At 41.6% G+C, this 144,179-nt stretch overlaps 1 protein-coding gene, 1 long non-coding RNA gene and 1 pseudogene across 14 annotated transcripts; 2 read left to right on the plus strand and 1 right to left on the minus strand.

The window, feature by feature from the left end:
* Positions 1-13,538: 13,538 nt before the first annotated feature.
* LOC143674017 (uncharacterized) lies at positions 13,539-62,956 on the minus strand. Of its 13 annotated transcripts, XM_077149256.1 has the most exons (7): positions 62,385-62,954; positions 59,693-59,804; positions 41,534-41,634; positions 26,565-26,680; positions 23,845-25,710; positions 21,929-21,993; positions 13,539-21,076 (listed from the first exon to the last, which is right to left on the minus strand). In XM_077149256.1, exon 7 carries the CDS (start codon positions 16,913-16,915, stop codon positions 15,875-15,877), a length of 1,041 nt encoding a protein of 346 aa, XP_077005371.1. In that variant the 5' UTR covers positions 16,916-21,076; positions 21,929-21,993; positions 23,845-25,710; positions 26,565-26,680; positions 41,534-41,634; positions 59,693-59,804; positions 62,385-62,954; the 3' UTR covers positions 13,539-15,874. The 13 variants fall into 13 exon arrangements, with proteins under 13 accessions (XP_077005371.1, XP_077005370.1, XP_077005369.1 ...); XM_077149255.1 differs by having other exon boundaries at positions 13,539-21,993; positions 62,385-62,953; XM_077149254.1 differs by having other exon boundaries at positions 13,539-21,993; positions 23,829-25,710; positions 62,385-62,953.
* On the plus strand, positions 62,920-65,650 carry LOC143674016 (translocation protein SEC62 pseudogene; annotated as a pseudogene).
* Positions 65,651-68,029: 2,379 nt separating this feature from the next.
* On the plus strand, positions 68,030-90,188 carry LOC143662360 (uncharacterized). The gene is made up of 2 exons (XR_013165308.1): positions 68,030-68,356; positions 90,060-90,188. It is a non-coding gene; the product is annotated as an uncharacterized LOC143662360 (long non-coding RNA).
* Positions 90,189-144,179: the final 53,991 nt, after the last annotated feature.

The raw sequence follows: 144,179 nt of genomic DNA on the forward strand, positions 1-144,179 counted from the left end.
TTGTATAACTCCACCATCACCTTTGATTTTTCCATCTCTCTCTTTAGGGGTATTTGGGGCATGGCAATTCTAAATTTGTCATATTGGAAGGGGCTGTCACTAATATAAGGTAGGGAAATGGAGTTATCTGATGTTCTGGAGAGGCTGGGCTAGATTTCAGGACTTATCTGGACCAGGGACCCGTGTGGAGGTTGTAGGTTTCCGGAAAGTTACTCTAGTGTCTGGAACCCTTGTTGAATCTTACATATTGCCCTAGCTGTTCTTTAGGATAGGCTGGAATGGTCCTGGTTGGGGGTTGGCAGGTTATGATAGGTAGCAACGTCTACCTGAAGCTTTTAAGAGTAACCTCCAGGGTAGCCTCTGGACTCTATTTGAACTCTCTCTGCCACTGATACTTTATTAATTACACTTCTTTTCCCCCGTTTGGTCAGGATGTCATTGTTGATCCCATGGTGCCAGGTCTGTACTCATCCCTGGGAGTCATCTCCCACGTCACCAGGGAGAGTTCCACCCCTAGATGTCATGTCCCACATGGGGGTGGGGGGGAGGACAATGATTTCACTTGCAGAGTTGGGCTTAGAGGGAGTGAGGTCACATCTCAGCAACAAAAGGGGTCCTCCAGAAGGAACTCTTAGTCATGCCTATAGGTAGTCTAAGCTTCTAAGATACCTACATGAGCTTCACAAGAGTAAGCCTCATGATCGAGGGATGGCCTATTGATTTGGGTGTCCCTAGTTTGACACAGTATCAGGATACCCTGATGGTAAGGTTTAATAGTTCCATATTCTTTCTCCCCTCCCTCAGGGGACTTTGTCAATATTTTTTGATTACCTGCTTAATATACTCTAGGATGTATCCAGGCATTACAATAATCTATACAGGTTAAAGGATCTCTTATTCTGGGCTCCCTGTGTTTCAGTTGTTCAAATGAGCTGTACAGATAGATTGAATTAGATTATGCACTATAGAAAATTTCAGTTCCAGACCAAATAAACCTTTCTTCCGCTGGTCTCAAAGAGTATGTGTGGTCCTAAAATATAGACACTGTCTTCCTTAACTCTATGTTCCGAACTTCTTTAACCCCAACCTGCTTGTCTTTGTTCTTATCTCTAAATATCAGGTTATATATATCAAACAGCCTCTCAAAATCCAGAAATAATAATCACCACTCCAGACTTAATGTGTCTGCTCTACAAGCTTACAGTCTAGGCCCCTGTTTTCCTATAAGCATCTTCTAAAGGTGACCATACCATTGTTGTTTTTTTGTTTCTGGCTTCTTTTGTCTCACCAAATGTCCCACATGTTCATTCACAGTGTTGCATCCCTCATGACATTGCTCCTTTTTATAGCAGCACAATCTTTGTTCATGAGTATACATGAACAGCAGATTCGCCAATGTACTTCTCCTTCAGTGCATTCTTCAGCCACCTGCGTTCATTGGCATCATGTAGAGGGCCCAAAGTCCACAGTCCATCAACATTCTCAATTTTAGATAATTTCATTGTTCCCAAGAGAAAGAAAACCAATAAACACACCATCGTCAAATAGGAAATCTAAACTCCTCTTAACTCTTGTCCTTCCCTTCATTATTTACCTCTTGTTGCTGTGGTAGTGCTGATGGTTTCCTTTTGAACATAGCTCATAGCATGCAAAAGCAGTTTTCCCCCTGTACCCTGGACTTATGATTCACTCATATCTTTGAAGTAATTCTTATGAGAACTCATTCATATTTCTAGTGTGAATCAATGGGACATGTAGGTCTATACAATCCCTTTCAATCTTGTTCACCTTCAATATGGTAATATTACTTATAGACCCACTAGAGAATCACCTTCACTCCTATCTATTCTCTTACATTGGAATTCAACCTCATTATCTAATGGTTGACCCATTTCTAGCTTCTATGTATCTCTAAGTCCCCTATATTCTGTAATATAAGCCTCTGATTATAACTTTATGCTGGTCATAAAAGTGGAATCATACAGTATCTATCCTTTTGTGTCTGGCTAATTTCACTCAGCATTATGTCCTCAAGGCTCATCCATCTTGTCATGTGCTTCAGGACATCATTTTGCCTTACTGCTACATAGTATACCATTGTATGTATATACCACATTTTGTTGATCCACTTGTCTGTTGATGGGCATTTGCTTTGTTTCCATCTTTTGGCTATTGTGAATAATGCTGCCATGAGCATCGGTGTGCAAATGTCTGTTTGTGTTGTTGCTTTCAGCTCTTCTGGGTATATGCCAAGTAGTGCTATTGCTGGGTCATAGGGCAACTCGATATTTAGTTTCCTAGTAACTGCCAAACATTCTTCCATCGTGGCTGCACCATTATACATTCCCACTAGCAGTGCTTAAGTGTCCCAGTTTCTCCACATCCTCTCCAACATTTATAGTTTCCTGTTTGTTTAATAGCAGCCATTCTTATAGGTATGAAGTGGTAGCTCATTGTAGTCTTGATCTGCATCTCCCTTATAGCCAGTGAAAATGAGATATCTCTTCATGTGTTTTTGAGCTATCTGTATTTACTCTTCAGAAAAATGCCGATTTCATCTTTAGTTCATTTTATAATTGGGTTGTTTGTTCTTTTGTTGTTGAGTTGTAGGATTTCTTTGTATATACAGGAAATAAAGCCTTTGTCTGAAATGTCATTTCCAAATGTTTTCTCCCATTGAATTGGCTCCTCTTCACCTTTTTGACAAAGTCATTTGAGGTGCAGAAGCATTTGATTTTGAGGAGTTCCCATTCATCTGTTTTTTGCTGTTGTTGCTTGTGCTTTGGGTATGAAGTTTAGGAAGCTACCTGTTTTTATTAAGTCTTGAAGATGTTTACCTACATTTTCTTCTAGAAGCTTTAAGGTGCTAGTTCTTATATTTGAGTGTTTGATCCACTTTGAGTTAATTTTCACATAGGGTGTAAGATAGGGGTTCTCTTTCATTCTCTTGGCTATTGATATCTAGTTCTTCCATGACCAATTATTGAAACTTTGTCCCCCAGTTCAGAGGATTTGGAGGCCTTGTCAAAAATCAATTGACCATAGATTTGGTGGTCTATTTCTGCATTCTCGATTCTATTCCATTGGTCAATGCTTTTGTCTTTGTCCCAATACCATGCTGTTTTGATCACTGTGGCTTTATATGAGGTTTTAAAGGCAGGGAGTGTTAATCCTCCCACTTCATTCTTTTTCAGAATGCTTTTAGCTATTCGGGGCCTTTTTCCTTTCCAGATGAATTTGGTAGTTAACTTTTCCAAATTTTCAAAGTAGGTTGTTGGACTTTTGATTGGTACTGTGTTGAATCTGTAGATCAATTTGGGTAGAATTGACACCTTAACTATATTTAGCCTTCCTATCCATGAGTAGGGAATGTCTTTCTACCTATTTAGATTTCCTTTGATTTCTTTTAGCTATGTTATGTAGTTTTCTGTGTACAAGTGCTTTATGTCCCTAATTAAGTTCTTTCCTAAGTATTTGATTCATTTATTTGCTATTTTGAATGGAATTTTTCCTTAACTGACTTCTCAGCTAGGTCATTGCTTGTGTATAAAAATGTTACTGATTTTTGCACATCAATTTTAGATCCCACCACCTTGCTGAACTTGTTTCTTAGCTCAAGTAACTTTGCTGTAGACTTCTCAGGATCTTCCAAGTGTAGTATCATGTCGTCTGTAAATAATGAGAGTTTCATCTTTTCCTTTCAAATTAAGATGCCTTTTATTTCTTGGTCCTGCCTGATTGCTCTATCTAGAACTTCTAGCACAATGCTGAATAACAGTGGTGACAGTGGGCATCCTTGTCTTGTACCTGATCTTAGGGGGAAGGCTTTTAGTCTTTCTCCATTGAGTATGATGCTGGCTATCATTTTTTCATATATTCCCTTTATCATATTGAGGTAATTACCTTTGTTTCCTATCTTTTGGGCTGTTTTTACCAGAAAAGGATGCTGAATTTTGTCGAATGCTTTTCAGCATCAATCAAGATGATCATATTATTTTTCCTTTTTGATTTGTTAAGTGCTGTATTACATTAATGGACTTTCTTGTGTTGAACCATCCTTGCATTCCTGGTATAAACTCCACTTGGTCATGGTGTATAATTCTTTTAATGTGATGTTGGATTTGATTTGCTAATATTTTATTGAGAATTTCTGTATCTATGTTCATTGGGGAAATTGGCCTGTAGTTTTCCTTTTTTATAGCATCTTTACCTGGTTTCGGTATTAAAATGAGTATTAGCTTCATAAAATGAGTTAGTAGAGTTCCTTTTTACTCAACTTTTTGGAAAGGTTTGAGCAGGATTGGTGTTAGTTCTTTCTGGGATGTTTGATAAAACTCCCCTGTGAAGCCATCTGGCCCTGGGCTTTTCTTTGTAGGAAAATTTTTGATGACTGATTGAATCTCTTTACTTGGATTGGTTTGTTGAGATCTTCTATTTCTTCCTGAGTCAGTATAGCTTGTTTGTGTGTCTCCAGGAATTTGTCCATTTCATCTAAGTTGTCTAGTTTGTTGGTGTATAGTTGCTCATAGTATCCTCTCATGATTTATTTTATTTCTTCAGGCTCTGTGATAGCACACCCCTTCTCATTTCTGATTTTGTTTATTTGCATCTTCTCTCTCTTTGTCAGTCTTGCTAGTCGCCCATCAATTTTATTGATTTTGTCAAAGAACCAACTTTTGGTTTTATTGATTCTATTGTTCTTTTGTTCTCCCATTCATTTATCTCTGCTTTAATTTTTGTTATTTCTCTTCTCCTATTTGTTTTGGTGTTAGTTTGCTGTTCTTCCTCAAGTTCCTCCAAGTTTGCTGTTAAGTCCTTGATTTTTGCTCTTTTTTATTTTTTATTATTGGCATTTAGGGCAATAAATTTCTCTCTCAACACAGCCTTTGCCATTTCCCATAAGTTCTGATAAGTTGTATTCTTATTTTCATCCATCTCCAGAAATCAGATAGCTACTGATTTCTCTAGCAATTTTTCTTTGACTTAAGAGTGTGTTATTTAATCTCCATATATTTATGAATTTTCTCATTCTTTGGTGGTTATTGAGATCCAGCTTCATCCTATTGTGATCAGAGAAAGTGCTTTGAATATTTTCAAATTTATAAAGAACTGTTTTGTGCTCCTGCATATGATCTATCCTGGAGAATTTTCCATGAGCACTACAGAAGAATGTATAACCCCGTGCTTTGGGGTGCAATGACCTATATATGTCTATTAGGTCTAATTCATTTATCAAATTATTTCTCTATTCTCTTGTTGATTTTCTGCCTGGTTATTCTATCTATAGAGGAGAGTGGTGTATTGAAGTCTTCCACTATTATTGTTGAAATAGGTATTGCTCCCTTCAGTTTTGCCAATGTCTATCTCATGTACTTTGGAGCTCCTTAATTGGGAGCATAGATATTTATGATTGTTATATCTTCTTGGTGAATTGACCCTTTAATTAGTATATAGTGTCCTTCTTTGTCTCTTATCATGTCTTTGCATTTAAAGTCTATTTTGTCCAATATTAGTATAGCTACTCCTATTTTCTCTTGGTTACAATTTGCATGGAAAATTTTTTCCCATCTTTTCACTTTCAAACTATTTGTATCCTTGTGTCTAAGATGAGTCTCTTGTAAGCAGAATATAGCTGGATTATGTTTCTTAATCCATTCTGTCAATCTGCATCTTTTAATTGGTAAATTTAGTCCATTAACATTCAAAGTTATTACTGAAAAGGAGTTTCTTGAATCCACCATCTTATCTTTTTTATTTTATTTGTCAGATCTATATATTCTTTTCCCTCTTTCTCTTTGTATTGTTTAAATTACCTTTAGTGGTACTTTTCAATTAATTCTGTGCCCTCCTCAAGACCTCCCTCTCCTGTCCTTTTTTTTTTTTTTTAAGCCAGCAGAATCCTTTTAGTATTTCTTGTAGGGTTGATCTCTGTTGACAATTTGTTTCAAGACTTCTTTGTCTGTGATAACTTTAATCTTTCCCTCAATTCTGAAGGACAATTTGACTGGGTACAGAATTCTTGGCTGGAAGTCTTTCTCTTTCAGGATCTTGATTATATCATACTACTGCTTTCTCACTCTGCAATGCTAGTTGAGTAGTCTGAACTCAGTCTTATTTGATTTCTCTTGTATGTGGCAGACTGTTTTTCTCTTGCTGCTTTCAGGATTTTCTGTTTCTCTTCAACATTTGACAGAATGATTAGTATGTACCTCGGGGAAGGCCTATTTGGATTTATTCTGTTTGGAGTTCTTTGGACTCCTTTGACTTGTATATTTATGTCCTTTACGAGGATTGGGAAGTTTTTCCCCATTATATCCTCAACTACTCTTCCTAGCCCTTTACTTCTCTCTTCTTCTGGGACACCAGTGATTCTTATATTTGTGTGCTTTGTTTTGTCTGTCATGTCCCTGAGTTCACATTCAATTTTTTCAACTTTTTTTTGCCATTTGCTGTTTTGAGTCTTTGAAGTCAATTATCCTGTCCTCTATATCACTTATTCTTTCTTCTGTCTCTTCAAATCTGGTGTTGTGTGCCTCTAGTATGCATTTTATTTGATCAACAGAGTCTTTAATCTCTGTGATTTCCACTATTTTTCTATTTATTCTTTCAAATTCCTCTTTGTGCTCATCTACTGTCTTCTTGATCTCCTTTATATCATCTGTTATCCCACATTAAGTAAAGTTGTATGAACCTCTTTGTTGAGTTGTTCCAACATCGTGTCTCCTCTTGTATTTTAATTTGGTCATTAGGCAGGACTATATCTGTCTGCATTGTGATATGCTTAGTGATCTTCTGTTGTCTTCATGGCATGTAAATATCTTGATTTACTTTGGGAGTTGATTTCTTTCAGTAGTCTAAGGCCTTGTGTTTGCAAGATCGTTGTACAGTAGGGAGCAGAGCATGGGGTGGAGCAGCCAGTATAGTGATTTTTTTCAGGGCAGGTATGGGTGCAGGATGGGGAAATTATGCTGTTGCTTGCAACCATAGGTGCCCAGTGGCCAGGAAGTATGTAGCTGTGCAGGTGCCCCAGCCTGGGGGGCGTAGCTGGGGGTGTGCTGGTCTAAGGCATGGGGCCCTTTGTTCACATGCATAGAGCTGTGGCAGCAAGTCGGCATTATGCCTTCATGAACTGATGGCAGCTGTGACCCAGCTGTGCAAGTTGGCACTTTCTCAAAGCTGGGAAGTGAGGCTGAAGGCTGCGCGCATGTGTGGTTCTAGGACTGCTGTAAAGGGCAGTTCCCAGAGCTGAATGATGTGATTGGGGGCCCATGCTCATGCGTGGGCTTGTGAGTGCTGTAAATGGATGTGCTGAGCTTGGGGGGGGCAGGGGGAGGCTGTGCAACACTATGGGCAGAGGGCAGGGGTAGCCTAGGTATGGAGGTTATTACCCTCAACCTTCATGTGCTGGCAAAAGCCTGAAGGGAACAAGGAGGGGGAGGTAGTGCTTGGGAGGTGTGCAGGAGAGGTGTGTTGGACTGCACTTGAGGTGGGGGTGTAGGGCAGGTACATGCACTGGGGGCTGGTGCAGTAGGGGCGCCTGGAGTGTGGGGAATGGGAGTGGGTGATGAGGTTCAGGTACATTGGGTGTGGGGTGAGTCGCCGGTCATGGGGTTGTGCTGGTGAGGGTAGTGCACCCAAGGAACACAGCCTGGCTTACTTCCTAGTCCCACATTCCCATCTGTGCACTCCCACAGGCTCCGCAGCTCCGTACCTCCACACCAGTCTCCAGCTCTCTGCCTCTCAGTTCCTTGGCCTCTGCAATCAGGGCTGCCAGATGTGGTGTAGGAGGCCTTCCCAGATCAGCAGCACTCTCAAATTGCTGTCTCAATTGCCCTCCTATCCGTTCTCTAACTTTTCCATGGAGCAGGGCTAATACTGAGCTACTCCAGTCAGCCATCTTCCCGGAAGTCCTCTCTAGTATCTTTTGTTTCATAACCTACTACCTCAAAAGTTTGTGAATTAATATAACAACCCTTTTCTTATATTTCATACATTTCTCTACATTAGGAATTGGGGCCAAGCTCAGTAGTGTCCTTCTGTGCTTCAGTCATACTTAGCTAGAGCACAGGCTGCTCTGGAGACACCGTCACCCATCTGGTGCCAGCCCAGGGAATGCTTGGAATTGTCAATATTAAATGCCTACATGTGGCTTATCTGACATGGTGGTGTAGACTCACCTCAGAATAAGTGTCCCAGGATAACCAAGTGGATCTTTTTTTTTTTTTCTGGATCCAAAAAAGACATTTTATTTCCATATACAAAATACATTTATTTCACCACAATATCACAAAAGCTTTAAATAATTTCAGTAATGGTATTAAGCACAAAGACTAATAGAGATCACTTATAACATGGACTGTGTTAGTAAATAATTCTCCTCTGGCTATGGAAACTTAGAACAAGTTACCTGCTTCCAATACACATAACATTTTCAAACACCTTTCATCATATTAAGACTGCCATTTTCTTACATATGTTCTGTGACTAAGCATGTAATCAGTCTGTTCTGGCTTAATAATTAGATCATCTCCAACCTTCACATCTCTATCTGCTGTGCTTGTTGTCCTGAAATCTGCCCATCTTCTGACAGAGTTACTGTAGTTTTGGAAAGTGATTTTAGGCCAATAGGCCATCTGATCTCCTCCTTTGTGGTTAGTAATAAATCCTTTATTTTTCTGAAATGGTAGTGTCTCAAACACTGATCATTTGAACGCATTGAGCAGAGAACCCAGTGTTGTTGATAAGTACATTTTAACTCAGAAACAGAAAATTTTGTAAATACCTCTTTCTTCTACACATGCTTAATTATCAACAAATAGAAATGGGCAATTATCCATGCATATAACCTTGTAAACACCCATAAAGGTAGCTTTCATGTAATAGAAAATGTACTTGGTCTCAATTTAAGATACCTGGTTTCAAATTTTGGCCCTGAATCTGCCCAATTTCATGACCTTCAATAAAATACTTACATATGAAGTACCTTTTTCTTTTCATCTAACAGATTGGATTAATAATGCCAAATAATATGCATAAAGTCCTTAGCATATTCAAGGGCTCAATAAATATCTTTAGATATCACTATTGGTAGTATTATCGTAGGGAAAAATAAGAAGCCTTCTGAAGTTACCCAGATAGATGTGTACATTGCAGCCTCATTGTGCTGGATAGATATAGATGTTTCCTTTTGACACATGGGGAAAAATGAAGCTTTCACTACTGGGAGAGCCAAGGGGCATGTAAGATCAAAGTGGACAGAAAGTCTTAAGACGTTAGAAGCTAAAAACTGGATGAGGTTCACATGCTATTGGCTCATGTCCACAGCAATAGAACTAGGCACCTTCCCCTTGTCAAGCTGACAACTGAATCTAACTACCACATGTCCACCTCTTGTCAACTTGGCAACTATATGCATCACCATAAATTATATCAGTGACACAAATTCTCTTCTGGCTGTGGACCTATGAATCTCAAAACAGACTATCTGGTGCCAATATGCAAAGGAAGGACAGTCACAGGATACTTAGGGAGAAATTGGAAGGAAAACCTGCAGGGCAAACACCACTGGATTTCAAAGTCTGAAAGTCATTTATCCTTCATCTTTAGAGTGGCAGTCCACCCTTTCCAAAGGCCTATGCAGTGGCCCACCTCTTTATGAATCGACCTCGGGGAACATTGAGGAGACCACCTTTTTCTTGATTCCATTTTCTGGGCAGCAGGGCCACTCCTGGGTTCTCTGCCATTTCTGGGGCACATGTTCAACCCCTCCATGTGGTGGCAGCCAGGCTCTCCCCAGTCCTTCAAGGAGTGTGCTGTACCTTCTCCAAGGCCTGAGGTTGCACGACTCTTCCACTGCAACAAGGTAGGAGACTCATCTTTGTCCTTCAGGGTAAACTCACCCTCTCCATTTATATGGGTGGGTCCATTCTCCTGGCCAATGTTTCTTGGCTTCATACCCGAGCTTACATGGTTCTCACTCTGCAATTCCAATTTGTTCCTTTTGTGGCCCCCTTTGTCCAGATTGGCAGTGGTTCTGTTTACACCAAGAGTTTCTTCAAGCACTTCAGGACTTCTCCATCGTTCTCTTACAGTTCCTCCAAAATCTTCCCCTTAGCCATCCAAAAAACCATTCCAACATATCTGGTACTTGCAAACTGCAGCAGCACCCCACTCTCCAGTACCAAATTCTGTTCTAGTTTGCTAGCTGCTAGAATGCAACACACCAGAGATGGATTAGGTTTCAATAAAAGGGAATTTATTGAGTGCTTGCCTGCCATGCCCGAGGACCCGGGTTCGATTCCCGGTGCCTGCCCATGTAAAAGAAAAAAGGGAATTTATTTCATTAGTTCCTCAGAGGAAAGGTAGCTAACTTTCAACTGAGGTTCTTTCTTATGTGAAAAGACACAGGGTGATCTCTATTGGCCTTCTCTCCAGGCCTCTGTGTTCCAACAACTTTCCCTGGGGTGATTTCTTTCTACATCTTAAAGGCCTGGGCTGAGCTGTGAGGGCTGAGATGAGGTGTACTGAGCTGCTTGGGCTGTGCTATGTTGAATCTCTCATTTAAGCACCAGCCAATTAAATCAAATATCATTCACTCCAGCAGGCACACCTCCTAGCAGACTGTGGATGTAATCAACAACAGATGAGGTTCACATGCCATTGGCTCATGTCCACAGCAATAGAACTAAGCAACTTCACCTAGCCAAGTTGACAAGGGGTGGACTATCACAGTCAGGTTCATATGTCAACTTAGCCAAGTGGTGGTACCTGTTTGTCTGGTTGGGCAAGTGCTGGTCTGTTGAGATGAGGACATTTCATAGAATTAAATAATGATCATGTCAGCTTCATCCACAGCTGATTTGTAATCATCCAAGGGAGAGCGTCTTCTGCAGTGAGTGATGCTTGACTTAATTACTGGGAGCCTTTTAAGGAGGATTCAGAAGAGACAGTCTCTGTTCCTGCTTTAGCTGGTGAGCCTCTCCTGTGGAGTTCATCCAGATCTTCCACTGGAATTGTTGGCTTCACAGCCTGCCCTGTGGATTTTGGACTCTGTGTTTCCTTGGTCATGTGAGACACTTTTATATATTTTATATTTGGGAGTGTTCCCTGTTGATTCTGTTTCTCTACAGAAACCTAATACAGTCACATAACATTCATGATTGTTTTTTTGTGTGTGTGTGAATTGCCCCTTTTGTTAATATATAATGTTCTTCTTTGTCTCATAAACTTTTTGTACTGAAAGTTTATCTTGTCTAATATTGTATAGATACCTTAGCTCTTTTTTGGTTACTGCCTGAATGGAATAACTTTTCCAGCCTTTCATCTACTTGTAACCTTTGGTCTAAGGTGAGTCTATTACAGATAGAATATGGACATATCATTCATTTATCCATTTCATCAATCTGTGCATCTTAATTGGAGAATTTAATACATTAACACACAATGTTTTTATTCTTTAGATAGTACTTGAACTATATTATCCTAGGCTTTTATATGTCTTATTGCCTCTTTTTTGGTCCTCTAAGGGACCCTTACTGATAATCTTCATGTCTCACTCTCGTCCAATTCTCTCTCCCTTGTCTCTTCTATTCAACTGGCATAAATGCCCTTTAATATTTCTTGCAGGTCAGGAATCTTGTTAATGAATTCTCCCAGCTTCTGTTTTTTAATGAATATTTTAAAACTCTCCCTCATTTTTGAAGAGTTTTGCCAGTTGAAGAATTCTTTGGTGGCATATTTTCTCTTTCAGTAGTTTAAATATATCATTCCAGTACCATCTCACCTCCATGGTTTCAATGATATGATGGTAGATATGTCTTTTTTGCAGATATGATGCACAGATAGCATTTCTTGTTCTTTAACACTATCTTCCCTGCCTGAAAGTGCGGTTTGGCCCAACCGCTAAACTATCGGGGACCCTCTACTCCTCAGCTTCTCACTGCTTGCTAGACGACAGTGCCGCACACAGAAAAGGGGCTCGAGCCGGGGGTCAGGGTCCAAGGGGTGCGCGCAGGAGACCTCGCTGCGGGTCTAAAGGACTGGAGGCCGAGTCAATTAAGGCATGAAGCGAGGTAGCTTTATTGTTGGTAGACGCTTATGCCAGGGCCGCCAGTAGCTAAAGACCACGAGGCTCAGCGAGCCCTGGATTATATACAGTTTGAGGAGAGGCAGAGTTAGGGTGTGGCCTCCAGGGGAGGGTAGCCAATCACACAGGGAGGACGGATGAGTGACTGTGACCATAGAGATGCTGTTCCTGAGTGTACTTGTAGCAGTGGATGTTGGGCAGGTGGAGGACTAAGGAGAAGGCCAATAGGGTTAAAGAGACAAGACTGCATCATCACTAGTCGCCGGTGAGGCTTGTAATTCAGAGGCTTAGAAGAACCGGACGTGCCAAAATGGCAAGGGAGGGAGAGAAAGAGACTAAGCCACCAGGCCAAGAATAAAATTATGCCACAATTCCTCTCTTTTTCTTTTTTTTAAAGAACACACTTGTGTGACAAGTGGCGGGCATGAACCTTTGCTGGGAGGGGCAGTGATAAGATTCCCCTTGTGTGCAAGGCTCAGGGTTTCAGGGGAAGGGTATGTGCTGAGCCGACCCTTATGCAAATCTCATGTGCCCCAGAAGAGCCAGAGGAGGTCTGTTAGAGTGACCCTCTTCTGTGATTCTTGCGTCGCACCCAGCGGTGCCCATCTGGTGGACCCAGATGCACGTACTCTGGTAACATGCAGCCCCCGTGGGGGAGTGTGAGGAATGTGGGCAGGCGATGACTGTTATAGCCTATGGGAAGCAGGAGAGACTAGTCCTCCACTGTCCCCAACCCGAGGGTGATCAGTCCTCAGGAGAGGCTAGGCCTGCGAGTCAAACCTGGGCTTGTCTGCGTTCTTCCACAGAACAGTCCGGGCGAGTAGGCTGAACATAACAGCAGCCAAAACTGGGCCTCAGCTCGAGACCGGCGACAGAGAATGAGCAGCCTAGAAACGAGAAATGTTGAGGAGCACTAATGAGAATTTTATAGGAAAGGTAGTGCTATAAGTTGCGTGGGCGAGCAACGCTAGCTAACTATACCTGCGCTTGCTGCCGGTAGCCTGCATAAGAGAAAGGGTTTAGAGTTGTTAGAGCAAGAAGTTTTTAGGTATGCGGTGAAGATTTAGTCTCGCAAGGTGAGACGGGGCATAGAATGGTTAGCTGGGATAGGAGTAACACAGATTTTAGTGAAGGGGTACCGTCCATTGCAAACAGAGGAGGCAAGTTTACAAGGAGCTTTTACATTTAGAGCAATTAAGTCTCTTTGCTGTTGTACATTGAACACAGCGCTATGCAACAGATGGTTGACATTTTTTTGTGTCTCCAAAGCTTGAGAGGTCGTTTGGGTCATGTCGAGGAGGGTTTCCGCAGTGACAGAGGCTTGAGTGAGGGTCACGGTGGCAACCGCACTGGCTGCTATAGCGGCAACGATGGCGGCGGCGATGGCGGCGGCGATGGGGCTACGTGTTGCGCTGGGCAAGTTGTTACAGGATTCCTAGAAACAAGACTTAAAAGGAGAACTTATTTTCGGCACCTGCTAAAATCCTTTTAAGATGAAGTCCCAACAGAATACAGCCCAGCAGCTGGGGTCCGGTTACCCTGACTGCCTGCATCACTTTGTCCCGCACAGCTATTTTAATTATTCTTTTAATTAAAGGAGAAAAACTAACAGGTTAATACACACTATGATATGGCAAGCAAAATTCTTTAGTTCATGAGACGTTAGTGATGGGGTAAACCTGTACTGATTAGGTTGATATCTACCCAGGTTACTGGAGGCAAAACATTCATTGAAAAGGTGTAAGGCTAGTTTCGCCTGCCATGTGAGCTTAATATGTTGATTAATGGCCTCGACTGTCTTGTTGCTAGTTTTTAACAATGAGAACAGTGGTTCCAACTGTTGGGTTGTTACGGGGAGGGCCGACCTGACCCAATTTATTTGCCCGCAAAGCTGTTGTAACTCATGCAATCGTAGGCGTTCCGGAATTTCAAATGAAAATTTAGTAGGTGCAACCTTTTGACCAATGGTATAGCCCAAGAATGTGTAGGGAGGAGTGGTTTGGACTTTATCGGGCTGGACAGTTAGCCCCAAACTTTGGTGATTAGCGATTAGCAATGACAAGACAGTCTGCAATTGTTCCTGAGTATCCGCTCCTACAAGCACATCGTCCATATAATGGAGAATAGTGGCTTGCGAGCGGAGAGGCTGCACAGCAACATTCACATATGCCTGACAAATGGCTGGGCTATTTCGCATGCCTTGTGGCAGAACCTTCCATTGATAACGCTGTGCTGCCCCCATGTGGTTAGTAACTGGCACTGTGAAGGCAAACTTTTCTTTGTCCCTGTCATGCAACGGAATAGAAAAGAAACAGTCTTTTATATCTATGGTGGCTATCTGCAGATGTTTAGCAAGAGCTGCAGGGTGAGGCATGCCAGGCTGAGGGGACCCCAAGGTCGGATATGCTTGTTAATTTCCCTGAGGTCATGAAGAAGTCTAAATTTGGTACCTCCCTTTTTACTGATGACAAAAACTGGAGAATTGTAAGGACTACGTGATGACTCTATGTGTCCTGCGGCTAATTGCTCTTGCACTAGCTGCTCTAGTATTGTTAACTTGTGGGACGGAAGTGGCCACTGCTCCACCCAGATAGGCTCCTCTGTGTCCCATTGAAGAGGAGTGGGTGCTGGAGGTGTAACGCGAGCAGTGGCGCAAACTATTGGGGGGGCTGTGAGGTAGTATCGGTCCCTACATCTGCGGGAATGGCTCGCCCCCAGAGGGCCTGGCCGATGGTGGTTAGGAAACATTCTTGAGGGGGCTGCGTGGTAATATATGCCCCTGAGGCCGCTAGAATGTCTCGCCCCCATAAGATCTGGTCAATGGTGTTTAGAAACAACGGCCTGAAGACACCTCGGTGGCCTTCTTCATCCTCCCATGTAAGGGGAATGGCGGCTCTTGCCGAGGGGGCAGAGCCCGTGGCACCGATTACTGCGGGCCCTGAGGTAGTTGGGCACAGATTCTTCCATTTTGCAGGAAGGCATGAAATTTCTGCTCCCGAGTCCACTGTACCTAGAAGCCAATCGGCTCCGATTTTTAGTTTACGGGTGGGTTTGTTCGGGGTTATAGGGATGGTCCACATTATGGTTTGGGGGTGTTCCTGCTGACACCCCGGGTCTCTTGGGGACGGGGCTGAGACCTGCCCCTTTGGAAGTTTAAAGGTGGGTTAGGTGCGTGGCAATTGCGTGCCCAGTGATAGCCATTGTTACACTTTGGGCAAGGGGTTTTGGGCTTTCTCTCTTGCCAGCGTTTTCCTTCCGGTGGCTTGGCCCCCGTGTCTCTCGGGTCAGGTTGCTTAGGACACTCCCGAGCAAAATGTCCAGACTCACCGCACCGTAACATTCATTAGTAGCTCTAAGTGCGAGTGCTAGGGAGTCAGCAAGATCTCTTGCGGAAGGGTTAATGTTGGAACAAGCAAGTACCCAATCAGAGATGGACTTCTCTCTAACGCCTGCCAGCGCTTGTCTGAAGATGGGACGGGCTCCCTCAAATATGAGTTCCTTAGCTAGTGCATCCTGCCCCTGATGATCATATATTTTGTTTTTGCAAGCCTCTTGTACCCTAGAGACAAAGGAGGCGAAATCCTCGTCTGTTTTCTGAATTAACTTGGTAATTTGTTCTGGTCTGGAGGCTGAACAATTATGGAAGGCCCGCATGGCTACTTCTCGTAACTGAACCCAAAACCCATACGGGGCAGCGGCATAGACCGCTGGGTCGAAGTACCGACCGCTCCCGAGGAAAGACTCGAGAGGGATGCCGAGGCCTGGGGGCCCTCCTGGGTAATCTATTTGTCAAGCAGCCCGCTCGGCCTCTGAGTTGAAGTGCGCCTTCCAATCAACATACTGGCCTGGGGTGAGAATAGCTCTGGCTAGAGTTGTCCAGTCATGAGGTGTATTAAGCTGCGTGGACATTTCCTCTAGCAGGTGGGTTGCGTATGGACTTGCAAACCCATCTTCCTTGACCGCCTTGCGCAGTTGCTTGATTGCCTCTGCACTGTGAGGATACCAAGCAAGTGGGCACTGCTGCGTCGGCTGGAGATTCATAGGGAAGCATCCAACCACGGGCGGCGGGAGGGGCCGCTGGGGCTCAGTAGGCCATGCCGCTGCAGCGGACTGAACAGGTGGGCTACCAGGCCAGACTGGGCCGGCGGCCGTGGCCCCGGAGTCACAAAATGATGGACGGGTCTCACAAAATGGCGGAGGAGGGGCATAAGATGGCGGACCAGGCTCCTCCCCTGTGAGAGGAGGGGTCGAGGGAGTGTCGTTCCGCTTTTTTAACTCCGGAGGAGGCGGAAGTGGGTTGGGAGGGAGTGAGTTACAAGATGGCTCCTGGCCACTCCCTTTCGGGAGGGCGGGGTAGAGGTTCTTCCTGTGGCTTTGTTCTTTACTCAAGGAAGAAGCCGGAAGGCCGCCATTTGTATCCCTCGGGGGATCTACCTCTAGCCGATTATTAAGCTGATCGAGCAGCGACTCGGCGACCGAGTCTGACTCAGAATCGGAGCCGTCAGCCTCCGCGGCCCTCGCTCGGGCCGGGCGGCCGTCTGTCAGCGGCGAGGAGCCCTGAAGGCAGGAGCGAATGGCAAGGAGAGTGGGGAGCAACCCTGGAGGGAAACGCTTACCCTCGTGCTCCATTTTGTCCATTACTCTCGCAATTAGCTGATCATAAGTGTCTATACTCCACAGGTGGCAAGTCACTAGCCACGGGTTAAAAGGAAGCAGGAGATCCCAATAAACCTGCAGCTGCTTAACAGAGACTTTACACTTATGAGTGTCTAAAAGCGCCGCTAGGGCACGGACCTGTGGTGCCTGCTGCCGAGTAATTCTGCTACCCATGTTAACCAAAATTTAGTGAGACAACTAGCCACTCCGATCAGGGCCTAGGACTTCCTTGGGAGTTTATTTGGGTGGCTAGTGCCGAGGGCACTTACCTTGGATGAGGTCCTAGGGTGCCGTGGGAGTTCGCCGGGTGAGGAGAGAGGGGTCCCTGTTCGGGCACCACTTGCGGTTTGGCCCAACCGCTAAACTATCGGGGACCCTCTACTCCTCAGCTTCTCACTGCTTGCTAGACGACACTGCCGCACGCAGAGAAGGGGCTCGAGCCGGGGGTCTGGGTCCAAGGGGCACGCGCAGGAGACCTCGCTGCGGGTCTAAAGGACTGGAGGCCGAGTCAATTAAGGCATGAAGCGAGGTAGCTTTATTGTTGGTAGACGCTTATGCCAGGGCCGCCAGTAGCTAAAGACCACGAGGCTCGGCGAGCCCTGGATTATATACAGTTTGAGGAGAGGCAGAGTTAGGGTGTGGCCTCCAGGGGAGGGTAGCCAATCACACAGGGAGGACGGATGAGTGACTGTGACCATAGAGATGCTGTTCCTGAGTGTACTTGTAGCAGTGGATGTTGGGCAGGTGGAGGACTAAGGAGAAGGCCAATAGGGTTAAAGAGACAAGACTGCATCATCACTAGTCGCCGGTGAGGCTTGTAATTCAGAGGCTTAGAAGAACTGGACGTGCCAAAATGGCGAGGGAGGGGGAGAAAGAGACTAAGCCACCAGGCCAAGAATAAAATTATGCCACATGAAAGAACTGAATTTTGGTTTTGGAAAAATCCAATTCCTTCTTCACACAGTTCTTCCCCTTGAACCAACTTTGAAGCTACATCTGATTTACAGACTTGATATCCCACTGAGAGAAGATGACTGATATTCTCCGCATCATGTCTCTGAACAGCTTTCTTTCGGATGAATCCAGCATGACCCACTCTGCCTGAGTAAATTCTATAACTATATCTTTCAATTTCACTAACTCCTCACAGACTCCTGCAACTCCTATACCGAAGGATGATCCTAGCTGCCCATTCCAGGGATATGAGATCATTCAAACTCAATTTTCCTTGGGATCTTCAAAACCCATGTTCATCCTCTATTTAATATCTTCACCTCCTCTTCATGTTCAAGAACAAAAGAAGGTCCTCAATTCATTCTGCTCTTTCCAATTCGTCACAAAATTTCTCAGGGCTATAAATTTTACTCTACCTACTATACTCCTGAATGCAAACTAACATTGAAGAAACAACAATTCTTTTCATTACTTCTATTTACAAAATTTGAATAAATTCTGATGATGCGTTCATCAAATTCCACACTCAGAGGTTCTTTATCAGTCTAGAAAAGGTAACATTTTCCTGGAGGACTCTCCTTCAATGCAGTTGAAAGTGCGATCAATCTGTATTTAGGGTGGGCAATGGTGGCATAGTGGCAGAGTTCTCACCTGCCATGCTGGAGACCTGGGTCCAATTCCTGGTGCCTGCAAGCACATGGCCCAAGTACTCCATGAGCTATGGGCACCTCCTCTGTGGGTCAACCAAGTAGATCTTACTTCTTACCAAGCTTCAGAAGGCACTTGGTATAACTTCTATCACAGTTGATTGGTTATGAGCAAGTCTTAAGACCAGCCCAGAATTAAAAGAAGAGAAATTAGACTCCACCTCTTGATAGAGAAATGCTAAGAGCACATTTTAGCAGCCTTCATTGGGCTGAGGTAATTGTGGTGGCCACCACAGCATTATCTTTTGGACTTTTCATCTCCTTATCACCTCTCTTACACTCCTCCCTCCTCCCATTTTTCCCTTTATTTTCTTACTATCCCATACTTCTCCCCTTTCAGCAAACTAAACTCGTGGGCCTCCCGCTGGATATTACTTAATCCTTTCCTCCACCACCCTCCCCCACACATCTTCAATTTCTTCAACTCTTGAGTGAGAGGTTACTGTAACCACTGCAATAATAGCATATCAGTCTGGAAGGGATTTTATTGATTCTGGATTCCCTTTACATATGAGGAAGCTGAGGCACAGAGAAGTGAAGGGAATATTCCAAGGGCCTACTTCAAGTAAGTAGCAGAACTCTGGATAGCCCAGCACAAAATGTAGCCTGCGGTGGGGTCTCAAAGATGTAAAGAGCGTGTTTGCCATTTCTGACTGCCACTTGTTTCTGTTTTACATTCATTGCCTCACCATCATGATTTTCTTTTGACCTGCTGGGTCAAAGGGGTGAAAGGAATGATGCAAGGCTTCTTTCCCTGGAGTGGCCTGCCTCAGCCCCAATCTGAATCCCAGACTTCAGAGGTGGATGGGGGACAGTGGATGGAGCAAATCAGGATCAGTGAAGCCTGCCCCCTCCATTCACTACTCTCCAACCAAAACTTTGGCTGAGAAGACACAACTTTACAGCCAGACCCAAGAGAAAACAATTCTGTTATGTTAAAGTCTGTTTCCTCTAATAAGAACTCCAAAGAGGAGGGGACCAAGACCCAGAGGGCATCCAGGTTGGACCACCAGATATCTCATAGCCTCAGGGGTAGATCTTGAGGGAAAGGGAAGGGCAGGAGAAGATGCAGAGCATTAGCACAATTGTTCTGGGCTCTGTGTAATTAACAATGTAAGAAATAACCTGCCAAAGAGCAGCTCAGAATATTTTTAATCCTCCAGCTTTAAGCCCCAAGGTGTTTAGGCGGTGACATGGGTGCATTGTCAGTGAAGTAACCTTCAGGCAACAGCAAGAGTCCTGAAGAACATCTGTTTGACTGGTGCAGGGGCAGAAAGAGTATCTGCGAGGACTGTGTTGATAAGAAAGGATGGAAATAATTATTTGCCTAGATATAGCCTGTCACCTCCTTTAGGGGAAAGGTCATGTCTTCTTCAGTTATGGGTCCCCAGGCCTGCCGTGGGCATGGGACATAAGGACCCACATAAAGACCTCCATGATCATGGGCTGCGGTGGTCACTAGTCGTTCCCCTGTATCCAGGCACAATTCTTGCCAATGATTCTGGCTGCCTATGAGTCCCCACCTCCCCATGAGTCCCCACCTCCCCAGCAGCTCCTTCCAGCAGCCCTCATCTCACTGGAGGGAGTTTTAGGACATGGGGAGACACTGCTAATGATTTCCAGTTCCTCCTTGCCCACATATGCCAGACTGAAGCAGAGAGTGCTCAGCCAGCGCTTTGGAGGTGAAGAAGGAAAACGCCTCCTGGGGAGCTTCATGAAACAGGAAGCCAGGAGGGAAAACTAGCAGATGACACCATGCTCGCCATGTGCCCTTCCAGCTGAGAAAGAAACCGTGACTGTTTTCACCATGTGCCTTCTCACTTGAGAGAGGAAAGCCTAAATGTCATCAGCCTTCTTGAACCAAGGTATCTTTCCCTGGATGCCTTTGATTGGACATTTCTATAGACTTGTTTTAACTGGGACATTTTCTTGGCCTTAGAACTGTAAATTAGAAACTTACTAAATTTCCCTCTTTAAAAGCCATTCTGTTTCTGGTATATTGCATTCCAGCCATTAGCAAACTAGACCTTACCCAGGGTCTCTCCTTTCTGGAGTGCCCTGGGTTCTTGTTGTTGCCAGTGACCCTCCACGGCCCCACGTGTTTCTTTCTGTCAAACTATAAATAAAGGAGCAATTTCTTTCCCTTCATACTTCTCTTTTTAGGAAAAAAAGAAACAAAATAAAGAAAAACCACTAAACCAGAAGAAACGTTATCAGCTGAGAGTCAAATTTCCCATTCTCTTGATGGCCAGAGCCCTTTCATGTCTCTTATTCATGCGGCCTGCTACTGAGGCTGCTGCAACTTGAGTTGGAAGTGTAAGAGCAGCTGCAGGCAATAGAAGGGATAGCAGAGGTGGCCACCTGCAAAATGGAAGCCCCAATTCAGCCAGCCACAGAGGAGAGTGTCTGATGGCATTGTTCTAGCTTCTCTGTAACATACACACATAGAGAGAATTATGTGACTTCCCATAATAAGTCTTGTTGGCTTTCTTCAAAGCTGCTAATCAGGCTAGTTTGAAAGCATTTGGATGGCCCAAGTCATCTTTGTGAGGCCACATACCATAGCAGTTTAGAACAAGGGCTTTAGAGTCAGCTGGGCCAGGATCCAAATGCTGTCTCCAACACCTATTCATTCTGCCACTGGAGGTAAGCAGCACCCCTGGAGTTTCTTTACCTGGAAAGTGGGGACAGTGGCAATAATACCAGACTCAATGGGTTCTGATGATGATAGTAAAGAAAATAGATAGCATGGGGCCTAGGAGAAGCAACTTTTAATGTTATTATTAGAGGCCCATCATTGATATATGATGGAAGGATATGGGCCAAGCCTGTCAGTTCTGGGTTATTCAATAAAAATAAACCGTGAGCTCAAATGGACAAACTTGTCTTATCATCTTGCATTCTATAACCTTTGCTTCATTGCAGAATCTTTTAAATTTGGGTGGGCAAAAACAAAAAAAAAGCACCTGCACAAAATTGCCCTTTTCATTTTGGCACCGACCTGCATGCATCTCTAGCAAGATGAGCCCCTGCTCTGAAGAAGCAATGGGCTGTTGGGGGTGGGGGAGACAGTGATCCTGCCTTGAAGAGATAGCTGGGGGGATGAGGACAAAGGCTATGTGACAGTGTACAGCTCAAAAAGGGCAGCAGGGCATAAATACGGCTGTGCAAGTTTTGTAGGTTGAGTGGTTACCTCTCTTGCCAGGAATGCAATGAACCTGTCAGGAGCTCACACTCCATCTCTGTGACTTAGAAGAGTTTCCTTCTGAGATTCAGAGTTCCTACAGCATCCCCTGTCTCAGCAATACTCTGAGTCCCCCATTTCCCACCCTGACCTCCGGGAGGCTCTGGGCCCTGTGTGGTAAGCCTGGTTGAGAGACCTGCTGGAGAGCCAACTCTGTACCCCGCTGTGCTGCTGATTCTTCATTTATCAACAAGATAAAGAAAGACCCAGTGACCTGCCTTAACAGTGTCACCATTAAAACACAATTTTGCAATGAGTGGTGACGGTATGCTTCCCTCCTACCCGGCACAGAGAGGGCCTGCAGTGGGCCTCTTCAACATCATCATTGGCAAACTGCAGCACCAGCCCTAGAACAGGAAATATGATATATTTAAGAATGCCCCGTGTTTGGGAGTGACTTTATTAGGATCATCAAGAGGGGAGAAGTGATTGACATGCACAACCCAGTCCGAATGGTGACTGTGGACACCGCATGCACCAGCCCCTTCCTCCCCCTCCCTCATGTCATGCTGCTGACCCAACTAGTCACTAGCTACCAGTACCAGACTATCAAGGAGAGCGGCCACAAGGCTAAGACCTTAGAGCTCACCAGGTTGCTGTCCTTGAACTACCTCCATTCATGACTGGGAGAAACAGCAGCAGTGCCTGAAGTTTGCCCCTGGCCGTTTTTGCTACCCGAAGCTGTGTACCCCTCTAGATGATCAGGAAGACCTCTTTGAGTATTGGGAAAAACTCTTTTCTCTCCTACGACCACCAGTGGACAGTAACAGCAATAGCCAGGCCATTCCCAAGGGTGTTGTCAACATGTCCTCAAAGAGCATCAAGGTTGCCATGGCAGGAGCTGCAAGCAAGAACCACGTGCAGTTCCAGCATGGTGGTGTCAGCTGTTCTCTCTTGAGAACAGCATGAGTGTGGCAGAAATAGATGCAGAATCAGCAGCAGAACCACCTGTCGCCATCTCAGTGAGTGAAGCCAACAACACAGGACAGGAGGCAGGTCCACGAGTCTCCCAGACCAATGCCAAGGCCGGGAAGTAAAGGGAAAGGGAACAAAGGGAAAAGAACAGAGCTTCTGGGGGAAAGAAAACTTCCCATCACCTAACACTGGTGAAATTAACCAAAAGACAAAAGAACGTTGTATAAGCCAAACATCATCAGGCAGGTCCTCATCTAGCCACAGATCCCCCAGGGAAGCTAAAAAGCAAAAAGGACATGGGGACAGCAAGCCTTCTTCCAGTAACAAGAGCATCAGCCACATGCCTACAGCAAAGGACTCCAGGTTTCCTGGCAAATCTGGGAGTATGGTTACAGCTAATTTGGGCTCTACAAACAAGGGGCTAAGTAGGATCAGCTCTTCCTTGAACGCCAGTGCCAGCTTTATAAATCATCACCCTTGGCTTGGCGTAGAGATGTGGACATCATGTCCAAGAGAGTAGAGAGGAGCAGCATGCAGGCCATCCTGGAGACAGCAGAGTGTGACCAGGGTGCCATGACATTGGACACAACAGAGTCAGTGACCTTTGGATTCCATTAAGTAGCTTCAAAGAGGACCAGGGTTAAGGGAAGTATCACCAGAGAGCTTATTCCAGTTTTCCTTCATAAAAACTTAAATAAAAATTTAAATAATATCAGAATGTCATGCTGTGTTGTTTTATTTTCCATGTCCTGCAGCCTAGAAGTAACCTCAGAGTGGATTGTGATATCAACAGTGCCGCAGCCATGCCCAGGCAAGGGGAACCCTACCTCACCCATGCTCAGCAGAGCTGCATGCAGCACTCCAGAGGGCTCCATGTTGCCAACCCATTTCTAGTTCTAGCTCCTCAAGGCTGTGGCTGAAAGTTGGACAGTGGGTTGGGAAACTTCATATCTTCCTCTCTCTTATACAAAGTTATGTTTCTCCTGAAGGTTCACAAGATAGCAACAGCCAGACTCATACTTCCCTGGATATTCAGTGGAAAGAGGAGTGCAGTAGCATTTGTTGCAATTAGGACAGGGAAGACTAGCAATTCCAACCCTACATCTATATTCCACAGAAACTGCCACCCGTGTTCTAGGAGACAACTACAAGAATGTGTAACAGCAAAAGAGAGGAAAAGCCCCAATTTCCACCAACAGAATTGATACGATTGGATATGAACAGTGAGATATTATACAACAGTGAAAAATGAATAGCAGCTACATACATGGTGGTGAACTCACATGTCCTGGGTTCCTGTGGTGCTCTTATGCCCTTAGATTGTTCTCTTCGCTACCCCCATGCCTCAGGGAGGGCTTTACCTAAAGAGGTGAGTGGGTGACTCACTCTTCTGCCAGGGTCCCAATGTGTGACTCAGCAACTTATGTTCTTTGAGTCTCAGTGTCCTCATGAAATGGGGATATCATATAACCAAAGTTTCTTGTGATCATTTATCTAAAATATTTATCATTTACAATTTTTCAGAGCTTGGATTTTTGTCATGTATCACACCTGTGTATATATAAAAGGATTTATATATATATATAAATATATATATGGAAAGAATATATAGGGAATAAAAGGACAATTTCAGAGATGTTAAAATGTGAAAAATACATTAATACCTTATACTCATCAGTTTGCTCAATAAATGGAACATTTTAACACTCTTGAAGTCCTTGTGTCCACCTCCTTTATCTCCGACCTTCCCTTCCTTCCTGGAGAAAACCACTATCCTGAATTTTGTGTTTACCATTCTCTCATTTTTGCCTACATTTTGCCAAAGAGGTATGTGTGAGTATGCAAGCTGCTGGAATGTGATAGCTTCTATATCACATAAATAGAATAGCTTCTATAAAGGGAATTTAATAAGTTACAAGTTTACAGCTCTAAGCCTATAACTATGTCCAAAATAAGGCATTCAGGGAAAAATATCTAAATTCAAGGAAGGCCAATGCATCTGCAACACCTTTGTTAGCTGGGTAGCCACATGGCTGGCATCTGCTGGTCCCTTACTCCTGGGCTCTGTTGCTTTCAGCTTCTGTTCTTGAAGGGGGCCCTTCACTTTGCCTCTCTGGGGCTGGGATTCATCTCTCGGTTTCCCTTGGCTTTCTTGCTTGTTAAGCAAGGTTCTGGCTTGCTTAACATCTCACGGTTTTCATCTGCTGGGCTCCACATCCGTGTCTCTGTTCTATAAGTGTTGGCATCTGTGTGAGCTCTTCTCTGAAGTTCCTGTAGCCCTCTCTCTGTTGGCTAGGAGGCTTCTGTCATTTCTAACTCTCTCCAAAATGTTTCCTCTTTTAAAGGATTCCAGTAGATTAATCAAGACCCATTTGAAATGGGTAGAGTCACATCTCCATCTAATCAAAGGTCACACCCACAAATGGGCGTGTCACATACCCATGGAGATAATCTAATCGAAAGTTTCAATTTCTCTGTCGAAGGATGTTATGAAATGTTCATATTTTTAGTGCTTGGCATAGAATGCTCTCAATTATAGTCCAGGGATAAATTCTGTTATTATGGTAGTCACTGAGTGGCTTCATTAAACTTTCTCTCTCTTCCACATTCCATGAAAGATTTCGGTTCTTTCTGGTGATGTGTCCCAAGAGTCTTTCCCCTGGCCCCCTTCCTGTCAGCTAGTCTCAGGCTTGACTTTGATACCTGATGTGAAGGGAAGTCTCCAGGAACAGCTGTGTGCAGGAGCCTGGACAGCAGCCAGATTAGCGCAGAGTCCAGATCAGAGAAGAACAGGGAGGGTTCCAAGAGGGAGGTCTCCAGGACAAACTGCGTTGATGCGTTATCTCATGCTCTTGCCTATACGTAGTGTGTTTTAATCTGTTGTAGAGTATGGGAAAGATGTAGCAGTGATGGATCCACAGAAGATGAAGCAAACTTAAAAATGGCTCAAGTGTTAACATCAGAAAATAAAAACCAAACATGAAAAGATAATAGTCATAAGATAGCAAATGGACCTGCCAGGTATGAAGAATACTTACATAGTCATCATGCAGATGACATTTACAAGAAAAAAACTATTGGAATGATGGTGGGAAGGAAAGGGGGCAGACTCACGGATCACATTTCGTCTTCTCTAATAGGAAGAAGACCTAAAATGGAAAAAAAATCAATAGAATACATGTATAAGCACAGAGTTAAGAAATATGGGCCTAAGTATTAGAAGAATCAACTAAATGAGATGGCAATAAATGAATTTTATTACCTCTCTTTGTCACAGGGATATTCATGAAGATGATTTATATTGGATGGCAAAAGGATGTTGATTTCAAGGCCCCCAACCATTTTTTAATATAGAAAATTTGATATTAAAGGTCACAGATCAAACTATTTTTAAAGGTGTCTAATCCCAAATTGGATAAAGTTAAACTGTGAAATAGTACAGCTGTTGTTGTATATGCTACATCAACTTTTTAAGATGGTTTTTCTTGGGTATGATTTATCATTATAAATACATAAAAGCACTTTTATGCCCACTTTTCAGGATTTAGGGCAGAAGAATATCACTATTTAAGATATTTATAGTTGTGCGATCATTTTTATTCTGGAAACTTGCTTATCTTCTCCATTAATTTAGTGACAGGTATTGCTGTGTGAATAGGAGGTAGGGAGATGACAGGCGTGAATCAGAGCATATGGGGGAATGTTTCTTGAAAGAGGAGCGGCATGTTATAAATCCTGAGGGGTATATAGAGAAAATGAAGAAGTACAAATTAGGAAACATGAATGGGGATATTACGGAGACAGCAATTTATGGTGGTGTTATAGGGAAATACATTCAGAAAAGTAGAATAGAGCCAAGATGGTTGGTTAATTAAATTTAAGACAGTCTAGAAGTTATATCTTTAAGTTTGAAAGGCATTCATTTATTTAATTACATTTGTCTTTTACCTGACATCCAGAAAAATATCTGAACATGCAATATGGTTTTATTTCTCTTAATCACCTTAATCATCTGGGTGGCAAGAGGGAGGGAAGTGCATCACAGGCAGAGGAACAGCTAATGTCATCTTTGTAAGAAAGTCCTGAGGAGGTGGAATGATCTAATGTTAAGTACATTTTCTGTGGAATAGAGCATATATGGGTTTAATCCTAACCCTTTCTTTTTTTTATTTAGATACTTCTATTGAGAAATCTTCACACACATACAGTCCAGACATAGTACACAATCAATGGCTCACAATATCATCACATAGTAGTATATTAATCACCATGATAATTTTTAGAACATTTGCATCACTCCAGAAAAAGACATAAAAAGAAAAAAGAAAAAACTCATACATACCACAGCCCTCACCCCTTCCTCTCATTGACCACTAGTATTTCCATCTGCCCAATTTATTTTAACCTTTCTGCCACCTATTATGTATTTATTTTTTATCTGTATTTTTTATTCATCTGTCTGTACCCTAGCTAAAAGGAGCCCCAGATACAAGGTTTTCACAATCACAGTCACACTGTAAAAATTATATCATTACACAGTCATCTTCAAGGAACAAGGCTACTGGAACACAACTCCACAATTACAGGTACTTCCCTCCAGCCAATATGCATAAATTAAAAAGTGGTTATCTATATAATGCATGAAAATAACCTCAAGATAACTTCTCTACTTTATTTGAAATTTATCAACCATCAAAACTTTATTTTGTTTCATTTTTCTACCCCCTTTTGGTCAAGAGGGCTTTCTCAATCCAATGATATCTGTTTGTGCCCTTGCCTGCATGTCCTCTGATACCTAGCAAAAGGGATTGCTTAATCATATGGCAATTTTACACTTAGCTTCCTGGGGAAATGCTGAACTGCCTTCCATAGCAGTTGTACCATTTTACATTTCCACCAACAGTAGATAAGTGTACCTCTTTCTCCACATCCTCTCCAGCACTTGTCATTTTCTGTGTTTTTTTTTTTTATAATGACCATTCTAGTGGGTGTCAGATGATATCTCATTGTGGGTTTGCTTTGCATTTTCCTAATAGCAGGGAAGCTGAGCATCTTTTCATGTGCCTTTTAGCCATTTGTATTTCATCTTCTGAGAAGTGGCTGTCTTTTGCCCATTTTTTAATTGGGTTGTTCGTCTTTTTGTTGTTGAGTTGAAGAATCTCTTTATATATTCTGAATAATAAACCCTTATATGAAACGTGGTTTCCATATATTGTCTCCCATTGCGTAGGCTGCCTTTTTACCTTCTTGACAAAGTTCTTTGATGCGCAAAAGTGTTTAATTTTGAGGAGCTCCCATTTATCTATTTTTTTCTTCAGTGTTCGTGCTTTTGGTGCAAGATTTAGGAAACCACCTCCTATTATAAGTTTCACATTTCCCTACATTTTCTTCTAAAAATTTTATGGTCTTAGCTCTAATGTTTATGTCTTTGATACATTTTGAGTTAATTTTTGTATAAGGTGTGAGATACGGATCCTTTTTCATTCTTTTGCATATGGATATCCAGTTCTCCAAGCAACATTTATTAAAGAGGCTGCTCTGTTCCAGGTGAGTTGGCTTGACTGCCTTATCAAACATCAAGTGTCCATAGATGACAGGATCTATATTTGAACACTCTATTTGATTCCATTGGTCAGTATATCTACCTTTATGCCAGTATCATGCTGTTTTGACTACTGTAGCTTCTCAATATGCTTTAAAGTCCAGTAATGTGAGACCTCTCACTTCATTTTTCCTTCTCAAGACCTTCTTAGCTATTTGGGGCACGATGCCCTTCCAAATAAATTTTGCTATTGTTTCTTCTATTTCTGGAAACTAAGTTTTTGGGATTTTAATTGGTATTGCATTGAATTTATAAATCAATTTGGGTAGAATTGACATCTGATCTATGTTTAATCTTTCAAGCCATGAGCACAGCATGTTCTTCCATTTATTTAGGTCTTCCATGATTTTTTTTTAGCAATTTCTTGTAGTTTTCTGTGTATAATAAGTCTTTGGTATCCTTAGCTAAATTTATTCCTAAATATGTGATTCTTTTGGTTGCTATTATAAATGAAAGTTTTTTCTTGATTTCTTCCTCAGATTGCAAATTATGAATGTATAGAAATGCTATTGATTTTTGGGTGTTGATCATGTACCCTGCTACTTTGCTGATCTCATTTATTAGCTCTAGTAGCTTTGCTGTAGATCTTCAGGATTTCTGACATATACTATTAGATCATCTGCAAACAAAGTATTTTACTTCGTTCTTTCCAATTTGGTTGCCTTTTTTCTTTTCTTGTCTAATTGCTCTGGCTAGAAATTCCAACACAATATTGAGTAATGATGGTGACAATGGACATCCTAGTCTTGTTCCTGATCTTAGGGGGAAGTTTTAAGTTTTTCCCCATTGAGGATGATGTTAGCTGTGGGTTTTCATGTATTCCCTTTATCATTTTGAGGAAGTTCACTTCTATTCCTACCTGTTGAGTGTTTTCATCAAGAAAGGATGTTGAATTTTGTCAAATGCCTTCTCTGCATCAATTGAGATGAACATGTGGTTTTTCTGCTTTGATTTGTTGATATGATGTACTACATTAAGTGATATTCTTATGTTGACCCATCCTCGCATACCTGGAGTGAATTGCACTTGTCATGGTGTATCATTCTATGTACTGATGGATTTGATTTGTAAGTATTTTGTTGAGGATTTTTACATCCATATTCATTAGAGAGATAGGTCTCTAATTTCCTTTTCTTGTATCTTTGTCTGGCTTTGGTATGAGGGTGATGCTGGCTTCATAGAATGGGTTAGATAGGTTTCCCTCTTCAGTTTTTTTTTAAACTTGAGCAGGATTGGTACTAATTCTTTCTTGAATGCTTGGTAGAATTCACATGTGAAGCCATCTGGTACTGGATTTTACTTTTTTGGGAGCTTTTTGATGACAGATTCTCTTTACTTGTGATAGTTTGTTGAGGTGATCTATTTCCTCTTGAGTTAATATTGGTTGTTCATGTCTTTATAGGAAGTTGTCCATTTCATCTACATTGTCTAGTTTATTAGCATATAGTTACTGAGAATATCCTCTCATTACCTCTTTTATTTCTGCAGAGTCAGTGGTTATGACTCCTCTTCCATTTCTGATTTTATTTATTTGATTCCTCTCTTTTTCTTTTTATCAACCTAGTTAAGGGACCATCTATTTTCTCAAAGAACCAACTTCTGGTTTTGTTGATTTTCTCAATTGTTTTCAGGTTATCGATTTTATTTATTTATGCTCTAATCTTCATTATTTTTTCCCTTTGTTTTCTTTGGGGTTAGTTTGCTGTTATTTCTCTAGTTCTTCCAAGTAAACAGTTAATTCCTCAATTTTTGCTCTTCTTTTTTTATATAGGCATTTAAGGCAATAAATTTCCCTCTTAGTGCTGCCTTTGCTGCATCCCATAAATTTTGACATGTTTTGTTTTCATTTTCATTTGCCTCAAGATATTTACTGATTTCTCTTCTAATTTCTTCCTTGACCCATCAGTTGCTTAAGGGTGTGTTATTTAGCCTCCATATATTTGTGAATTTTCTTGTCCTCTGCCCGTTTTGATTTTCAACTTCATTCCATTATGATCTGTGAAAGTGCTTTGTGTGATTTCAATCTTTTTAAATTTATTGAGGCTTGCTTTGTGACTCAGCATATGGTATGTCCTTGAGAATGATCCATGAGTACTTGAGAAAAGTATGTATCTGTAGTTGTGAGGTATAATCTTCTGTAAAGGTTGTTAAATCTAGTTTATTTATTTTATTATTCAAATTCTCTGTTTCTTAATTGATCCTTCACCTAGATGTTCTATCCATTGACAAGTGCAGGGAATTGAATCTCCAACTATTATGATAGAGGTGTCCATTTCTCCCTTCAGTGTTGTCAGTGTTTGCCTCATGTATTTTGGAGCACTCTGGCTGGGTGCATAAATATTTATGATTGTTATGCTTTCTTCTTGAATTTGTCCTTTTATTAATACATAGTATACTTCTTTTTATTTTTTAATTGTTTAACATTTGAAGTCTAATTTGTTGGATCTTAGTATAGCTACTCCTGCTCTTTTCAGATTGTTTGCATGAAATATCTTTTCCCAACCTTTCACTTTCAACCTATTTTTTGTTCTTGAGTCTAAAATGAGCTTCCTGCAGACAGCATATAGATGGGTCCTGTTTTTAAATCCATTTTACCAGTCTATGTCTTTTTATTTCAGCAAAAACGAAACACGAAACTTTAGAAGAGGAAAATAACTTGCAAAATAACCATACCAGATAATCAAATGCCCCAAACACAACAGAAAATCACAAAGCACATGAAGATCCCAGCAGAAATGGTCCAGCCAAATAATCAAATCAAAATTCCAGAGGGGACATAGAATATGGAACAACTACACAAGGATATTTATAAAGAAATAAAGGATATCAGGAGACACTAGAAGAGCATAAAGAAGAATTCAGGAGTTTAAATAGAAAAATGGCAGATCTCACAGAAATGAAACATACAGTAGACTAAATAAAAAATATACTGGAGATACACAATAGCAGATTCAAAGAAGCAGAAGGAAGAATAAGTGAGCTATAAGACAAAACAACAGAACTAGAGTGCACCAAAGAACAAATGCAAGAAAGAAAAAATGCAACTGAATCTTAAGGAAATGATGGACAGCAAGAGGTGCACAAGTATAAGAATTACTGGTGTTCCAGAAGGAGAAGACAAGAGTAAAGGGTTGGGAAAGTTAGTTGAAGATATAATTGGAAAAAATTTCCCAACCCTTATAAAAGACACAAATATGCAAATCAAAGAGGCCCAGAGAATTCCAAATAGAATTTATCTGTACAGGCCTACTCCAAGACACACACTCATCAGACTGTCAGGTGTTGAAGAGAAACAGAAATTCCTGAAAGCCACACAAGAAAAGCAATCTACTACATACAATCTTCCCCTCATTTTTGAAGGACAGTTTTGCTGGATATAGAATTCTTGCTTGGCAGTTTTTGTCTGTTAAAAGTTTAAATATATTATGCCTTAATGCCTCCATGGTTTCTACTGAGAAATCTACATATAGACTCATTGGGCTTCCCTTGTATGTGATGGATTGTTTTTCTCTTGCTGCTTTCAAAATTCTCTCTTTCTCTTTGGCATCTGACATGACAGTCTGACTAATAAGTGTCTTGGAGTATGTCTATTTGGATCTATTTTGGTTGGATCTATTTCTGGGTTGAAAAAAAATCCAGCATCATATAGAAAAGTTAGTGGAAAAGGTATGATTATTTCAATAGGTTGTTCAGGTAAATGTAGATATCTTTCTTTCTTATTATACTGAAATTCAGCAAATTGGAAATGTTTAGAAATTACTTGGAGGCTGAGACCATACCAATGTACCAATAACTCTGTTATTTTAAAATTCACTGGTCCATCTTGCATTTTGGAAGGTGCACTTTACCAAGGCATGATTTAAAAAAAATTGTGCATTCATCATTTAGAAAGTGATGCAACAGGTTGTCTGACTCGCAGTTTTGAAGCTAATGAGATATCCATATCAAGGCCTCATCGAGGCGATTCTTTCTTCCTGAAGATTGGTGTTCTGGTGCTGGCTGTGGCGATCCCTGGTCCTGGGCTCCCGTGTCACATGAAAATGCATATGGTGGCCTCTCCTGCCCTCTCCCTTCTTTTCTGGGTTCTATTGACTTTCAGCTTCTGGCTGTTCCCTCTGTGGCTTTTTCCTATGTATGTGACCGTGACCTTCTCTATAAAGCCTTCAGCAACAGGTTTATCATCCAGCCCAGACCACATCTTATCTGAAGTAACCTTATCCAAAAGGTCCTACTTACAAGGGTTCATACCCAAGAGGTCCTATTTACAAGGGTTCATAGCCACAGGAATGGATTAAGTTTAGAACACGTTTTTTTTTTGGATAGAGTGGCAAACTACAACACTGTTATATAGGCCTTCCAAATATTAATATTTAACATATATTAACATAAGTCTCATTTGTTGATAACAACAATGACCTCATTAGAAAAGTCCTGAAGTATGGAGAAGCTGTCAAGTATGTAGTGGCAGACACAAGTTTTCCAAATTTCTAATTTGCACGTGTAAGCTCAAGCTTTATGATTGGCAACAAATGTGGGAATTTTTAACTTTTATTAAAAAAAAATAGGTCAAGTACAATACTATAGCTTATTTTTCAGTTGTTCTTCAAAGCAAAATTTTTTTCTAAGAAAGAAGTGGCTAGTTGCTCTAGTTTGCTAGCTGCCAGAATGCAATATACCAGAAATGGAATGGCTTTTAAAAAGGGGTATTTAATAAGTTGCTAGTTTACAGTTTTAAGGCTGACATAATGTCCCAATTAAAGCAAGTCTATAGAAATGTCCAATCAAAGGTATCCAGAAAAAGATACCTTGGTTCAAGAAGGCTGATGAAGTTCAGGGTCTCTTTCTCATCCAAGAAGGCACATGGCGAACACAGTGTCATCAACCAGCCCTCTCTCCTGGCCTCCTGTCCCATGAAGCTCCCTGAGAGGCATTCTCCCCTTTCAACTCCAAAGGTCGCTGGCCTGTGGGCTCCCTGCTGCTGGTGGCTATGTTGTTCTTCTCTGGTCTCTCTGAATCTCCTTCATTCTCCAAAATGTTTCCTCTTTTATAGAACTCCAGAAACTTATCAAGACCCACCCAAACGGATTGAGACATGTCGTCACCTAATCCAGCTTAACAACCACTCTTGATTAAATCACATCTCCAGAGAGATGATCTGATTACAGCTTCAAACATACAGTATTGAATAGGGATTATTTTGCCTCATGAAATGGGATTTAGATTAAAACATGGCTTTTCTACGGGACATACTTCCTTTCAAACCAGCACGCTAGTTTAGCTAGCAATTCAATCTCACAAGTTCCTGTCCTTCAGGCAACCCTTGTACATTGGTATACAAGGCTTTATGTCTACTTCTTTTGTCACATGGAATATTAAAAAGACGTATGCTCAAGGGTGGATATTTAATAAAATTAATTCTTATTGCATCCTTTTTTTAAAATCTGTGAGTGCATGGCGATGAAGAATACAATAACTACTAACACTGTGTGTCTCTGCCTTGATCTGTGCAAATGTACCACCATTCTGCTCACTTTATTTTCGTACAAACAGTGCAAACGTTAAAAGGCAAATAACAGCTTAGTATTGTTAGGAAAATAGTTTTGACCCCACAGATCCTCTGAAAGGGACTTAAGGGGCTTTTAGGGGTCCATGGACCCAACTTGGAGAAGCACTACTCTAGAATGATTTTGCTAAGTGGACTCATTGGGGGTTTCTGTCAATACATGTCAATCTTTTCACTTGTGATACTTTTTGCAGGTGGTCTCTAAGCTTGCACCTGGATGGAAGAAGATTGACTGGTGATGTTCTGAGAGCCAATGGGAGGGAATAGGAGTTTTGCTGCTCAACATGCAGTTTCCCCTGAACCCCTCTATTCTCCATGGTGGGCCACATCTACTCATTTGTGAATGTTGGACCCTATGGTCCCCTGGTGCTTGTTCAACAGTCCATAGATAAACCTCTTCTGCCAGGACAGGTGAGGGGATCAGGGATTCCAACTGGTACTTTTAGAAACTTGAGGCAATTGCTCCTGTTTCAGTTCTGATGAGAACTCTGCTTTGATGGATACTTGGTGTCTCAAATTCTTAAGCTTTCTTAAGGTTCTATGGTTGAAACTTGCCTGCTCCTATGCTTCTTCCACTCTGGCTTAGGTTTCAGGTAAGAACCGCCAAAGAAGAAATGTTTCTGGGCCAGTATTTTCCATTACTGGAGGCTGGATGTTTGGGATATAGGTGCTGTGTTCAGTTCTTTCAATGAAAATCCTTTTTCCTGAGCAGAGGATTTTGAGCAGAATCCATCATGCTCCTTCACAAAGCTCAGTAGAAATGTTACTTGATAATCTTCGACGACCTGTGTTCTAAATTCTATATGCATCAAGTTACCTTCAAGCCATTGAGAGATTTGTTCCCTGGGTGACTCAGAAAGCTGAAGGGTAAACCCTGCATTGTGATGTCTTCCACATGGTACAACCTACCTGGGAGGACTCAACTGCATCAGCTAGGTAGCTCTCCTTTACAACTTTTCTTCAAATATGAGACATAAACTACAATTAGGGCCAATGAGGAGAAAGCAGTGGGATCTCTGGTGCCCTTGCTTTCAGGGCTAACATCCTGATGCGGCTGGCCCACCCACTGCATCTGCCCTCCATTCAACAAGCATGTATTCATCACCGTGGGCCCTGAGGTTCTGGGGGTGAGAGGGATTAAGGCCTTGCACCATGGTGCTTAGGCTTTGATCAGAGGTGAGAAATGATAACACATGAATAAATAAACACCATACAGCCACATTTTACTAGGGAGTGCAACAGGATGGAGACAAGCGAGGCTGGGTGGGGTGGAGAGGGCTGGGGCAGTCATGGGAAGCTCTCTGAGGAGGGGATATTTTTGTGTGGGAAAGTTTGGAAGAAAAAGTCACTGTAGAACTTGGGTGCGAGTCCAGGGCTGAGTAAGCAACGGTGGTCCATGGGTGGAAAGAGCTTGGGGTGTCCTTGCTTAAGATGTAGAAAGGAAGTCAGTATGACTGGAGTTTGGTGAGTAACCAGGAGTGTGGAGATACCAGGTGACTAACTATCACATAACATATAAAGAACCATGGGACACAGGCTGGGCCATGGGATGCTGTGTGTTGGCCACTGAGGATGCTCTGTAAAGACCAGAACCAGGATTGTTGTGATAAGGGCAGGACTGGGTCCTTTATTGCCTCAGCGTTCTAATGTACAACTCATCCTTGTACCCTGGGAGGTAGGAATAACTGGTGGATTGTGCTTTATATTCAAAACTACACTTAGATTAGAATTATCTGCCATTAGGATTGGGGTATTTCTTCTTTTTCCTGATCACTGTTACAAATATTTCCTTCATTTGAGTTGGATTATGAAAAAGAAAAATACAAGATTTCTTGTTTGAGGTCAGGTCTTTTCTACAGAAAGCTGTTACATGTAAAATTTTCTGATATCTGACAAGAACTTGAAAACAGGAATCTTATTATGACCCTAAAGATTCTACTGCTTTCCATGGAATAAGATTTCCATGGAATAAGATTTGCCTCTTCCTCTCCGGTCTGCAATAGACTAAGCACCACTTTCTTTCCTACGCCCCTTCTATCCAGGTCTGCTGGTACTGGAACTTGTTGCATCGGTAGAGGCATGTGGGATGTGGGAAGAGAAACTAGGGTGTGGCTAACACTGCCAAGTGTTCCATTAATTCTACTGATACATTTGTAATAGTCTGAAAACCACCGGCTTGCAAATAGCCTAGGGTAAAAATGTTTCTATCATTGTGTGTAAAATGCCAATAAAATCTTGGCAAAATAGTAAAAGTGTTTACTGAAATCCCATAGCAAACATCAAGCCTAATGGTAAAACAATTAACACATTCCTTCTAATGTAATAAATAAGAAAAGGCAACAGCATATGAGAACACTTAACCAAAGGAAATAAAATTGTAAAAAAAACATAAGGGTAGAAGAACTGTAAAGGAGATAAAAAAAACAGTTTCCTCATTTTCAGACAATATCACTGTCTACATAGGAAATCTAAGAGAACATATATGCCACTTTTAGAACTGATGGGAAAGTTCAGAAAGTTAGTTGAATAAACACAGTATCAATATAAAAGAATCAAAAGCACTCCTATGCCACAATAATAGCTAATGAAAAAAATGGGAAAAAATATTCTAGCCAAAATAACATCAAAAGCCACAAAGTATCTAGGAATAAATTTTTAAGAGTTACATGTATGAATGTGATGGAGAAATTATAAAACATTAATTATTAAAGGACATTTTAAAAAGCTTGACTGTAAGATATATGATGGTTATGGATAGGAAGACTCAGTATTATTAAGGTGGCAATTCTGCCCAAATTAGTCTTTTCACCAGACAGGACAGCATCAACACCTGAAGAGGAGCGCTGGGGAATCTTGGAGACGGCATTCAGGGTCTCGCTAGTAAAAACCCACAGCACAGCATCCTCTTCCTGGATAAGATTCTCTCTCTCTCTCTCTCTCACTCTCCCTCTGTCTCTCCCTTCTGAGAGTTTCCCTAGTCTGACTGCTTACATGCAGTTTATATAGTATCTTTACACAAGAGTGGCCAGATTCCAATTACCGTAGGGGACTGGCCCAGGTGGTCCTCTGGGAACTGGCTAGGGACCAAGAGGAGTTTCCTGGGACTAGATAACTTTTATCAAAGTATGTCTGTTTTTGGGAAGATAGCCAGTCCTCTCAGCTAGCGTGCACACATCGGCAATTCATTACCAAGGTCACATAAGGATCATGCACTGGCAACATCAGTTGAGTAGAACAAGCTCTGAAACAATTTAGCACCAAGGTTACACCATGGTCACCTCAGTGAGCAGAACAGACTCTAGAAATTTAGTATTCCCTTTCACAACTAAATCTACTAACTCCCTATGTCCTATATTTCTTCCCCACATGTTCTCCAGAAATATAAGCCCGATCATTCTCAGACATATTAGAGAATCAAAATATTTGTCACAATGTGCCCTGTAGGTGTTTTTTTGAATGAATGAATGAATGAATTCACAACAGATGAAATAAATTCACAACAGATGAAGTAAATTCACAACAAATAAAATATAAATTCACAACGAATGACTTACCCCAGGCCATCCACTCAGGGCAGGTCATAAGAAGGGCAAGGCTATTGTCCTTTTCCCCTATTTAATTCTAACATGCCTGTTATCACCAAACTAAGGGAACTTTTAGCCATCATAAGAATTTTAGAGCTTCATTCAGATACTTCCCCCTTTCTATGAAATCCAAGAATGATGCATTAAATTAAAAAAAAAGAACAAATGTGAAAAGCAAAATGACAAGACTCTTAAAGAAAAACTAGAGAGTTTATTTATGACCTGAAAGTACAAGATAATTTTTAAAATACAAAATCCATATATAATGGAAGTAAATTTTATGTAGTCAAAATTATAAATGATAAAACGTCTTTCCAAAGAAACTACAATTAAAGTTAAAAGAAAAGTCATATCCTGGGAGATGTTGGTGATTCACTAATTCACAAACACCCCTAGCCAGAATTGATCAAAAACCACCTACATAACTAGGGAAAGAAACATTGCAACAGAAAAATGGATATGAACCAGCAATTCACAAAAGAAATCTAAGTGGCCAATAAACAAGGAAAGGTGCTCAATCTTAAGTGTGATTGGCAAAATGAAAATTAATACATCCCACAATAAACTATTGCACAATAAAAAGAAATGAATGAGCTATAAATCCCACAAACAATGCTGAGTGTAAAAAACCTGTAAAAGACTGATACCATTTAATCATGTATGAAAAAAGTGAAAGTGTGTTGCATATTTTCAATAGATGTGCATACAGTAATGGCAAGAAGACATGCATGGGAACCAAACACCAAGCCCTGGGTGGCAGCTGTAACTATAGCAATGTGCTAAAGCCCATTGGCTTGCTGGGCCAACTCTGCACCTCTCTTCCTAATGCTGTTTTGGTGATGTGGTGTTAGTGGCTTGAAATCTGCCCTGATGGGAGTGTTTGTACTACAGAAATTGGTGAACACTAAAAATCCTGGCTTCCTCCTCCTGTCTCCAAATTAAGATTTCAGATTTAAGGGAAAGGAAATAAAAATGGAGGAGGACAAAACAGCTTGATCAATTCAACAATGAAGGTTAAACAAGAAGATATTCTTGAAAATAGGGTAGGTGCTAGATATATATGACAAAACCAGGTACCCACAATGAGTTAGATTTTATTTCTAGCTCTTTATCTTTGAACAAAGGACTTTCTACCTTGTAGAATGATTCCTCCTCTGTGAAATGTGCATGACAACAGGCATCCCATCTAGCTCATGGGGCTGATAAGTGGATTCGAGGAGACAATGCCCGTGAAGGGGACAGACAGACATGACCGGCATAAGGGGTGTGCGTGCAGGCCCATGGACACTAAGTGTCACCACGTTGAAGGCTTGTGAATTCCTCGTCAGGGACTTTCTCACTGACTCAGTTATTTTAAACCTGCCTGATTTCCTGTTCAGTGAACACCAAATAGAAAAGAACAGCAAAGCAATTCAGGAAGATCTCAGTTACCTGACTTCTGCAGATTGGACTCTATGACAGTGGTCTCTACTGGTGGACACAGGGGGCTAACTCCCTCTCAGCTTTCTTTCATTCAAGGGACACAGGCCAATCTAAACTCCAGGGGGTTAAAAAGCCTCCTTACTGGAGGGTCTGCCACGAGTTCACGAACCATGGCTTGAAAACCAGGGCTCCACTCCGGCAGAGGAGCCCCTGGTAAGATGCGTGGGGTTTGGAGTCAGAGAGACCAGTTGATGCATTTAATACGTTCAAGGATGTATCCGACATGATGTACATCCTTGAAAAATACCAGTTACCATCAACTTCCAGCCAACCCACCCGAAGGTCCAGGCCAGGGACCTCCAGTCTCCAGCCTCTTTCAGGTTAGAGGGTCACAGATGGGTTTTGGAAGGATCACAGATTTATCACCAGAGATTGTTAAAGGGGGCCTGTTTTAACAGCAACATGTTACTAGTGAGGATGGAAATTCTGGATTCCCTGACTCAGTATTTTATGCGCTTTCTCTTTTTCTTAGCATTGGGTTTACCATATCCAGATGGTGTTACTCAGTTGTGGCTGTACATTCCAAACACCTGGGCACCTTCTGAAAATTTCGATACCCGGGCCCCATCCCACACCACTTAATCCAAATTTCTGGGGTAGGTCCAGCCATTATGTTTTTTAAGAAACAAAACGAACTTCCCAGTTGATTCCATCATGAGGCCCAGGTTGAGAACCATTGTCCCAGAAGGTTCAAACTGGGTTTCAAGGTCTACTGAGTCAAATGAAAGAGAAATTCTGTGTAACCCCAGCATTTCTATGTCCTAGGCTTTCACGATTAAAGGACGGATTGATTCAACTCAAGAAACCCTTGTGCTAGGTGCTAGGGATTCAAAGGTGGAAAAGGAGGTCCTCTCCTAGGAGCTCACAGACCCCATCTCAGTAAACCAAGAAGGATAAGATTTAGCTTGCACTATGGTTGGATCACAAAATGACAGGCATGTTAGAAGTTCATAATGAGAATTTATCATAACTGAATCAATGCTTTTCATGGCTAATTTATTGCTCTGTGTTGGCACTGAGCTGGGCATGGTAAGTACAGAAACTCACTGGAGTTTCATGACCATATGAGGTTGATATTCCTATTATTTCCATTTGTCCATTCAACAAAAGTTTGAATGCCTCCTGTGGGCCACTGTTAGACGTACCTGGAAAGTAGCAGAGCAAGCCCAGATCCCTGTCTGCAAGCTGCATTCTGGGAGAAGGGAATAGGGAAGAAAAAAGTAAATCATATAGTGTGCTGGTTTGATAGGATGTATGTCCCCTAGAAAAGCTATGTTTTAATCAGAATCCCATTTCATAGAGGCAGAATAGTCCCTATTCAATACTGTATGTAATTAGATCATTTCCCTGGAGACGGAACCTAATCAAGTGTGGTTGTTAAACTGAATTAGAGGAGATGAGCCTCCTCCCATTTGGGTGGATCTTGATTGGTTTACTGGAGTCCCATAAAAGAAGAAACATTTTGGAGAATGAGAGATTCAGAGAGAGCAGAGAATGCTGCAGCACCACGAAGCAAAGAGTCCACGAGCCAGCGACCTTTGGAGATGAAGAAGGAAAATGTCTCCCAGGGAGCTTCAAGAAACTGGAAGCCAGGAGAGAAAGCTAGCAGACAATGCCATGTTCACCATGTGCCCTTCCAGATGAGAGAGAAGCCCTGACTGTGTTCGCCATGTGTCTTCTCACTTGAGAGAGAAACCCTAAACTTCATCAGCCTTCTTGAACCAATGTATCTTTCCCTGGATGCCTTTGATTGGACATTTCTATAGACTTGTTTTAATTGGGACATTTTCTCGGCCTTAGAATTGTAAACTAGCAACTTATTAAATTTCCATTTTTAAAAGCCATTTTGTTTCTGGTATATTGCATTTCAGCAGCTAGCAAACTAGACCATATAGTATATTAGACATTGAAAAGTGCTGTGGGGAAACAGGGGATCAGATGTGCAGGTGTGTGTGCGTGTGTGTGTGTGTGTGCATGTGTATATATCTACACCGGCTGCTGCCTTGAATAGAATATCTGGGTAAATCTCACTGAGAAATGAAGATTTGAGCAAAGACTTGAAGTGAAGGATTAATTATTTCACTCCATTTAAAGACACCCCCCCCCCCATGGACACACATATAGCTTGACTGCAGTGCAGTTCCACATGGGTCAATACAGTTCTGGGCTCTTACTCTGTCCATCACCTGTCCTGCAAGAAGTATCACAATATATCCCAATCACTAATTTCCTAGCCTTCATCCCCTTTGGCTCCCTATAGCCCAGACCTTCTCTGTCTCATTCATTATTGTCATTTGCTAGCCTAGTGCATGCTACAGGGCAGGTCCTTAACCCACTTTTGATGAAGGAATTAAAGTATTTGTTGAGCATTTACTATGTCTTGCCCACTCCCTGGCAGAGGGACATTTTTAGAAAATCCGGGGAAGGCAGGCGTGGGCAGGGACAAAGGAAGGTCTGTAATTCAGCTACCCTGTCCATGTTGCCTTAGGGAAGGGAAATGTCACTCCTGCTCCCGGGAAGTGGGTCTTTTCTCCAAGCCAGAAAGATGGGCAGGAAGGGAATCATAGAAAAAGGCAAGGCTGGTATAGAAACAAGGATGCTTCCAGGTAGAAAACTTCATGGCTCACGAAAACTCAAGAAGCTGAATCAGGGATTAGAGGTGATCAGTTTTCTTAGGCCATGATAATTTGCAAAAACTCATAATGCTTTTATGGAGAACCATATTTCTAGTATTAACTTACCTGTTGAAGTGGTAGATATCCTCTATGTTTCCTAAAAGGGCTGCTCTTTCGCTGGGCCCCAGAGGAAGTTGCATTTGGTTCCTGATACAGCCAAGGTAGTCCTGTGAAGTCAACGAGAAGTGCGTCTTGAACACACCTGTCCTTTTCCTAGTTATCTTCAAATCCAATATAATTATGTAGTAATGTGCTCACTAGCTCCACTATGAGAAGAGATGCTCTTTTATTAGTGACTACTTCTCTATTTACAAGGAGAAAGGGTATGGGGCACAGTGATGTGACTAATTCCTAAATACATTAGAGCTTTCTCTAATGGGAATATATGACCAAATGGACAAAATAATGTCACAGTTTTTGTCACAACATTGTCATTTCCTCGACTGAGTTAAATGACCCAAAAATGAACCCAAAACTCATATCATGGTGTGGTAGTTAGATTCAGTTGTCCACTTGGCCATGTGAAGCCACCTAGTTCTGCTGCTGTGGACATGAGCCAATGGTACGTGAACCTCATCTATTGCTGATTACATCTGCAGTTGGTTAAGAGGTGTGCCTGCTGCAATGAATGAAGTTTGACTTAATTGATTGGTGCTTAAATGAGAGAGCTCAACATAGCACAGCCCAAGCAGCGCAGTATACCTCATCTCAGCACTTGCAGCTCAGCCCAGGCCTTTGGAGATACAGAAAGAAATATCACTGGGGAAAGTTGTTGGAACCCAGAGGCCTGGAGAGAAGGCCAACAGAGACCATCCTGTGCCTTCCCACGTAAGAAAGAACCTCAGTTGAAAGTTAGCTGCTTTTCCTCTGAAGAACTAACAAAATAAATCCCCTTTTATTAAAAGCCAATCCATCTCTGGTATGTTGCATTCTGGCAGCTTAGCAAACTAGAACACATGGGAAACCGGGAATAAAAATTCTGGAATGTTATGAAGTTGATTAAATATAACCTATAAGTCAGAAAGCTATCAGTTGCTAGTACACAGAACTTAATTCTTCCTTGAATACTAATTTATAGACAAAATCTATTTTTCCTCTTTTTAAAAAAAATAAGTGCAGACGGTGCGATGGTGGCTCAGTGGGAGAATTCTCGCCTGCCATGCCAGAGATACCTGGTGCCTGCCCATGCAAAAATAAGTAAATAAATAAACAAACAAATAAATAAATTCAAAACTCACTTATGCTATCTGGTAAACTATGTCAGCAAGCCAGGAAAAACTTATTGGAGACAATTTTGTATGTTTTTTTAAAATGTTTTTCTTTAATCCACAACTAACGTGGCCTCAGAGGCACAGTGGGTACAGTGTAGCTTAGAAGCAATTGGAACTGCTAAATACGGGGAAAATCTGTTTTCCTCCCCTGAGAGCTAGAGTTCATAACTGAGTGCTTCCTTTCTCTCCCAGCTGTGCTTGAAAATAGAGCTCTGTAGGAGCTCTACAGAGAATAGTAAAGAAAAAAGCCAAAAGAGCTGAAACCACATAAAGTAAAAATTAATACGATCCCCTGCCCCAGGCTGAACAATGCAGCTCAGCTCCCTACCAAATAGAGCAGGGCATTTGGATGTACTGAAGGGAAGTGTCCCTGGGAATAGCCAGCAGGTCCTAGAAAAGCCAGCACTCCAACAGCATTGCAAGGATCTCACAGCATGCACAATAGGGTGTGGACGCGACTGGCAAAAGGAGGAACTGAAATTCAAGAACCATCAAATAATTGGTTATTTTAATACTTAACATCTGTCTGCTCATGCTTGTTCTGTGCCTCACGAGAAAAGCAGACAGGGCTTCAACCACTGGCTTTATCGAGGACTACACTGCATTCTGCAGGGAGTGAGTTGTCATTCCCATTCTTTAATACTGAAATTATTGTCATGCATTGTTCTAGTTTGCTCACTGCTGGAATGCAATATACCAGAAATGGAATGGCTTTTAAAAAAGGGAATTTAATAGGTTGCTAGTTGACAGTTCTAAGGCTGAAAAAATGTCCCAGTTAAACCAAGTCTATTGAAATGTCCAATCAAAGGCATCCAGGGAAAGAGGCCTTGATTCAAGAAGGCTGATGAAGTTCAGGGTTCCTCTCTCATCTGGAAAGGTACATGGCGAACACTGCATTATCTGCTAGCTTTCTCTCCTGGGTTCCTGTTTCATGAAGCTACCCGGGAGGCATTTTCCTTCTTTTCCAAAGCACTGGCTGGTGGACTCTCTGCTTTGTGGTGCTGCAGCATTCTCTGCTCTCTCTGAATCTCTTTCATTCTCCAAAATGTTTCCTCTTTTATAGGACTTCAGAAACTAATCAGGACCCACCCAAATGGGTGGGGACACGCCTCTACCTAATCTACTTAAACAACTACTCTTGATTAAATCATATCTCCAGGGAGATGATCTAATTACAGTTTCAAACATACAATACTGAAGAAGGATTAGAAAAACAGCTGCCTTTACAAAATGGGATTAGGATTAAAACATGGTTTTTCTAGGGGACACACATCCTTTCAAACCAGCACATGCATGAACCAGTGCTCATAAACCTTCTTTCTTTTTCAAATAGAAATGTTTAGATAGTGGTGGCATCAGAAAGAAACTAAAGGTGGTGTAGTGGTGGCTCAGTGGCAGAATTCTTGCTTCTGCCACTCCAGAGACCCGGGTTCAATTCCCAGAGTTTGCCCAGGCCAAAAAAAAAAAAAAAGAAAGAAATTAAGTTCATAAGATTTAAGTACAATTGGCATTAAAAACCCACAAAAGTGCTCTCTTTCTCCCCCGGACCGCCGCGCGGCGCACGTGCCCCGCAGCAGCCGAGCCGCCCGACCTCCCTACCCCCTCTCTTTCTCCCCCGGACCGCCGCGCGGCGCACGCGCCCCGCAGCAGCCGAGCCGCCCGACCTCCCTACCCCCTCTCTTTCTCCCCCGGACCGCCACGCGGCGCACGCGCCCCGCAGCAGCCGAGCCGCCCGACCTCCCTACCCCCTCTCTTTCTCCCCCGGACCGCCGCGCGGCGCACGCGCCCCGCAGCAGCCGAGCCGCCCGACCTCCCTACCCCCTCTCTTTCTCCCCCGGACCGCCGCGCGGCGCACGCGCCCCGCAGCAGCCGAGCCGCCCGACCTCCCTACCCCCTCTCTTTCTCCCCCGGACCGCCGCGCGGCGCACGCGCCCCGCAGCAGCCGAGCCGCCCGACCTCCCTACCCCCCTCCTCCCCCTCCTGCTCCGGCTGCTCTCCAACCAACACGGTGCCCTCTTCCCCCGCCTTCACCGTGCTCCTCCGCTACCAGCCTCGACAGCCTTGCCGCCCTCACCTTTCCTCCTCCAGAACAACTACTGGGGGAGTGGAGATAATACAGAGCAGCTCCCGGAGCCACAAGGGAGATCAAAGGGACAGCGTACCCCATCCTGGAACGGCTGACTATCTGGGAGAACCAGTTCCGGTGAGATCACCAAGGGGCACGGGCTTTCCTGGGTGGGACAGCAAGCGACCGGAGTCCCTCCCTTCCACCTTCCCAGGCCAGCTGGTAGAATTGGACAGGCGGTCCCCTTAGGCCGCGGCGGCTGGTGCCCCCACCACACGAGGCCCCCCGGAACAACTGAGATAGTTGGGTCGGAAATCCCCAGACTGCGGAGAACAGTGACCGGGGGATCCCTTCCAAACACGTGACTCCCCCGTCGGCTGGGAGCAGTGCACTCTCCCGGGCTGCGACAGCTGGTGCCCTCCCGCCACGCTTGGTGCCCCGGGCCGACTAGCTAATTTGGCCGGACGCTCTCCTGTGCTGCGACAGCCGGCGACCCTCCCCGCGTTTGGAACCCCGGGCCGGCTGGCATTCTTCCAAGACGCTTCGGTTGCCGAACCTCCCCTACGGCGAGAGTTTTCCAGAGTTGAGGGACCCACAGCAACTTTCGCTGGTGGAACCCACAGACAGGCGTGTGCCACGTGCGCCACCTACTGGGCAGGATAGGAAGAACAGAACCCAGAGACTGCGCAGAAAAATCTTTCAACCTGTGGGGTCGAACACCCGGGGAAATCTGACTAAACGCCCAGACGCCAGCAGAAGATAACGGATCACGCTCAGAAAATTGAACATATGGCCCAGTCAAACGAAGAAACCAATAGTTCAAATGAGATACAGGAGCTGAAACAACTAATGCTGAATATACGAACAGAAATGGAAAACCTCTTCAAAAACGAAATCGATAAATTGAGGGAGGACATGAAGAAGACATGGGCTGAACATAAAGAAGAAATAGAAAAACTGAAAAAACAAATCACAGAACTTATGGAAGTGAAAGATAAAGTAGAAAAGATGGAAAAAACAATGGATACCTACAATGACAGATTTAAAGAAACAGAAGATAGAATTAGTGATTTGGAGGATGAAACATCTGAACTCCAAAAAGAAACAGAAACTATCCGGAAAAGAATGGAAAAATTTGAACAAGGTATCAGGGAACTCAAGGACAATGTGAACCGTACAAATATACGTGTAGTGGGTATCCCAGAAGGAGAAGAGAAGGGAAAAGGAGGAGAAAAACTAATGGAAGAAATTATCACTGAAAATTTCCCAACTCTTATGAAAGACCTAAAATTACAGATCCAAGAAGTGCAGCGCACCCCAAAGAGATTAGACACAAATAGGCGTTCCCCAAGACACTTACTAGTTAGAATGTCAGAGGTCAAAGAGAAAGAGAGGATCTTGAAGGCAGCGAGAGAAAAACAATCCGTCACATACAAGGGAAACCCAATAAGACTATGTGTAGATTTCTCAGCAGAAACCATGGAAGCTAGAAGACAGTGGGATGATATATTTAAGTTACTAAAAGAGAAAAACTGCCAGCCAAGACTCCTATATCCAGCAAAATTGTCCTTCAAAAATGAGGGAGAATTTAAAACATTCTCAGACAAAAAGTCACTAAGAGAATTTGTGACCAAGAGACCAGCTTTGCAAGAAATACTAAAGGAAGCACTAGAGTCAGATACAAAAAGACAGAAGAGAGAGACATGGAGAAAAGTGTAGAAAGAAGGAAAGACAGATATGATATATATAATACAAAAGGCAAAATGGTAGAGGAAAATATTATCCAAACAGTAATAACTCTAAATGTCAATGGACTGAATTCCCCAATTAAAAGACATAGACTGGCAGAATGGATTAAAAAACAGGATCCTTCTATATGCTGTCTACAGGAAACACATCTTAGACCCAAAGATAAATATAGGTTGAAAGTGAAAGGTTGGGAAAAGATATTTCATGCAAACAACAACCAGAAAAGAGCAGGAGTGGCTATACTAATATCCAACAAATTAGACTTCAAATGTAAAACAGTTAAAAGAGACAAAGAAGGACACTATATACTAATAAAAGGAACAATTAAACAAGAAGACATAACAATCATAAATATTTACGCACCGAACCAGAATGCCCCAAAATACGTGAGGAATACACTGCAAACACTGAAAAGGGAAATAGACACATATACCATAATAGTTGGAGACTTCAATTCACCACTCTCATCAATGGACAGAACATCTACACAGAGGATCAATAAAGAAATAGAGAACCTGAATATTACTATAAATGAACTTGACTTAACAGACATTTATAGGACATTACATCCCACAACAGCAGGATACACCTTTTTTTCAAGTGCTCATGGATCATTCTCAAAGATAGACCATATGCTGGGTCACAAAGCAAGTCTTAACAAATTTAAAAAGATTGAAATCATACACAACACTTTCTCGGATCATAAAGGAATGAAGTTGGAAATCAATAATAGGCGGAGCGGGGCGGGCCGCGGTGGCTCAGCGGGCAAAGTGCTTGCCTGCTATGCCGGAGGACCTCGGTTCGATTCCCGGCCCCAGCCCATGTAACAAAAACAGAGAAACAGAATACAATAAAACAAGAAAATGTTTAAAAGATGTTTCCCTTTCTTCCTTCCTTCCTTCCTTCTATCCTTCCTTCCTTCTCTCTGTCTTTCCTTTAAAAAAAAAAAAAAAAAAAAAAAAAAAAATAGGCGGAGTGCCAGAAAATTCATAAATACATGGAGGCTCAACAACACACTCTTAAACAACAAGTGGGTCAAAGAAGAAATTGCAAGAGAAATTAGTAAATACCTAGAGGCAAATGAAAATGAAGACACAACATATCAAAACTTATGGGACGCAGCAAAGGCAGTGCTAAGAGGGAAATTTATTGCCCTAAATGCCTTTATCAGAAAAGAAGAAAAGGCAAAAATGCAGGAATTAACTGTCCACTTGGAAGAACTGGAGAAAGAACAGCAAACTAATCCCAAAGCAAGCAAAAGGAAAGAAATAACAAAGATTAGAGCAGAAATAAATGAAATTGAAAACATGAAAACAATAGAGAAAATCAATAAGACCAGAAGTTGGTTCTATGAGAAAATCAACAAGATTGATGGGCCCTTAGCAAGATTGACAAAAAGAAGAAGAGAGAGGATGCAAATAAATAAGATTAGAAATGAAAGAGGAGACATAACTACTGACCTCACAGAAATAAAGGAGGTAATAACAGGATACTATGAACAACTTTACGCTAATAAATACAACAATTTAGAAGAAATGGACAGGTTCCTGGAAAGACAGGAACAACCAACTTTGACTCAAGAAGAAATAGACGACCTCAACAAACCAATCACAAGTAAAGAGATTGAATTAGTTATTCAAAACCTCCCTAAAAAGAAAAGTCCAGGACCAGACGGCTTCACATGTGAATTCTATCAAACATTCCAGAAAGAATTAGTACCTACTCTCCTCAAACTCTTCAACATAATCGAAGTGGAGGGAAAACTACCTAATTCATTCTATGAAGCCAACATCACCCTCATACCAAAACCAGGCAAAGATATTACAAAAAAAGAAAACTACAGACCAATCTCTCTAATGAATACAGATGCAAAAATCCTCAATAAAATTCTAGCAAATCGTATCCAACAACACATTAAAAGAATTATACATCATGACCAAGTAGGATTCATCCCAGGTATGCAAGGATGGTTCAACATAAGAAAATCAATTAATGTAATACACCATATCAACAAATCAAAGCAGAAAAATCACATGATCATCTCAATTGATGCAGAGAAGGCATTTGACAAGATTCAACATCCTTTCCTGCTGAAAACACTTCAAAAGATAGGAATACAAGGGAACTTCCTTAAAATGATAGAGGGAATATATGAAAAACCCACAGCTAATATCATCCTCAATGGGGAAAAATTGAAAACTTTCCCCCTAAGATCAGGAACAAGACAAGGATGTCCACTATCACCACTATTATTCAACATTGTGTTGGAAGTTCTAGCCAGAGCAATTAGGCAAGAAAAAGAAATACAAGGCATCAAAATTGGAAAGGAAGAAGTAAAACTATCACTGTTTGCAGACGATATGATACTATATGTAGAAAACCCAGAAAAATCCACAACAAAATTACTAGAGCTAATAAATGAGTACAGCAAAGTAGCAGGCTACAAGATCAACATTCAAAAATCTGTAGCTTTTCTATACACTAGTAATGAACAAGCTGAGGTAGAAATCAAGAAACGAATCCCATTTACAATCGCAACTAAAAGAATAAAATACCTAGGAATAAATTTAACCAAAGAGACAAAAAACCTATATAAAGAAAACTACAAAAAACTGTTAAAAGAAATCACAGAAGACCTAAATAGATGGAAGGGCGTACCGTGTTCATGGATTGGAAGACTAAATATAGTTAAGATGTCAATCCTACCTAAATTGATTTACAGATTCAATGCAATACCAATCAAAATCCCAACAACATATTTTTCAGAAATAGAAAAACCAATAAGCAAATTTATCTGGAAGGGCAGGGTACCCCGAATTGCTAAAAACATCTTGAGGAAAAAAAACGAAGCTGGAGGTCTCGCGCTGCCTGACTTTAAGGCATATTATGAAGCCACAGTGGTCAAAACAGCATGGTATTGGCATAAAGATAGATATATCGACCAATGGAATCGAATAGAGTGCTCAGATATAGACCCTCTCATCTATGGACATTTGATCTTTGATAAGGCAGTCAAGCCAACTCACCTGGGACAGAACAGTCTCTTCAATAAATGGTGCCTAGAGAACTGGATATCCATATGCAAAAGAATGAAAGAAGACCCATCTCTCACACCCTATACAAAAGTTAACTCAAAATGGATCAAAGATCTAAACATTAGGTCTAAGACCATAAAACAGTTAGAGGAAAATGTTGGGAGATATCTTATGGATCTTACAACTGGAGGTGGTTTTATGGACCTTAAACCTAAAGCAAGAACACTGAAGAAGGAAATAAATAAATGGGAGCTTCTCAAAATTAAACACTTTTGTGCATCAGAGAACTTCATCAAGAAAGTAGAAAGACAGCCTACACAATGGGAGACAATATTTGGAAATGACATATCAGATAAGGGTCTAGTATCCAGAATTTATAAAGAGATTATTCAACTCAACAACAAAAAGACAGCCAACCCAATTACAAAATGGGAAAAAGACTTAAACAGACACCTACCAGAAGAAGAAATACGGATGGCCAAGAGGCACATGAAGAGATGCTCAATGTCCCTGGCCATTAGAGAAATGCAAATCAAAACCACAATGAGATATCATCTCACACCCACCAGAATGGCCATTATCAACAAAACAGAAAATGACAAGTGCTGGAGAGGATGCGGAGAAAGAGGCACACTTATTCACTGTTGGTGGGAATGTCAAAGGGTGCAACCACTGTGGAAGGCAGTTTGGCGGTTCCTCAAAAAGCTGAATATAGAATTGCCATACGACCCAGCAATACCATTGCTAGGTATCTACTCAAAGGACTTAAGGGCAAAGACACAAACGGACATTTGCACACCAATGTTTATAGCAGCGTTATTTACAATTGCAAAGAGATGGAAACAGCCAAAATCTCCATCAACAGAAGAGTGGCTAAACAAACTGTGGTATATACATACGATGGAATATTATGCAGCTTTAAGACAAGATAAACTTGTGAACCATGTAATAACATGGATGGACCTAGAGAATATTATGCTGAGTGAATCCAGCCAAAAACTAAAGGACAAATACTGTATGGTCCCACTGTTGTGAACGGACATTCGAGAATAAACTTGAAATATGTCATTGGTAACAGAGTTCAGCAGGAGTTAGAAACAGGGTAAGACAATGGGTAATTGAAGCTGAAGGGATACAGATTGTGCAACAGGACTAGATACAAAAACTCAAAAATGGACAGCACAATAATACCTAATTGTAAAGTAATCATGTTAAAATACTGAATGAAGCTGCATCTGAGCTATAGGGTTTTTTTTTTGTTTTTGTTTGCTTGTTGGTTTGTTTGTTGTTGTTGTTTTTTACTATTACTACTACTTTTATTTCTTTTCTTTATATTAACATTTTATAGCTTTTTCTGTTGTGTTGCTAGTTCCTCTAAACTGATGCAAATGTACTAAGAAACAATGATCATGCATCTATGTGATGATGTTAAGAATTACTGAGTGCATATGTAGAATGGTATGATTTCTAAATGTTGTGTTAATTTCTTTTTTTTCTTTCCGTTAATAAAAAAAAAAAAAAAAAAAAAACCCACAAAAGTGAAATCTCCTCTTCTTACTCTTATGAATGGAACAATGATAAGAGCTTAAGTTCCTTCAGAGGAGCTAGAGATAAAGCCCAAATAATAAAAAGTCAAAGAAGACTTTAAAGGATGGAAGTAACAGTACATTTTGAACATGTGAAACTGTTCTAGTTTGCTAGCTGCTGGAATGCAACACACCAGAGATGGATTGGCTTTCAATAAAAGGGGATTTATTTAGTTAATGTACAGTTCTTCAGAGGAAAGGCAGCTAACATTCGACTGAGGTTGTTTCTTGCGTGGGAAGGCACAAAGTGATCTCTGCTGGCCTTCTCTCCAGGCCTCTGGGTTCCGACGTCTTTCCCTGGGGTGATTCCTTTCTGCACCTCCAAAGGCCTGGGCTGAGCTGTGAGTGCTGAGATGAGGTGTGCTGAGATGCTTGGTCTGTGCTATGTTGAGCTCTCTCATTTAAGCACCAGTCAATTAAGTCAAACCATTCATTGCAGCAGGCATACCTCCTAGCTGACTGCAGATGTAATCAGCAACAGATTCACATACCATTGGCTCATGTCTATAGCGACAGAACTAGGTGTCTTCACCTGGCCAAGTTGACCGCTGAATCTAACTACCACAGAAACCTACATGTTCTCCACTTGGAGTCTAACCTGTCCTGTTCAAACTGAGGTGGGCACAAAGGGGTCACTTTGCAAACTAGTTACTCACCAGTGATGAGACAAGTGCAGAATTTGAGAGTAAGCACCCAGAAATGTGCTTATGGTATTTTGACAGAATATATTCATTGTCCTCAAGAAAGTCAATGCATTTATGGATACCATTGTTAAAGTTACACTGGGGTGCAAAGGGATGTTCCCAAATTCAACATACACCTGGATACTTAAATTTGGTAATGGCTTAATTTGATCAATACTTTAAAAGAAAACATCATATGCAAAAAAAATTTTTTTAAAAAGGAAAAATAGTAGGGAAATTAATCTGTGCAGAATTAACAAGGCAAAATAGAAGGATATAGAAAGCCATGACCTTCCCCAATGTGCAGGACAGAGGGGCTAAAGGTGAGCTGCACAGAATTCTTACAGCTGGCTAAAGTGGCTCTGCAGTGAGGCTGAGCTAGAGAACCACAGCCTTCTCCCTTCAAGGGTCAGCCTTGCTCATGTGTAGAAACCCAATATCAAATTCTTCATGTGAAGAGAAGATTGAGTTAAAAGACTTGAATAACTTCATCTGGGGTTTGAGACAAAGAACACTGGCCTGCTTCCAGCAAATAACGGCCCATCTCCAGCTGAAAGAGTTGCAAAACCCCAGAGTCAAAGGGAGAGAAACTAGGTTTTAAAAGCCATGTTCTTTTCTGAAATTGTTGAGAAGAAGAGATCGTTAGGAATCGATCCAAATTTTTGTAAGCCACTCCAGAAAACATATCAAAATCATCTGGCCACAACCGGCTCCCTGTACCAATTATAATTAAGTTTTTTATATATGATACTGGAATCCTAATATGGTGATTGAGAGCTATTGTAGCCTACTCTGCGTTAGCAGCCGCCATCATCTGAACCCACAATGACAGGTCTGGAGCTCAGCAATAAGAACTGTTCATTCTGTGCTCAAAATGACAGAGTGGAGACACCAATGAAATGTATTAGAGCCTCTCACACTGCTTATTCTATTTATTGGCTTGATATCAGCACCTGTGGCTACCCTACTGTTGACAATGAAGGATCAATTTTAAATTTTTGCATTCAAATAATTATTCTCCAAGAAGATCAAATAATTCATTGCACTTTGGAGGGTTGAGTCGGGGAGATACAAACAAACAAACAAAAAAACCCAGAGCTTTTCATTATTCAAATAATTTTCTATCCTACGATTTTAAATTTCCCCTGAACTATCTATTTGCCAGTCGGTTCATGTCCTTAAGCTCTCCAACAATTGTAAGATTTGTACATGAGTGCCTTTTCTCTCATTAACCTTTTTTTGAACATTTTTAAACTTTCAATGTTGAAATAATTTCAAATTTACAGGACAGTTGCAAAAATAATACAAAACCAATATATATAATTCCAATATATTCCCTAACCAGATGTCCAAATTTACACATTTTTAACAATTGCCACATTTGTTATTCCTTCCTTCCTTTCTCCCTTCCATCCTCCCTCCACCTTCCATCCTTCTTATCACTGTGAAATTTTATGATTCCTTGTACTGCCTGTTATAGAAAATATTTGAGTAGAGTTTAACTTGGTGCTATTTAAAGTGGGGTACATGGACAGGTGACAGTTTGCAAACTGCTACTATCTATAATGAATAAAGTGCAGAATTTGAGATAAGCATGTAGAAGCTTTTATAGCATCTTGACTGAATAATTTAATATCTTTATTTTTCTAGTAACTCCTTTTTATTGCATTTTATGTGACACATTGGCAGAAAAAAGCAACCTGTACTGTTCCTCGCTGTGGCTGCTTTGAAAATCCCTGGTCTGCAAATCCATGCAGCTGGGATGCATAGGAAGGATGCTGGCAGAGCTGGGGCAGAGGGAAATCTTTTCAATTTTAAAAACGTTTTCAAATTATAACCAATTTAACACAATAATGAAGATAAACCATGAGAAAGAAACAGCTATTTAAAATTGCAAAGTCTATCAATATTTTATGTCCTTTCTACCTTTTTGCTCTTCTCTTGCTTATAAGTATCTCCATTGGAGAAGCAATACTAAAAAGAATCTGCTCCTAAATCTTCTTGCTCACATTTCAAAATTCTAGTGGTTTTATGGTTCACTCTTTTTCATCTAGCTTCTGTTGTTTACACTTGCAAGTTTCAAGCCCTTTGATATAACTTCTATTTAACATCTTTATTCTTTTGGGCCTTTAATTTGGAGGAAGCGTCTTTTTCTGTTTCTTGAATCCTTTCACGTTTTCTAGAAAGTAATTGTCATCTGTTTATCTTGCCCTCCAAATTTCAGTATTACATTGGGATGCCACTGATACTATACTAACTTACATTTGTATGTCAAATTACAGTTTAAAAGCACATTCATATACATTAAATTTTTTTTAAGGACATAAGAATGTCTGCCAAGTTTTGTTTTACAAGCTAGGAATTAAAGAAATGAATAAAACATGATGCCCTGCTCCAGGGAGCGCACTATTGGGTTAAAAACTCAAATGTAAGCAATCAGTGCAAGGGAGGGTTAGTGTTGAGGACCTCCTTGGTGCATGCTTGGTGCAGAGGGCGAGGAGGCAAAGGGGGAGCTGGGTCTTTAAGGATGACTGGGAGTTTGAATATAACAGAAGAGGAAGTAGGCCACGGCATCCAGGAAAATAGAAAAGAGCCAGAGAAAGTGCAGGGACATGAATTGACACGGTGCAGCTGGGAAACAGAAAGAGCCAAAGAGAGGGGCACAGAGATTGGGGCTGGTGCATGAGCTCACGGGCCCCTGGGTGGGCTGAAGCTGGAGAGGAGACTGGGGTGTAGGGACCACTGATGGTGAATGAGATCAGAGATCATTCCCATCTCAGTAAAGAAAACAGAACAGAAGCTAGAAGATCTGGTGATGGGGGACCGTTTATCAGAAAGCACAGCAGTGCCGTTCAGCGCCGATGGAGTCCTACACTTAAGTCGATGCAGAGGAGAGGTGTAGTTGGATGCAGAGAATGGGAGAAAGGAGAAAGTCAAGACTGAGGGCCAGGGTTTCAGTGCTGCAGTGATGGCACTGGGTTCAGGAGGAGGAAGCCTGGACTCTTCTCTCACTCTCAGCCCCCAGGAGGAGGGGTTCTGTTCCAGCAGCCTACAGTAAGAATATCATCCACTGCTAACACTGCATGATACCCCTCTTTCACTTGTTCCATTTGGCTAAGGAAGGAGAGCGTGGGCTGCTCCATCTGGGAGAAGGACCAAGATTTTGAGGTTCTTTCCCACGTGGGCCACCCACCCCTGGTGTCCTGGCCTGCACAGGTGCTGGCACGGCAGGTCTAGACCTTTCCCGTGGGCTGGTACCCTCTGGGCTGGGCTTCTCCACACCACCATGAAATGTTCAGACTCCTATGGGAGATTTGTAGTGAAAAGGAGAAATGGCATAGCTTTGGACCAGCAAATCTCAATGATAGGCCACCCTTCTGTAGCTCTGGTGGCTGACCTCATTCTCTTTACAGTCAAAGCTCTAAGAAGAAATGCAGTTTGCATGCATCAGCCCTTGATGTCTGTGCCACTAGGGCCATGGGGGAGCATAATGACAGGTAGGGTTGGTTTAGAATCATACGTCCATGACCAAACCCCACTTACCTAACTTCTCTTTCCATTTCCTGAGGGGAATGAAGAGGAGATTGGTTGGTGGTTTGGAAGTAAAACTAGTGAATCAGTTTTAGACGTGTAAAGACTGAGGAGGATGACTGTAGGGCATCCACAGGGAGATATCTGTTAGACACAGGATCTGGAAAGAAAGCTGAGCAGTTTTCTCAGAGTTCTGTGGGGAGAGGGGAGTGCCTGATAGTGCAGCTTGACCTCTAAATTATGGAGCTAACAATGTGGTGGAGGGATGTGGAGAAAGGGGGAGAGGAAGAGAGAGAGAGGGGGGAGAAAAGAGGGATAAAGATAAAGATACGGAATAGGAGAGAAAAGTAAGAGGGGGAAGAAAGAGAAAGAGATGGGAGGGGAAGAAATGGAGGAGGGGTGGAGAGGAGAGAAAAGGGGAGAGTGAGAACACACACACACCAAAAGCAGTTTCTTTTGCAGCTGACACAAGTTCTCATTTCGGAGTTTTCCTAACTTACAGTATAGAGGCTGACCTTATTGGCAATATTTAAAAGTCAGCATTAATGGCTCTGAGATAGCTGATTAAAAGAAGAATGAACAGCTGTGAAGTTTCAGCCTCATTTACCTTCTGTAATACTTTCAATGCATAAAACATCAGCAAAAAATGTGGGGAACGGCCTTCTGTGGAGCTGTGACAAATGACCCATGTGCCTTGTTGAGTCATCTATTGGTTCCCTGCTTCCTCCTGAGAGAGGGGGAACCAGATAGTCCTTTGCAAGGAGGAGGTAGGACAGCTAGACCTAGAAAGAGGGAGGTCTTGGCCATTCTTCCCAGAAAGAGAAATGTGGGGTGGGGGTCAGGGGCAGGTACCTAAAAATGTTAAATAGAGAAAGAGAAATATATCTTTGCTCCATAGAGACAATCAGAAAGGTTTGTTTGTTTTTTTCCCAAAGATTTTAAGCAGAAGACATGCAGGGGCTGGCAATCGATATAACCCAATGATAGAAGTAAGATCTTAGGACACCAGGATTCATCTATCAAGGTTTTTAAAGTGATTGGATTCCATCCTCTCCTACACTTCCAACTGGAGTTAAAATCTCTTTTATTTACTTCAAATATCAACATCAGGAGGAATATTTTGGTGTGTGTAAGTGTGAATGATCTAAAGAATGTGATAATAATTGTTCTAGTTTGCTAGCTGCCGGAATGCAACACACCAGAGATGGATTGGCTTTTAATAAAAGGGGATTTATTTCATCAGTTCTTCAGAGGAAAGGCGCTAACTTTCTATTGAGGTTCTTTCTTAAGTGGGAAGGCACAGGGTGATATCTGCTGGCCTTCTCTCCAAGCCTCTGGGTTCCAGCAACTTTCCCCAGGGTGATTTCTTTCTGCATCTCCAAAGGCCTGGGCTGAGCTTTGAGTGCTGAGATGAGGTATGCTGAGCTGCTTGGGCTGTGATATGCTGAGCTTTCTCATTTAAGCACCACCCATTTTTTTTATTGCAGCAGGCACGCCTCCTAACTGACTGCAGATGCAATCAGCAACAAATAAGCTTCACGTACCATTGCCTCATGTCCACAGCAACAGAACTAGGTACCTTCACCTGGCCAAGTTGACAACTGAATCTAACTACCACAACTGCTAAATATGGAAATAAATAGATTCTGTTCATTGTGCCACAAACAATGAGTAGCCTCAAGGACATATCTTATTGCTTCTTTAGCTATATTGTTGTTGATCTCATCAAGGTCAAATTTTAACCCAAAATTATTTATTAACATGGAAATGTCATCGGCTTGGTGACCTGCAGGGGAGCAGGCAGTGGCTCTTGCAAATGGTAAAATGGACAGACAAGGTTGGCGGGGGATGGAGGCATCTTTCTCAGACATCACTGGGGAAAGTGATGGAATGTTCCCCAGAAACTTGATTCTTTCACAGAGTGTTGGGAGAGAGGGTCAATTCAAAGATCTGCCATCATCCTGGAGGTCTGGTCTCAATTCCTGCCCTCACGGTGAAACATATTTTTTCTCTGCTCTTAAAACTGAAGTACAATGTTCATGTCTGTCTTTTGGCTTAGGAACTGAGAGAAAGAAAAAGAGAGGAAAAGGAAAGGAGGGAGGGAAAGTAAGGGGCAGGGAGGAGAGATAAGAGGGAGAAGAGAGAGAAAGAGACTCCTTAGGAGGTGGTTTTCCTAAATACTTTTTCCAAGATTTTGTGCATGATGAATTTATACAGCAGCAGTTTAATAAAATGAATGGAAGTGGGCTTTTCCTTACAATAGATGCAGTTTCCATTTACTGCAAATTTACTTTCCCAGGGCTGCAGATTTATCTGAGGACAGAGCATAGCACCCGGGAAAGGCTACTCAATTCATCATCCAAGGTCCTAGCTCCAGAGCTGGTTCCATGTGGGGAGTGGTGGCAAATGCACAAATGGCCAAGTCAGGCAGCCTGGGCTTGTTAGCTGCCTTGCACAGACTCCATTTCTTCTGCTGTTAAACAGGGATGATACAACTCCCCATGCCCTGCAGTCACCCTGAGATTAAACAGTAAGGTCCATGCAGGGTGCTGGGCAGGGGGGTGGTGGGGACCAGTGCAAGCAGGCTGTTAGCAGTAGCTGTCATATGGCCCTAGAGAACCAGGTTCCTCGCCAGGATAGCAGGCAACAGGCCAGGGGAGAGCCCCCGTTGGCTGAAAAGTTAATCAACTCTACCTACACAGTAAGAGTTATAAAGCCCTCTCCCACCTCTGTGTGCCACTGGTATTAGCAGAGTCACAAGGCTACTCTGCGTGAGAAGCTCCTTGTTGGGAGAGGGTCTGAAGACTGCTAGGGGAGACATGCTTACCAAGAGCCCAAATGACACTCAGCAGATTCCAAGGCCCTCACCCCTCAGATGCTAGGTTCCCTTGGATAACAAATCCTGCCTGTCCCTGGCCCCTGTTCTGTCTCATCTCTGTCCTGGTCTCCTTCTCTCTCAACTGGCTCACTTGTGAGGGCATCTCTTGAGGGTGTTCTAGTTTGCTAGCTGCCAGAATGCAATATACCAGAAACAGAATGGCTTTTATAAAACAGAGTTTAATAAGTTGCCAGTTTACAGTTCTAAGGCCAACAAAATGTCCCAATTAAAACAAGTCTATAGAAATGTCCAATCTAAGGCATCCAGGGAAAGATACTTTGATTCAAGAAGATTAATGAAGTTCAGGGTTTCTCTCTCAAGTGGAAGGGCACATGTCAAATGCAGTTCAAGTTTCTCTCTCAAGTGGAAGGGCACATGGCGTCATGTGCTACCTTCTTCTGGCTTCCTGTTTCATAAGGCACCCTGGGAGGCATTTTCTTTCTTCATCTCCAAAGCACTGGCTGATGGACTCTCTGCTTCATGGTGCTGCAGCATTCTCTGCTCTCTCCAAATCTCTTCATTCTCCAAAATGTTTCCTCTTTCATAGGACTCCAGAAACCTATCGAGATCTGCCCAAATGGGTGGAGACATGTTTTCACCTAATCCAGCTTAACAACCACTCTTGACTAAGTCACATCTCCAGGGAGATGATCTGATTATAGTTTCAAACATACAGTATTGAATAGGGATTATTCTGCCTTTATGAAATGGGATTTAGATTAAAACACGGCTTTTCTAGAGGACATGCATCCTTTCAAATCAGCACAGAGGGTCGTAGTGTCTCCAACTTTTCAGATTGAATCCAATGTGATATTTCTAAAACTCAAAATTTAACTTTAAGCCTCTTGCTCAAAATTCATCCATGCCTTCAGAATTGGGGGTGAGAAGGCTTCATGGTCTGTAGCCTACCTGCCTTTCTAGGTTCATCTTTTACCACTTTCTTGCTCCCTCCTATTACCTGTCCCTCTCATCCCCAACCAAAACAACGCACACAACCACAGACATACGCACTCACTCCTTGTACTTTCAGGAATGTCCCTATTCTCAAAAATAGAAAGGATCATGCTGCTTTTTGAAAGAACTATGAAAACCACTAGTTTTAGCTTGTTGCACATATGTATACGTTATTGACTCTCGGTCACAAATTACGACGTCAGAGACCAGTGGGGAGGTTTTCACAGTGGGGGGAGGAGACAGCCATTGTAGCTGGCAACTTGGCTTCTCTTTGCTCAACAAGATGGCCCCACCAGGAAACCCAAAAGCAGGGACACCAACATTCTTAAATACCTACATCAATACTTACGTTGATGACCACCACTGTTCCAGCAGCACTCTCAGAATTCTGAACGAGGAAGGCTGACATTTCTCATTTCCCACAAATTGACCTCTTTTCATCAACAGCCTTGTGCCCATGTTGAGACACTTACCTGACAGAAAGTCATGGGAACAGCTGAGGACAGTGGTTCCTGGCTGTATCCACGAAAGGGGAATCTCTTTTGGCCTAGGTGAGCCTAAGACCACAATGCCAGCCTCATGAAGCTAAAAAGAAAAAGAAAAAAGAACACCCACATTTTAAACTGTGGCATGAAGGCATGGCTAAATGCTGATGTGAAATGAGTCCGTGTGTAGATAAGCAACACAGTTTCAGAGTCTTGGTCCACAAGCTGGGAGCAGAATCATTTGCTGATCCCTTTCAAGCACATATTAGTAGAGAGAGAACATGACCATCATACCCTAGAAAAAAAGGAAAATGGGAGTACACAACGTTCTTCAGGGCAGTCCATTTAGCATGTACATTGTGAGGAGTATTGGAGGAGACTAAAGGCCCCCATTCAGGGAGTGGCTGAAGAGCAAATAAGGGCTGCTGCGGGGAAGGCTCGTGAGAGTCTGAGCAGCCGGTGCCTGCTGGCCTGGCCACTACACGCTCAAAATCAGATGCACAGGAAACTTGCACTGTGTCCATGCAAGGGTTCCAGGAGGCTGAGAAAGAGCCTCGTTTTCCTTGAGGCCCTGGTTACTCCCTTCTCAAACTGCTCATTTTCTGAGAAAGAAGGAAGGAGGAATGCAACCACTACCATACAACACATTCATCAGGCCACCTGGTTCCTATCGGGACGATGCAGCACTGCAGGAAGACGCCAGGATGAAGGTCACATCTAGAAATAGGCAGAGAGGTTGAAAGACCACCTGTCCCAATTCCACCAAGCACCTGAGGATGTTACACTGGATGCAAAAGTGGAAGGAGAGAGGACCAGGAATCTTTGCCCCATGGGGAAAGAGTCACAACTGTGTATGTCAGCAGTAAATATTCTCTCACTGTTGAGGATAGAATCATGCCCCCCCCCCCCCACAAAAGACATGTTCAAGTCTTAACCCCCGATCCTTCGGGTGTAGAAATAGGATCTTTGAAGGTGCAGGAAATGGGAGCTTTGAAGGTACAGGCCCTAATCTGCATGATGAAGTTCTTCTAAGCAGAGGAAATTTGGACACATCAGTCAGTAGAAGCCAGAAGTCAGAGGAGACCAAAGAACGAGGCAGACCACCATGCAATGGAGGCAGAAATGTAAACCAAGGAACCCAGGGACTGCGACAAGCCTGTACCCAAACACAACGGAGTCCAGGAGAAAGCATGGCCTGTCGAAACCCTGATGTTGGACTTGTAGCTTCCAAAACCATGAGACAATAAACTCTTGTTGTTTAAGAACCAGTGTGTGGTATCTGCCATAGCAGCCGTGGAACTAATACCTTCACTGAATATCCCAACTGTGAGGGCGATGTTATTATGTTTCTTTAGGAGATAAGGCTACTGAGGCTCACAACCTTTAAGCAACTTGTCTGAGGTAGATACTGGTTCTGTAGTGTCTCCAACATGGGAAATACTCTATGAGGGAGAAAGTGTGTGAAGCTGCCCGCCTTCTGTACTGACACTGACCCCTTTACCAGGTGCTTTTTCTAAGGACTTCGATACCCTGCAACTGACTGCTGATTCTAGAATCCAATGGGCAGAAGACATAAAACAAATAATAAAACCCAGCCACCACCAGCACCACCCACCCCATACAGCGAGTTCCACAGGTCCTCATGCACACTCAACTTGAACAAGCTAATGACTGATGATCTCAGTCAGACGATCTGGGGAAGACCCACGCCAGGGCCTCAGCCAAAGAATCACTAACACTGCATGGGCCAGGGGATGCGGCAGCTGGTGTCTGTTAGGGATCTTGGGACAAGAGATGGCAATGAGGGAAAGGAAATCCATGGCAGCTCTATCTGGTTTATGAACAATAAAGTCAAGCTCTGATACGGCTCCGAATTCCCCAGATTGAGGAGACTTGCAATAACTATTCAAACACATGTCTTTTAGCTGACAAAGTCAGCTTTTAGAAGTTAATGCCCCAGAAAGATTTGATCAATTTGATCATGCAAGTAGGGAAAGGGACATTATCGTTCATGGAGTACCCACGAAAGACCTGAACAATATTAATTGCTTTACTTTATTAAAGCAGGAATTAGAAGACATTTAAATGGTGTTGCAATGAATTTACTTTACTATTGACTTGAAAAAGGAAAAAATATTCCTTCAAAAATATTTGCTTAAACCATTGTTCTTTTTCTATGCTACAAGACCATAACACTGTTAAACTGAATTAAGAAGTCTGTCGCTGATATTACCAGCTATCCACTCTGTTAAAGGTCCACGTGAAAAGCAGCTAGGCTTTTGGGTAATGCCATATTTAGGGGGATAAAGTCTTGTGGTGGGAGGAGGGTTTTAAACATCTGTATTAAAAATATATATTACTTCATTTACATATACCACTGTCAGAAGCTCAACTACAGTAACTTCCAAACAAATACAAACTGCTTAAGGCTTGCTGCAAATGATCAGCAGATAAACACCGTTTTGTTCTATTTTCATGCATAAAAGCAGCAGAGCGGCCAGGATGGGCTGGCTGCGGCATCCCGCACTTCCCCGCGTCCGTCATCGGAGGCCAGTGAGGCCAGTAAAGTCGTGGCGGACCAGGTGTTACCAGGATGAGCCACAAGTCGTTGCCTGCCCCCTCTCCCACATCCCCGAAAACCAAAAATTAAAAGCCAAAAGAAAAAAAAATCTAAAAGCACCTTCGCAGAGCTGGGATCCTTGCAGCCCCGCTTGCGACAGCTCCCTGGCCCCTGCTGCAGACCGGGTCCCGGAGTCCAAGCACAGGAACATGAGCTAGGGTCCAGGGCCCAGGCTCCGGGGCTGTGGTGAGGGTTCTGGAGTTTCGGGGGTCCGGGGGTCCCGGGCCGGGGACGACGGCAGGTCGCCCTCTCCAGGTAGCGGCAAGCAGTGCCCCGCCCGGTGGCGCCGAACCCCCAACACCCGGTCGCCCCTCACCCACCACAAGAGTGAGTGCCGGGGTTGGGGGGGGGAGCAGCCGTCCGCCTCCCCTGCGGGCTGAGGGTCCTCCTGCCCCTTCTCCATCCCGGGATCCAACCAGCGGTCCCATTCCAGGAAAAGCACCCCGGGTGCCAAGCACAGCGGGCGCTAACCCGAGAGGGGCGGCTCCTGGCGCGGGGTCGCCGCTGGCAGGTCCGGTCGGAAGGAGCGGGTCGGGGACGAAGGCTGGGCCAGCTCGGATCACTGTGAGCGGAGCCGGCAGGGGCCACGCGAACCGCCGCCTCTCGGCAGTTAACCGCCCGCTCCCCGCCCGCTCCCCGCCGCGCTCCGCCCCTCCCTCCTGCTTTGGGGGCCGCGCTCCGCCCACTCCCTTTCCTTCTTTTTCCCTCTCTCCTCGCTCCCTCCCTCCTTCCCCACCCTCTTGGCTCCTCCAGGGGCGCAGCCCCCGCCCCTCAGGCATTGAGCAGCCAACCCCTGCCACCAGGGTGCCACAGAGGTGGGGACGAGGAGGGGCAAGAGAAAGAAAAAGAGATTAAGCACTAGGACTTCTCTGGAGGCTGGCCAAGCGGAGCAATCATATAGCAGCCCTTGAAGAAAAAAGTAAAAAAAAAAAAAAAAAAAAAAAAAAAGATATATATATATCCCAGCTACTATTTTCACATACATCTCTTTTCTTCGTTTTTCTGGATCTTCAGGTTTAACTCTGCCTTGAACCTGGTCATTTCTCATAAAATTTATTTAAAATAATAATTTAAAAATAAGTATTTTGAATCAAACAAATTCAAAATTTGGTGTTATGGGTGGGCTGAGCGGCCAACATGGCAGAATGCAGGCGACACAAGAAGCGGGTCCAGGTAGCAAAGATGAGCCCTGGGAAGTTGGTGAACCATCTAAAGAAGAAAAGACTGTAGCCAAGTATCTTCGATTCAACTGTCCAACAAAGCCCACCAATATGATGGGTCATCGTGTTGACTATTTTATTGTTTCAAAAGCAGTGGATGGCCTTCTGGATTCAAAGTGTGCAAGGGCCAAGACAGGAGAAGAAGCTTTATTTACAACTAGGGAGTCTGTGGTTGACTATTGCAACAGGCAACCAGTTGCTTAAATAAAGCAACCAATTGCTTAAAGAAGCAATTGGAACACTAAAAGTAATAAAAATGAAATATGATAAAGACATAAAGAAAGAAAAGAGAAACGAGAAACTGAAAGTGGAAAAGAAGAAGATAAAAAGAGCAGGAAAGAAAATACGAAAGTTGAAAAGATAAAGAAGGGAAAAGAGGGGGAAAAAGGTGAAAAGGAAGACTCAAAAAAGGATGAGACTCTAGGAACTCCCCAAAAGAGATTCATGTAAGCTTGAACTACATGACGATCAAGTTTGTCTGGATGGGAATGAGGTATTTGTGTGGATCTATGACCTAGTTCACTTTAAAACATTTGTCATGTGATGAATTCTTGTGATTGCATTAATAGCAGCAACCCTTTTCCCACTTTGGCCAGCAGAAATGAGAGTAGGTGTTTATTACCTCAGTGTTGGTGCCGGCTATTTTGTAGCCAGCATTCTGCTCGCTGTTTCTCCTTGCATTCTGTTTCTCACCATTTGGCTCATAACTGGAGGAAAGCATCATTTTGGTTCCTGCCAAATCTGACTTCTGACTTGGGATTCATTGACGCCTTCAGGCCTCTGTACATGAATACAAAGGACCAAAAGCAGACTTAAAGAAAGATGAGAAAGCTGAAGTCAAGAAGCAGCACAAGTCTGACAGTGAGGAAAAATCAGACAGGGAGAATAAAGAAGATGAGGAGGGAAAAGTAGGACCAGGAAATCATGGAACAGAAGGTTTCGGGCGGAGAATGACATTCAGACACACACAGTGACAGGAGGGAAGATGGCCCATCCCAACGTGGTAGTGGAAATGGGAATGATTTTGAAACGATCACAAAAGAGGAACTAGAGCAGCAAACGGATGGGGATTGTGAGGAAGAAGAGGAAGAAGAAGAAGATAATGGAGAAAAAAATAAACCTTCACATGAAAAATCATCAACTGACTAATTCTGGGACTGAGTAAGTGCAAGAGGTTGCATTTTCTATGTTGGCTAATCATCAAAATGTCCATGGCATTTGTAACATTCCTTAAATCCACTTGCTGAAATGTATTTGACACCAAATTATTCAGTCCTTCATTTAACAGACTAATATTATTGGTACAGACTAAAGCTGTTAGCACTTTAATTGTATCTATTGATAATAATTTTATAGTAAATAGATTTCATTCCTTTTGATAGTTATCAAAAGTGTACTTTCCACAGTGACATTTAGATTAATGGCATTTTTGATAGTTATAAGGCTTTTTACTGTTAGACTCATCAGAATAACTTTAAAAGGGATTAAAGAGAAAGATCAACATTTCAGATTACGTATAGTTATGTAGCCATTTCATAGTTTCTTTAAGATGAAATGCCTAAACTTGTTGTTCTTTTGACAGTTAAGCTTTTCTTTTCCTTTTGATGAAATTATACCAGGACATAATTTTATAAGTTTTTTTTAAGATTCTAAATTAATGGGATTCAGAAATATTTTTGTGGAAACATGTCAACTAGTAATAATGTAGCAACATTTTTAGTTTAGCTATAAATTCTCCTTTTCCAACTTAGGAAATCCGAACTAGTTTGTACATCTGATTCAGCAGAAAGATGTTCATTGGTTGGAAAGCAAATGGCATTGGTTGGAAGGTGATGCCTCATCTCATTCCTCCTCATTTCCTTTGCATAGCATAAAATGTATTCTATGCATAATTTACAAATAAAACATTTTATTTTAATTGTAACTTACTATGTAGACATTTTCTCAATGCTTAAATTTGTAAAATTAAGACCATATAAGGGCATATTTTTTGAGAAGTACAAGTTTCAATAACCCACAGAGCATCTGTGACTGATACAGCAGTTTCAGTTCTGTGCCAATATTTCATATAGTTGGATATGAGCAAAAACTAATCCTTACTGAATAAAAGCAGACTTACTGTAGCTGTTTGTATGCCTTAATGTATTTTGCTCTTAAATTTCTTAGTAAGAAAGGCTCAAACATGTTGTTATTTACTAGGATATATGTACACTATTTGAAGTGTGCATTTGCATATTTACTTACATTCATTGCTTTAGAAAGCTGTATATAAGTCATTCTCTACAGTGGGCATGCAAACTCTCAATTAATTCCTCAGGGATTCACAGCACTATGTGTTCAAAGAATCCCTCAGGCTTTGTTAAAGATGTTTGAATCAGAGGAACCAAACTTGCTGCTCAGATGTAGAGACAAGGCCAGGCTCACCTGCCTTTGTGTGGAACAAAGCTTGGATGTAAGTCATTTGCACACACATCATCCATCCTTTGAACAAGCTTCAGTAGCTCTCTAGTTTAGAACCAGATTTAAACCCCTTAGTTGTCCATTAAGGACCCTGTCTAATCCAGCCCCTACCTGACCACTTTATCTTCCATTATCATTCCTCTCCAGTCCTTCAGCTGGCCAAATCCATCAGTGAGTAGTATTCCCCAACCACACCAGGTGAATTGCTGTATTTGTGGGTGAAATGTGATTTCCTGCAATTTTTGAGGAGATGCACCCATCCTCCAAGAAGAAGTTCAAATTCCACTTCCTGTATTAGGTTTTTCCCCAAACATCCCAGGAACACTTCAGGACATCCAAACCTTGCCTTTTCCACATGCCCTTTCCACATGCAGCAGGGACCGAAACATTTTACCAGGTGTGCACTCAAAGTGTGATTATTTGACAGCTATGAACTAAGACAGGTGAGATGTATTTAATTTCATAATGGTCAGGCCTGTTTATACATGATTTTTTGATTGTTTTAAAAAAAACCTAGTGAACAACGTTGATGTAATTGGAGGTGGTTATTCATAGAACTAAATGATTCACAGGTGTGTTCTTTTAAAGTCTCAGCCTGTCCACTATATTTAAGCACTTTTTAATAGACTGCTAACCACTCGGCAGAAATATAAAGGAATGAATACACTAACACTAGATAAAAAAGAACATTAGTGCATTACTCATGTCCCCTTCATAGAAGTGGGCATTTTCTATTTTGCGGTATAACTTTTGTGGACTGTCATGCTGTTTGGTTTAGTTCAGTGAATGAAACGCTACCGCATCTCAAGTGCAAAGCTCGTAAGTCCCTGAATGGCAGAAGTTGTCCAAACTGAAAAGGAACCTAAAAACCATCTAAGTGCAACTTTTCTAACTATTTTCCAAATAACTCTTGTCAAGAAAATGAAAGAGAAATGCCAGTTCACGTATGAATGAATTCCATGGTGAAGCAGTTTTATAACCGACTTCTGCTGTGAAAAGGAGCAGCTGCAGTCAGGAGTGTCACGGTTTGTACAGCAGCATCCAGTATGTGTTTCAGTTGAAACCATTGACAAAGCAGTGGCTCTTTCTCCGCAGGTCTGTGGGTATAGCTGTGAGCATGAGGGATGACAAATCAGTGCCCACACAGCCCATGAAAGGGAGGAAGTGCTCCCTCTTTCGGGGTGCTTTCCAGGCAGGGCTGTAAAGGGTTGCTGTTGTCTTTTTGGTGAAGGGGAGCAGTGCTAACATTTTACTGGAAAGGCCCTACCCTCAATTCTTGGGTTTGGCACAGGGGTGGTGGAGGTAGGAAGTTTTGGCCTAGTGTTGCCCAGAGTCAGCTCACGGGTGACCACTCGGAGGAAACTGATGGAATGGCCTGCCTCACTGAAGAACAGCTACATCAGTTCCTTCATGCATAAATGCAAGTCCATTCATTACTTCATCCACTCTTTGCTGAGCTCCTACCTAGTGCCAGGACCAGAGAAGGCAATGGGAGACCCTGTGTGAGCAAGAGACACTGTTCTGATCCTCATAAAATTGCATCTAATGGGGAAAATGGCCTCAATTAAATAGCCCCAAATAAATATGAAGGAACAACCGTGGAAAGGAAAGGAAAGGAAAGGAAAGGAAAGGAAAGGAAAGGAAAGGAAAGGAAAGGAAAGGAAAGGAAAGGAAAGGAAATTATGAGAATGGATACAGGGGGATTAACTTAGTCTAGAAGGTTCAAAGGGACCCTAACATTTTCCTTTGAGCTGAGACCCAAGAAACAGTAAGAGTTAACATGGCAAAGGAGCAGGGGAAAAGATGGGAGCAGTGTTCATAGACTCAGAGAACATTTTCAGCCAGTGTAAAGGCCCTGAGGCAGGAGAAAGTAGGTGCTGTGAAAAAAAGGTCCTTGTGGCTATAGGACCTTGGGCAAGGAGAAGACTTGCATCAGAGGATATTGTTTGGAGGGAGGCTGTGGGTGCTTGATCTAAAGTCATTGGGCTGCAGAGTCATTTAGTTCACATATGTAAAATAGAAGGAATTTCAGGTCAGTGTGCTATGGAGACCAGAAATTATGAGAGCAGGAGTCTTTGTGACCCAGGGAGTGTCACTCCATTTTTCTGGGTTTTGGTTTCTGAATCTCTACAAGAAGATTACATCTGGAAGAAGGGCAGGGTTTGTTCCCGACTCTGAATCTTACTAACTGGGTGACTTGTTAGAAAATTTATTTAACTTCTTTGTGCCTCAGCCTTTTCATCCAGAAAGTGAAGATAATTATTCCTATCCTGTCTGCTTTGCAGAGCAGCTGTAAACAGAAAATTAGAAAATGGATGTGAAGGTGCTTTGAAAAATCATGATATAATGCAGGTAATTATGATAAGATGGATAACTCTAGTGACAAATAGTGGTTCTTCAGCAGAAATTGGTTGTCCCTGAGGATGAAGTTAAGGGTAAGGGCAGAGACAAATACTGGACTAACAACTAATTTTTCTAATCTGTTTTGGCAATGAGCTCTTTACTCTGTGTTAATCTATTTAAGTCAGCTTTCAGATAAGGTCAGAAGACTTCTTACATACTTGGTAGAAGCCAAGTGGAACTGAGTTTGAATTTCAGCCCCTCCATTTAATTGTTGTAGTGTTTTTTTTTTTTATTGCTGCATAAAAAAATTACCACAAACTTAGTGGCTAAGATAACCCCTCATTTATTATCTCATGTTTCCCTTAATCTAAAGTCCTGCCAGTCTTAGCTGGGTTTTGTGTTCAGATCTCACATTCCAGGTGTTGACCTGCTGTATTCTCATCTGAGGCTCTGGGTGAGACTTGGCCTCTAAATGCATTTGGGATTGTCAGCAGAATTCAGTTCCATGTGGTTGTGGGACTGAGTCTCTGTTTCCTTGCTAGGTGTTGGCTGTAGGTCTTCCTGAGCCCCTGAAGGCCTCTTCCTAGTCCTTCCACCTGGTCCCTCTCCATCTTCAAGCCAGCAGTGTGGCTTCAAGTTCTCTCATGTTTTAAACCTCTCTGATTTCTTCCAATGATAGCCAGAGGAAGTATTCTTATTTTAACTAAGATCTATCTGGACAATTTCCTTTTCATGCAGTCAGCTGAGCCATATGACATATATAATCATGGAGGTGATATCATATTCTCAAGTTCTGGGGACTAGGGTATTGGAATTTGGGAGCCATTTTCAACATTCTGCCAACCAGAATTTGTCAGGGTTAGCTCAATGTGATTGTTACTTCATCTCTATTGTTTCCAGTTTCTTCATCTGTACCATAACGATGGGGGTGAAATTGCACTTTGAAGTGTCATTGCATTGACTATGTAAAATAAGATAGGCATCATACCTGAAAGCAGGTTTACAACAAATGTGAATGCCTGTCTTCTGACATCTTACATTCCATTTTGTACATTGATCTCTAGCTAAGAGCACCAGAAGGTCTTTATAAGAGAGGAATGGATCCTCTCCCTTCTAAGTTTGGGCTGTTCTTCTTTCAGGTTTTGGTTTTGAGATCACCAGGATTTGATTTCTCCAAAGACGCTGAGGCTTTATATATGTTGCATGTAGGCATAAACTAAGAACTTGGGCAGGAGATCTTGCCAGAATTCAGCCTTAGAGTATTTAAACCTGGTCTTTAAAAAACAAAAGCAGAAACAGAAAACCATTATGTCTTGGCAGTAAAAGTAACTTCCTGGTGATGGTGTGGTGGTGGATAAGAGGACATGGAGGGGTTTATATATAATTGTTGGAGTTTAGTTTGACTTGAAAATTTTATGGATATATCCCCTTAAAGCCTATGTGCTTTCAAGGCTGCAGAACCTGATGAGAGAAAGCATGGTTCTACCCCACTTCTTTAGTTGTGAGGGCATCACAATCCTTGCATTCCCTCCATGCAACAATAAGTCTTTATAAAGCCTACTTCTTTATTAATATGAATTTTAACAAAAGTACCAACAACTCTTAAATCCACCAACTGACCATAAATCTGCACAGCCACTTGGGGCTCAGCCCAGTGAATGGACTACTGTGTTTCCACCCTGAGGCATAGCAGGCCCTCCCTGTAGTGACTGTTCTCTACATCAGGACTATGCAGTTAGGGGGAGTCAGAGCTGCAGCTTCTCACAGATCTTCAAGGACAGCTTCGTAGGGGACAGAGAACAGGGGGATCCACAGATCTGACTCCTAGTGTTAGTGAGAGAAGGGTAGCCTATGTTGTGAATTTCAGCAACCTTTCAACCACTTACGGTGCCTCATTTCTCCAGTTAGTATTTTCCTCCTATTAATATTTGCTTTAGAGTAGTATTTTCAGGGTTAATATAATAGCATGAAAAAGGACTTTGAGTGGAGTGTATTATCTGGTAATTACATAATTTATGTGCTCAGTTCTGAGGCCCAGATCATAGATAATGGTCTATGGATCATTGGAGGAGAGCATTGAAAAAAAATACGTGATGTGTGTTAGTTAAACCACATATAGCAGGAAACTTTACATCCACAATCAGTCTTCACACACTCAATTCAGGAAAGTGTGGATAAAATACAACCTTTGGAAATGAGATGTTATGACTTACTGAATTTTGATTCACCAGAACTCTTTTTCCTTTGTGATATACTATGTAGAAACTCTTTAGATGTATTTATGCCTTGCAATGTCTTCTTAAGATGGTTGGATCTTTTTCTCACCAACACAGATTTTGGAGTGGCTCGGGTTCATCTTTTTTTAACATTAAATCTTACTGTGTCATGCTGAGGATGATTTTATTGAAGGCAAAGGGCACACACGCTTGGGTCTTACTATGGAAGTGACTTTAGAAATATACCCCATCAACAATTGGTTGTTTTAGTTCTTTGCTTTTCCATGTGTGGATATATACAACTAATCTATTTAACCGAGTTCTATTTAATGTCTGCATAACTGATATTTGCTCTAAGTTGGTATTGTCCAGCATATGTTATAATTTGAACAGTATACAAAAATACATACTATGTATTATAGAATATGTAAAATAGCTTGGGAGCCAAAAAAGAAAACCTAATAATAGTTAATGCATATTGAAAAAACGAGAACTTTTTATATTGCTAGATACTATGCTAAGTGTTTTGCTTGTATTATTTCACTTAATATAAAAAAATGAACCTATGAGAAAGATATCATCAACATCATCACCATCATCACCATTACCACTATATCATCATCACCATCAGCACCAACGTCACCACCATCACCATCATTACCAGCACCACCACCACCATCAGCACCATCAACTACCTTATATCATCATCACCATCCCCACCATCATCATCTTAACTACCTTATGATCTTCACCATCACCATCATCACCATCACCATCACCATCATTGTCGTCTCTCTTTTATTGATAAAGAAGCAGAGGACTAAAGAGATTGGGTAACTTGCCCAGGCTGCCCAGCTAGAAGGTGATGGGGCCAAAACTTGAGTGCAGTTCTATTTGACACTGATGCTATACTGTCTGTGACTTAGGTGCTATGCAGTGCTGTATAATATAATGGCACCTAACAGCCTCCTGAGGAAGGGAAGCTACTACAAAGGCAGACTGAGCTGATTGAAAAATTTTTCCTTCCAAAGAGAAAAACCCCACCCCACAGGCTGACAGGTGACATTGTTCAGAGTCCTTTTAGTTGGGCTTGGCTGGGACCCAGCTTCTGGTGGGGTGTGCCCTGAGGGTACATGGAGACTCCATGGTTTCTGCCCCCTCTGGCTGTGTATACCCTGGAGAGGGGCTGTCAGGGGCCACTTAGGGTAGGCTGCTGGGACCAGGAAGCTCATTCTTTCCTTCAGCAGTATACCTGGGAGGATAGGGTGGAGGGCTCTTGCTAAGGCTGTTCTGCCTGGAAAGGAGCTGAAGAATCCAAGGGTGGGGTTGATGTAGAAGTACAGCAGCACTGCCCCTCCCCAGCTTTCTGAAAATTACAGCAGGATTCATGGTTTCTGGAATGTTCATGGGGCACCCACAGGGTGCAGAGAACTGAGCTTCTTGCTCTGAGGTGTGATGAAGGAAACACCAAATGCATTCCCTTCACTTATTGGACTGACTCTCACCTGGAGATAACTATGTTATATAAAATTTTAACACGTTAATATAAAGCTTTAACAATTAAACAAAAGTTAAAGTTGAATGTCAGTCACCAGACTGGCATAACTGAAAATGCTCTTTTGGAATAGCACCATGTTTTCTCTTTTAAAATATGTTTTCTCAATGCTGCCATATCAGATCAGATCTCAGATTCCAGAATCTGAAAGGCTGTCTGACATCCAAAGCCAATGTGGCTTTGGGCAGGCAAAGGGATACTGTCATCAGGCATGATGTGAGCCCCAGTGAGGGACCAGGCTTGGCACTAAGTGGAGATGGATCACTTCCTAGAAAGCACAAGAGAAGTAGCAGAGAAAAAATTGTTTTCAATGATTATGAAGCTACATCAGAAACAGAACCTTTGAGGAAGGTTGGAAGATAAAATCATTTTTCCTTCATATGTCAAATTTCAGCCTCCAAGACCTCTGAAATTTAATGGAAATCCTTTTAAAGAGATTAGAGAAGAAAAATGTCAGACACATCTGTCCTATCAATATTACTAAGCTATGATAATATCTGTGCAGTGACCTGAAGATTCCCTCATGACTGTCAACAAAGAAGCATTTGTGGGTGCACAGGTAGTTCAGTGGTTAGAATGCCTGCCTTTCGTGAGGGAGACCTGGGTTCGATTCCCGGACCATGAACCACCTCCTCTAAAAAAAAGCATCTGGAACCCATTAGAGGATTTCATCATCTTCATGAAACCTCTCCCCAAAGCAATTTATCATTTGCTTTTACAGGGCGGAGGAAAATTTTGGAAGATAACCTTGTCATGGTTGACAATAACCAAAATAGACTATTAGTGCCACATGGAAATAAAGAGGAAGACAAATTGTTAGGTGAGGATGATGTGCCCTTTATTTGTCCTCTACAGAAATTATTATGGGTGCAATTAGCTGTGTCACTTTAGGAAACCACAATAAGAATCCTTGGTTCACCCAGCGTGAGAGCTGATCCTTGGGAACAGGTGACATGAAAAAGTAATCTACTCTTCTAGGTTTTGTGCTATGGGAGCTAACACAAAATAGTCACAGAAAGTGCAAAAGAACGAGTGCTCAAAAGGTGTTCCTTACCATCTAAGTTTAGATTTATTCATTCACCTAGAAGTTCCCAATCTATGAATTATCTCACCATCTTGCTTGTCTTTCTGTGGAAAGCCTCAATCTGCAAGGCCACATGAACCCTGATCCTCATGGCAGGAGAAAAACTTTTGAGCTAAAAGAAGAAAGAGAACTTACACAACATCACCTTCAAACTAGTGGTCTAAGCCCCCTTGGGGGAGTGAGACAATTGTTCCTTATTGAGATGGTGGATCTATGTATCGGTATAGCTACAGCCATTAGTTGTTCACATCTGGTCATGAACAGAGGGGTGATAGGCCTGTCCAACACCAGTGTCCCATCTGTACATACCTGTTAGATGTGCTATTGGTGTGTAAGGTGGGAATGTGGTAGAAATTTCCAGAAGATGAAGAGGAATTAAGCAGGAAATAGAGGAACAACTTTGTCCTTTCACATCTTCCTGAGCACTGGAGGAAAATCTCAGGTCTGGTGGACAAATAGGTCTGTTTACAGAGTATGAAGAGCTTCCTATTTTCATGTCCATAAGTGCTCTGTGGTCTGTCCATTTTCCACCCTTAGGCTTTTAAAACAAATTTAAAATCGAATAAGCACTGCATATAGGTTTATTAATGAAAACATGGTGATTGGTTTCTAAATAGGAAAGCATATAGGAGAGAATTCTGGAAAGATATACAATGGTTAACTCAGTGGAGTGGACAGGGGTGGTGGCAGGGATGAGGAGATGGAACCAGAAGGAATAGGGCTGGAATGGGTTGTCCAAGGGGATATTGGCCTTATTTGTGATATTTTAGTTTTACAGGGGGAATAATTTTCACTCATTTTGTCTTATTCCTAGAAGCCTATACAGGCTTGCCAAGCATTTTTACACCTTAGCACTCTCCCCTTAGTTGTCAGCTGAATAATTCATATTTGGGGGTTGATTGTATTTTTCCTAACCATAGTGTCATGTTATTACCAAAAAAGAGCAGTGTACTGGAGTTTGATGCAATTAGTTTTTGTCATCTCCATGTAGTTGTTCCACAAATAGATAACAATGCCTTCCCTTCCTCTGTGGAGAATGCAAAGCCAGATTTCTTGTTCTAAATAGAAAACCTTTGTTGAAGGCTCCACCGAGTCTAGGTCAAGCCCAGAGAGCAGTCTAGGAAAGTCCCTCCATCCCCTTACCCAGAGGAACTGGTTTTTGGAGTCAGAAGAGAAATAGAGGCGGGAAAACGAGGAAGGAAGCCAGCCCCTCACCTTGGCCTTCCTGCCTCCTCAGCCCAGCTCTATTCTGTCGGGGGTGGCCAGGGTCCTCCAGGGCCAGACCTGCTGCAGGGGGCTGCCCTCCTGTTGCTCCTGGAGCTCCCGCCACCAAGAGAAACCACCTCCTGTTGCTGGAAGACTGTCAAGCTGTCCTGGGCACAGCTGGCTCAGTCTTTTTCTCCTGCCTGTGGAAATGTCACCATCCTTCAAGGCCAGTCTCAATGTTCCACCCTTCAGCTAGTTTTTCGGGATCTTCCCAACCTGACCAGATTTCCATCTGCTCCGACCAACCTCAAATCACCCTTTGTCTGTGCCCATGAGAAATGGACCCATCTCATTCTCCCTGATAGAGCCTGAAACCCATGAAAGCTGGGGGTGTCTGAATCCCACATTCCATCCCTCCTTCCTCGCATGTGCCAGGCGTAATTCTAGGCATTCAAGAAAGGAAAATGGAACACGAATTATCTAAAGCTTGCAGTTGAGACATGCAGAGAATTATAAAAGTCAGGTAAAGGTAACGGACCCCCAGCTCCCAAAATGACTGTTTCCATCCACTTGAACCACCTTGGAACATAAAAGGCCTACTTCTTCTTTGCATGCCCCATCTCTTAAGACATGAGAGGAGGACATTCTCGGCAGGAGCTGGGGGCCTGGGTAAAAAGCTGGAGGGGGCCCACCTTCCCAGTGTGAGGGGAGGGGGAAGAATAACAGGCACAGAGAGGGGCAGCTCAGTCATGTAAGCAGAAATAAATTACTTATGTGTGATCACTGGGAAGGGGTTGAACACCAGAAGTGCTGTACCTTCTGGTGTGTGTGTGCATGTGTGTTCTTGTGTATGTACAGTGTGTGCACACACATGTCCACTTGGTGTGCATGCATGTGAGTGCACAAATGTTTGCACATGTGCATATGCATTTCTTCGTGACTGCGTATGCATACGTGCACACACATGCATGTGCATAAGCCTGTTTGTACACTAATGGGTGCATGTGTTTCTGTGTGATTGCGTGCATGTATGCATCTGTATGTGTGCATGCACACACATGTATGTGTGCATGCTTACGTCTATGTGTGTTCACATGCACATGTGTGCATATCAGAGAGACAGCTGTGGAGACCCACAGCACCCCAAGGCCTCACCCTGGGTTGGTCTGTGGAAGGCCCTGGGTAGGCCTGGCTCTGGATGCACAGAGCTGGGCTCCACGGGCCCTTCCCCACCAGAGGCTCTAAGGATCGGTCTGCACCATCAGCTTCTACACTCAAAATGCCTCCTTCCCCCTGCCCACCCCGTACCCCTACCCTGTATCCCCTCCAGCTTCAGAGGCCTTGGCAGTGCAGCCTTCAGTCTGCTCCAGGATTGAGGCAAGTTCCCTAGCTGCCTGAGGGACCTGCCCACTCTTGCCAGCTGACCTTGTTGGCCACTGGCCCTGATCCAGGTTATGTGGCCCCGGGCTGAATCTCGATGATGCTGGGAAGTAGCCCTGCGACCTCTGCTCACTGAGGGTCAGTGGACTTTCTGATGGTGCACAGGGGGCATGGGGGCATGGCCAGCAGGTAAAAGTGCTGATTGCTGTGGGTATTTACAAGGCAGACTCTTCCCTCGGAGAGTCAGAGGCTGTGTGTCCTTATCACAGCCTCCCAGCGTCTCACTCCCAGGCCATTGCTGTAGAACATGTCAGTGGAAATTGGGGTCATCGTCCATCAGCCAGTCACATTTTCCAGGGTCATTTTATCAAGGAAAGGTTTTAACCAAAGAAGGACCACATATCTAGGACTCTCTATGCTTTTCCCAACATTTTTCTCTACCTTATGCTACTTATACTCTTAAACTTGTCCTATCCTCTTGCATTTATGTTGATTTTTCTATTTATATATTTAACTGAATATGTAACCATGTCCCCATGATAGGCTTACAAGCACTGCTCTAGTTTTGAAAATACTCCGCATCCAGGACTGAGCCAGGTCATGTTAGGACGGACTCTTGGATCTTAGGAGTGTGGGGCAGACAGAAGGTCCACACACAGACGGCCACACCACAAGACAAGGGGCCATAGATGTCACAGAAGGAGTGCAACGAGATTGCTGTCAGAGTTAGAGGAGACTGAGACCGCCTGCAGACAGTGTGGCCAGGGCACATTCAGGAGGCTGTGGTCCATGGCTGGTCCATAACTGGACTTCGGTGAGAAGAGGTGGTCAGGCATTGGGTTCTTTAGCAGGGTCTGACACGAAGTAGGCAGAAGGAGCTGTGCGAGTGGAAATGTGGGGAAAGCCAATGACAAGCAACCTTGTTTAACTGATAGATTCATTCAGCAAATATTGATTGGGCAGCTGCTTGGGCAATGCCTGTTTCGAGGGGCTGGGATCTGGAATAAACAAGACACACAAAGGGCAGCAGTCAAGGAGGTGACACGCCACTGGGGGAGAGGGGCATTGGACACATAAAAGGATAAATCTGTAGCGTGCCTCGGGGTGTTAGGCCTTGGAAAGAAAATCAAACCACATTCAGGGGCAGGAAATGACAAAAGAGTGGTATTTCATGGAGGGCAGTTGGGAGAGCCCTTATGATGGGCAAAACCCAGAAAAAGTGAGAGAAGCCACCATGTGGATTTGGGGATGGAGTACCCCAGGAAGAGAAGGAGCAATTGCAAAGGGCCTGAGGTGGGGACACACCAGGTTCGTCGTGGGAGAGCACAGATACACCAAGGTGGTGAGTGATTGATTAGGCTGTTTGTAGGAGATGAGGTCAGAGGTATTACGTGTGAGGGACTTAGTTTATTTCTCTGGAAAGAAACATGGAGAAGCAGCTTGGAGCCACATGGTGGGAGCATTGAATGCCAGGCTAAGACATTAGATTCTATTTCGAAAGCAGGCAGTGTGAGCTGTTGGAAGATTAAGCAGATAAATGATCTGATCATTGTTTTGTTTACAAAGTTATAAGGGAACAAATGCAGGGCTTTGACCTTAGAGCTTGAAGGATGTGGGGTCCTGTTTCCACCAGTTACCCACTGCGTGAACTTGGGCAACCCTGAACCATGTGAAGCTTCAGTTTCATCATCTGTTGTTGGTTCATCTGCCCCTCCACAACCTGTACCACACATGGTCAGCATGAGGATGATGGTAAGTTGTGCAGTCTTTGGTAAGCTGTGATGCAGGCAGAGGAAAATAGTAAAAATGGTGGTGATGGTGAATTGCAAAGGGAGCCTGGGTGGAGCCCACTGGGTTACTGCCACCCCTACCCAGATGTGGAGTAAACCTGAACAGAGCCAAATGGAATGAGAAGGAAGAGGAGGTGTCAAAAGACATTGCAAAGGAAAAGCCATCAGCTCTTAGCTGGGTAGTGAAAGAGTCTGTCCAGGCTAGAGTTAGTGGCCAGACTCTGGTCAATCCAACTCCACTGTGTCTGCAGCTGGACACAGAGACATGTGCATTCACACAGAGTGACAGCAAGAGGGACATGCACAGAATAACAGAGGTGGGCCTGGGGTAGGAAAGAGCAGTAGAGGAAATGCTGGTACAAGGGATGTAGAAATGGCTGTCCAAGAGGAAAGCAGCCAATTGAAACCTATGTCCAGGGGTAGGGATGAGAAGAGGCTGCACTGAAGAGGTTTGTCCAAGTGGGAAACTGACAGCTTGGATATGGGAATTGACAAAGAGGAAAAATCAGATGCTAGGGATTTTAGCTTCATAGATAGGAAGTAGGGTGAATGGTATAAGAAATGGGGCCCCTGGGAAGGCAGGGGTTTTAGGAAGGAAGATGCTAAGTTTGCACATTTTCAGCTTACATTGCCATCGGGACAACCAATGAAAGCTGTCTCGTAGTCAGTGGAGCCAGGGGATGGCAGCAGTCCATACTGAGTTTAGTTGAGTTGGCTGTGGGCAGGAAGGGGTGAATGCAGATGGTGCGGGTTTAGAAGGAACTATAAGGTAAGTGAGGGGCTTTATGAAGAAGACGGGCAGAGGGAAGAGGGTCAAAGATAGATGTGAAGGCAACCACTAGAAGGGATGGAAGAAGGGAAATGCAAGGTGACAGAGGATCAGACAAAAATAGCCTGAGAACCAGGCAGTGCAGCTCTACAGAAGACAAAGGGATTATTCTTAAAAGTGTACAGTGCTCAAAAGCATCCAAGATCAAAGACAGGCTGAGACAAATGAGATGTCAGCTGATCTACTGAGTTTGGAGAGAAAGAGATGGAGACAGAGGGAGGAAAGTGATGTAGGGAGGAGGTAGAGAGGGAAGGAGAGAGAGAGGAAGAGAAAGAAGAAGAAAGAGGGAGAAGGGGTAAGGAAAGAGATGGAAGGAGAGATGGAGAGAGAGGGGAGGAGAGGGAGGGAGGCAGAAGGAGAGCAGGAGGGAGAGTGAGAGAGGAAGCAGGGAAGGAGGAAGAGGCAAGGAGAGAGGGGGAAGGAAGAAGGGAAGGAAAGAGATGGAAAGAGTGAGGGATAGTGAGGTGAAAATACAAAGGGAGAGAAAAGAGAGGTATGTATTAGTCTGGGTTCTCCAGAGAAACAGAACTGACTGGATGGGATAATATCTTAAGAGCTTCATTATATGAATTGGCTTATGCAACTGTGGAGATGGCAAGACCAAACTCCCATAAAGGTAATCTAAAATCCGGCATGTCTGAACTCCATAAGAAAGGCTGCAAATTGGAAATCCTTATGAAGGTGAAATTGAATTTCCAGGAGAAGGTGGCTGGCTGAAGTAGAGATACAATTTTTTTTCCTGACTTCTGAAATCCTCAGCTCTGGCTTTAAGACCACTAGCTAATTGGATTTGTGAAAAGCAATCTCCTTTGTTGTTTGTAGATACAATCAGTAGTAAATGCAATCACCTGACTATAATGATGCGAATCCATCTATGAAATAGCCTCACAGTAAAAATCAGACCAGTACTTGTTTGACTGAACACCTGGAAACTACAACCTGGCCGAGTTGATGCAGGAAATTAATCATAATGAAGGGAGAGGGAGAAGGAGCGTGAGGAAGAGAGAAGAAAGGACAGAGGGAGAAGAAGAAGGAGGAGGAGGAGGAGGAGAGAGAAAAAGTTCATGGGAGACTGAAAATTCAGCTCCCATTTGGAGGTGGAAGTAGACATTTCAGGAGTTAAAGAGGGACTAAATGAGTCAAAGAGCAGTGGCTGCAGACCCAGCTTAAAGATTTTAGCAGCAAAATGGCAGAGTTTGGAGAGCAGACAGGTAGATGGGAATGTAGGTCTGAGTGAGGGGTCATTTCCTGAGACGCCTGAGCATTTCGATGGAGGCAGGGCAGGAACGGTGAAGGAGTTCAGCGTGTGCTCTGCTCGTGCTCCTGACACTGAGCTGTTTGAGTTCTAAGCAAAGGGTGGCTCTCTCAGGGTTATATATCTGTCTCCTCCTGGTGTTTTTGCCTTGAACCAAAATAAACTATGTTAAAACATCTTGTGTGACTGAATGTCGTTCTGAGGTAAACTGACACAAACAGTGATTTAGGAGCAGAAAACTACACCCTGAGCATCATGCCTAATCTTTCCTTCATCCTTATGGCAGCATGAGTTGCTGACAATTGCCAGAACTTATGCCAGCCATGAATCCTCCTCGGCTGCGCCCACCACTCCTCATTCCTCACAGCTCTGACAGACCCCCTGTTACAGGGCTCCACAGGCCCCCTCCCAGAGAGGAGGCAGCTCGTCTCCATTATCAGTGGGGGAAGGGGGTTGGCTCCCAAGCCGAGCTCAGCCACGCACAGGCACTCTGATTCACTGGAATCGGTGCGCGCTCCTGCTCCACACCAAGGAAGCGAGAAGCGAGACTGGTGTGGGGTCTCTTGTGGTCTGAGACCTTGGAACCATAGCTGTGAGGCAATAAAGACCTCACAGTTTTCACTTTAAAGCTATGTGGGTCTTTCGGGGTCACCCTTCTTCATCTTTGCTTCCTGGTAAATCAGTCCCTTTCATATTTTCTTGCATCTCAATAAGCAAGCTGAGGATGAACTTAACAAGTATTAAAAATATATGCTTCTTTTACTGAGTTGTAATCAATTGAGGGTTCTGGAGAGGAAGTCCATGTGGACGTCTGCACACTTTTTAAAAAGCGCCCCATTCCTTCCATAGCTTCGCAATATGGACAACCAACAAAAAATGGACTGCTTGGCTCACCCTGCCAAATCATTGTAATTCTTTCCTGAAACCTATGTGACCACATTAAGGTGAGAGGTTCATTCGGACACCAGGTCACCAGCCAATCCCATAATATGCATCTTCCAGTGTCGAGGAACAGTCCACGCTAAAGGATTCTGTCCCAAGAATTCCTGCCCTCATGCCACCTCCTGTGACGGATGCCACAGCATGTCCAGGAGCTTTCTGGGCAAGACTTAGAGGCTCCTGTCCAGTGGTGATGCTGATGGGCCCAGGTCACTCCTAAGACAGAAGAGGGAGCCTCGTGCCCCTTCCTGGGTCCCAGGCCCATCCACATGTCTGATGTCATGGCAGAGGGTGAGCCATACCCTGTCTCCCGGTTGGTGGTTGGTGGCTGCTGTCAGCCGTCTGGGTGGCAGGACCTCTGCTGCCCCTCTGCTCATGGGTCTGGGTTTGGGGTGAGGGGGTGCCCCTGCCTGGTGGGACACTGACCTCATCTTAGATGCTGTCAGGGTTCTCTAGAAAAACAGGACCAATGAGGTATATAGACACACATATATACATATGAATACCTATATGTATACAATTACACGTACATATTGAGAGATTTCTTACAGGAATTGGCTCACACAGTCATGGGAACTGGAAGCCTGAAATCCATAGTACAGGCCACAAGTTGGAAAGTCAATGGAGATGATGATGAATTCCCCAGGAGAAGCTTGCTGGCTGAAGGAGAGATAGAAATTCTTCTCTCTGACTGCTGAAATCTTCAGTTCTCACCGAGAATCAGGCCTCACTCTGATTGGATGAAGACATTTCTCTCACTGCTGAAGGCAATCTCCTTTATTGATGGTAGATGCCATCAGCTATAAATGCAATCAACTGGCAAAGGATTTACATTCATCTAGGAAATATCCTCGGCAGTAAGAGTCAAGCTGGTGCTTGCCTGACTAGCCACTGAACACCACAATCTGGCCAAGCTGACACATGGAATTAACCTTTACAGGTGCAATATGGTTGGGTCCCAATGATGTATTTGTAGTTTCTGTCATCTTTACATATGGACCAGGGAATACTTTGAATCTACATGTACAAAATAAAGTCAAGAAATGAAGGAGCAGTCATCCAAAGGGAAAAAGAGCCATTTCATTTGAATATCCTGGAAAATTAAAGACAAAATATGTATCTGCGTAGAAGAAGGAGTGCTTGAATTACCAGGATAATTGCCCCAATTCACTGCTTTAATTTGTTTGTTCAGGAACAAAAGTGTACAGCATTTTAACGTGGCTGTTATCCTCAGTAACGTAACCCAGCCTTTGCGAACGCACCTTATGTTTAGAATCAGTGTCTGATTTCAGTGTCAGGATGATGCTGGTCACATAAAATACATTGCTTGTTTCGATACTCTAATTTTCTGAAACAGATTTTTTAAGAGAGAAATACTTTCTTCCTTCAACGTTTGGTAGAATCGGGTTCTGGAATTTTCTTTGTGGGAAGTTTAAGTATAAAACCAATTTCTTTTATGGTTATTCAGGGTCTCTATTTCTTCTTGAGTCAGTATTAGTCATTTGTATCTTTTTAAGGAACTTATCCATTTTATCTAAGCTGTGGAATTTATTGGACTGAGTTTGTAATATTTCCTATTTCCTTTTAATGTGTCTAGGATACATGAGCATGTCTCTTATTTAAGCTTCATGTTGGCAATTTGTGTCTTCTCTCATTGATCAATATGAATACAGTGTATCAATTTTATTGGTCTTTTCAAAGAGCTAACTTTTAGTTTCATTGATTTTTTTCTATTCTTTCCCTATACCCTTCTTTTTGTTTACTTTAGCTACATCTGACAATTTAATATCCAAATATTTAATGTTTCTCCAGATATCTTTTTCTTGATTTCTAATTTAGTTTCAGTGTGGTTAGAGTACATACATTGAATCATTTATTGTTATAAATTGATAGACTTTTAAAAATAGCTCAGTATATGGTCGACCTTGGGGAATGCGCCACATGCACTTGCAAGACTAGGAGTTCTGTTTGTGTGAAGCATTCTGTAAATGCCAATTAGGCCAAGTAGGTTTATGGTCTTGCCTATTTGTTCAATCAACTATTGAAGGATGTGTTAAATTTTCAGACTATAGTTAGGGATTTGTCTATTTCTCTTTTCACTTTTGTCAGATTTTGCTTCATGTAATTTGTAACTCTGTTATGATGTCTGTATACACTAAAGATTTTTTCTTTCTTAGTGAATTGATTCTTTTACCCTTAAGAAATATCCCAGATTTAATACTAGCATGTTATTATTTGTTTTCTATTTGTCCATCACCTTCTTGATTCCTTTGTTATCTCTTTTCCTCCCTTCTTTTGAATTAATTGTAGATTTTGTAGTATTCTGTACTTTCTCATCTTTCAATAGACACATTATCTATACCTCTGTTTTAATGGTTCCTTTGATGGTTTCAATATGCATCCCTAACTTATCACAGTCTATCCTGAATTAATATTATATTACTTTATGTACAAAAACCTGCTTTCACAGTATACTGCCAATCACTCCCATCTTTTGTTCTATTGTTGTCTCATATTTTATTCTCCATAAAGTGCAAAATATATTGTTACAATTTTCGCTTTAAACAGTTAGCTATCTTTTGAAGAAATGAAGGAAAAAACTTAAAACAAAATTTTCAATTCTAGTGCTTTTCCATTCTTCATGTTGATTCAAGTTGTATTAGTTTGTATTTGTAAGGGTTCTCCAGAGAAATAGAACTGACAGGATATAAATCCATGTGTGCAAAATATTAAGAGATTTATTATAGGAATTGGCTCACATGACCATGGGGACTGTCAAGCCTGAATTCCATCGTGCAGACTTCAGGTTGGGAACTCAGTGAAGGTGATGTTGAATTCTCCAGGAGAAGCTTGCTCACTGAAGTAGAGATATAAATTCTTCTTTCTGATTGCTGAAATCCTCATTTTTTCTGTTAAGGCCTCCAACTGATTGGATGAGGAGACTCTTCTCATTGCTGAAGATAATCTCCTTTGTTGATTGTAGATGCAAAATTAGTGACAGATGCAATCAACTGAGCAATAATTTAAATCTATCTAGGAAATATGCTCACAGAAACAATCAGACCAGTGCTTGCTGGCCAAGCTGACACATGGACTTAACTATCCCATCATCTGAAAGTATTTCCCTTTCACCAGAAGACCTTCATTTAGCATTCTTGCAATGGAACTATGATAGAAACAAATCTTACTTTTAGTTTTTCATGAAAATATCTTATTGCTTAGTTTTGATGGCTATTTTCTTTGGATACATCACTCTAAGATAATTTCTTTTTTCCTTCTGGTCTTGTAAAGATGTACTACTGTTTTCTGGTTTGCGTTGTTACAAATGAGAAGTCAAGTAGGACTTTATTGTTGTTCCCTTTTATGTAATGTCTATTCATTAAGGTCTTTTATGTGAAATATTTGCTTAGAATTCTACCTAGCACAAAGAAATATTTGCTTAGAGCTACAGATTGCAAAATGGGTTAAAGCTTTTATTTAAGCCCCTATATTTTCAGCTTTTTACTATTCAAATAGTCCTTCCCCAAACTGAGTTGTGGTGAAAATTTACTAGCTATATATAAAGGATTCATTTAGGATAGGTCCTATTTTTAAAATGTATTGAAATACTTGAGTTAATTTCAAATAAACTATCTATACATAGATATTTATATGTGCATGAGACTGGTATAAGAACAAGACCTATCCCTGAACCATTTGCAGGGTTCCAATGCCTTGTAACTGTGTCAAGAGTTGAGTTGAGAATTATCCTCTGGTTCAAGGGGCAAGTGGAATGTTTAAGTTAACAGTACTTCCTTACCCAATATCTGGACTTTTCCCAAAACCCATAGCTAACCCTACTTTTAAAAGAGACTTTTGATGCACCCAGAATAATTAGATTTTAGAAGGGATGGATTAAAGTGTTAAATGGAAATGAACATAGTTATTCTAAAATGAAATCTAAGTGGAATGAGTGCAGACAGTTGCCTGGAGATTTATTATATCAAAAGATTTAATTTTTTTTTTAGTTTTTACCACCTACTACCCTGGTTAAGGGAGTCATAATTACTGACCACCTCAAGCCTTGAATTGAAGGAGAAATCAATTGAATTGAAGAAGAAAACCCCCCTTTTATTCCTCCATAAGTGAACACGAGTGTTCGCTAATGGAATTCTCAAAATAAGATTTAATGCCCCCAAACCTTGTCATTCCCAAATTCTTACAAAACTTAATTTGTCTCATCTCCTTGAAAAAGGTGGAAATGGATCCAATATCAGAAGACTTTTGATCCTGAGGATACGTGAGAGGAGGTGAAGTGGGGAAGAGGGGGCTGAAGCCAGTAAGACAATAAAGTACAGGAATGACCTGGGCCTGTGGCTTGTGACAGAGCTATGGGTTTGATACACACAGCCTGTGACCTTGTGCTCAGGGGTCCAATCCTTGTATATGACCCCCGTGTAGTCCCCCTGGATCTCCCGGGGGTTCTGAACTCTACTTCACTTCCTGTCTTCCTTCCTGGCCTTGTCAGTATGCCAGGCTGCCTCCTGGATGAGGCCCCTGTGACCCCTGGGCTGGCTTTCCTCTGTGGGTGAGCCAGGACCCTTCCCCTTGGCTTCAAAGAGGTCACACATCCTGTCCTGGCCATTTGCTCCAAAGCTGGCCCTTCCCCGAGTCTCCACTGCACCTCTGATATGGGGCTGCATGGTTCACAAGACTTAATGGCAGACTTGAAGCTAATGGAAGGGAAGCAGAGTGCAGGAAGTAACTGCACTGCTACCGTGGCCCCTCTGACAGCCCCGTGGCCCCAGTGTGGCTCTAAGGACTCTGGCCGGGTCAGCCCGCTTCAACTGCACTCTCAGCCTGTCTCCTTGAGCTGAGAGTCAGCTCCTGACTTCCTCTGGTCACCTCCAGGCATTGCTGAGCATGGGGTTCCCCTTAACTGCCCCAGCCCCACGGAGGGCCTGGCCAAGATCTGCCTGCTGTTGACCTTCCTAGGCTGGTCCCGTTAACTAGTCCTGTTAGTTATCTCTTCACGCTCATCCACAGAGGTGGATTCTGGGCCGAGGGCAACCCACCAAAGAGACTTAACATCCTGTGGAAGACAATGGACCAGATGGGGCAAGTGGGACTGCTGAAGTGGAGCTCAGCTGTGCTCAGAGACACAGGCCAAGCCAGGACTGGACAGGATGCGTACACCTTGAAACAGAATCCAACTCCCCCCATACTCTCCCCAAACAGCTGCCCTTCAGGCCTCTCTCTTCTCAGGCAATACCAGAAAGCCACCTCTCATTCTTAATCCCTTTCTCCCCCACATCCAGGGCCTCGCACAGTGTTCCAGTCCTAGCTTGTCCTTCAGGAGCAGAAGAGCTTCCTCTCCATTTATTTCTCTCAGTCTCACTGTTATGACCCCCATTACACAGACCATCTCCAGCCCAGCCCCAGCAAGCACCTTTCCCTGCTCTCCGCCATACACTCACTCTTGCCCCTTCTACTCTTTTCTACCTAGAAGCAGTTTTCTCTGGAAGCCATAAAGAAAACTCTGTTGTTCTCCTGCTTGGAACTATCCAGTGGTTTCCAATTAAATAATGAATGGAACACAACCCTGTCTGATGGCTCATCTGCTGTCTACTTCTCCAATCTCAGGACAAATGAGCTCAGAAGCCCTTCTTTTAGGACATATGCCCAGCTCAGTGGAGAGAAGGGCCTGGGAGAAAAAAGTACAGCCCCAGGCCCTGATTTAGGAGATGTGCCTGGTGCTGCAGCTTCACAGGGAAGCCTAGATAGGTTGGGTTCCTGGGGCCCGGGTTGCCTTTTCTGTCCCTCCCAGAACTCCTCACCCAATTCTACCAGACCATGCAACAAAGGAGAGAGTCACTTGAGAAGAATTTTGCAAGCCAGTAAATGGATAAAGATGGTGCACTTAATTAAATAGAGCACACCCAGATGGGGCCAGCTGGTCATTAGAAAGTGAACTTGTCTAGAGTGCCATGAAAGAAAAATGTTCAGAAAAGGATCCCCTGGGAAATGAGTCATCTCTTCAAAGTGTAACCATAAAAAGCAGCTTGGCTGGGACTCCAGGACTTCCTCCCTCTCCCTGCTTACTAATCTTGGCATTTCTTTGCCTTTTCCTCCCTCCCCACCCTTTCAATCTTGCAGGCAATTGGAAAGAGAGAAGGTGAGGGGATGGGGTGGGTGAGAGGTGCCAAGATGGATGGAAGAGGGGAGGGTAAGAGGTGGGGACCACAATGCTGGTATCCTGTGACCCAGCCTTCAAACCAGCAAAGCCTGAGAAAGAGGCCATGGCTACACCTTTTCTCGGGGGGAATTTTCCTTAGAAAGGGTAGAAAATACAGCCTAGTAGGGCAGGGAAGAAGGGAGTTTGGCCCTGCTTGGGTTTGCTTGTGGTTTTGGCACTGTGCAAATCTGGGGAGCTTATTTCCTCCTGGAAGAGGAGGTGGGCAGAGAGCACTGGGTGGTGACTCCAATATAGATGGAGGGAAGAGCACTGGGAGAAAGGGCCCAGAGGATGGGTTCCTCCAAGGCTTAGGCTGTCAGCTTGAGCAGGGGTCCAGAGAATGGAGGCAGGAGTCCTGTCCAACCAAGACTTGACCGAAAAACATGTCCTGTGTGTTATGTGCCCATCATGGCAGAAGGACCTCTGAGGCCCAAAAGAATGCTAGAGGGATTGCTGGAGTGCAATGTGTGACTGAGACATGGTAGGATGGTTTGGGAGCCTGTGGCCCTGGCTGCCCTTTCGGTGGTGTTTCTGAATGTTGGAATTTCAGAAACACCAGGAGGATGGATGGATACATCCTGCATATGGCTGAGCCAGTTCTCCCCAGGGCTCCAGCCTCGGCTGTGGTGGGGATAGGGGCCTAGGAGAATCATGGCCCATCATCTGAGACCCAAAGGAGGGCCCCTCAACCCCCTGCTGATGATACAGGGCACTTGCTGGGTAGGCTGGAGGGACACAGTGAGGCTGAGTGGGCCATGAGATGAGCTGGATGCCATCTTCTCCCCTCTGTGGCTCAGGAACACAGTGCCCTCAGCCTCCAGGACTGCTCGGGAGACCTCCAGGGCTGAGAGTCAGGCAATCTGGGGAGACCCTCACTTTGTTCTTCCAGGTGCCCCTCTCCCTGTGTTCCTTCTGTCCACTCAGGCCACCTGCACTGGGCCCCAGGGCCTCAGGGCTATACACATCTGCTCTGACACCCACTGAGTTTCGATGATGACACACATTGGCAGGAGTTCGAGCAGAAAGGGAGTCAGAGCTGGATGTGGGCCAGGTGTCCTCCACCTGCTCCCCCAGATCCACTCTCCTTCCACTCCCACTCTGCCCTCTGTCCTGGGAGGCTCAGCTGAACACACCACTCTCGGGGGGCCCTTCTGTTTGGGTTTGGTCAGCAGGGGTCTTCAGCAGAATATTGGGGGCAGAAGGAAGGAAGTTTATTCTCCTGAGGGTATACCTCTGTCACCTCAACTAAATGTTCCTATTTCTCTTTGGGACAACTTCTCTGCACAGCTCTCTCCTTCCAGGTTCATGGAGCCTTTCCTTCCCCTTTAGGGTTTAGAGGCTGTGGCCAGGAGACCCTAAGGTGACCTCCTGTGATTTCCTGCTCCCTGGCATCTACACCTTTGTGGAATCCCCAACCTTGAGGACTGATGTGTCTTAGTTTGTCAAGATGCTCTGACAAATACCATGCAATGGTTTAGCTTAAATAATGGGAATTTATTGACCTATGGTTTTGAGACCTGGAGAAGTTCAAAATCAAGTCCTCGGCAAGATGATGTTTTCTCCCCAAAGTCTGTAACTTTCTGGTGTGGACTTGGTGAACTTGAGGTTCTTTGGCTCGAATCTTTGCCTCCTGTCCCATGGCAATGATGTCTCCTTTCTCTTCTGGGTTCCTTTGACTTCTAGTTTCTGACTCCTCCTTGTGGCTTTCTCTATGCCAGAATTTCTTCTGTTTTTAAAGGCCTCTGGTAATCCAGATTAAGACCCACCTTCATTTGGTTGAGCCAATCTTAACTAAAATGACATCTTCAAGAGGTCCTATTTACAGTGGGTTCACACATATAGGAATGTAGGTCAAGACCAGGAACGTGTCTAAATTGGAGGATATAATTCAATGCACAATGGGGCGCAACCTATAACTTGCTTCTAACCAGCAGAGTATGGCAAAGTTGGTGGGATGTCACTCCTGCAATTATGTTACATTACATGAGACTTCATTTTAGAAGGCCAGAAGAGGAAAGGCTCTCTCTCCACTGCTGGCTTTGAAGAGGCACATAGACATGTTGTGAGGGGATCTACATTGGGAAACAGGCGGCAGGGTTGGGCAGATGGCCTCCAGGAGCTAGAAAAAGCTCTTGGACAACATCCAGCAAGAAAGCGGGGACCCCAGGCCTACAACCACAGGAGATGAATCCTGCCAACAGCTTGAGGAAGCTTGGAATCAGACCCTTCCCCAGTCGAGTCTCTGATGAGACTGCAGCTTCACGGGACACTGAAGCAGAGAGCCCAGCTCGTTATACCCAGATTTCTGACCCACAGAAAGTGTGTGATGATAAAATCATGCTGTCATGGTACTAGGCTTGTGTTAATTTGTTATGTAGTAATAGAAAATGAATACAGGGTGGTGACAGCTTCACTGTTCCTAGCTTTGGGGCCCAGCACCATTCCTGTGGTTCCCCAAATCCCAGCCACCACTGATAGTAACCCCTCCCAGATCATCTTAACTGACCCTGACCTCTGTTTTCTGTTGGGTCCTGACTGGCACAGGGTAGTCTATTGTTATCAATTTCCTTGACTCTGTCTCAGCTTGCTCCCAGGCTCTGTTCCTCCATCCAAGGCCTCAGCTCCTGTCTGCAGTTGTTTCTCAGGGTGGGTTCTAGGTTCAGACCTCGGGTGGGGAGGACCCCTGCTTTCTTTAGTTCGGGGGTCACCTCAGTGTCCTCGCTCGTGTCCTATAATCCTCGCATGCCTTTGTTAAAGGCCTCTTCAATATTTGTGTGAAGTATGTTCTCTATTTCTGATTGGTTCCTGAATAACAGAGATGGGAAAAATGAGAGGGAAAGGGGCAAGGGAGAAGTGGGGGACAGATCCTGTGACATCCTTGGATGAGACTTTTTGCAGTTTTACCTGGCTTCACCTGATCCAATTCTAATGACCTGTGTCAAAGGCTAAGGGTCAAGGATGAGCACTGCTGAGTAACCACTTGAGGCTGGAGTCTTCATATTGTGCATCCTTCACTTCTGTTGACCTGGGACATGGGAGGAAATCTCTCTTGCTTGACAGTTGTTTCTTTCCAGGCACTTTACCATGTTGACACAGTACTGGCTACTCATGGTGGTGCTTGTATAAATATTATGGATAGAATTTAAAAATTCATGACATCAGTGCAATCAAACTGAGTTTTCCTATTCTTCAACTAATTGCTTGTTAAATGTGTTCTGACATGGTACCTGTTGTTCCTTTGTAGTTGCCATCTTTTATTCCTGGAAAAGGCACTTGAAGCCCAGCTTTTTTTTCCCTTGGACATAGAGGATTCCATTCCTGCCAAAAGACTTCATGGGAAAACTTTGCAAAATGAAATTGATTTCAAATACCATGTGCAATCAACTCTAATTAATAATCCCGTATAGCAGAAAGCTTTCTAAGGAGAATATAATTTTTAAATGCTACTTGGTCAGTCACACATATCCTATGTGACATGGTGTCTGCATGTGATGACTGTAAGAACAGAATAGTGGAATTCAAGAGGCTGGTATGAATTGAATTTGGCAGGTCTTTGAAGAACTCTATGGGATCTCTAGCTGTAAGTACCCCTTGGGCAACAGAGACAGAGTGCAGATGCCTGTGGGGCCTCACTCTCAGGGGCACTGACCATTACAGGTTATTCCTTATGTCAGACACAAAATAACCCAAACTTCAATTTGTAACCTCACTGTGACTTCCCATTGTCAAGGAGCTTCAAATTGTGACTTAGTTGGAGCTAAAATCAAAGGCATGCCTTGTGGAGGTTGAGCTGGAAGCCACAAAGTCAAGAATCTCTTTGTTACTATGCTAACAATCTGTTTTTTAAAACTTTTAAAAATTGTGACAACATATATAACATAAAATTTCCCCTTTTCAACATTGTTAGGTGTACAACTTCATGGCATTAATTACATTCACAATATTGTGCCACCATCACTACCATCCATTACTCAAATTTTTTCATTAACCCAAACTATGTACCCACTAAGTTATAACTCCCCACCCTTCCTCCCCCTCCCCTGGTAACCTCTAATCTGTCTCTAGGAATTTTCCTGTTAGCAACCTTTATCAGGGCCCTCAATTTTCTACTTACCAAATATATGTAAGAAAAGAATTTGAGGCATTCTTCTAAGGCCACGAGGGTCCTCCCCTATCAAAATATTATAACTCACTTCAAAATCCAATTTTTTAGTTTATTAAACTTTTTTTCTAGGAATGGCCTTTAGAACCTGTTTCCAGCTACATTACAAACTGGTTTCTTACCTTAGAGTCACAGACACAGTCCTTTGTTTTCCCTCTTATTGACCTCTAGGGACTCCATGCTCTTAAACCTTCCAGTCCCTACTGTCTCTTCCTCTTTCTCCCCTCCCCCCCTTATCCTTCTCTCCCCTCTCCCTCCTTCCCCCTCTGTTCTAGTTTGCTAGCTACCAGCATGCAATATGCCAGAAACGGAATGGCTTTTAAAAGAAGAGTTTAATAAGTTGCTAGTTTACTGTTCTAAGGCTGAGAAAATGTCCCAGTTAAAACAAATCTAGGAAGATGGCGGCTTAGTAAGACGCACGGGTCTTAGTTCCTCCTCCAGAAAAGCAACTAAAGAAACAGAAACAATACGAAACAGCTCCCGGAGTCACGACAGAGACCAAAAAGACAGCGTACCCCATTCTGGAACAGCTGAACGGGCAGGGAGAATCTGCTGTGGTGAGATACCCGAGGGGTGCGCGTTTTCCCAGCCGGGGTGGCTGGCGACTGGGGTCCCCTCCACCACGTGGCTTCCCGGTCTGACTGGGAACGTTGGATAGCGGGGCCCTCCCGTCACGCTTGGCGTTTCGGGCCAGCTGGGCAATTAGGACCGGCACTCTCCCAAGCCGCAGTGGCCAGCGACCCCCGCCTCCACGCGCGGTTTCCCGGGCCGACTGCCGTGCAGACAGACGAGCGCCACGAGCGCCACCTACTGGACAGGAAAAGAAAAACAGAGCCCAGAGATTTCACAGAAAAAGCTTTCAACCAGCTGGGTCCCACACCCAGGGAAATCTGATCAAATGCCCAGACACCAGCAGAAAATAATGGATCACGCTAGGAAAATTGAAGATATGGCCCAGTCAAAGGAACAAACCAATAGTTCAAATGAGATACAGGAGCTGAGACAACTAATGCTGAATATACGAACAGAAATGGAAAAACTCTTCAAAAACCAAATCAATAAATTGAGGGAGGACATGAAGAAGACATGGGCTGAACAAAAAGAAGAAATAGAAAATCTGAAAAAACAAATCACAGAACTTATGGGAGTGAAGGACAAAGAAGAAAAAATGGAAAAAACAATGGATACCTACAATGGCAGATCTAAAGAGACAGAAGCTGCAATTAGTGAACTGGAGGATGGAACATCTGAATTCCAAAAAGAAACAGAAACTATAGGGAAAAGAATGGAAAAACTTGAGCAGGGGATCAGGGAACTGAATGGCAATATGAAGCGCACAAATATATGTGTTGTGGGTGTCCCAGAAGGAGAAGAGAAGGGAAAAGGAGGAGAAAAACTAATGGAAGAAATTATCACTGAAAATTTCCCAACTCTTATGAAAGACCTAAATTTGCAGATCCAAGAAGTGCAGCGCACCCCAAAGAGAATAGACCCAAATAGGCGTTCTCCAAGACACTTACTAGTTAGAATGTCAGAGGTCAAAGAGAAAGAGAGGATCTTGAAAGCAGCAAGAGAAAAACAATCTGTCACATACAAGGGAAACCCAATAAGACTATGTGTAGATTTCTCAGCAGAAACCATGGAAGCTAGAAGACAGTGGGATGATATATTTAAATTACTAAAAGAGAAAAACTGCCAACCAAGACTCCTATATCCAGCAAAATTGTCCTTCAAAAATGAAGGAGAAATTAAAACATTTATAGACAAAAAGTCACTGAGAGAATTTGTGACCAAGAGACCAGCTCTGCAAGAAATACTAAAGGGAGCACTAGAGTCAGATACGAAAAGACAGAAGAGAGAGGTATGGAGTACAGTGTAGAAAGAAGGAAAATCAGATATGATATATATAATACAAAAGCCAAAATGGTAGAGGAAAATATTATCCAAACAGTAATAATACTAAAAGTTAATGGACTGAATTTCCCAATTAAAAGACATAGAATGGCAGAATGGATTACGACTCAGCAATACCACTGCTAGGTATCTACTCAAGGGACTTAAGGGCAAAGACACAGACGGACATTTGCACACCAGTGTTTATAGCAGCATTATCTACAATTGCAAAGAGATGGAAACAGCCAAAATGTTCATCAACAGACGAGTGGCTAAACAAACTGTGGCGTATACCTACGATGGAATATTATGCAGCTTTAAGACAGACTAAACTTATGAAGCATGTAATAACATGGATGGACCTAGAGAACATTATGCTGAGTGAGTCTAGCCCAAAACTAAAGGACAAATACTGTAAGGTCCCACTGATGTGAACCGACATTCGAGAATCAGCTTGGAATATATCATTGGTAACAGAGACCAGCAGGAGTTAGAAACAGGGTAAGATAATGGGTAATTGGAGCTGAAGGGATACAGACTGTGCAACAGGACTAGATACAAAAACTCAAAAATGGACAGCACAATAATACCTAAGTGTAATGTAACTAGGTTGGAACACTGAATGAAGCTGCACCTGAAATATGGTTTTTTGTTTGTTTGTTTGTGTGTTTGTATCTTTTGTTTTTGTTTTTTTCTTTTTCCTTTATATATATATATATATATATATATATATTATTAGTATTATTATTTTAATTCTCTTCTCTATATTAACATTCTATATCTTTTTCTGCTGTTTTGCTAGTTCTTTTCCTAAATCGATGCAAATGTACTAAGAAATGATGATCATACATCTAAGTGATGATACTAAGAATTACTGAGTGCATTTGTAGAATGGAATGATTTCTAAATGTTGTGTTAATTTCTTTTTTTTTTTGATTAATAAAAAAATTAAAAAAAAAAAAACAAATCTATAGAAATGTCCAATCAAACGCATCCAGGGAAAGATACCTTGGTTCAAGAAGGCCAGTGAAGTTCAGGGTCTCTCTCTCAAGTGAGAAGGGCACATGATGAGTACAGCATCATCTGCTAGCTTCTCCTGGCTTTCCGTTTCATGAAGCTCCCCAGGAGGCATGTTCCTTCTTCATCTCCAAAGGTTGCTGGCTGGTGGACTCTGCTTCTCATGGCTATGTCGTTCTACTCTGCTCTCTCTGATTCTCCTTCATTCTCCAAAATGTTTCCTCTTTTATAGGACTCCAGAAAGTTATCAAGACCCATCCAAATGGGTGGAGACATGTCGTCACCTAATTCTGTTTAACAATCACCCTTGATTGAATCATATCTTCAGGGAAATAATCTAATTACAGATTCAAACACAGTATTGAATAAGGATTATTCTGCCTTTACAAAATGGGATTTTGATTAAAACATGGCTTTTCTAGGGGACATACATCCTTTCAAACCAGCACATCCTCTCTTTCTTCCCCCTCCTTCCCCCTCCTCCCCTCTCTTACATCCCCCTCCTTTCCCTTCTCTCTCCCACATTTGCAGAACCAGGTCACAGATAAAAGGATCTGGGGGAAATGAGCTGGGCTCATGTCCCACTCAGCAAGGTCCCTGGGGAGGAGGACTGAGGGATGGACTGATGCAGGTCTAGTGCATGTTTCCCAAAAGCAGATGACTGAGAACTGCCTGGGAGCAAGAGCTCAGATCCTTAGAGAATTAGGAGAGAGACCCAAGGAGACTGTTCTCTCTGCTCCTAGGATGATATCCAGAAAGCAATTTCCAGACCAAAGGAAAATCTTGGATGAAACACAAGCAGGCAAACCTAAACAAACCAACAGAACACCTCCAGTCCTTTCCTGGGGGACTTAGTCTTCAGAATGAGCTTTGGAAGGATCTCATCATGAATTTGCCTGTTCACTGTAGGCTTAGCCTGTTTATTGTAAGCTTGATCTCCATTAAAGCTGAACAGGCCCAATAAACAAATAGCGGCCTAGCTTTCACTTCAAAGCAAATACACAGGGAAAGACCAACAATTAAATGCTTAATTGTCAGCTGTCAGTTACAGACATTAAAAGCTGCCCTTGAGGTGTTTGGGGACATGGGAAAAAGCACTGATGCTTGAATTCCAGCTATTTGGTAACTTTGGACCATGGTCCTAAAGCTGCCTCTGAGCCTCAGAAACGTCCAACCTGAAATGAGACGGCTCACAGGTGCAGCTGGATTTTTCCTCCTTTCTATGGGGAGATGTTCCCTTAACAGGGAAAACTTAATCTTCTGGTGGCCCTCATCAAGATTAATGTCAGGAAAAAACTAAGCTCTTGTTTCCTTTCTATTTTAAGGCTTCCTAGTTTTGGGTCCTTCCTTGAGGACGTGGTTATCTCAGTGTGGAGACCAGGAAGTTAATTGTGCTGCCAGAAGCATCTTTTGGGCCCAGTTTTGGCCCAGGGCAAGCACAGGCTCTTCAGACTCCATCTTCAAGAGCCCCAGAGGGTTCAGAACAATTCCACCATGTTTGCAAATTATTCTTGTTCAGAAGAAGAAAAGGTTAGGCCTCTTCTTCCTCTGTTTCCTTTTAATCCATCTCTATTTCTGTGACTACCAGCCAAAAGTGGGCAAGCCTCATTTGTCACTATAAACAAACAAGATCTTCTCAATTTTGTTACTAGCCGTAGAATAAATGACATTGTTAATTCCCAGGAAATTTTGTGGCATGTAGTGACAGTGGGTGGGCAGGGTGAGGGTCCAATGACATCACTGCTTCATTTTATTCCCCAAATTCAGTTGCTCCATGAAGTTTTTTTTTTTAAAAATGGATTAATTTCCTTTATTTAATACTGATAAATGGATAGTTTTTTTTTTAACGGATGTCTTGTTTACAAAATAGTGAAAGTTTTATACTAATGTCAGACACAAAGAAATCCTGAAACTCACATAAAATCTGAATTAACTGATATAAATTAAGAAAGTTAGAAAATCTACACACAACTAATTGCAAGGTTGTGAATACTCTTAAAAATTTCCAAAAGTCCTGCAAACATCTAGAAACTCTAATTACAGTTTCATGATCTATAAGAAATTAGAATTTCATGTTAAATGTAAGGAAATACTTTTATGTGATGCAATAGAGACTACCACTGAACTCCATTTAATACTAAAAATATAACTTAATTATAGTACTAATTTCAAGTTAGAATGTATAAATTAAAAACAAACAGAAATTGAAGCATACTAAATCCTAATCCCTGGAAAACATGGTTCTAAAATGTGCTCTAGGAGATTAGTTCTGATTGTATGATGTGAGATACAACAAAACTTATTCTCAAAGACATGCTAGTATGTTTTCTTTAAACAAAACCTCTCGGCAAACAAAAATTTTCATACTGTGCTTAAGGAAAAACTAAAACCTTTATTAGATATGGTTCTTCAATAACAAGAGGTGAAAACTGAATTAAAATTAATTCAAAGAGCAGTGATGTATGAAATTTTAAAAAGTAGACTAGATATTAGCTAGGGGATTAAAAGTAAAGGAAGACACTTGTTTCTTTTATGATGCTATTCAAATATTTCCCCTCTGTACATAATGTTGCTTATATACAATTATCCACTTTACATTATTTATATAATAGTAAAATCCTCTTAAACAATCTAGGGTATAATAGATGATGTTCAACTCCGGGGAAAGTAGAAACACACTTGATTAAGTTTTCACCCACACATTTTAGGTTTTCTTCTTTTTTGCCAAGATTTTAGTAGTATATTCATAAATATAGGAAATGCTTTTATTCCTTCAATAACAAAAAAGAAAATTAAATTGCCAAAAGAAGTGGCAAAATTAATTATATACAAGAAAAACACAACACCAATGGGTTTTCTTAATTTTGCATTTTAAATATCAATATGTACATGTTTCATTTTTATAGTTATAAATTTTCTAGTCTGATTTAGATAACAGCTTTTAATAATTTTTAATCCATTAAGAGGTAATGCTTTCAATTTGAAACATTTTGTGTATATGTGTGTAACAAATAACCAATGTGTGACTGATCTGACAGCTGTTAAAGATCAATAAAGGCTTATTTTTAAACATGCAGGTCGTACAGAGGGAACAAACCAACCTCTCCACACCAACTTGCTGCTGACTTGTTTTTGCAGTGGTATCAGTGCTGGTTTTTGGACCGAATGCGTGTGCCTTCAGCCTCTCTTTAAGATCAGATACTACAATCCACATAAAGGGAAGGGAAGATGAAGAAAGGGGAGGGAGTGATCGTTGAATGTCAAATTTTAAGTGGGTACCTCTTCTAGGCACAAGATATAAACAAGCCAATGAGGAAAAATAAAATTTATAATTGGGGAAAAATGCTGCAATCAAATCAAAAGACATTTTAGCTGAATTAAGTTCTTTTAATAGATTGTATATATAGATGTTTAGCCACACTCATCTACCTAGTCTTTTAAGAGTAGGACTTAGGTGATATGATGGCGGCTCAGTGGCAGAATTCTTGCTTGCCATGCCGAAGACCCAAGTTCAATTCCCGGGGCCTGCCCATGGAAAAAAAAAAAGAGTAGAACTTTATACCAAGTTTACATGCTTCAGATAAGATTGCCTTTCTTATTTGCTACAGTATGGTCTTGTATCCAAATTTCCACTTGTACACTGAGAGTTAAGAAAAAACATAAGACACAGATGATATTGTCATTTTTTAGCAGCAATAAAATATCATTATCCCCCTTTACATACTGAGTTCAAGTCACTATCAGAAGTGAGTTCACCACAAAGTCACCAGGTACAAAATTGCTAGTTCATTTTTAAATTAACTTAAAAAATTGCCCTGACCCCTATATTACATCCCTTCTTTTTAATAAAAAGTTTTGTTATTTTATACATAGGCTAGCAGGCTTGTTTCAATATGAAAGTGATAACTCATTTCAGATTTCTTTTTTTTAACAGGTCATAAGAGTTTTTTTTATTAATTAAAAAAAATTAACAACAAACAAAACATTAAGATATCATTCCATTCTACATATACAATCAGTAATTCTTAATATCATCACATAGTTGCATATTCATCATTTCTTAGTACATTTGCATTGATTTAGAAAAAGAAATAAAAAGAAAACAGAAAAAGAAATAAAATGATAACAGAGAAAAAAAAAGATTATACATACCATACCCCTTACACCTCGCTTTTATTTATCACTAGCATTTCAAACTAAATTTATTTTAACATTTGTTCCCCCTATTATTTATTTTTATTCCATATGTTCTACTCTTCTGTTGATATAGTAGATAAAAGGAGCATCAGACACAAGGTTTTCACATTCACAGAGTCTCAGTGTGAAAGCTATATCATTGTTCAATCATCATCAAGAAACATGGCTACTGGAACACAGCTCTACATTTTCAGGCAGTTCCCTCCAGCCTCTCCACTACATCTTGAACAACAAGGTGATATCTACCTAATGCGTAAGAATAACCTCCAGGATAACCTCTCGACTCTGTTTGGAATCTCTCAGCCATTGATACTTAGTCTCATTTCACTCTTCCCTCTTTGGGTGAGAAGTTTCTCTCAATCCCTTGATGTTAATTCTCAGCTCATTCTAGGGTTTTTCTCAGTCCCTTGATGCTGAGTCTCAGCTCATTCCAGGATCTTTGTCCCACATTGCCAGGAAGGTCCACACCCCTGGGAGTCATGTCCCACGCAGAGAGGGGGAGGGTGGTGAGACTGCTTGTCATGTTGGCTGGAGAGAGAGGCCACATCTGAGCAACAAAAGATGCTCTCTTGGGGGTGACTCTTAGGCCTAAATTTTAAGTAGGCTTGACCTATCTTTTGTAGGGTTAAGTTTCACATAAACAAACCCCAAGACTGGGGGCTCAGCCTATTGATTTGGTTGTCCCCACTGCTTGTGAGAATATCAGAAATTCTCCACATGGGGAAGCTGAATTCTCACCCTTTCTACCCATTCCCCCAAGGAGACTTTGCAAATACTTCTTTATTCACTGTTCAAATCAGTCTGGGATTTATCAGGGCATCACACTAACCTGGACAAACTTACAAAATTTCATGTCCTATTCAAAGTTCCATGTACTATGGTGTTCAATTAAACTGTCCATATAAGTTAAATTAGGAAATGCACTAGTCAAAATATAAACTTTTTACCAAATAAACACTTCTTGCTTTAATCTCATGCAGAAGTAGAAGATCTAAAATATGAACAACCATCTATTTTCAACACTGCAATATTGACATTCCTTTGTTCTTCCTCATGCAAAAACATTTTTTAATGTGTACATTTAGTCACTATCATTGTACTCTCTAGGCATTCCTAGATTTTACTATCTCAGTAATAAAGACTGAGATAGTAAATCTTTCCTTCTGGTTTCATAGGTATCCCCAGCCTTCCTCCCTCTATCATTCTCACATCCAGCTTCATTCAGTGTACTTACATTATTGTGCTACAATCAAGTAGTAATGTGCTCTCTATTTCTGAGTTTTTACAATCAGTCCTGCATACAATCTGTATCCCTTCAGCACCAATTACCCAATATCTATGCTATTTCTATCTCCTGACAATCTCTTTCTTAACTGAAATTCTCCAAGTTCACTCATTAATGTTAATTCATATCAATGAGACCATACAGTATCTGTCCTTTTGTTTCTGGCTAATCTCATTCAGCATAATGTCCTCAAGGTCCATCCACATTATTTCATGCTTCATGACTTTCTTCTGTCTTACAGCTGCATAATATTCCATTGTATGTAGATACCACAGCTTCTTTAGTCACTCATCTGTCAATGGACATTTGGGCTGTTTCCATCTCTTGGCAATTGTAAATAATGCTGCTATAAACATTGGTGTGCAAATGTCTGTTTACATCCTTGCCCTCATGTTCTCTTAATAGATACTTAGCAATGGGTATTACTGGATCATATAGCAATTCTATACTTAACTTCCTGAGGAACTGTCAAACTGCCTTCCACAGCAGTTGTACCATTTTACATTCCCACCAACAATGGATAGGTGTGCCTCTTTCTCCACATTTTCTCCAGCACTTGTCATTTCTGTTTAATTGATAATGACCATTCTGGTGAATGTGAGATGATATCTCATTATGGTTTTGATTCATATTTCCCTAATAACCAGGGAAGTTAAACATCTTTTCATGTGCCTTTTCGCCATTTGTATTTCCTCTTCTGAGAAGTGTCTGTTCATGTCTTTTGCCCATTTCATAATTGGGTTGTTTGTCTTTTTGTTGTTGAGTTGAATAATCTCTTTATATATTCTGGATACTAGACCCTTATCTGATATGTCATTTCCAAATATTGTCTCCCATTGTGTAATTGCCTTTTTATATTCTTGACAAAGTTCTTTGATGCGCAAAAGTCTTTAATTTTGAGATTGCATCTATCTATTTCTTTCTTCAATGCTTGTTCTTTGGGTGTAAGATCTAGGAAACCACCTCCTATTACAAGTTTTATAAGGTATTTCCCTGCATTTTTTTCTAAAAGTTTTAATATCTTAGCCAAATGTTTAGGTTTTTGATCCATTTTGAGTTGATTTTTGTTTAGGGTGTGAGATATGGATCCTCTTTCATTCTTTTGAATATGGATATCCAGTTGTCCAAACACCATTTCTTGAAGAGACTGTTCTGTCCCAGCTGAGTTGGCTTGACTGCCTTTTCACAGATCAATTGTCCATAGATGAGAGGGTCTATATCTGAACACTCTATTCAATTCCATTGGTCAGTATATCTATCTTCATACCAGTACCATGCTGTTTTGACCACTATAGCCTCATAATATGCCTTAAAATCTGGTAGTGTGAGACCTCTAACTTCATTTTTCTTTCTCAAGATATTTTTAGCTATTCGGGGCACCCTGCCCTTCCAGATAAATTTGGTTATTGGTTTTTCTATTTCTGCAAAATAAGTTTTTGGGATTTTAATTGGTATTGCATTGAATCTATAGATCAATTTAGGTAGAATTGACATCTTAACTATATTTAGTCTTCCAATCCATGAACATGGTATGCCCTTTATTTAGGTCTTCTGTGATTTCTTTTAGCAATTTCTTGTAGTTTTCTTTGTATAGTTCTTTTGTATCCTTAGTTAAATTTATTCCTAAATATTTTATTCTTTTGGTTTCAGTTGTTAAGTGGATTTTTTTCTTGATTTCCCCCGAGATTGCTCATTACTAGTGTAAAGAAACACTACAGATTTTTGCATGTTGCTCTTGTAACCTGCCACTTTGCTGTACTTACTTCTTAGCTCTAGGAGTTTTGCTGTGGATTTTTTGGGAGTTGTCAACATATAGTTCATATCATCTGCAAACAGTGAGAGTTTTACATCTTTCTTTCCAATTTTGATGCCTTGTATTTCTTTTTCTTGTCTAATTACTCTGGCTAGAACTTCCAATACCATGTTGAATAACAATGGCTGTATTGGACATCCTTGTCTTGTTCCTGATGTTAGGGGGAAAGTTTCCAATCTTTTCCCATTGAGGATGATGTTATCTGTGGGTTTTTCATATATTCCCATCATCATGTTGAGGAAGTTCCCTTCTATTCCTATCCTTTGAAGTGTTTTCAACAAGAATGGATGTTAAATTTTGTCAAATGACTTTTCTGCATCAATTGAGATGATTATGTGTTTTTTCTGCTTTGATTTGTTGATATAGTGCATTACACTAACTGATTTTCTTATGTTAAACCATCGTTGCATACCTGGGATAAATCCAACTTGGTCATGGTGTATAATTCCTTTAACATGCTGCTGGATTCAAGTTGCAAGAATTTTGTTGAGGATTATTGCATCAGTATTCATTAGAGAGATTGGTCTATAATTCTCTTTTCTTTCAGTATCTTTGTCTGGCTGTGGTATGAGGGTGATGATGGCTTCATAGAACAAGTTATGTAACCATCCCTTCTCTTCAATTTTTTTGGAGGGTTTGAGCAGGATTGATACTAATTCTTTATTGAATTCTTGATAGAATTCACATGTGAAGCCATCTGGTCCTGGACTTTTTTTGGGGGGAAGCGCCTTAATGATTGATTCAGTCTCTTTACTTGTGATTAGTTTGTTGAGATCGTCTATTTCTTCTCGAGTCAAATACCTTTCTAGGAAGTTGTCCATTTCATCTACATTGTCTAGTTTATTAGTATAAAGTTGTTTATAGTATCCTCTCATTACCTTCTTTATTTCTGTGGGGTCAGTGGTTATATCTCCTCTTCCATTTCTGATTTTATTTATTTGCATCCTCTCTCTTCTTCTTTTTGTCAACCTTGCTAAGGGTCCACCAATTTTATTGATTTTCTCAAAAAACCAACATCTGGATTTGCTGATTTTCTCAATTGTTTTCATGTTCTCAATTTCATTTATTTCTGTTCTAATCTTTATTATTTATTTCCTTTTGCCTGCTTTGGAGTTAATTTGCTGTTCTTTCTCTAGTTCTTCCAAATGAACAGTTAATTCCTTAATTTTTGCTCTTTCTTCTTTTTTGATATAGGCATTTAAGGCAATAAATACATTTCCATCTGAGCACTGCCTTTGCTGCATCCCATAAATTTTGATATGTTGTGGTTTATTTTCATTTGCCTCAAGATATTTATTGATTTCTCTTGTAAACTTCTTTGACCTACTGTTTTTTTAAGAGTTTGTTGTTGAGCCTCCATGTGTTTGTGAATTTTCTGGCCCTCTGCCTGTTATTGATTTCCAACTTCATTTCTTTGTGATTCTAGAAAGTGTTTTGTATGATTTCAATCTTTTTAAATTTATTGAGACTTGCTTTGTGACCCAACATATGGCCTATCTTGAGAATGATCCATGAGCACTTTAGAAAAAGGTGCATCTGTTGTTGGGTGTGATGTTCTATAAACTTCTGTTAAGTCTAGTTCATTTATTGTATTATTCAAATTCTCTGTCTAGATGTTCTATCCATTGACGAGAGTGGGGAATTGAAGTCTCTAACTATTATAGAGATGTCTTTATTTCTCTTTTCAGTGTTTTCATTGTTTACCTCATGCATTTTGGAGCACTCTGGCTTGGTGCATAAGTATTTATAATTGTTATGTTTTCTTATTGAATTGTTCCATTTATTTACACATAGGGTCCTTCTTTGTCTCTTTTACTTTTTTTATATTTAAAGTCTAATTTGTTGGATATTAGTATAGCTATGCCTGCTCTTTTCTGATTGTTGTGTGCATGAAATATCTTTTCCCAACCTTTCATTTTCAATGTATGTTTGCCCTTGTGTCTAAAATATGTCTCCTGTGGACAGCATGTAGATGGGTCCTGCTTCTAAATCCATTCTGCCAGTCTATGTCTTTTGTTTGGGGAGTTTAATCCATTAACATTTAGTGTTATTTCTATAAGGGCAGTACTTTCTCTTACCATTTTGCCTTTTGGGTTATATATGTCACATTTTATTTTTTTTCTTGTCTTACCTTTACTGATAGTCTTCATTTCTACACTCTTCTCCAGACCTCTCTTTCTTCTGTCCTTTCTTATCTCTTCTAGTGCTCCGTTTAGTATTTCTTGAAGAGCTAGTCTCTTGGTTACAAATTCTCTCAGTGATTTTTTTGTCTGAAAATGTTTTAATTTCCCCCTCTTTTCTTTTCTTTTTTTGCTTTGGCAAGCACTGGGAAAGAACTGGGTCTCTGGCATGGCAGGTGAGAATTATGCCACTGAGCCACTATCGCAACCCCCATCCCTTCATTTATGAAGGACAATTTTGCTCGATATAGAATTCTTGGTTGGAAATTTTCCTGTTTTAGAATTTTCAATATGTCATACCACTGTCTCTTCGCCTCCATGGTTTCTGCTGAGAAATCTACATAGTCTTATTGGGCTTCCTTTGTATGTGATGGATTGTTTTTATCTTGATGCTTTCAAAATTCTGTTTCTCTTTGACATCTGACATTCTGATTAGTAAGTGTCTGGAGTATGTCTCTTTGGATCTATTCTGTTTGGGGTATGCTGTGCTTCTTGGATTGGTAATTTTAAGTCTTTCATAAGAGTTGGGAAATTTCCAGTGATAATATCCTCAAGTAGTCTTTCTCTTCCTTTCTCCTTCTCTTCTCCCTCAGGGACACCCACAACACATATGTTCACATGCTTCATGTTGTCATTCAATTCCCTGAGTCCATGCTCATATTTTCCCATTCTTTTCCCAATATTTTCTTTTGCTTGTCGAAATTCAGATGTCCTGTCCTCCAGTTCACTAATTCTTCTGCCTCTTGATATCTAACATTGTAGGTTTCCATTGTTTTTTTCATCTCTTCTATTGTGCCTTTCATTCCCATAAGTTCTGTCATTTGTTTTTTCAGACTTTTGATTTCTTCTTTTTGTTCATCCATTGCTGTCTTTATATCCTCCCTCAATTCATTGATTTGATTTTTGATGAGATTTTCCATCTTTGTTTAAACATCCTGAATTAGTTGTTTCAACTCTTATATCTCATTTGAATTGCTGGTTTGTTCTTTGACTGGGCCATGTCTTCAATTTTTCTAGTATGACTCATAATTTTTTGCTGGCATTTAGGCATTTATTTTCCTTAATTAGTTTATTCTGGAGATTATTTTTACCCTTTTACCTGGAATTTTCTTCTTGCTGGCTTTCTTCTCTTTCTGTTTTTTGACATTCAGTTCAGCTTACTCTAGATCTCTAGCATAGGATTTTTTTTGATGGATGAGAATTTTCCAGTTCTTGTTTTCTTATTTCTTGCCCTGCCTGTATGGAGTAACCTCCCCCACTTTTTTTTTCCTTAGGTGAGTCTACTCAGATATTCTAGACCCTGGCTGGATTTTCCCAGACAGATGGCCTCCTCTCAGGAAGAAAGAGTCACCTGCATCAGTTTTCCCTGAGAGTGAAACCAAGCAGGTTGACAGAATTTCCTAGGAAGCCTCCAGACTCTGTGTTTTTCCTATCCTGCCCAGTATGTGGTGTTTGTCTGCTTGCAGGTCCCACCAGCCTAAAGTGAGGTGGTACCTTTAACTTCAGCAGACTCTCCCTGCTGCAGACATGGTTGAGACAGAGGAAAGGTTGTAGGCTGATTTTAATTGCTTCAATTTTCCAGTCCCTGGGGTCTGAATTCCTTGAGGGAGGGATTCCACCTGAGCTGGGTCCCACCCCTTTCCTGGGGAAGGCACAGCCTCCAGGGAATTAACTAATTTCACTTGACCAGCCTCTTTATCTCTCAGATAAGTTTAATTCCACCCTTGCCTGGGTGGAATTAAAAATTCCTCGGGATTTTTAATCAAGAACTTAAGTTGGTGCATTGTTGTATGAATTTCCAGGTCCTTTGTGCCCCCACTTTTTTTTTAGGGTCCAGACCTTTTCAAGTATTTTGTACTTCCCAATCCAAAGACCTCTGGCTTTCCCTACCCCCAGCCCTGCTCCTCTGCACAGGGGCAAAAACTCCTTGTACCTTTAACACTTATACGAGATTTTTCTGACCTGGAGCCTACTTTCAGTAGTCAGAATTTGTTCATTAATTCCATAATTGGAGCTTGGTTGAGCTCTGCTGCTGCTGCTGCTGTTAGTTAAGTCCCTTTCCTTTCCCCTCTGGGAACCAGACTGTGGGGGAGGGGCACCAGCCTCTGCAGCTTGGGGGACTTACAGTTCTGGGTGGGATCACAGCTGGTCCAGCTTGCCCATACTGGTGTATATTGTGTGTCTGGTCAATGATGTGGCCCCAGCAGTTGTTCTGTACTGTTCCTGGCTATTTACTATCTGCTCTGGAGCAGAACTAAATTCCACATCTCACTAAGCTGCCATCTTGGAAACCCTGTCCCCCTGTTTTCTTATAAACATTTTCTAAAGGAGAAATGTTTCCTTTTTCTTTCTTTCAATTATGAAAGAACATAATTGTTCTTTCATTTCTGACTCTTTTTGCCTCACCACATGTCCCATAGGTTCATGCACATCGTTGAATTCCTCACAACTTCATTCCTTTTTGTAGCAGCACACATTTGATCATATGTATACACCATCTTTCATCAATCTACTTCCCAGTCAGTGCATCCTTCAGCCACTTGCATTCATTAGGCATCAGGTATAATCCATCAACACTCTCAATTTTAGATAATTTCATTGTTCCCAAGAAAAAGATAACCAATAAACACACCCTCACTAAATAAGAAATCTAAATCTCCCCTTAATTCTTGTCCCTCCCCCTATTATTTATCTCTGCTGTTGATATGGTAGTGCTGATGTTTTCCTGTTAAAACATCATAGTATTCAATAGCCATTTCCCCCTCTACTCTGGACTTAAACACTCTTTGTACATGAATCATACCTTTGAAGTAGTTTTTGCAAGAACTAATTTATATTTCGTGTTAATCAGTGTGACACATAGGTCTATACAACCCCTTTCAATCTTGTTCACCTTCAATATGGTAATATTTATAGACCCACTAGTGAACTGTCTTTACTTATATCTATTCCCTTACATTTGAGTTCAATCTCCATAGCTAACCGTTCACCCGTCTCTAGCTTCTATGTATCTCCAAGTCCCCTGTATTTTATATTATAAGCCTCTGATTTTACCTTTACTATGGTCATAAAAGTGGAATCATACGGTATCTATCCTTTTGTATCTGGCTAATTTCACTCAGCATTATGTCCTCAAGGCTAATACATCTTATCAGTGGTTCTGGACATCATTTTGTCTTCCTGCTGCAAAATATTCTATCATATGTATATATCATGTTTTGTTGATCCACTCATCTGTTGATGGGCATTTGGTTTGTTTCCATCTTTTGGCAATTGTGAATAATGCTGCTATGAAGATCAGTGTGCAAATGTTTGTTTTTATCACTGCTTTTAGCTCTGCTGGGTATGTAGCAAGTAGTGCTATTGCTGGGTCATCGGGAAACTATATTTAGTTTCTTAAGGAACCACCAAATTGTCTTCCATACTGGCTGTAACATTATACATTCCCACCAGCAGTGCATAAGTGTCCCAATTTCTCCACATCCTCTCCAACATTTATAGTTTCCTGTTTGTTTAATAGCAGCCATTCTTATTGATATGAGATGGTGTCTCATTGTAGTCTTGATCTGTATTTCATCTATAGCTAATGAAGATGAGCATCTCTTCATGTGTTTTTGAGCCATCTGTATTTGCTCTTCAGAAAAATGCCTATTCATATATTTAGTCCATTTTATAATTGGGTTGGTTGTTCTTTTATTATTGAGTTGTATGGTTTCTTTATGTGTATAGGATATCAAACCTTTGTCTATGATTTTCAAATATTTTCTCCCATTAAGTTAGCTGCCTCTTCACTATTTTGATGAAGTCTTTTGAGGTGCAGAAGCATTTGATTTTGAGGAATTCCCATTTATCTATTTTTTCTTTTGTTGCTTGTGCTTTGGGTGTAAAATTTAGGAAGCTATCTACTATTACTAGGTCTTGAAGTTGTTTCCCTACATTTTTCTCTAAGAGTTTTGTGGTACTGCTTCTTATATTTAAGTGTTTGACCCAATTTGAGTTAATTTTTGTATACAGCATAAGGAAAGAGTCCTCTTTCATTGTGTCAGCTATTGATATCCAGTTCTCCCATGCCCATTTGTTGAAAAATTATTTTGTCCCAGTTCAGAGGATTTGGAGGCCTTGTTAAAAATCAATTCACCATAGATTTGGTGGCCTATTTCTGCACTCTTAATTCAATTCCATTGGTTAATACTTCTATCTTCGTGTCAGTACCATGTTGTTTTGACCACTGTGGCTTTATTTTTGTTTCATTTGTTCTTGTTTTTTGCTTTATAATAAGTTTTAAGTCAGGAAGTGTTAATTCTCCCACTTCATTCTTCTTTGTTGGACTGCATTTATCTATTTGGGTTTCTTTCCCATCCAGATAAATTTAGTAACTAGCTTTTTCAAGTCTTCAAAGTAGGTTGTTGAAATTTTGATTGGTCCTGCATTGAATTTGTATATCAATTTGGGTTGAATTGACATCTTAATTATATTTTAACTTCCTATCCATGAGCAGGAAATGCCTTTGCAACTATTTAAGTCTTATTTGATTACATTTAGCAATGTTATGCAGTTTTCTGTGTACAAGTCCTTTATGTCCTTAATTCATTCCTCAGTAGTTGATCTTTTAGTTGCTATTTTGAATGGATTTTATTTCCTTAACTGACCCCTCAGTTAGGTCAGTGCTTATGTATAGAAATATTACTGATTTTTGCACCTTAATTTTATATCCCACTACCTTGCTGAATTTGTTTATTAGCTCAAGTAACTTTGTTGTAGATTTCTCCGGATTTTCCAAGTATAAAATCCTTACCTGGTTTTGGTATTAAAATGATTTAGGTAGTGTTCCTTTTACCCCCATTTTTGGGAAAAGTTTGAGCAGGATTAGTGTTACTTCTTTTTGGAATGTTTGATAAAATTCCCCTGTGAAGCCATCTGGTCCTGGGTTTTTTTTTTTTTTTTTTTTTTTTTTTTTAATACATGGGCAGGTACTGGGAATTGAACCTGGGTCCTCTGGCAGGGCAGGCAAGCATTCTTGCTTGCTGAACCACAGTGGCCTGCCCTGGGCTTTTCTTTATAGGAAGATTTTCGATGACTGATTGAATCTCTTGTGATTGATTTGTTGAGATCTTCTATTTCCTCTTGAGCCAGCATAGTTGTTTTTGTGTTTCTGGGAATCTATCCATTTCATCTAAGTTGTCTAGTTTGTTGGCATGTAGTTGTTTATAGTATACTCTTATGATTTCTTTTATTTTCTCAGGGTCTGTGGTAATGCATCCCTTCTCATTTCTGATTGTGTCTATTTACATCCTCTCTCTTTTTTTCTTTGTCAGTCTTGCTAGTGGCCCTTCAGTTTTGTTGATTTTCTCAAAGAACCAACTTTTGCTTTTATTGATTCTTTCTATTCATTAGTTCTCCCATTCATTTAACTCTACTTTAATTTTTGTTATTTCTCTTCTTCTATTTGCTTTGGGATTAGTTTGCTGTTCTTTCTCAAGTTCCTCCAGGTATACTGTTAAGTCCTTGATTTTTGCTATTTCTTGTTTTTTAATATAGGCATTTAAGCAATAAATATCCCCCTTAACATAGCATTTGCCACATCCCATAAGTTCTGATACATTGTATTTTCATTTTCATTCATCTCCAGATAACTGCTGATTTCTCTGGAAATTTCTTCTTTGACCCACTGATTGTTGAAGAGTTTGTTATTTAATCTCCATATATTCGTGAATGTTCTCACTCTTTGGTGATTATTGAGATCCAACTTCATCCCATCATGATCAGAGAAACTGTTTTGAATAATGTCACTGTTTTTAAATATATAGAGACCTCTTTTGTGTCTGAGTATATGATCTATCCTGGAGAAAGTTCCATGAGTACTAGAGAAGAATGTATATCCTGGTGTTTTGGAGTGTAATGAACTACACATTTCTGTTAGGTCGAATTCATTTATCAAGTTGTTTAGCTTCTCTATTTCCTTGTTGTTTTCTGTCTGGTTGTTCTATCTATAGAGGAGAGTGGCGTATTGATGTCTCCTACTATTATTGTTGAAACATCTATTTCTCCCTTCACTTTTGCAAATGTCTGTCTCATGTACTTTGGAGCTCCTAGATTGGGAGCATAAACATTTATGATTCTTATTTCTTCTTGGTGGATCGTGCCCTTAATTAATATATAGTGTCCTTCTTTATCTCTTTTGATGTCTTTACTTTTAAAGGCTATTTTGTGTGTTATCAGTATAGCTACTCATACTTTCTTTTGGTTACAACTTGCATGGATCATCTTTTTCATCCTTTCACTTTCAATCTATTCGTATCTTTGTGTCTAAGATCAGTCTCTTGTAAGCAGCATATAACCAGATTATGCTTTTAATCCATTCTGCCAATCTGTATCTTTTAATTGGTAAGTTTAGTCTATCAACATTCAAAGCTATTATTGAAAAAGTGTTTCTTGAGTCTGCCATCTTATCTTTTGGATTTATTTGTCAAATCTATATATTCTTATCCTTCTTTCTCTTCTTATCCTTAAAGTTACCCTTAAAGTTTATCCTTTAAGTTACTCTTCAGTTCTATGCCTACCTCCAGACCTCCCTCTCCTGTCTTTCATTTTCAACTGGCAGAACTGCCTTTAGAGTTTCTTGTAGGGACAGTCTCTTGTTCACAAATTCTTTCAGGACTTGTTTGTCTGTAGAAATTTTAATCTCTCCCTCAGTTTTGAAGTACAGTTTGACTGGATATAGAATTCTTGGTTGGAAGTCTTTCTCTTTGAGGATCTTAAATATATCATACCACCTTCTCACCTCCATGGTGCCAGTTGAATAGTCTGAACTCAGTCTTATGTGGTTTTCCTTGTATGTAGTAGATTGCTTTTTTCTTGCTTCTTTCAGGATTTTCTGCTTGTCTTCAACATTTGACAGACTGATTATTATGTGTCTCAGGGGAAGGCCTATTTGGATTTATTCTATTTGGAGTTCATTGAATTTCTTTGACTTTTGTATTTGTGTCCTTTGTAAGCATCAGGAATTTTTTTCCCATTATATCCTCAACTAATCTTCTTAGCCCTTTATTTTTATCTTCTCCTTCTGGGACACCAATGATTCTTATATTTGTGTGCTTTGTTTTGTCCATCATTTACCTGGGATCCTATTCAAATTTTTCCATCCTTTTTGCCATTTGCTGTTTTGAGTGTTTAAAATCAGTTGTCCTGTCCTCTAGTTTGCTTATTCTTTCTTCTGCCTCTTCAAATCTGCTGTTGTGTGTCTCTAGTATGTTTTTTATTTGGTCTACAACATCTTTAATCTCTATGATATCTGCTATTTTTCTATTTATTCTTTCAAATTCCTTTTTAGGCTATTGCAGCATCCTCTTGATCTCTTTTATGTCATTAGCCATCCCATTTATTTTACTTAGTAGAGCTATATTAACATCTTTGATTAGTTGTTCCACTGTCTATTTCTCTTCTGGTGTTTCAGTTTGGTCATTAGGCTAGGCTATAGCTGTCTACATCATAATATGTTTAGCGATCTTCTGCTGCCTTCTCATGTAGGTAAATATTTTCTGCTGCATGTAACTATTTTGATTGGTTTACTTTGGAAGTTGATTTCCTTCAGTAGTCTAAAGCCTTGTATTTGTAGAATGGATGTGGAGCAGATTGCAGGCCATGGGATGGGGCACAACAGTGTGGTGATGTGTTGCAGCGCAAGTGTAAGTGCATGTTGGGGATGCTATGCTGGTGCTTGTGGGCAGGAGTGCCCAGCAGTGAGCATGGATGTGGCTGTAGGGTGCACAAGCCAGGAGGCCAGGGCCTTGATGTGTGCTGGTTTAAAGGGCAGGGCCATTTTGCACATGTGCAGAGCTAGGACAATAGGTCAGCATTGCTCTTGCATGGGGTGGGGGTGGATGTGGTCCAGTTGCACAGGTCAGAACTTTCCCAGAGCTGGGGGATGTGCCTGGAGGCTGTGTACATGCACAGATCTGGGAATGCCATAAACTGATGTACCTATGAGCAGAGCTCAGGGGGTCAGGGTGGGGCTGTGTGACTGTAAGGGCTAGGAGCAGGTATAACCTAGGTATGGAGGTAAGCACCTGCAGCTTTTATGTGTTGGAAACTGCCTGCAGGGGGGCAAGGATTGGAGGATAAGGCTCAGGAGGTGCAAGGCAAGACTGCACTTGTAAAGGAGAGGTGGGTTGGGGTGCACTTGGGGTTGGGGTATGGGGGAGGTACGCGTGTGAGGAATTTGTGATGTGGCAGTGCTTGGAGCCAGGGAGTGGGGGCTGTTGATGGGGTTCAGGTGCACAGGGTGTGGGGTGAGTCACAGGGTCACGGGGCTACCCTGATGAGAGTAGCGCATTCAAGGAATGCAGCTTGGCTTACTTCCTAGTCCCTGTCTCCCTGTCTGTGCATTCCTGAGGGCTCTAGGCTTCTGTGTTAGGCTGTTTGCACCAGCTGGATGGTCTCTGATTCTCTGCTTCTAATTTCCTCATCTTTTGCAACCAGGGCCACCCTATGTGGTGCCCAAGACTCTCCCAGGTCCCTTACACCCTGGAATTGCTCCCATCCCTTCTCTAGCTGTTCCTTGGAGCAGGGTTGAATTCAATCTATCCTACTCTGCCATCTTCCCAACTCTGGCTTAATCTTACATTGGGTCAGAGGGAGAACAAATTTGCACCCTTCATCCTTCTTCTCCCAGTCTTACTGGGGATCCTTATCACCTGAAGAAAAATCCACTGGGTCCAAGACTTTGGGATCCTAATCAGGGAAAGTTAGAATACATCTTACCTAAACCTTAGGTAACTTCTACCCCCTTACCCTAGCATAACAATAAGCTAATATTTCCAAATTTTCATCTACCCAACACAGCCTCTCATTTAAAGCAACTCTGCTTGGGTTACCCACATATCCCTCTCTAACTGAAATTCTTCTTTCAGGACTCTGGCACTTTGGCCAACAGGCTTCTTGTGTAGCTGAATGCAAGTCTGGCAGCTTTCCTATTTCTTATGAAATCCTAACTGTGTCCTATGACCTGTTGCCTGAAGACTATTATTCCAGCCAGAGAGTTATAACCACCTCCATACTCCCTTGGTGGCCCCCATTTGTCTAGAAGGGTAAGTCACTCTTTCCCATGTGGATGTTGCAGGCCATCCCAAGATTCACCCCCAGGGAGTTTCCCTTCTCAGTACTCCTATCTTTTAGAGACAGCAACCCTTTGGTCTCCTGGCTGGCTCATTAAATGCTCCAACCCAACTCAACCCTGAGACCAACATGCCAGTCAGAAGATTACCCATGAGTTTTAATTAAGGACTTACTGACAGGAGATAATTATTCCCAATGGAAGCTAGTTGGGAAATGAAGGTCAGCACTCCACTTCAAAAACAAGAGAGAGCAAGAGGGCAAGAAGGAAGCTATAAGGCTCGGCAGAGTTTCACAGGGTTTGGGTATAAGAAACTCTCATGAGATTTGGTTACAATGGAGTTTCAGTAGAATCCCATGGGAGTTGATTAAGGAAGGGGAGTTTTACATTCTTTGACCATTAACGTCTGTCTCGGTCATGTAGGCAGCTGCATGTAGCGACTTGTTCCCAAAATGGAGGAAGGGGCAGGGCCTGGGTCTTGGATCCTTGCATCACTGCACTAATATACTACAATTTATGTACCCATTCTACAATTAATGGACATTTGGGTTGTTTCCAGCTTCAATTTAGAAAGACTCACCAATCAGGTGACACTTTGGGAAACTGAAGGAAGTGGGGGAGTACGCCAATGCATCTCTAGGTAGAGAAAGCTCCTAACAGAGGGAAGAGCAAAGGCCCTGGGATGGAAGTACACTGTGTATTTGAGAGATAGAGGAAGGTTGGTGCAGTTGGCATGAAGGGGGCGATGGAGGGGAGGAGGAGAAGGAGCCCTAGAGGAGTGGAAGAAGGGAGGAGAGAGGGTAGGGTCCTGGAAACCTATGAATATTTTGGCTTTTACTCTGGGTTATATACTTCTTACTCTTCAAGACGCTCTGGGAGTGTAATGGTTAAGTTCATATATCAATTTAGCCATATTATGGTGGCGGTTGCTTGGTCAACCAAGCACTGGCTTGATTGTTATTGTGAAAGTATTTTGTAGATGATTTTGTATCTATAATCAATAAGAGATTGCCCTCACCAATCATCCAATCAATTGCATGTCTTAAAAGCCAGAACTGAGTATTTCAAAAGGTAGAAAGATGAATTTCTATTTCTACTTCAGCCAGCCATCTTCCCTTGGGGAATTCAACATCACCTTCACCCAGTTTCCAATTTGCAGCCTGCCCTGAAGAATTCAGACTTGCCAGGACCTGTGAGTGAATTCCTACAATAAATCTCATATATATTTGTATATGATATATGTTTATATTATATATTTATGCACTATATACACACCATAATAAGTATATTATTTTATATATAAATCATATACACATACACACATGTGTATAGACAGTATTTGTGTGTGTGTGGGGGGGTATCTTGTTGGTTCTGTTTCTCTGGAGAACTCTGACTAATACAGGGAGATACCATAAATTGCCAGGATCACATAGCTCACAAGTAGCAAATAGAACCTGACCTGAAATCAGCACTTCTCATCCCAAGTTTCTTGGAGAAATCCTCATACTGTCTTCTGACGTAACAAGTATAAATCAAGAGAGGAATGCCTATATAAATACAGATACACCTGTTACTGTGACCAACTATCCTGATTTTCACCTTCAAGCTCTCTGAAAAGTGAGCAGCTATAACAACCCTGTCGTTTCCAGGGATCTTGTTTGCTATTGCCATGGAAACCGCCAGTTACTGGGACCTTCCCAAATCAACTTCAGGTCTGGAACTCAGGGGCCGAGGTTGGTATGACTATTTCAATTTCACTAGAATAATGGCGGTTACATCTAGGTGTTGGGATTGTACCATGTTTTCTCCACACTACTATAAATTTTGCCATGAATATATATTAATTTGATGACCAAGAACAATGTAACATATTAAAGTATTCATTCATTTTTATTATCTTTACCGTGAATGCTTAGAATAGTTCTTATCACATAGTAAATGCTCAGTGAAATTTTATGGGGCACCAAACATACATGTATTGAGCTCTTTATAAGCACTAGGAATGTGTGCAGCCTTTGAAGGGCCAGTACTATTGGTGGTTCTCACATTTCAGTGCTTTGGTACCACCTGGAGAGCTTGTTAAAATACAGACTGGTGGGTCTCACCTCCAGAGTTTCTGATTCAGTAGAGCTAGCTGGGGATGGGAGGAAACAGGGGTGAGAATTTGCATTTCTAACAAGTTCCTGGTTGATGCTATTGTTGATGGAAGTGGGAGTAGGCAATCACATTTAAGGATTAATGTGAATTATTTGGGTTGTGGGACCAGTGCGGGCATCTAATATTCAGGTATAATCTTGTTTTATTGGAAAATTCAATTTGAATTCTAAACTGCTATACACATTAATTCACTCCTTCTTCATGCCTTCACTCAACAATCATTTTTGTCAATCCCTCTCACTAAAGACTGAAAATACCAAAAGCAAATAACACAGTCTTGCCCTCTAGGTACTGAGTGTCTTCAAGAACCTTTAAGCCATTTTTGCAGGGTTCTTAGCTGTTGCACATGCTTAATAAGATAAATGTTCCACATGCTTAACTGTACAGATGTCTTTTATGAATTCAGCTGTTTACAATAGAGGGCAAATGAGGTCAACTCCTTGTTCCAATGGCACCTTGGGTGCAAAATAACAAGAATAAATGTGAAGTCCTGTGTCTGAGCTTTAAAAAAAAATCAATAACTCAACTGAAGTTAATGTGAAAAAGACCTGGGAGTCTTAATTGGCTTCTCTCCAAAATCCATGTACTGCAAATAAACTTATTAAGCTTCCTAGGGATACATTTTACAACTAGTTTATCTTGGAGGGTTAACCAGGAAGTTGCATTGCTTAAAATTAGATTTTTATGGACTCAGAGTGTGTGTGTGCCTGTATTCACAGTGAGAAATGGTTAGCCTTTTCTTTAAAAATTTTTCTTGGCAAACTTAACACAGCCATGCTTTCTGGTAGTGCTTCTTAAGTGTGCTCTGTGGGCCATCAGAATTAGATCACCTGAAAAATGTGCTGAAAATACAGATTCTTAAGTCCTACTTTAGGCCTCCTAAACCAGAATTTCTGGGCTGGACCCCAGTATCTGCTGTATTTAAACAAACTACTCAGGTGATTCTTTTGCATGTTAATGTTTGAGAATTCTGCTCTGTATCAAAAGCCACTTTTCTAAGGAAGCTCTTGGCCTTATACATAGCCATGTTCAGCATGCATGGGCTGAGTTTCCTCTGTTTTTTATTTATTTTAGAGTATCCCTTGAAAGGGATAGGATTTCTTTACTTCCTTAAATACATGCCAACCCTCCCCTTCCCTAACCACTCCCACATGGTCAATGTTCAAAGAATATAGATTCACTGTTGACAATAACATAGAAGACCTGTACTCCAGAGTTTCTTTTTGCTCTAGCTACTAGGGAGGTCAAGGTCAAATTCGGGCTCTGTTGTGAGCAATTGCCCAGGAGTTTATGGTTAATGTTTTCCTGCTCCTGCTTTCCTCTTGGATTCATCTTCCTTTCCCATGCTACTTTCACTTTCTATCATGTTATTTAAAAATTCCGTTGTCTGCCTTTCTGTAAACCACCTCAAAACTTTCTTTTGGAATGAGGTGAGGTAGAAATTTAAAAACACAAAAAACAAAGCAATATTTATATTGTTCTCAGGCAAATATGGATTGAATAGTCACATTTTGAATATACCATATAAATAATTCATATATTGAATATACCATATAAGTAAGGTATATTTATTGTCAAAATAATAAAGAAACCATTAAAATCAAGGAAGAAAATATATGTGAGGCTAAGATCTGCATTCATCTATTTTTTTATCTTCATCTGTGAAGTTGATGATAAAAAATAAATTATAGTAGGAGGTTGTTCGCATTTCCATTCATAATAATATTTCATATGTGCTCTCCAAATACTTTCCTTGACTTCATAGACAGGAAACTTTGAATGAAAAATCATATCACCTACTTGTTACTTAACTTCATCTATCCTTCAATAAAAAATTAGGCAATAGTTAAAAGAAAGTAAACCAAAGGAGAAAGAATAAACTGCAATTCCTGGAAGTTCAAAGTTAGAGAACATAGAAATTTACTATTTCCTCCAAACATTGGAAATTTAAAGCCAAAATAATGAGCTTTATATTTTCTGCTTAGCAAGCTGGAGTGCTCAGATTTATTCTCACAATATAGAGGCTGGAAGTCTGAATGAAGGTATTGGCAGAGGTGTGATCAAAGTTCTGTGTCTCTCTTTTGGCTTCTGGTAGGGGCCTTCAGTCTCATCCCAGGCATTATGTGCATTCTCCCCTCTCCTGGCTGTGTCTAAATGTCTTATAAGGACACCAGTCATGTTGGGTTAAGAATCCCAGTATAAGCTCATTTTAACTTGCCTAATTCCATCTCTAATGACCTATTTCCTAATAAGGTCACATTCTGAGGTACTGGGGAGGAGGGCTTCAGCATATCTTTTTGGGGGACAGCAGTCGACCCATAACAAGGGGCTACCTAAGTAGTTCTATATACAGATGCCCTAGAGTTCGTGTTTCCAGAGCAGTGGCCTCCCTTGAATGGGCAGTGGCCCTTAATTCCTCTCCTTACTTCCGAAACTGCCACACTGTCCACAGGGAGTTATGACTCCTGTATGAATTGTCAGAGAAGCAGCTAAGGCCCCTTGGGTTCCTGCATTGGTATTTGACCCTACAAAGTTCCTGCAATGGTGCTAGAGTCCAAAGAGGATGAGGGAGATGAGTGCTATAAGGGAAAGAAATAAGATTTGAGGTTTACTGATGATGCAATGAAGGGAACTGGATTCAGGAGAAAAGCAGCTTTTCACTCTGGGGTCATGCCATTCTCTACCATATAATCGTATTATAGCCAGTTGCTCACTAGTGCCCACCCAAATACCCTAACATTCCAGGGGACCCTTAGTTACCAGCCAACACCTAGCTTTACTATTCTAAATCAAGATAGGGTTTAGCTACTAATAATCAATTTGTTACTGAATCACATCCTTTCCTATTTTTATCTCTTCTCAGCTTTAGCATTTGCTCTAGTAACTGCCCCAGTACATTTCCTTTACACTTCCAGCCCTTTCAAGACTCCAGGACCTTCAGTTCCACCTTCTACAACCACAGTAAGACCTCCAGATGTTAATTTCGCTGGAGCCAGGAACTGTGCTCCACCCTCCACTTACGTTATTTCACATACCATTCACAACAAGTACATGAGGTTGGCACTATTCTTTCCCAATTTCACAAGGAAGGTGCCAGGTTGGAGTGGTAACTTGCCCCGGTTCATGGAGTGAGGCAGGCACCCTGCGAGATCCTGCTGTGCTCGTCCCTCATCAACACAGAAGCTGTTTCATGTTGGAACTCTTGGCCCTCCACCCTGCACATCATCACCTTAACGATTCCTCCACCTAATCATCCTTCCCTGAGAAGTTAGATAAAAAAGAGATGTATCACCTCTGGTCCAAAACTAAGCAATACCCTTCCCTTTGATTCTACCCCTTTCTTGTGTTAAGTTCTTTTCATTTCCTTTTTTGTACCTTTGATCTTTCATTCTCCACTTACTCTGTTCATGAAAGAGGCTTTGTCCATGTACCCTCTTGCGTAAAATAACTTGAATGGGGTCATCAGTGATTTATATGGCAGGGTGCTGACTTCATGAAGCTCAGATTTTAAAAGGGAAGGTAATTCATGAAAAAGTGTTCCATAAATATGGAAGACACCATCAGAGTGCAATGAGAGTTCAAAGAAGAAGAGAGCTTTTCTCACCAAGAGGCAAGGTCGCATGGCATAACCAAGCCAGAAAACTGAGTTTGGGAGAATTTCTGCATGCAGAAACTGGAAAGGGCAGATTCTAAGAAAAGGCTGAGATACAAGATAGCCTGGAGAGGGTCTGGAAAAGAGTGTGGGCCCATTTGTCTGGGCAGAGGGTAAGGATACAATCATGGGAGATTGGGAATGCCATGCAAGCTAATATCAGGTAAGCAATATGTAGAGAAGTGACAATGCGAATCAGGGACATTATTCTGGTGGCACATTTCAGGATGGACCACAGTGTGGTGATATAGTGGTGAGAAGACCAGATGAGAGGCTTGTACAACAATCCACGTGAGAACTGCTGGGCTCCGTCCTGCCCTTGGATGGTGGCAGTAGAGATGGATCAAGGTGAGCATTTGAGAGATTTTCTGCAGGTGAAAGTCACTATCATCTTGGACAGAGGGGAAAGGCATACCGAGGGCATGTGTGAGTCTGAGCCCATGGAATGAGGAAGTGGAGGTGGCTTGAACAGAAATGGGAAGTTATGAGGAAGAACAAGTTTAAGGGGTGGGAGGTGAGTTCAGTTATGAACAGGTTAAACATGCCAGTGGGACATATATAGACACTGAAGATGAAAAGTGCCTTGAAATCTTAGCTTGTGGCTCTAGATAGCAGTTAGAGTTGGAGATACAGAACTGAGAATGCTTTGCACAGGTTTGAAAGTGTTTAGAGAGTTCTGAGCACTTAAAAGGTGCAATGAGTGAAGGCGTGAATACTGAGCAGGGACTGAGTTGCATTAATCTCTTTAACGCAACTCGGTTCCGGCCTGTGGTGAGTGCTCCAGAAACATTGAAGAAATGAGTGACTTATGAGACACACAATATATGTTTGAATTAGAGAATGAAAAGAAGAAATTTTTAAAGTGAGTGGATAAATGAATTTATGAAGTCTGATATACCTTAAAATAAAAGAGACTTGGACTCAGGGCATGTGTTGGGGAGTATAAAGTGGAATGTAATTTTATAAAATATCATCAAGAGCTTAAAGAAATATTCGGAAGAAAAACAGCCAGGAGACTGTAAGCATGTTTCCTTCTATTCAGTAGCCATTATGCCTCCCTCTGCCCCGTGGGGATTTGGGGGAGAGTGCAGAGGTTTGTGCCTGTGAGCCTCACTTCCTGGCTGCAGGAGAATGTGCAACATCTTTTATTTCATTCAGTTTCACATCAGAAGATCCTCTTGAATACTGGCTTTCAATTGGGAAATGGAAATTATTTGTTCTCCCTTGAAGGTAGTTTTCTGCATCTGGCAGGTCTCCGGGTTGAAAGCAGCATCAAGAGCAAATTAAGAACTAATCAAGCAGGCCTGGTGTGGTGTGTTTCATTGTTAGTTTTCCAGTTACTGGGAGGATGTCTAAAGCGCTTCCTGATTTACTGCCTTGAAAATTAAAACAAAACATAAAAGTCCACATAGTTCAAATCCATCAGCATGCATACCCCCTACCAGATCTGTGTAGAAATCTGCGACTAGTGCACACTGGTATGGCGAAGCACACAACATATTGGGACAGTTTCCATTTGCTCAAGGGTGTGGGCTTAAAGCAGCACACAAGATTATTGTGTGCATCTCAAAACACACCTGCTGTACTTTCAAGGGCTTTTCATGCCCTTTGTGGTAGATTTAATCATGTACCTGAATAATAAAAAACATTTTACATTTTAATCTGCATTTCTGTGGATGTGAACCCATTTGTAAATAGGACATTTTAAAGATGTTATTTTTAGTTAAGTTGTGGCCAACTGTGGCAGGTTATGCTTTAACCCACAGCATGAAAGTCCTTTATAAGCAAAATGAAATTCAAACATCAAGAGAGCAAGCAAGAGGGAGACGTAAAAGCTGGAAGTCAATAAAACCTGGAGGAGAAAGAAGATGCCAGCATGTGCATTCCATATGACAGAAAAGTCGCACCAGAAAAATCAAGGATCTCCGGCAGCCAGCCTGAGAATGCCCCAGTTTTCATGGAGAAAACATTACCTTGCTGATGACTCAGTTTTGGTTTTCTCCCCTCAAAACTGTGAGACATTAAATTCCCACTCTTTAAGCCAACACATTTTGTGGTATTTATCTTATTTGCCAGGAAACTGAGACACCAACCGACATTCAAAAGTGTCTGAAATTCTACTATGGAATTTGTATAAAGCAGTCGTTGCCCATCTGTGGTGGTTTGAAGCTGTATATACCCCAGAAAAACATTTTCTTAAATCTAACCCATTCCTGTGGGTGTGAACCATTGTAAGTAGGCTCTTTTGTTGAGGTTACTTTAGTTTAGAAGGTGTGGCCCACTTCAATCATTTGGGCCTTAATCCTATTACTGGAGTCCTTTACAACCGAAATGAAATTCAGATGGGGGAGAGAGAGAGTAAGTCCTGGGAAGTAAGAAGCTGAAATTCAATGGAGCCCAGAAGACAAGGGAGAGACCAGGAGATGCCACCATGTGCCCCACCATGTGACAAGCTAATGACCACAGACCACTGGCAGCCAGTCCCAGAATGCCACGGTCTTCAGGTAGAAGCATCACCGTGATGATGCCTTGATTCAGACATTTTCCCAGCTTCAGAACTGTGAGTGGATAAACTCCCATTGTTTAAGAACCGATTGCTTCATTGTTACCTTGACCAGTGAAGGAAACCCACAGCTCCCGGTCCCTTCTCCTCCAGTGAGTGGAGTTTGCCTCTGATTTATAGGCCTCCAGGTACAAGACACTGCTCAGGAGGCAGTCTGTTGCACATAGTAACAATGCTCATTATTTTAGAAAGTTCCAGGTCACCTTCTTCCACAAAACAGCCCTTGAAATACTTCAAGAGAAATAGTATGTCTTCAGGAGCCAAACAAAATATCTTCAGATATTTCTCATTGGTGATGATTACTAGCACAGATGAAAGCAGATACTGTCCCTTCCTCTCGGTGTCCATCCCACTGTCTCCTCTTTTTTTCCTCCCCACAAATATTTCAGTGTCCGTAGGTGCCAGACACTGTGCTAGATAGACACTTCCCCCCCTCCATTGTACAACTTGTACTCTCTTTAAGTGAAGTGCAGAATTTGCACAGCAACCAAATGGTATCATGGGAAGAGCTGCACTTGTATTATGTGAGTCTGAATTCAAGTCCCCATTTGCTCCTTCCTTTTAGCTGTTGGAGCTTGCCAATTAACCACCATGAGCATCAATAATCTTGTCTACGATTTGGAGATAGTCATGGATCTCTCCAGGGATGGAGATCATGTGTGCAAATTGTGTGGCACATCTGGGGACAGAGCAGGTGTTCAATGCTGGGGGCTTTAGCCAATGCCTGGCAGTTAGGTAATCTAAGAGTGTAAAAAAGACTTAGTCATCAAATCTATCAGCTAGGTGCCCAACCACCTACGGGCTCAGTCAGCATGCCAGCTGTGTTTTCCTTCAGGTAATTGATAAAGATATTGACTAGGCATGGCCTGGCCAGGAGCCCTGGGACACTTTCTAAGGACACCACCCTTTTCTTGCAACTCAGGTTTAAGTAAGAAAGTCAGTGGATATTGAGGGAAGTGAAGAGATGCTTGTTAATATAAATGTGAAAAACAAGTAGCTGCAGCAAAATGGGGAATGCAAATGAATCTTAGTGACCTAGTCAATGAGCTCAAGAATGGACCCATCACAGATCCTCATTTTACATCAGCCCCTGAGGACTGCAATGCACAATGGAAGATCCACTCTTCTCTCCTCTTCTAGTCTGAGAATTGCCACATGCACAGGTTGAACAAATAAGGTCAAATGTGCCTTATGGCCTCTTCCTCAATTCCTACAAAAGGACAGGAGAGGTGGTAGGGTCCTAATGAGGCAGATATTCAAGTTCAGCCCCAACCCTAAAATCTCCATTAGTATTATCTGATTCTATATATTAATTCTAATATTCTCAGTATTAATAGATAATAATGGCTGGCATGGATGGAAGGTGTTTTAGTTTGCTAGCTGCTGGAATGCAATATACCAGAAACAGAATGGCTTTTAAAAAGGGGAATTTAATAAGTTGCTAGTTTACAGTTCTAAGGCTGAGAAAGTATCCCAGTTAAAGCAAGTCTATAGAAATGTCCAATCTAAGGCATCCATCCGGGGTAAGATACCTTGGTTCAAGAAGGCCGATGAAGTTCAGGGTTTCTCTCTCATCCGAGAAGGCACATGGTGAACACAGTCATGGTTTCTCTCTCGGTTGGAAGGGCACATGGAGAGCAAGGCATCATCTGCTGGCCTTCTCTCTTGGCTTCCTGTTTCATGAATGAAGCTCCCCGGGAGGCATTTTCCTTCTTCATCTCCAAAGGCTTGTGGGCTCTCATGGCCATGTCATTCCTCTCTGGCTCTCTCTGAATCTCCCATTCTCCAAAACGTTTCCTCTTTTATAAGACTCCAATAAATGAATCAAGATCCACCCAAATGGGTGGAAACATGCCATGACCTAATCCAGCTGAACAACCACTCTTGACTAAATCACATCATCCAGGGAAATGATCTGATTATAGTTTCAAACATGCAGTATTGAACAGAGATTATTCTACCTTTATGAAATGGGATTTTGATGAAAATATGGATTTTCTAGGGGGCATACTTCCTTTCAAACCAGCACAGAAGGCTATAGGTCAGTGACTGTGCTAAACACTTCAGGCATTACCTTGTAATCCTCACAATAGGAATACGAGTCAGAGAGCATTACCATCCCTACAGCAGGGGAACTGAGGTTCAGAGGGGTTAGTCAATTTGTTTCAGGCCACACAGCTATAGAAAGAACAGAGCCAAAGCTGCTTCACTCTAGAGATAAAGAGCTCTTCATCTTGAGACACATCCTGTCTTGCAACCCAGTGTGAGGGATTCATTGTGTGACAATCTTGGCTGCACTCATAAGGACTCTGGAATGGGCCCAGAGACCTGGTGCCCCTGGACCCCCATGGCTCCCCCCCCCCAGCTCTGTGGAAGCCCCAAACTCCTGGCTATTGCGGCTGCCATGTGTCTCCTTAGATGGCCTGGCCACCCTGAGGACCACAGTGTTCGGGCATGGACTCTCCCCAGTTCAACTGGCAGCCCCCTCTCAAGGAGACATCTGCTTTCTGGAATTCATACTGCTGGGAAGCTGCCTTCGAAATTGTTTTGGAAATGGGCGGCAGTGTCTTGGAACAGCTTGACTAGGAACTGAATCTCATTACTGGCAGAACTGTGACTTTTCAGCAGAATATGGAAAAGGCCATTGATATAAGATGCAAAAGTGATGTCAGTGCTGTGACATGGGTGGGAGAGGGACGCCCCGGGTGGGATATTGACTTTAATGATATCACCATCACTCCTTATGTGGTTTGAATTAAATAGAAGCCTTTGAGTCTAAACTCCACCAATGACCTCAAAACATTCCCTTGTTTTGTCTGGTGTCCTTTAGCACTCAATCTGTTGCATTTCCTGGCTGAACAGAGCCCTTAATATGATTTCTTTGAGCTGATGTCTTAAACTCAGAAATAAGGCAGCCTTTATCTTCAGTCCACTTGTACCCATATTGATCCAATATACAGGCATTCTTTCGGGACAATAGGAAGGAATGTGATGGTTTAAATTAACGAGATGGGTGTCAAGGAGCCCAAATCATAGACAAGTTAACCTGGTCTTCTTACGGCTGGAGCACACACACATACACACTCTCACACACTGACACAATACGCCCACAACCACACACTTGTTCTTCACTCATATATTCATGCTAACACTCACTCAAACACACGCACATGCTCCCACACACTCACACTCAATACACTCACACAATACAGTCACTCACTCACATGCACTCACACAACTCTCATACTCATTCACAGACTTACAAATATACACACACACATAATCACAAGCAGTCACGCATACTCACACACCCATTCAAACAGCACACACACATACACACACTTGTAGTAACATTTCACACACGATATACCACATTCCCACCCATGCACACCCTTACATCAAGGTGAAAATGAATAGTGACAGATTACAAAATACAATGATCCCTTGGCAAGTTTCTGAACATGGCTGCGAGGATGAATTCGAGGGCCCTTGACTCCTTCCAGGTAACTGAGCTGGTGAAGCACATAGTCACTGAGGGCTGCCAGCTACTGTTCCCCCCTCGCTGTCTATGGAGAAGATGTTGCTAATCACAGACCTAATAATAGACCCAAAACAATAGCCCACATCCTCATCTTCCATTTGCCATGCACTTTAACACTCTTACATGTGGGATCTCATTCTCGAATCCCTGCGAGAGAGAGAAAACTGTCATCCACATACATTTCACTATTGTCTCCATGTCACAAGTGAGGAAAGAAGCCTAGAGGAGGGGCATTTCCCAGAGGCACATATGTAGTGAGCAGTAAAACGGAAGCCCTGGGCTCTGGCATGCCAGGCTGAGGCTGCCTCCCTCTCTCCCTCCAGGGTGAGACAGCAGAGCACAGAAGGGAGCACTCTGGCCAGTCTGGGCTGGGCTCAGGTGCCCCATAACCCGCCCACTCTAATGGCCAGTGGTCAGCTGCTAGAGGAATTGAGAAATTGTTTGGGGCAGAACCCTGTGCACACCACTCAGGGCATGTGGGGCAGAGGGAAGCATTATATAGCCTCCTATACATATACAGAGAGTCAGAAGGCACACTGGGGACACAGGGGACATGCTACGCCAGCTTTCATTCACAGGAATTGAGGCTGCTCTGTGCCAGGCTCTGAGCTTAGCTGATTGCTGACCTATCTCGGTGAGGCTAGAGGTTATGAGACCTCACAAGTCCCAGTGGGGCACTATCCAGGCTGGTCCACCGAGATAAAGGCAGAAGAGGCTCCCCAGTTCTCTTTCAAGGATTTGCTAAAGCCCAGAGACCTGGGCCTCACCCCCAGATGTCCTGATTCTGCATAAATCCAAGAATCTGCATTTCCAACAATTTCCCAGGCGCTGCAGATGTTGCCGGCTACCAGAGCACACTTTGAGTAGCACTGCCACAACTCCCTAGGAATTATCCTTCTCTATCTGGTGCCATGCGTGTTATTTAGCAGCCTCTGAATTATGAACAACACACATTCTAAAAATGATCTTCCGCATAGGGCAAGCATGCAAACCAAAATAACATTGTTCACGTCAATGATTTGAGTGTTGTCACCAAACATGAAGAGTGTGCAGCCAGTGTCAGTTCTCTTTAAATGTTTATAACCCCTCGCTCTTGTACGGGAGAAGGCATTAAGCCATGGAGGAGTGCCATCTCCATGGAAACCAAGCACAAGTGAGGCGCTCCATTGCTCTTTACTCCCGTGCCTACTCTTTTGCATGTGGGCAAACCAGAAGACAGTGGACACAACAGTGAAGGAGAACTTCTGGGGCCAGTGGACACCCTCCCAGAGTGCTTAGCTCTAAGTGCTTCGAGGTAAAAGAAAGGGCTGTATCCTGAAACTCCATTTGGAAGCAAGTCATTTGTACCCAGAATAGCTCTTCCAAAGAAATAGTTTAAATAGTCAGCTCACAAAAGCCCATTTACCCTGGAATGTGATGGAAGTATTTGCATCATTCCTAACCACTGTTCTTGGAGGGGAAATATGCCAAGTTCCAACCAGTAATGCCCAAAGCCAACATTTCTCTTTCCCTCTGTGACTCGAGGGGACTGCAGCAGAAGGCAGAGCTGAATGATGGAGGGTCTCAGCTTGTGAGACAGACACAGTAACTCAGGACAGTGGGCTACCGGGTTCAGACACTCCACAATCTGTGAATCTGCTTTCCTGCTTGAGCTATTTATCTGTATGTTGATTATTTGGTAACAGGAATTCTGTGTACACTATTGTGGTAGTTAGATTCAGTTGTCAACTTGGTCAGGTGAAGATGCCTAGTTGAATTGCTGTGGACATGAGCCGATGGCATGTGAACCTCATCTGTCCTGATTACATCTGCAGTCAGCTAAGAGGCAGTGCTTGCTGCAATGAATGATGTTTGAATTAATTGGCTGGTGCTTAAATGAGAGAGCTCAACCATAGCACAGTCTAAGCAGCTCAGCATACCTCATCTCAGCACTCGCAGCTCAGCCCAGGCCTTTGAAGATGCAGAAAGGAAATACCCTAGGGAAAGTTGATGGAACCCAAGGCTCGGAGAGAAGGCCAGCAGAGAACATCCTGTGCCTTCCCACATAAGAAAGAACCTCAGTTGAAAGTTAGCTGCCTTTCCTCTGAAGAACTAATGAAATAAATCCCCTTTTATTAAAAGCCAATCTGTCTCTGGTGTGTTGCATTCCAGCAGCTAGCAAACTAGAACAAGTATTATTTGTTGCTCTGTAACTAATTACATGTGTGTAAACCTTGTCGACTCCCAACTAGATTTTAAACTCTTTAGGGTCTAAGACTATATATGAGTTGGCCCCTTGAAATCAATTAATTTCACAATTTAATGCTCATTAGGTGTCAGCAAGCTCAATAGACTAGTTTGAAATTGGATTGTGCAGTTGTGTTGGGGTTTTACCAGGCAGGGGCAGCAAGGGAACTAGGCAGCCCTGGTGATGGCCAGAAGATGAAAAAAGGCACCCAAGGCAGAAGGGGTCATATTCTGTCAGTAATTTAACTCCAAAGATACGAGGAAACTGGACAAAATCATCTCCTTAGATCTCATGGGAAATCAAACTGAAGGAAAGTAAGTATTGATAAATAACTTTGTTTGCCACCAACATGTTCTTATGCAGCCAGGATAGGTTGACATAGGACCTTGGAAAAATACCAGTGAAGATACTAGAGATTCCCATGTTGAGTAGGGTCACTGCCCATCTGGGAGCTCCCTGAGGTGAAATGAGCCTGGAGCTCTCAGTGGAAGGAGTTGAGAGTACCCCAAAGAGCCTTCTTGTTTCTAGCCTGCATCAATGACCTTGCTAATGTCCCGGCCTGCAAGTTATTCAACTCCAAAGGCCTTGAACTTCAAGCACTCTCCAACTTCAGGAAATGAAAGGAAATTGCCTTAGTTGTATTCCTTCTTGGAAATACTTTATGCTATAGAAGAAAGAATGTTAAACCAGTAGTCAGAATAAATATCTGACCCCTGTTTTTATTCTCATTCAGTGGCAGTAAGATTTGGTATCTTCAAACATTCAGGGTTTCTTCTTGAATTCTGTTAGTACCATTTGGGGTTTAATCAGGGAAATAATATCAGGAAAAATGGCAGGGAACGATTCAAGCGCACTCATTATTATCATTTCTATTTAACGTCATACTGAAGGTTCAAGCTAGTTCATTGAAGGAAGATGAAAAAATAAAATATACAAACACTGAAAAAAAGAAATAAAACAGATGTCATGACTTATCTGTAGAAAATACAAAAATAATCCACAAATAAATTATTAGAATTAACAAGTGACTTTAACATGAATTTGACTTTCTGACACACTACAAATGTCAATTTCATTTCTATGTACTAACAATAAATATTGAAAAAATGTAATTTGAAAAACACTATTTACATTGAATCAAAAATTGGAAATGCCTAGAGGTAAATCCAACAAAGATACACAAGGCTACTTTATACATAAAAAAGTATTATTCAGATAAATTAAAGGAAGCCTAAGTAAACAGAGGGATATACCATATTCATGGAAATCATATGGTGAAGACCTTAGTTCTCCCCAAATTTATGTATACATTCAATGTAATTACAATAAAAAATCCCAACAAAATTTATAAAAAAGAAAAAACATTGGAAGACTTGCTCTCTTGGATATCAAGACCTATCATAAAGTGTCAATAATCACAGCAATGTGGTAGGGCACACGTATAGTCACAGACCAGTGTGACAGAATACAGAGCCCAGAATCAGACACTCGTGCATATTAAGCTTTGTTTATAACAAAGGTGGTACCACCACAGTGGGTAAAGAATGGTCCTTCATTAAATGGTGTTGCAGCTGTGTAGAGAAAGAAAATTGACTTCTTTCTTACACCATATAAAAAAGTAAGTTCCAATGGACTGAAATGAAATGTGAATGGTAAAAATATAAAAGTCTATAAGATAAGAGAGACAAGTATCTTTGTGATTGCAGGGTGAAAACAAGTTCTTAAATGGAACACCAATAGCAGTGAACACAAAGGAAATGCTGACAGGGAAGGAGAGAGACCAGGACAGAGACCCAGTGTACAGCTAAAGGCAGTGGAAATGTGCCTGTAAGGATTGTGAAAAAACAACTGGAGACAATGTAAGAAAATTAAGGAAGTGTGAAGAGTGAAAAGCTGAGAGGAATGACTGCGGAAGGAAGGGGGAAGGGCTCATCATTGTCAAAAGTCCTGTAGGTTAAGGATGGAGTGTGTCCACCCAGCTTCCTGAAAGGCAAGCGGCATTGGTGAGGGCGGCTTTTGTGGAGGGATGCTACAGTCACTGAGTGCTGGTGGGAGCTGAGGGAGCAACAATCAGCACACAGCATTTTTCCAAACACATTGTTTATGCAGAGGTGGTGAGAGATGAGTAACCGTTATAGTGGGTGGGAGTTAAAAGCGATCATTATTTTTTATGAGCGTCTTGAGTATGTTTGACACTGAAGAAGTTATAGCAGAGAAGGGGGTGGGATTTAAGAAGTGGAAGAGAAGGAGGGTGAGGGGTACGAAGTCCCTGAGGAAGCAAAGGGCCTTGGGATGTATCTGAAGTGTAGAGTAAGAATTAGCTTTAGACAGCCCGAAAAATCTCTCCTTGGATAATAGGAGGATGCAGGAAAGGATATGAGTGAACACAAGTTAATCTGTAGGTTCAGTGTCAGGAATTGGGTGATCTTTCCATCGAAAATTCTGTTTTCTCTAAATATGGCTGCTAATAACAATTGGACAAGGTTCCAGGCATTTCACCAATATTAACTCATTCGTTCCTCTGACTGCCCCTCTCAGAGGCTGTCCTATTATGTCCTCCATTTTGCAGCCAAGGAAAGGGAAGTATGGAGAGAGGCAAGCTAAGCCACCCACTGTCACGCAGACCTTGGGCTCATACCAGGAACCGGGCTCTGGGGCCCAGGCTCTTAGCCACCACTTCATCCTACAGATTGTCCATGCAGCTCCTTAAGGAGAGGATTTCACTAAACTTGCTTTAGAGGAGGTCAAGGGGGCGGAGCCATCCAGAAGGCACAGAGGGTTCCAGGCAGCGTGGGCGGCTCAAGGAAGGCTGGAGACCAAGCCTTGTTGGCCCAAGCTAGAGGAACATGTGAAAATGTTCCAGGTCAGAAACTGCCAGAAATCAGGCTGGCTTCCTAAGAAAAGGAAGAGCTCCTTTGAGGAGGATCCAAATGCAATAATAAGAGGCTGTTCAAAAGATAGAAGCTTCTCAGTGCTGACACTCAACAATTAGGCTGCTAATTGTTCATTTTCTGATTAAAAAACAAAAAGGAGAGAGTTTGTGCTCTTCTCCAGAATTATCCTGGGAGGAAACGCTAGAGAGAGATTCCAAATCCTGAACTGTCTTTTGAAATGGGCAAGTGGTGGATAAACAGGATGCAGTTGACCTATTATCAGAATGGGGGGAGGTAAAGCGTTAGGAAGGGGGAGAGTGAATCTGGGACATACTGGTCAAATTATGCAACCTTAACTTTATAGGAACAGTGTGCTTCACAGAGGACCGCTGAGCTGGCGGTGTTAGTTGTATCTCCCAGAAGGCACTCAGGGACCGCCCCCCCCGTGAACCACAAACCTGTGACTCAAACTTCGAGGCATCACAAGTTAGACAGACACAGCTCCAGAGTTCCCTGCATAGCACATCATCCATTAATTCTAGTTGATTGACTGCATGACCAAGTCAGTGGAGACTTTCCTAAACAAACACTAGATTTAAAAAAAAGAAATGATATTGGGGGTGTATTAGATAAGGTTCTCTAGAGAAAAAGAATCAATAGGGAACACTCGCAAATATAAAATTTATAAAAGTGATTCATGTGACTGCATGAATGCAAAGTCCAAAATCCACAGGGCAGGCTGTGAAGCCAAAAGTTCCGATGGAGGGTCTGGATGAACTCCACAGGAGACGCTCACCAGCCGAAGCAGGAAGAGAGCCTGTCTCTTCTGAATTCTCCTTAAAAGGCTTCCAGTGATTAGATTAAGCATCTCATTGCAAAAGACACTCTCCTTTGGCTGATTACAGATGGAATCAGCTGTGAATGCAGCTGACATGATCATGATTTAATTCTATGAAATGTCTTCATCACAACAGACAGGCCAGCCAAACAAACAGGTACCACCACTTGGCCAAGTTGACACATGAACCTGATCATGACAAACAGTGATTTAAAAAGTATTTGCAAAATCTGCTTTGGGGAATGCTGAGAAAAGGGAAAAAAATCAATTTCCCCATTTGGAGAAGGCCTGATATTCTCACAAGAAGTGAAGACAACAAAATCAATAGGCCAATCCCTCAATCTTCGGGTTTGTTCATATGAAACTTATCCCCGCAAAGAATAGGATAAGCCTACTTAAAATTAGGCCTAAAAGTCACCCCCAGAGAACCTCTTTTGTTGTTCAGATGTTGCCTCTCAGCCAATATGGCGAGCAAACTCACCATCTTCCCCCTCTGTGTGGGACAAGACGCCCAGGGATGTAAACGTCCCTGGCAATGTGGGACACAAATCCTAGAATGAGCTGGGACTCAGCATCAAGGGATTGAAAAAACCTAAACTGAAAGAGGAAAGAGAGAAATCAGACAAAAATAAAGTGTTAGTGGCTGAGAAATTTCAAATAGAGTTGAGAGGTTATCCTGGAGGTTATTCTTATGCATTATATAGATATCCCTTTTTTAGTTTAAGGGGTATTAGAGAGGCTAGAGAGAAATGCCTGAAACTGTAGAGCTGTGTTCCAGTAGCCATGTTTCTTTAAGATGATTGTATAATGATACGGCTTTTGCAAAGTGACTAAGTGATTGTGAAAACCTTGCTCTGATGCTCCTTTTATCTATGGTATGAACAGATGAATAAAATACATGGATTAAACATAAATGAATAATAGGGGGAACAAACGTTAAAATAAATTGGGTAGAGGGAAATACTAGTGGCCAATGAGAGGGAGGGGCAAGGGGTATGGCATATATGAGTCTTTTCTTTTTTATTTCTTTTCCTGGGGTGGTATATTCTGAGAAATGATCACGGTGATGCATATACAGCTATGTGATGATATTGTGAGCCATTGATTGGACACCAACTGTGGAATGTTCATACATTAAGAATGTTCATGTTTGTATGTTGATTGGTTTTATTAATAAAAATTTTTAAAAAGTTACCACACACTATTGGGTGGGTTATACCTCTATGGAAACAATAAAAATGATTCCACCCAGCAATACTGAATGATGATTAAAGGGCATGCCTTTTCTGGGGTGCATAATAGCTTCCAGCTGGCACACGGTGTGTGCATGTAGTTTTCAGGTCCTCTTCCCTTTACAAGTGTGCCCCCTCCCAATGCCCTTATTTTCTTCCACTAATAGGATAACCCTCCCCTAACTCCCTTCAGTTGGTCTGTGGCTTTCACCAAAGGCAGCATTAGGATTTATCTGTGAATATCCATACTGGAAGCATGCTGCATCCTCACTCAGAATCTTCTCCCTGACATGGGAATTAAGGATTGATGGAACCATAAAAGAAGAATGTTCCTGAAGATCTGGTGTCTTTGTTACTCCAGCTGTTGAAATGCAAAATCGCAGAAATGGGTTGGCATTTATAAAGGGGATTTATGAAGATACAATTTTCCACTTCTCATGTCATAAAAATATACAAACTAAGGCATCCAAAGGAGGATGCCTTGATGCTAAAGGAAAGGCAAATGCTGTTTAGAGTTCTTCAGTCACATAGGAAGGCAACTGGCAACAACTGCTGGCCTCATCTTCTGGCTTCTGCTATCAATGAGCTTCCCCAGAGCATTTCCTTTCGGTATCTCCAAACATCTGGGTTTGTGTGAGTTCTGAGGTTTTTCCAAAATGGTTCCCTCTTAAAGGACTCCAGCATGTGGATTAATTAAGACTCACCCTGCATGGGTGTTATCACATGTCCATGGGAACAACCTATTCAAAGGGTCCCACCCAAATAGATCTGCACACATGAGATTGGATTAAGATTACAAGAACATGGCTTCTCTGGGGCACACAAGTTTCAAACATGTCATTGGGTGTGGTAAAACCATTCTGAATCTGGCTTTTAAAAGTCTAATATTGGCTGATGGAGGGCTGGGCTCTGTTAGAAGTGTGGTCCCTTGTGGGTACAGGGAGGTGTGTTTAATAACTGCAGTGTGGCTCACAACGCCAGGGCCTGGAGACAGAAGGTTGGGTTCAAGCCCCAACTTTAAGGTGGTCTGGAAGCTCTTTAGATAAGACAGCTAAGGACTTTGACCTCACTCAAGTTCACAAACCAAGAGCAGTGGCTCACTACTAGGAGCCTCCCTAGCTTCCCCCTTCTCCCTCTGCTCCATCCAATAAATAGCTGCCATCTTGATGTTCATGTATTTAGATTTCTAGATCATGGTGGTGAATGCAGATGTCTTGTGTTCCTGTGGTGCCCCTTAGAACAATCCTTAGATTGCTCACTTTGCAGACTCTCATGCCTCAGGCAAGGATTTGCATACAGAGGTGGGCTGGTGGCTCACTCTTCTGCCAGTGTCCCACTGTGTGACTCAAGTAAGTTACAATCCAGCCTCACTGTCCTTACTTATGAAATGGGGATATCATTATCAACCAAAGTTTCATATGATAATTCATCCGAAATGTTTGTCATTTACAATGTTTGATAGCTTAGATTTCTGTTATATGTCCCTCCAGTGCATATGTAATCACTGTTGTGTATACAGAAAAGTGGAAACTTAGGGAAAGGCTATGTCTGAGATAATAGGACCACTTCAGATACCAATATGTGAAAAAAAATTAACAATTTGTACCTATCAGCTTCAGAAATGAAACAATTTGACACACTTCAAGTCCTTGTGCCCACCTCCTTGACCATATCTCCCACCTTTCCTTCCTAGAGAGAACTGCCTTCCTGAGTTTTGTGTTTACTGTTCCCTCATTTTTGCATGCCTGCAGTTTTGCCAAAGAGGTGCCTTGAATGGTCCATTTGATGGGGTTTTTGAACTGCTCTATAAGTGAAATTACCATGCATTCTCAGACCTGCTTTTTCATGGGATTCATCTTTGCTAAATGTTTGTAGCTGATATTCAGTTTTCACACTTGTATAACTGCTTACTATTTATATACCAAAGTATCATCAATCCTGCTGGTGGAAATTTGGACTGTTCCACTGTTCTGCTATTAAAATCACCAAGAAGAGGCAGGAACAAGTTTCTCAAAAATCCAGAAAACAGTTAAAGGCCTGAAGAAATGGTGAGTGTGAAATCAAGAAAAAGACTAATTAAAGCAATAGGATCTCTTGGCCTCTTGGCTACTCCTACCTGGCCCCCACCTCTGTGTGGAGCTGGTGGGTGCTCCCAGTTCAGATACCTGGTCCCAGTTCAAGAAGGAGCAGAGTATCCATTGAGCACATGTGGGAGCCTGTATGCCTGGTGGGGGCCTGAGGAATCTCCTGTCTCAGAACTTGCTCTGTAGGGGGAGAGCAGAGGAGTATGAGAACATAGGTTTTGTAAACTATTTAAATTGATATCTGTGCTGCTTTGAAAGGATATATGTCCCCTAGAAAAGCCATATTTTAATCTAAATCCCATTTCATAAAGGCAGAATAATCCCTATTCAGTACTGTACATTTGAAACAATAATCAGATCATCTCCCTGGAGATGTGATTTAATCAAGACTGGTTGTTAAGCTGGATTAGGTGATGACATGTCTCCACACATTTGGGTGGGTCTTGATAAGTTTCTAGAGTCCTATAAAAGAGCCAACATTTTGGAGAAAGAAAGCAATTCAGAGAGAGCAGAGAATGCTGCAGCACCATGAAGCAGAGAGTCCGCTAGACAGCACTTCGGAGATGAAGAAGGAAAACACCTCCTGGAGAGCTTCATGAAGCAGGAAGCCAGGAGAGAAAGCTAGTAGTTGATGCCATGCTCACCGTGTGCCCTTCCAACTGAGAGAGAAACCATGACTGTGTTCACCATGTGCCTTTTCACTTGAAAGAGAGACCCTGAACTTCCTAGGTCTTCTTGAACCAAGGTATCTTTCCCTGGATGCCTTTGATTGGACATCTCTATAGACTTGCTTTAATTGGGACATTTTCTCAGCCTTAGAATTGTAAACTAGCAACTTATTAAATTCTCCTTTTTAAAAGCCATTCTGTTTCTGGTATATTGCTTTCCGGCAGCTAGCAAACTAGAATAATATCAAAACAAGCAAGATGACTATAGATTTAGAATGCTAAATTTAATGCCCATGGTAACTACAAAGAAAATATCAGAGTATATGCAAGCTTATGGAGACAGAATTAGAGGCAGGATGCAGGGAGATTGGGACTCAACACATAATGGTGCAAAGTTTCCATTTGTGGCGATGGAAAAGTTTTAGTAATTGAAGGTGGTGAGAGAATGACAGTATTGTGAAAGTGATTGATCTCATTGAATGTTACACTTGAAAGTGGTTGAGATGGGAAAGTTTACGTTGCATGTATGTTCTCACAATTTTAAAAAAATGAGAAGAAGGAAGAGCAACTAAAGATACATACAAATTACAATTAAAGGCAATACATGATCTTGTGATTGGATCAGCAATGGAGGAGAAAGGTTCAAAGTGTTCACTGAAACATGTGGGACAAATGAAACAATTGGAATATAAACCCTAAGGTTACATTTCTTAACCTTGATAACTGCACTTAAGGTGGTTACATAAGTGAATATCCCTATTCTCAGTAATTTCACATGGCAGTATCAAGTGTTCAGGGAGCATGATGTATACAACCTACACTCGTGCTCAGAAAATGGATTGATAGATGGACAGACAGACAGAATGATGCAGCAAATTTGGCAAATTACTAGATCTGGGTTACTAGCTGGTTAGGGGGTGTTGGAATTCCGTATATAGGTTTTATATTACTTTTATAAATGTCCTTTAAGTTGGAAAGCACTTCAAAATTAAAATTTTAAAAAATAGAAATCTCTATCAGTTTAAGAATATCTTTCATTTGTACTATAAGAATAAAACAGTATTTTCTTTCTTAGGTATCAATGCTTTAAAAATGAAATGTTTGTTTTGGCATATGAGCATCTCATTGTTTTGTAGTCATAAGTGCAAGGTATATCAGATATTTAATTTATGTAAATAAGTTTGGAAGGAGAAAAGATAGACTCTAACTTCCTGTAATATAGGATAGGTTTCCATTTTCACCAATGATGGCTATATAGGAATCCTAATGTCCTTTTTTTTTTTTTTTTTTTTTTAAGGAAAGACAGAGAGAAGGAAGGAAGGAAGGAAGAAAGGGAAACATCTTTAAACATTTTCTTGTTTTATTGTATTTTGTTTTTCCGTTTTTTGTTACATGGGCTGGGGCCGGGAATCGAACCGAGGTCCTCCGGCATAGCAGGCAAGCACTTTGCCCGCTGAGCCACCGCGGCCCGCCCCCTAATGTCCTTTTAAAATAGGGCTCTACTTTAAACTTCACACAGAATTTTCCTTTCATCGATACTAGTGACTTAGGATATTTAGGAAAGGTTTGGAAGAGGAGAAGCAAATTTGTAATTTCATAGAGGGTACTATCATGAGCACTAACTAGTACTAAGGTACTACCATGAGCACAATGAACTAATTGGTTCATTCCAGAGAATTTACACATTTAGAACCATCGAACGGCAGCTATCTGAGAATGTGCTTTATACTAGTAAAAAATCAACCCTCCTAGACCCACTACCTGAAGCTTACACTCTAAAAATGACATGCACGCAAGTATCAAAATGTGATCTGCTTTTGTGGCTGACTTGTTTTGCTCTTGTGGCAGGCAAAATGGGCAAGTACTGTCCATATGAAAATTATGGGAAGAGATTCCTTAACACATTGAACTGTAATCAACTTAACAAACATTACTGAGGTCGTACTGTATGCAAACCACTGAATTAGATTCTAAGGGAAAAATACAAAGGTTATTCATGACCTTGGGAAGATAAATATAAGTAATAATACAGGGCAGACTATAATAATGGGGATAAAAAGTATTCCTACCCAGGAGAGGAGGTAAAGTTTAATTTTGATTGGGGAAAACAGAAAATTTTCTGGGAAAGGTAGGATTTGGGGGGGACATTGAAGGAAAAACCAATAGAAAGGATTTCCCAGGGTAGTGGTGGGAGAAATGTTAAAGTAAGAAGTCATATAATATGGAGGACTAACATAAGGAAAGTAAATGATTAGTACTTTCAAGATCTTAGGTTTAGTATGGATTTCAAGACAGGACTATCAAGAGATCTGAGAAGCACTACATTGGAGGATATACTACATTAGCAAAATAAGCCTAGTCCAACCTATTGAAAATCGCAGTATTAATTTTCTTTTTCTTTAGTCTTTGAAGAGGCACAGACCATTTTGATAAAGGTATTTAATATGAAATACAATCAAATACCAATTTTTAGAAAAGCTTTCAATTCTGATAAAATAATTAACTTGTAACAAATACCTAGCTTACATAAAATCAAAATTATAGAGTATATGCTACTAAGATCCATTATATACATATATGTTCCTTTTAAAGCAGTATCAAAAATGAGGAAAGAACCCAAGGAAGATATATAATAGCCAATAAGCATATGAAAATACACTCAGCATCATTAGTCATCAGGGAAATACGAATCAAAACCACAGTGAGATATCACTTCATTACTAGTAGGCTAGAAACAAAGATCTAATAATAAGTGTGATGAGGATATAGAGAAATTTGAACCCTCTTACACTGTAGTGGAAATGAAAAATAGTATAGCTATTTTGGAAAACAGGCAATTCCTCAAACAGTTAAACAATTACAATATGAACCAGCAATTCTACCTTTAAATATGAGAACATATATCCAAAACAGAAACTTGTACACAAATGTTTACAGCAGCATTATTTCTAATAGTCAAAGGTGGTGTATTGGTTTGAAACTGTTATTTACCTCAGAAAAACCATATTCTTTCAATCCTGATCCTATCTTGTTGGGCCAGACCTAGTATTTAGGGTGGAACCTCTTGATGAGGCTGTTTCCATGGAGATGTGACACATCCAATTGCTGGTTTGTCCTTTTGATTAGACAGAGGTTTGACCCCACCATTCAAGTTGGGTCTTGATTAGTTTACTGGAATCCTTTAAAAGGGGAGACATTTTCTCCAAACCTCAGATCTGACAGACAGAGGTACTTGGAGATGCAGAAAGAAAATGCCCCAGGGGAAGCTGTTTGAAACAGAAACAAAGGACCAGCAGATGCCAATCGTGTGCCTTCCCAGTTGACAGAGGTGTTCTGAATACCATCAACCTTTCTTGAGTCAAGGTATCTTTCTCTGGATGCCTTAGTTTGGATATTTTTATGGTCTTAGAACTGTTAACTTGTAATTTTAAAATATCCCCTGTATAAAGCCAACACATTTCTGGTATGTCGCCTTCTGGCAGCATTAACAAACTAAAACGGGTGGAAATTGTTAGGTATGGGGTTGCTAAGGGATTCCACATCAGACAGTGAGTTAAAGCTTAGTAGTTTATTGAGAAAGAGAGAGCAAAGGGAGAACAGGCAGGTGGGAGCCAGCAAAACCTGCTAGCAAAAGAAAAAGGAAAAATGGCTCCAACTTTCTTTCTGACAGCTTGTGGTTTTAAAGGAAAAACAGTACCAAGAGGGGTGGGGGTGTCATGTGGCTACAGGCATTGCTGGGAGATATCAGTCTGGTGCAGATCATGACTTCATGCTCATGGTTATATAGTCTGGCCTCTGCCAGGTGGGATGTCAGCACATTTGTGCTTACTCTCTTGCTGTTGCATCAGGTCCTGTAAGAAAAGCTGTTGAGAGAGTGAAACTGAAGGGGCCTCAATGTCACAGAATCCATTTTGTATATTAAGTTTTATTTTCTGATACCTGACAGAAGTGACCTAAATGTCCATCAACTGATGAACGAATAAACAAAGTGAAGTATATAAATTGAATGGAATATTACCAGGCCATAAAAAACGTGTTTTATCATGTTCAAACATATGATGCAGTGGTGTTAATTATATTCACAATGTTGTGTTAAAATCACCACCATCCCTGAGAGTGGGGAGAAATTCAACTTCCCCAAGTTGAATTCTTGATATTCTCACAAGCAGTGTGGACAACCAAAGCTATAGGCTGAGCCTCCAGTCTTGGGGTTTGTTCACATGAAACTTAACCCCACAAAGGATAGGTCAAGTCTACTTAAAATTTAGGCCTAAGAATCACCCCCAAGAGAGCCTCTTTTGTTGCTCAGATGTGGCCTCTTTCTCCAGCCAACACGACGAGCAGTCTCACCACCCTCCCCCTCTCTGTGTGGGACATGACTCCCAGGGGTGTGGACCTTCCTGGCAACGTGGGACAAAGATCCTGGAATGAGCTGAGACTCAGCATCAAAGGACTGAGAAAAACCCTAGAATGAGCTGAGAATTAACATCAAGGGATTGAGAGAATCTTCTCAACCAAAAGGGGGAAGAGTGAAATGAGACTAAGTGTCAATGGCTGAGAGATTCCAAACAGAGTCGAGAGGTTATCCTGGAGGTTATTCTTATGCATTAAGTAGATATCACCTTGTTCTTCAAGATGTAGTGGAGGGGCTGGAGGGAAAAGCCTGAAAATGTAGTGCTGTGTTCCAGTAGCCATGTTTCTTGATGATGATTGAACAATGATATAGCTTTCACGCTGAGACTCTGTGAATGTGAAAACCTTATGTCTGATGCTCCTTTTAGCTACTATATCAACAGAAGAGTAGAACATATGGAATAAAAATAAATAATAGGGGGAACAAATGTTAAAATAAATTCAGTTTGAAATAGTGGTAAATGAAAGCGAGGGGTAAGGGGTATGGTACGTATAGTTTTTTTCTCTATTATCATTTCATTTCTTTTTCTGTTGTCTTTTTATTTCTTTTTCTAAATCAATGCAAATGTACTAAGAAATGATGAATATGCAACTATGTGATGATATTAAGAATTACTGATTGTATATGTAGAATGGAATGATATTTAAATGTTTTGTTTGCTAATTTTTTTTAATTAATAAAAAAAAGTTAAAAAAAAAATCACCACCATCCCTACCAAAACTGTTTCATCAGTGCAAACAGAAATGGGGTTTCTTTTTGAAGTAGCAAAAATGTTCTAAAACTGACAGTGATGATGGTTACACACCTCTGTAAATATTCTAAAACCACTGAATTGTACACATTAAATGGGTAAATTGTATGGTATGTGAATTATACCATAATAAAGCTTTTTTTTGTCTTTTTAAAAATGAATATCAAATTTAAAATCACTAAAAGGATATTAGGTGCCAAGAAGAGGGAAGCCAAATGAAAATCATTGTATCACTTTATCACATAAGATGAATACCAATAATATTATCTTTCCTTTCCATCCCAACTCCAAATCTTAAAAAGAGAGAGAGAAATAGAGACTGGTATAAATTTTAGTCCAACCTCCAACTAACATCTGGGTCAATAACCTCTCAGGAGCTTGAATTAAAAAACTAAAACACTTAGGATTGATGTCAGCATTTTATTATTACAGGTACGAATAACAGAGTGTGGTTGGTGGAAGGAACATGAGCTTTGGGGTCACTTGGCCCAGGGTTCAAACCCAGTTCTGGCATTACAAGGTGTGAGGTCACAGGCAAGGGTTACTGTTATTAGCACAATGCAACTGAGAGAATTAATCTAAGTTTTTAGCTTACAGCTTCTTCTCTAAAAAATGTAGCCATTATTTCCAACAAAAATCTTATCAGTTAATAGGAGAAATATTTGAGCATTTCTTTAGGAACAGATCATAAATATTTAAGGATAAATGGTTTACAATCTTCACCATCAACCCATATGTCTGTAAAAATCTTTAATTATGTTTGGAAATAAATTTTAAAAGACTGATGGAAAATAGTGACTAAACAAGGTTAGTCAAATTCCTAATTATTCTTATCATTAAAAAAAGTTTAACATGACAATTTTCTTTAGAGCCGTTATATGACACAGACATCTTCATTGTAGTTGTAATCTTGTATTTAAAGCACCAATGTACTTCTGTTAAATAATCTTATATATAGCCAGTCACAAAAGAGTCCATTTATATGACATATCTAGAATAGGCACATTTATGGAGGCAGAAGGTAAATTAGTGACTGTCTTAGGCTGGGAATTGGGAAGGTGGCAGAAAATGGGGAATGATGCTATTTGGTACAAGGTTTCATTTTGGCATGATGAGAATATTGTGAAATTTATGATGAGGGATGTACACACAACTTGGTGAACATACAAAAAGCCACTGAATTTTATACTTTAAATATGTGAATTGTACAGAATGTGAATTCTATCTCAATAAAGCCATTATAAAAAAATCTTATACAGGGTGCACGGGTGGTTCAGTGGTAGAATGCCTGCCTTTCACACGGGAGACCCAGGTTTGATTCCCAGACCATGCACCCCCCCAAAAAAAATCTTATACAAAGTATTTGTTAATGTTTTTTAAAAGTCATAAAATAAAATCCTAGGTGCAAGAAAATATGGTCATTAAAAATAAAAATTTGTAAGAAATTTGAATTACTTGACTGGTATTCCTACATACAATGGACTCATTGTATTTCTATTTTGTATTTCTAAATACAAAAGTGGTTCCTAGGGTGCACAGGTGGTTCAGTGGTAGAATGTTCACCTTCCATGCAGGAGACCTGAGTTTGATTCCCAGACCACACACCTCCCCCACCAAAAAAATGAAAATTAGGCAACAGACTGGACAGAAATATCTACAAATAATGTATCTGGTAAATGACTTGTTTCCAGTATATATAAAAGAACCCTTACAGCTTGTTCTAGTTTGCTAGCTGCTGGAATGCAATACACCAGAAATGGAATGGCTTTTAAAAGTGAGAATTTAATGAGTTGTAAGTTTACAGTTCTAAGGCCGAGAAAATGGCCCCAATTAAAACAAGTCTATAGAAATGTCCAATCAAAGGCATCCAGGGAAAGATACCTTGGTTCAAGAAGGCCGATGAAGTTCAGGGTTTCTCTCTCAAGTGAGACGGCACATGGCAAACACAGTCAGGGCTTCTCTCTTGGCTGGAAGGGCACATGGTGAATATAGCATCATCTGCTAGCGTATTCTCCTGGCTTCCTGTTTCGTGAAGCTCCCTGGGAGGCATTTTCCTTCTTCATCTCTAAAGGTCGCTGGCTGGTGGACTCTGCTTCTCATGGCTATGTCATTCTGCTCTCTCTGAATCTCTCATTCTCCAAAATATTTCCTCTTTTATAGGACTCCAATAAACCAATCAATACACACCCAAATGGGTGGAGACATGTCGTCCCTTGATCCAGTTTAACAACCATTCTTTACTAAACCACATCAACCAGGGAGATGATCTCATTACAGTTTCAAATATACAGTATTGAATAGGGATGATTCTACCTTTATGAAATGGGACATTTAAAACATGGCTTTTCTTAGGGGACATGCTTCCTTTCAAACCAGCACACAGCTCAATAGAAATAAAACAATCAGCTAAAAAATAAGCAAAAAAATGTCCACAACACTTTAGCAGACAGATCTACAGATAGCAAATATGTATATAAGAAGACACTCTTCATCATCAGGCAAATGCAAATTAAAACAACAATGAGATAACACTACATAGCTACTAGAATGCTATAATCAAAGACAGACAATAACAAATGCTGGTGAAGATTTGGAGAAACAGGAAATCTTATACATTGTTTGAGGAAACGTAAAATGGTACTAGTCACTTTGGGAAACACTTTGACAGCTTCTTCAAATGGCAGTATAAATGTACTATATGACCCATTCTTTGTTATGTACACAAAAGAAATGAAAACATGCCCTACAGAAAGACTTGCATGAATGTTCACAGTAAGATTATTGATAAGAACCGCAAAGAGCAAACTCAAATGCTCATCACCTAGTGAAGGTATATGCAAAGAGTGGTATATGCATACAAATTAACACTATTCAGTAAGAAGAAGGAACAAAATACTGACACAAGCCAGGTCATGGATGAACATCAGAAAGATTAAGCTACGTGAAAGAAGGCAGCCACATAAGACTACATATTGTGTGATTCAATTTACATATCCAAAAAAAGATCTGTCTATAAAAATAGAATGGTACTAGAAGTGGGAATATGGAGGGATTGCAAATGGTCACAATGCTTCTTTTAGGATGATGGAAATGTTCCAAAATTTTGTTCTGGTGATGGTTGTACAACTTTGTAAATTTACTAAAAAATTTAAATTGTACATGTAAAATGGATGAATTTCAAGGCATGTAAATTATACCTCAAAAACTTGTTAGATAAAAAAGCTTTTTAAAAATCCAAGCAAAAAATTAATTTTCAAGTCCACAAAATAATACTCCATTCTAAGACAAAGAGAGGTATGCTTTTTTTGTCTTAGGAAAACTACTCATGCTTTGGATATTAGATGAGTAGGTGGCATTTCTACTACTAAAGATGAGAAGCCTGTCAAGGAGTCTTCCTTAGAGACTGACCCTGAACTGCAAATCCTTGCAAAGGTGCCTACAGGTAAAACATGACTCTTCTCAAGGGGCAGTTGCAGTGGCTGGCTGAACCCCCATAGCATTCCATGACACAAAGTAGGTTTCTCAAAATATCTGTATTAAAGCACAAGTTTTTTCCCCCAATCTGTCCCATACTGATACTTCTTAAAATACAATTATAACATCATGAAGATGTCATATTGTTGTTTCCAAATACTTGCTCTCAATGTCTGAATTTATCAGTTGCAGACCAGTCACAAGTTTGCAGACTAGCATCAATTTGTCAATCACACTTGAGTAGCACTGATATAAAGCATGGTAAAGATGACTAAAAGCAGGTATTATCCAGTCTTAAAACTCATCACACATTTAATAAATATTTAGTGATCAGTCATGTGCTAGATAAATACCTCAGGAGTGATCCTGCAAAACTTTTGATTCTCTGCAACATTTTTTGCATGACTCTGCTGTAACTTAATGGTCATGCTTTTCCAGTCAGCTGTGCCAGGTAGCTTGCTAAATGGAGGTATCTTTAATTAATCACATATAGTTTAGGTAATAATTTTAGTTTTGACATAATTGGTTTAAATCTTCCAACAGTATTTTGGCATAAACTCCTTTATGCTCCTAAAACCTACGCATGAATTCATCCATTTAACAATTATTTATTGATCACCTAATACTTCTCTGGACACTAAGTAAATGGTGGAGACCATAACAGACCCCATCCCCAATACCCTGCCCTCAAAGCACTTACATTCTAGCAGGGAGAGAGTAAACAAAATGAACTGTATTTTAGATGGTGGTAAGTATTATGGGAAAAACATAAGCAGGATGTGGGGTAAGAAGTACAAGACTGAGGTACAGTTCAAGCTATAGCTGAAGCTATAGTATTATCACATTATGACAGCACAAACATACTGACTGCCTCCTAGACACTCCCAGCCCCCTGCAAACCCACCCAATCATGTTGTATGATTATAAAAACATTTCGGCTTAGCCAATTAGAAATCCCAATTATCCTAGACTCTTCCCTCTTCTTTACTCTCAATATCCAATCAGTCACTAAATCCTGATAATTATTGTTTATATTATTATGGCGCCCCCCAACTGGTTTCCTTTATCCCATATTTTCTTCCCAAATAGATAATTCTAACCAAAAGGCCAATTTCCTTTCATTTCTGGATATAGTAGATAATTTTAACCTCCTGGCCTCATTTTATATGTGGTCTGTATATATTTACAACACTTAAGCCAATCATTGCAAACTTCCCTTCAAATTTGATAT

This window comes from Tamandua tetradactyla, chromosome 2 (assembly GCF_023851605.1).
Source record: "Tamandua tetradactyla isolate mTamTet1 chromosome 2, mTamTet1.pri, whole genome shotgun sequence".
In the NCBI taxonomy this organism is placed as follows: Eukaryota; Metazoa; Chordata; class Mammalia; order Pilosa; family Myrmecophagidae; genus Tamandua; species Tamandua tetradactyla.

Bases quoted from the DNA above. Each gene is read 5' to 3' on its own strand.
- LOC143674017 (XM_077149260.1), bottom strand. From the start codon at position 16,915: ATGGGTAGCAGAATTACTCGGCAGCAGGCACCACAGGTCCGTGCCCTA.